The sequence below is a fragment of the Hyla sarda genome, chromosome 4 (genome assembly GCF_029499605.1).
Source record: "Hyla sarda isolate aHylSar1 chromosome 4, aHylSar1.hap1, whole genome shotgun sequence".
Taxonomy (NCBI): Eukaryota; Metazoa; Chordata; class Amphibia; order Anura; family Hylidae; genus Hyla; species Hyla sarda.
This window is the reverse complement of record NC_079192.1, coordinates 99,995,171-100,104,095: the sequence shown is the minus strand read 5'-3', so window position 1 is coordinate 100,104,095 and position 108,925 is coordinate 99,995,171. Positions and strand designations below refer to the sequence as shown.

At 43.3% G+C, this 108,925-nt stretch overlaps 2 protein-coding genes across 16 annotated transcripts in view; one reads left to right on the top strand and one right to left on the bottom strand.

Moving 5' to 3' along the window:
- Positions 1–3,441: 3,441 nt before the first annotated feature.
- ANKDD1A (ankyrin repeat and death domain containing 1A) lies at positions 3,442–82,377 on the top strand. 11 transcript variants are annotated; one of them, XM_056571766.1, is made up of 15 exons: positions 3,442–3,580; positions 34,698–34,805; positions 36,441–36,535; positions 37,105–37,203; positions 37,870–37,974; positions 47,602–47,700; positions 48,644–48,742; positions 50,350–50,448; positions 54,264–54,362; positions 64,229–64,327; positions 67,137–67,235; positions 67,756–67,851; positions 68,058–68,259; positions 68,488–68,619; positions 78,002–82,377. In XM_056571766.1, the coding sequence occupies exons 1-15, from the start codon at positions 3,538–3,540 to the stop codon at positions 78,061–78,063; spliced, it is 1,536 nt and encodes a 511-aa protein (XP_056427741.1). In that variant the 5' UTR covers positions 3,442–3,537; the 3' UTR covers positions 78,064–82,377. The 11 variants fall into 11 exon arrangements, with proteins under 11 accessions (XP_056427741.1, XP_056427746.1, XP_056427745.1 ...); XM_056571771.1 differs by having other exon boundaries at positions 3,461–3,594; positions 34,698–34,799; XM_056571770.1 differs by having other exon boundaries at positions 3,461–3,594.
- Positions 82,378–97,741: 15,364 nt separating this feature from the next.
- Positions 97,742–108,925, bottom strand: part of SPG21 (SPG21 abhydrolase domain containing, maspardin) — a 31,536-nt gene continuing 20,352 nt past the window's right edge. For all 5 annotated transcript variants that reach the window (XM_056571761.1, XM_056571760.1, XM_056571758.1 and 2 more), the window contains 7 exons: positions 108,691–108,852; positions 108,458–108,538; positions 106,717–106,862; positions 105,649–105,757; positions 103,989–104,096; positions 102,330–102,470; positions 97,742–100,200 (listed from right to left, as the gene is read on the bottom strand). In XM_056571761.1, coding sequence (XP_056427736.1) covers positions 100,066–100,200; positions 102,330–102,470; positions 103,989–104,096; positions 105,649–105,757; positions 106,717–106,862; positions 108,458–108,538; positions 108,691–108,852 — 882 coding nt within the window. In that variant the 3' untranslated portion in view covers positions 97,742–100,065. The remainder of the gene's footprint in view (positions 100,201–102,329; positions 102,471–103,988; positions 104,097–105,648; positions 105,758–106,716; positions 106,863–108,457; positions 108,539–108,690; positions 108,853–108,925) is intronic.

The window sequence follows — 108,925 nt, the reverse complement described above, 5'->3', positions numbered from 1 at the left end:
ACAGCAGCATAGACTCAGGGTTCTCAGTACACACAGCAGCATAGACTCAGGGATCTCAGTACACACAGCAGCATAGACTCAGGGATCTCAGTATACACAGCAGCATAGACTCAGGGTTCTCAGTATACACAGCAGCATAGACTCAGGGTTCTCAGTATACACAGCAGCATAGACTCAGGGATCTCAGTATACACAGCAGCATAGACTCAGGGTTCTCAGTATACACAGCAGCATAGACTCAGGGTTCCCAGTATACACAGCAGCATAGACTCAGGGTTCTCAGTATACACAGCAGCATAGACTCAGGGTTCCCAGTATACACAGCAGCATAGACTCAGGGTTCTCAGTATACACAGCAGCATAGACTCAGGGTTCTCAGTATACACAGCAGCATAGACTCAGGGTTCTCAGTATGCACTGCAGCATAGACTCAGGGTTCTAAGTACACACAGCAGCATAGACTCATTGTTCTCAGTACACACAGCAGCATAGACTCAGGGTTCTCAGTATACACAGCAGCATAGACTCAGGGTTCTCAGTATACACAGCAGCATAGACTCAGGGTTCTCAGTATACACAGCAGCATAGACTCAGGGTTCTCAGTATACACAGCAGCATAGACTCAGGGTTCTCAGTATACACAGCAGCATAGACTCAGGGTTCTCAGTATACACAGCAGCATAGACTCAGGGTTCTCAGTATACACTGCAGCATAGACTCAGGGTTCTCAGTATACACAGCAGCATAGACTCAGGGTTCTCAGTATACACAGCAGCATAGACTCAGGGTTCTCAGTATACACAGCAGCATAGACTCAGGGTTCTCAGTATACACAGCAGCATAGACTCAGGGTTCTCAGTATACACAGCAGCATAGACTCAGGGTTCTCAGTATACACAGCAGCATAGACTCAGGGTTCTCAGTATGCACTGCAGCATAGACTCGGGGTTCTCAGTATACACAGCAGCATAGACTCAGGGTTCTCTATGTATACACTGCAGCATAGACTCAGGGTTCTCAGTATACACAGCAGCATAGACTCAGGGTTCTCAGTATACACAGCAGCATAGACTCAGGGTTCTCAGTATACACAGCAGCATAGACTCAGGGTTCTCAGTATACACAGCAGCATAGACTCAGGGTTCTCAGTATACACAGCAGCATAGACTCAGGGTTCTCAGTATACACAGCAGCATAGACTCAGGGTTCTCAGTATACACAGCAGCATAGACTCAGGGTTCTCAGTATACACTGCAGCATAGACTCAGGGTTCTCAGTATACACTGCAGCATAGACTCAGGGTTCTCAGTATACACAGCAGCATAGACTCAGGGTTCTCAGTATACACAGCAGCATAGACTCAGGGTTCTCAGTATACACAGCAGCATAGACTCAGGGTTCTCAGTATACACAGCAGCATAGACTCAGGGTTCTCAGTATACACAGCAGCATAGACTCAGGGTTCTCAGTATGCACTGCAGCATAGACTCGGGGTTCTCAGTATACACAGCAGCATAGACTCAGGATTCTCTATGTATACACTGCAGCATAGACTCAGGGTTCTCAGTATACACAGCAGCATAGACTCAGGGTTCTCAGTATACACAGCAGCATAGACTCAGGGTTCTCAGTATACACAGCAGCATAGACTCAGGGTTCTCAGTATACACTGCAGCATAGACTCAGGGTTCTCAGTATACACAGCAGCATAGACTCAGGGTTCTCAGTATACACAGCAGCATAGACTCAGGGTTCTCAGTATACACAGCAGCATAGACTCAGGGTTCTCAGTATACACAGCAGCATAGACTCAGGGTTCTCAGTATACACAGCAGCATAGACTCAGGGTTCTCAGTATGCACTGCAGCATAGACTCAGGGTTCTCAGTATACACAGCAGCATAGACTCAGGGTTCTCTATGTATACACTGCAGCATAGACTCAGGGCTCTCTATGTATACACTGCAGCATAGACTCAGGGTTCTCAGTATACACAGCAGCATAGACTTGTGGTTCTTTCAGTATACACAGCAGCACAGACTCGGGTCCCCTCTGTATACACAGCAGCAGAGACTTGGGGGTTCTCTTTGTATACACAGCAGCATAGACTCAGGGTCGCCTCTGTATACACAGCAGCACAGACTCGGGGTCCCCTCTATACACAGCAGCACAGACCCAGGGTCCCCTCTGTATACACAGCAGCATAGACTCAGGGTCCCCTCTGTATACACAGCAGCATATACTCAGGGTCCCCTCTGTATACACAGCAGCAGAGACTTGGGTTCACTCTGTATACACAGCAGAAGAGACTTGGGGTTCTTTCATGTATACACAGCAGCATAGACTCAGGGTCCCCTCTGTATACCCAGCAGCAGAGACTTGGGGTTCTCTCAGTATACACAGCAGCATATGCTCAGGGTCCCCTCTGTATACACAGCAGCATAGACTTAGGGTTCTCAGTATACACAGCAGCATAGACTCAGGGTCCCCTCTGTATACACAGCAGCATAGACTTAGGGTTCTCAGTATACACAGCAGCATAGACTAAGGGTCCCCTCTGTATACACAGCAGCATAGACTCAGGGTCCCCTCTGTATACACAGCAGCATAGACTCAGGGTCCCCTCTGTATACACAGCAGCAGAGACTTGGGGTTCGCTCTGTATACACAGCAGAAGAGACTTGGGGTTCTCTCATGTATACACAGCAGCATAATAGACTCAGGGTTCCCTCTGTATACACAGCAGCAGAGACTTGGGGTTCGCTCTGTATACACAGCAGAAGAGACTTGGGGTTCTCTCATGTATACACAGCAGCATAATAGACTCAGGGTTCCCTCTGTATACCCATCAGCAGAGACTTGGGGGTTCTCTCTGTATACACAGCAGAAGAGACTTGGGGTTCTCTCATGTATACACAGCAGCATAGACTCAGGGTCCCCTCTGTATACCCATCAGCAGAGACTTGGGGGTTCTCTCTGTATACACAGCAGCAGAGACTTGGGGTTCTCTCTGTATACACAGCAGCAGAGACTTGGGGTTCTCTCTGTATACACAGCAGCAGAGACTTGGGGTTCTCTCTGTATACACAGCAGCAGAGACTTGGGGTTCTCTCTGTATACACAGCAGCAGAGACTTGGGGTTCTCTCTGTATACACAGTGGGGGAGATTTATCAAAACCTGTCCAGAGGAAAAAAGTTGCCGAGTTGCCAATAGCAACCAATCAGATTGCTTCTTTCCTTTTTTTAAAAAGGTCTGCAAAATGAAAGAAGCGATCTCATTGGTTGCTATGGGCAACTCATCCTCTGGACAGGTTTTGATAAATCTCCCCCTTATCCTTCCCTCTAAATCTCTGACAACCAATGCCAGCATTTTATTCCCCCATGTCCCTGCCTAGGACCTAGGTGCACTAGGTGTATTACGATTTCTAGCAGCTTATTACGTCATAAGCCGCTGGCCAATAGAAACTGTCACACTGCAAATTGTCGCGCCAGGTGTCAGTATCGCGGAGCGGAGACAGGATAAGTAAGCGCGGTTTTAATGTGTGACTACGGAGGCGGCACCGCGGAGCGAATACCGGCAGGTGAGGCGGTGAAGGTGAGATGATACTCGGACCGCTCCTCCCCTCCGCTCTCCGAACTAGGACCCATCAGCGGCGCAGAGACCCCTGTCCTACTCCTCTGCTGTCAGTAAACGGCTCAGGGAACTAGAGGTCCTGGGCAGCCACGGCTATAGGAGAAATTCTAAGAGCCTCTGTCCGCTGGGGGCGCTGTACACTACTATTATGTAGTAATACACAGCAGTGTATGCGGTAGCTCCGCACACAGGCGCCTGACACACACGGCCCCGCCCCCTCTGTCCCTCTCGGCCCCGCCTTTCTCTTGCCCCTCCCGTGACGTCACCTGCTCCTGCGCACTGACCTGTACATCTTTCCCGTGGAGGGCTCAGGCTGCCCGGGGCAGGGCTGGCAGATGATCCCCGGCGTGATGTGGCTGAGCTGAGGCGGCTCTGGAATGGAGAGTGCCCTGCTGTGCGATGATGAGATCTGTAAGTGAGCGCTGCTGCCGGGCGGGCATGGATGCATGGGGCTGGGTGGTATCCTGGCATAGCAGGCACCGGGGATCACCTCACTGTCACTCCTAGCTGTCAGTGCTGTCACTTGGCTGTATCCATTGTGAGCTGCCATAGCCCGTCATGTAACTAGTATTCCCAAAGACAATGTCCGGAAGGAAGGGCAGAGCCGGTGAGGATAACGCAGGATGATGCCCGGTACCGCACTGGTGCCCGGGGCTCCTGTCTGCACGGCGGCACATGCTTTGAAAAATTGGGGCACATTTATAAGAACCCTAAAAGAGCGGTTACCCAAAGCGACCAATCAGGACGAGGCTTTAATTTACCAAACTGTCCCCGACATAGGAGCTGGGATCTGATTGGCTGCTGGTTATCAGCTGCTCCTCCCCTTCTCTTCCAGTGGTTTTTAAATATCTACCCAATAGGTAGTGACAGGTGCAGCCTATGTATGTAGAGCGCTGTATACACCTGTGTTCTGTACGTGTAGTGTATATGTATCCTATGTATGTAGAGCGCTGTACACACCTGTGTTCTGTATGTGTAGTGTATATGTAGCCTATGTATGTAGAGCGCTGTACACACCTGTGTTCTGTATGTGTAGTGTATATGTAGCCTATGTATGTAGAGCGCTGTACACACCTGTGATCTGTATGTGTATAGAGCGCTGTACACACCTGTGTTCTGTATGTGTAGTGTATATGTATCCTATGTATGTAGAGCGCTGTACACACCTGTGTTCTGTATATGTATCCTATGTATGTAGAGTGCTGTACACACCTGTGTTCTGTATGTGTAATGTATATGTAGCCTATGTATGTAGAGCGCTGTACACACCTGTGTTCTGTATGTGTAATGTATATGTAGCCTATGTATGTAGAACGCTGTACACACCTGTGTTCTGTATGTGTAGTGTATATGCAGCCTATGTATGTAGAGCGCTGTACACACCTGTGTTCTGAATGTGTAGTGTATATGTAGCCTATGTATGTAGAGCGCTGTACACACCTGTGTTCTGTATGTGTAATGTATATGTAGCCTATGTATGTAGAGCGCTGTACACACCTGTGTTCTGTATATGTATCCTATGTATGTAGAGCGCTGTACACACCTGTGTTCTGTATGTGTAATGTATATGTAGCCTATGTATGTAGAGCGCTGTACACACCTGTGTTCTGTATGTGTAGTGTATATGCAGCCTATGTATGTAGAGCGCTGTACACACCTGTGTTCTGTATGTGTAGTGTATATGCAGCCTATGTATGTAGAGCGCTGTACACACCTGTGTTCTGTATGTGTAGTGTATATGTAGCCTATGTATGTAGAGCGCTGTACACACCTGTGATCTGTATGTGTATAGAGCGCTGTACACACCTGTGTTCTGTATGTGTAGCGTATGTGTATAGAGCGCTGTACACACCTGTGTTCTGTATGTGTAATGTATATGTAGCCTATGTATGTAGAGCGCTGTACACACCTGTGTTCTGTATGTGTAGTGTATATGTAGCCTATGTATGTAGAGCGCTGTACACACCTGTGTTCTGTATGTGTAGTGTATATGCAGCATATGTATGTAGAGCGCTGTATACACCTGTGTTCTGTATATGTATCCTATGTATGTAGAGCGCTGTACACACCTGTGTTCTGTATGTGTAATGTATATGTAGCCTATGTATGTAGAGCGCTGTACACACCTGTGTCCTGTATGTGTAGTGTATATGTATCCTATGTATGTAGAGCGCTGTACACACCTGTGTCCTGTATGTGTTCTGTATATGTATCCTATGTATGTAGAGCGCTGTACACACCTGTGTTCTGTATGTGTAGTTTATATGTATCCTATGTATGTAGAGTACTGTATACACCTGTGTTCTGTATGTGCAGTGTATATGTAGGGCGATGTACACACCTGTGTTCTGTATGTGTAGTGTATATGTAGCCTATGTATGTAGAGCGCTGTACAGACCTGTGTAATGTATATGTAGCCTATGTATGTAGAGCGCTGTACACACCTGTGTTCTGTATGTGTAGTTTATATGTAGCCTATGTATGTAGAGTACTGTATACACCTGTGTTCTGTATGTGCAGTGTATATGTAGCCTATGTATGTAGGGCGATGTACACACCTGTGTTCTGTATGTGTAGTTTATATGTATCCTATGTAGAGTACTATATACACCTGTGTTCTGTATGTGTAGTGTATATGCAGCCTATGTATGTAGAGCGCTGTATACACCTGTGTTCTGTACGTGTAGTGTATATGTATCCTATGTATGCAGAGCGCTGTACACACCTGTGTTCTGTATGTGTAGTGTATATGTATCCTATGTATGTAGGGCGATGTACACACCGGTGTTCTGTATGTGTAGTGTATATGTATCCTATGTATGTAGAGTACTGTATACACCGGTGTTCTGTATGTGTAGTGTATATGTAGCCTATGTATGTAGAGCACTGTACACACCTGTGTTCTGTATGTGTAGTGTATATGTATCCTATGTATGTAGAGCACTGTACACACCTGTGTTCTGTATGTGTAGTGTATATGCAGCCTATGTATATAGAGCGCTGTATACACCTGTGTTCTGTACGTGTAGTGTATATGTATCCTATGTATGTAGAGCACTGTACACACCTGTGATCTGTATGTGTAGTGTATATGTAGCCTATGTATGTAGAGCGCTGTACACACCTGTGATCTGTATGTGTAGTGTATATGTAGCCTATGTATGTAGAGCGCTGTACACACCTGTGTTCTGTATGTGTAGTGTATATGCAGCCTATGTATGTAGAGCGCTGTACACACCTGTGTTCTGTATGTGTAGTGTATATGCAGCCTATGTATGTAGAGCGCTGTACACACCTGTGATCTGTATATGTAGCCTATGTATGTATGTAGAGTGCTGTACACACCTGTGTTCTGTATGTAGAGCTCTGTACACACCTGTGTTCTGTATGTGTAGTGTATATGTATCCTATGTATGTATATAGAGCGCTGTACACACCTGTGATTTGTATGTGTAATGTATATGCAGCCTAGGTATGTAGAGCGCTGTACACACCTGTGTTCTGTATGTGTAGTGTATATGTAGCCTATGTATGTAGAGCGCTGTACACACCTGTGTTCTGTATGTGTAGTGTATATGTAGCCTTTGTATGTAGAGCGCTGTACAGACCTGTGTAGTGTATATGTAGCCTATGTATGTAGAGCGCTGTACACACCCGTGTTCTGTATGTATAATGTATATGTAGCCTATGTATGTAGAGCGCTGTACACACCTGTGTTCTGTATGTGTAGTGTATATGTAGCCTATGTATGTAGAGCGCTGTACACACCGGTGTTCTGTATGTGTTCTGTATATGTAGCCTATGTATGTAGGGCGATGTACACACCTGTGTTCTGTATGTGTAGTGTATATGTATCCTATGTATGTAGAGCGCTGTACACACCTGTGATCTGTATGTGTAATGTATATGCAGCCTAGGTATGTAGAGCGCTGTACACACCTGTGTTCTGTATGTGTAGTGTATATGTAGCCTATGTATGTAGAGCGCTGTACACACCTGTGTTCTGTATGTGTAGTGTATATGCAGCCTATGTATGTAGAGCGCTGTACACACCTGTGTTCTGTATGTGTAGTGTATATGCAGCCTATGTATGTAGAGCGCTGTACACACCTGTGATCTGTATATGTAGCCTATGTATGTATGTAGAGTGCTGTACACGCCTGTGTTCTGTATGTAGAGCTCTGTACACACCTGTGTTCTGTATGTGTAGTGTATATATATCCTATGTATGTATATAGAGCGCTGTACACACCTGTGATTTGTATGTGTAATGTATATGCAGCCTAGGTATGTAGAGCGCTGTACACACCTGTGTTCTGTATGTGTAGTGTATATGTAGCCTATGTATGTAGAGCGCTGTACACACCTGTGTTCTGTATGTGTAGTGTATATGTAGCCTTTGTATGTAGAGCGCTGTACAGACCTGTGTAGTGTATATGTAGCCTATGTATGTAGAGCGCTGTACACACCCGTGTTCTGTATGTATAATGTATATGTAGCCTATGTATGTAGAGCGCTGTACACACCTGTGTTCTGTATGTGTAGTGTATATGTAGCCTATGTATGTAGAGCGCTGTACACACCGGTGTTCTGTATGTGTTCTGTATATGTAGCCTATGTATGTAGGGCGATGTACACACCTGTGTTCTGTATGTGTAGTGTATATGTATCCTATGTATGTAGAGCGCTGTACACACCTGTGATCTGTATGTGTAGTGTATATGTAGCCTATGTATGTAGAGCGCTGTACACACCTGTGTTCTGTATGTGTAGTGTATATGTAGCCTATGTATGTAGAGCGCTGTACACACCTGTGATCTGTATGTGTAGTGTATATGTATCCTATGTATGTAGAGCGCTGTACACACCGGTGTTCTGTATGTGTTCTGTATATGTAGCCTATGTATGTAGAGCTCTGTACACACCTGTGTTCTGTATGTGTAATGTATATGTAGCCTATGTATGTAGAGCGCTGTACACACCTGTGTTCTGTATGTGTAGTGTATATGTATCCTATGTATGTAGAGCGCTGTACACACCGGTGTTCTGTATGTGTTCTGTATATGTAGCCTATGTATGTAGGGCGAGGTACACACCTGTGTTCTGTATGTGTAATGTATATGTAGCCTATGTATGTAGAGCGCTGTACACACCAGTGTTCTGTATGTGTTCTGTATATGTAGCCTATGTATGTAGGGCGATGTACACACCTGTGTTCTGTATGTGTAGTGTATATGTATCCTATGTATGTAGAGCACTGTACACACCTGTGATCTGTATGTGTAGTGTATATGTAGCCTATGTATGTAGAGCGCTGTACACACCGGTGTTCTGTATGTGTTCTGTATATGTAGCCTATGTATGTAGGGCGAGGTACACACCTGTGTTCTGTATGTGTAATGTATATGTAGCCTATGTATGTAGAGCGCTGTACACACCTGTGATCTGTATGTGTAGTGTATATGTAGCCTATGTATGTAGAGCGCTGTACACACCTGTGTTCTGTATGTGTAGTGTATATGTAGCCTATGTATGTAGAGCGCTGTACACACCTGTGTTCTGTATGTGTAGCCTATGTATGTAGAGCGCTGTACACACCTGTGATCTGTATGTGTAGTGTATATGTAGCCTATGTATGTAGAGCGATGTACACACCGGTGTTCTGTATGTGTAGTGTATATGTATCCTATGTATGTAGAGCGATGTACACACCGGTGTTCTGTATGTGTTCTGTATATGTAGCCTATGTATGTAGGGCGATGTACACACCTGTGTTCTGTATGTGTAGTGTATATGTATCCTATGTATGTAGAGCGCTGTACACACCTGTGATCTGTATGTGTAGTGTATATGTAGCCTATGTATGTAGAGCGCTGTACACACCTGTGTTCTGTATGTGTAGTGTATATGTAGCCTATGTATGTAGAGCGCTGTACACACCTGTGTTCTGTATATGTAGCCTATGTATGTAGAGCGCTGTACACACCTGTGTTCTGTATGTGTAGTGTATATGTAGCCTATGTATGTAGAGCGCTGTACACACCTGTGATCTGTATATGTATCCTATGTATGTAGAGCGCTGTACACACCGGTGTTCTGTATGTGTTCTGTATATGTAGCCTATGTATGTAGGGCGATGTACACACCTGTGATCTGTATGTGTAGTGTATATGTAGCCTATGTATGTAGAGCGCTGTACACACATGTGTTCTGTATGTGTATCCTATGTATGTAGAGCGCTGTACTCACCTGTGTTCTGTATGTGTAGTGTATATGTAGCCTATGTATGTAGAGCGCTGTACACACCTGTGTTCTGTATGTGTAGTGTATATGTAGCCTATGTATGTAGAGCGCTGTACACACCTGTGTTCTGTATGTGTAGTGTATATGTAGCCTATGTATGTAGAGCGCTGTACACACCTGTGTTCTGTATGTGTAGTGTATGTGTTTAGAGCTCTGTACACACCTGTGTTCTGTATGTGTAGTGTATATGCAGCCTATGTATGTAGAGTCCTGCACCCACATGTGTTCTGTATGTGTAATGTATATGTAGCCTATGTATATAGAGCTCTGTACACACCTGTGTTCTGTATGTGTAGTGTATATGCAGCCTATGTATGTAGAGTGCTGTACACACATGTGTTCTGTATGTGTAATGTATATGTAGCCTATGTATATAGAGCTCTGTACACACCTGTGTTCTGTATGTGTAGTGTATATGCAGCCTATGTATGTTGAGCGCTGTATACACCTGTGTTCTGTATGTGTAGTGTATATGCAGCCTATGTATGTAGAGTGCTGTACACACCTGTGTTCTGTATGTGTAGTGTATATGTAGCCTATGTATATAGAGTGCTATACACACCTGTGTAGTGTATGGATACAAGTGTGATTGTGGTGTATACCTGAGCAGTATATAGGGCACAAGCAGATAGAAAAATACTTTTTTGGCATACGTGAAGCCCATTATAGGCTATTGCAGGGTTTGACGTATACAGTGGTCTCTCAAGTTACAACATTAAAGGGGTCCACTCCAGTCAGAGTATTCTTATCTAAGAAAAACCCCACACTTACCTTCTATATTTTCGTGCCGTGTACAGAGACTGATCAAACCACCTATGGCAAGATCATGATGGGTAACGATGACGTACAATTACTACGATCTTCTCTTAATGCATGATGCCCTCATATGGCTCTGTGGGGGACATCATTTAGGTAATGTCTCTCAGGATGTCAGGAGGAAAACAAAAATGCAAAAAAATGTTTCCTGTGTCCTCAAGGCCAAAATGAGTTGTGTCCTTTTTAAGGGGTTAAAGGGGTTATCCAGGAGCTGGCTCCAGAAAGTTAAACAGATTTGTAAATTACTTGTATTAGGCTGGGTTCACACTACGTTTTTCAACTACAGTTCCCGCATACGTTTTCTATCAAAAACCGTATGGGGAAAAAACGGATGGAACAGTATGGGAAAAAGTAAACCGTATGGGTTTTTAAACAGTATACTGTTTTTAAAAGTGCATACTGTTCCGTCCGTTTTTGTAGAAAAAAAACCCATACGTTTTTGAAAATTTTGTCCATTTTTTATGGGAGGGGTCTTGGGTGGGGACTTTAGGATTCAAATGCGCATGTGCAAAGTAAAAACGTATACGTTTTTCCCGTATGGAACCGTATACATGTGCGTTTCCCATTGACGTCCATGTTAAAAAAAAACGTATGCAGTTGCAGTACGGTTTTTAAACCGGAGACAAAATCGTGGTCAACCACGGTTTTGACTCCGGTTTAAAAACCGTACTGCAACTGCATACGTTTTTTTTAACATGGACGTCAATGGGAAACGCACATATATACGGTTCCATACGGGAAAAACGTATACGTTTTTACTTTGCACATGCGCATTTAAATCCTAAAGTCCCCACCCAAGACCCCTCCCATTAAAAATGGACAAAATTTTCAAAAACGTATGGGGTGTTTTTCTACAAAAACGGACGGAACAGTATGCACTTTTAAAAACAGTATACTGTTTAAAAACCCATACGGTTTACTTTTTCTCATACTGTTCCATCCGTTTTTTCCCCCATACGGTTTTTGATAGAAAACGTATGCGGGAACCTTAGTTGAAAAACGTAGTGTGAACCCAGCCTTATAAAGTCTTAATCCTTTCAGTCCTTATGAGCTTCTGAAGTTGAGTTGTTCTTTTCTGTCTAAGTGCTCTCTGATGACACGTGTCTCAGGAACCGCCCAGTTTAGAAGCAAACCTCTTCTACTCTGTGCAGTTCCCGAGACAAGCAGAGATGTCAGCAAGCAGAGAGCACTGTTGTCAGACAGAAAACAACAACTCAACTTCAGCAGCTGATAATTATTGGAAGGATTAAAATTTTTTAATAGAAGTAATTTACAAGTCTGTTTAACTTTCTGGAGCCAGTTGAGAGAGAGATAGATATAGATATATATATATATATATATATATATATATATATATATATATATATATACATATACATATATAAAGAAGTTTTTTCCTGGAATACCCCTTTAAATTCTGCACTTAAATTGCGGTGCAATGACAAAGACCAAAATGACCAGGCCTGTTATTTATATTGTCAATGTGCAACAAATTCAGCGATTCCAGGTGCGGAAACATGAAGGTAAATGGGAGGATGGTGGTGGATATAGATAAAAAGTAATGTATAAGAACAGATGGGGTTCAAAGCTTGGGGTACAATCATGCAGGGTTCCAGCCCCTGTTTGTTGTATCCATTGGCATGCCACCCAAAACAGCATGCTGAGGTACTGCAGACCCCATTCACTTTTATGGCCAAACGCAGCCCCCTAGTGACTCCCTTCTGGATGTATGCGCTATCTCAGAAGCTATGAGTTTGCTTTAAATATCAGTTACATCCCGAATGGAGTCACTAGGGGTCACTCAGTTTGGCCATTGAAGTGAATGGGGTCCGCTGCTCCTGTTAACAGTATAGGTCGGCATCCTGTTTTCGGTGGAATGCCAAGTACCCTTAGATGGGAGGGCAGTGGATTCTGTAGAAGAATGGAGACGGGCACACCATAAATTCAGTCAGTCAGAAGAAAAAGGATGATGGTGGAAATAGTTACAGTGAATGCAGCAAGATGATGGTGGGAGTAGTGTCAGTCTAATAAGATAGCATACCTGTGTATGGAAGAGGAATGTCTGGTCATGTGGGGGTGGCGGTATTCCATGGTGATGATTTAGGTGATGCTACTTTCTGGTTTCAATTTCGCTTGCACACTTAAAAATGCTGCACTTGCGGCACAATGACCCTGTCCTGAGGTCCCCAAAATAAGAAAAATTAGGATTAAAAGGGGTACTCCACTGGAAAACACTTATTTTATTTAATTTTTATTTTTATTATCAACTGGTGCCAGAAAGTTAAACCTATTTGTGAATTATTTCTATAAAAAAAAAAATCTTAATCCTTCCAATACTTATCAGCTGCTGTTATGATCCACAGGAAGTTCTTTTCTTTTTGAATTTCCTTTCTGTCTGACCACAGTGCTCTCTGCTGATACCTCTGTCCAGAGTAGGAGCAAATCCCCATAGATACCTCGCCTGCTCTGGACAGTTCCTAAAATGGACAGAGGTGCCAGCAGAGAGCACTGTGGTCAGGCAGAAAGGAAATTCAAAAGGAAAAAGAACTTCCTGTGGATCATACAGCAGCTGATAATTACTGGAAGGATTAAGATTTTCTAATAGAAGTAATTTACAACTCTGTTTAACTTTCTGGCACCAGTTGATTTAAAAAATAAAATAAAATATCCCCCCCCCCCCCCCCCAGTGGAGTACCCCTTTAAAGAAATATAGGCAGAAATCTATGACCGCTAAAGCAATTTCTTGTATATAAAAGTAATATATAGCTGCTATAAGCTATAAATCACTTACATAGAGGGCAAGTTTAAATTATTATTTTTTTTTTTTTTTTTTTGGGGGGGGGGGTTTGTACGGTTTACATAGTAACCCAGAAAAACTAAATGTAGCCGCCCTCACCTGGTGGCCAAGGGATGAGCTCATCCTGGCACATGTGAAGGGCAGTATAGGAGTTACCAGTAAACCAGTATTGTGATTCATATGTTCTGTGGCTCTATAGGTTCTGTAGCATTGCATGTTGTGTATGGTTTGTATGCTAAAAGTATTGTAACTTGGGGGATCATGGTATATAATTGGGGGTGTAGCCTTAGTTGTGTCAATTGCTTTGATAAATAATGTAGAGGACATACAGTTACCTAAGTCACTGTCTACCTCAGTGTTTCCCAACCAAGGTGCCTCCAGCTGTTGCAAAACTACAACTCCCAGCATGCCCGGACAGCCAAAGGCTGTCCGGGCATGCTGGGAGTTGTAGTTTTGCAACAGCTGGAGGCACCCTGGTTGGGAACACTGGTATACCTACACAAAAAAAGTGCAGATAAGGTCACAGATAGCAGGTTCCTGGAACAGGAAACAATGTAGCCTCTTTAGAACTTGCATGAGTGAATGGGAATATGAAAAATTGTGCTTGTTTCTTACTGTGACGGTAGATCTCCTCTTTTTAAGGTTTTCTGTGTTTACTTTGAACCCTGTGGCGTACCTTGTGCATTCTGGTTTATCAACCGCAGCATTGAAGATTTCATCAACAACAAAAATCAAATTTTTTACATGTGGTGTCCTATATGTGATAGCAATTCTAGAAATATTAAAAGGGTTTCCCTACCAACAACACTTATACCTTATCCTCAGTATTGGGCAGAAGTTTGCTATGGATCCAACCACTGGGACCTTCATTAAAACCCCTTGGGGACGGAGCCCATTATGACCCTAAGGACGGGAGCATTTTTTGCAAATCTGACCACTGTCACTTTAAGCATTAATAACTCTGGAATGCTTTTACTTATAAATTTGATTCCGAGATTGTTTTTTCGTGACATATTCTACTTTATGTTAGTGGTAAATTTTCGGCGATACTTGCATCCTTTCTTGGTGAAAAATTCAAAAATTTCATGAAAAATGTGAAAATTTTGCATTTTTCTAACTTTGAAGCTCTCTGCTTATAAGGAATATGGATATTCCAAATAAATTATATATTGATTCACATATACAATATGTCTTCTTTATGTTTGCATCATAAAATTGATGAGTTTTTACTTTTGGAAGACACCAGAGGGCTTCAAAGTTCAGCAAAAATTTTCCAATTTTTCGCAAAATTTTCAAAATCGGAATTTTTCAGGGACCAGTTCAGGTTTGAAGTGGATTTGAAGGGTCTTCTGGTTAGAAATACCCCACAAATGACCCCATTATAAAAACTGCACCCCTCAAAGTATTCAAAATGACATTCAGTCAGTGTTTTAACCCTTTAGGTGTTTCACAGGAATAGCAGCAAAGTGAAGGAGAAAATTCAAAATCTTCATTTTTTACACTGGCATGTTCTTGTAGACCCAGTTTTTGAATTTTTACAAGGGGTAAAAGGAAAAAAAATCCTCTTAAAATTTGTAACCCAATTTCTCTCGAGTAAGAAAATACCTCATGTGTATGTCAAGTGTTCGGCGGGCGCACTAGAGGGCTCAGAAGCAAAGGAGCAACAATGGGATTTAGGAGAGTGAGTTTTTCTGAAATGGTTTTTGGGGGGCATGTCCCATTTAGGAAGCCCCTATGGTGCCAGGACAGCAAAAAAAACCACATTGCACACTATTATGGAAACGACACCCCTCAAGGAACGTAACAAGGGGTACAGTGAGCCTTAACACCCCACAGGTGTTTGACAACTTTTTGTTAAAGTCGGATGTGTAAATGAAAAAAATATATTTTTCCACTAAAATGCTGTTTTTTTCCCCAAATTTTACTTTTTTACAAAGGGTAATAGGAGAAAATGCCCCCCAAAATTTGTAACCCCATTTCTTCTGAGTATGGAAATATCCCATGTTTGGACGTCAAGTGCACTGCGAGCGAACTTCAATGCTCAGAAGAGAAGGAGCGCCATTGAGCTTTTAGAGAGATAATTTGTTTGGAATGGAAGTCGGGGGCCATGTGCATTTACAAAGCACCCCGTGGTGCCAGAACAGTGGTCCCCCCCACATGTGACCCCATTTTGGAAACTACACCCCTCACGGAATGTAATAAGGGGTACAGTGAGCATTTACACCCCACTGGCGTTTGACAGATCTTTGGAACAGTGGGCTGTGCAAACAAAAAAATTACATTTTTCATTTTCACTGACCACTGTTCCAAAAATCTGTCAGACCCCTGTGGGGCGTAAATGCTCACTGTACCCCTTATTACATTCCGTGAGGGGTGTAGTTTCCAAAATGGGGTCACATGTGGGTATTTATTTTTTTGCATTTATGTCAGAACCGCTGTAAAATCAGCCACCCCTGTGCAAATCACCAATTTCGGCCTCAAATGTACATAGTGCGCTCTCACTCCTGAGCCTTGTTATGCGCCCGTAGAGCATTTTACGCCCACATATGGGGTATTTCCATACTCAGGAGAAATTGGGTTACAAATTTTGGGGGTCTTTTTTTCCTTTTACCTCTTGTGAAAATAAAAAGTAAAGGGCAACACCAGCATGTTAGTGCAAAAATTTTTTTTTTTTACACTAACAGGCTGGTGTAGACCCCAACTTTTCCTTTTCATAAGGGGTAAAAGGAGAAAAAGCCCCCCAAAATTTGTAGTGCAATTTCTCCCGAGTACGGAGATACCCCATATGTGTCCCTAAACTGTTTCCTTGAAATACGACAGGGCTCCAAAGTGAGAGAGCACCATGCGCATTTGAGGACTAAATTAGGGATTGCATAGGGGTGGACATAGGGGTATTCTACACCAGTGATTCCCAAACAGGGTGCCTACAGCTGTTGCTAAACTCCCAGCATGCCTGGACAGTCAGTGGCTGTCCGGAAATGCTGGGAGTTGTTGTTTTGCAACAGCTGGAGGCTCCGTTTTGGAAACACTGCTGTACAATACGTTTTTCATTTTTATTGGGGGGGGGGGGACAGTGTAAGAGGGTGTTTATGTAGTGTTTTACTCTTTATTAGGTGTTAGTGTAGTGTAGTGTTTTTAGGGTACATTCACACTGGCGGGTTACGGTGAGTTTCCCGCTAGGAATTTGCGCTGCGGCGAAAAATTTGCCGCAGCTCATACTTGAAGCAGGAAACTTGCTGTAAACCCGCCCGTGTGAATGTACCCTGTACGTTCACATGGGGGGGGGGCAAACCTCCAGCTGTTTCAAAACTACAACTCCCAGCATGCACGGTCTGTCAGTACATGCTGGGAGTTGTAGTTTTGCAACAGCTGGATGCACACTGATTGGAAAACCTTCAGTTAGGTTCTGTTACCTAACTCAGTATTTTCCAACCAGTGAGCCTCTAGCTGTTGCAAAACTACAACTCCCAGCATGCACGGTCTGTCAGTACATGCTGGGAGTTGTAGTTTTGAAACAGCTGGAGGCACACTGGTTGGAAAATACTGAGTTGGGTTCTGTTACCTAACTCAGTATTTTCCAACCAGTGTGCCTCCAGCTGTTGCAAAACTACAATTCCCAGCATGTCTGATCACAGAAGGGCATGCTGGGAGATGTAGTTATGCAACAGCTGGAGGTACGCAACTACAACTCCCAGCATGCCGAGACAGCTGTTTTCTGTGTGGGCATGCTGGAATTTGTAGTTTTGCAACATCTGGAGTGCTACAATTTAGAGACCACTGAACAGTGATCTCCAAACTGTGGACCTCCAGATGTTGCAAAACTCCAACAGTAAACAGCCTGTGTGGGCATGCTAGGAGTTGTAGTTTTGCAACATCTAGAGGGCAGTATAGAGATCACTGTGCAGTGGTCTCTAAACTGCAGACCTCCAGCTGTTGCAAAACTACAAATTCCAGCATGCCCACACAGCAAACAGCTGTCTAGGCATGCTGGGAGTTGTAGTTTTGCAACATCTGGAGGGCTACAGTCTAGAGACCACTATAGTGGTCTCAGACTGTAGCCCTCTAGATGTTGCTAGGCAACTACTCACCGGCTTCCGTCGCATCCGGGAGCCGTCCTCTTCTGCCGCACGCCGCCGCAGATCTCCGTCGCCGCCCGACGATCCCCGTCGCTCCACTGCCTCTGGAGGGGTAAGTGGACTCCGGCGCCGCTCCTCTTCGTTTTCCCCGTTCTGCCCCGCCTATTGTGGGTGGGCAGGACGGGGAAAACAAAAGTAAACCCCTCCGCCCCTGATCTGCTATTGGTGGTTGCGTCTAGACCACCAATAGCAGAGATAGGAGGGGTGGCACCCGTGCCACCTCACTCCTATCGCTTTAGGGGGATCGTGGGTGTCTTAGACACCCGCGATCCCCCTTCTATTCCGGGTCACCATAGACCCATAATGACCCGGAATCGGCGCAAATCGCAAGTGTGAATTCACTTGCGATTTGCGCCGATCGCCGACATGGGGGGGTCTAATGACCCCCCTGTGCATTTGCACGGGGTGCCTGCTGATAGATATCAGCAGTCACCCCGGCCCGTTCCCCGCCCGGCGCGCGCCGAAATTCCCACGGGCGAATGGATACGCCCTTCGTCCTTAAGTACCAGGACGCAAGGGCGTATGCATACGCCCTTCGTCCCCAACAGGTTAAAGGGGTACTCCCGTGGAAAACTTTATTTATTTATTTTTTTTTTTTTATTAAATCAACTGGTGCCAGAAAGTTAAACAGATTTGTAAATGACTTCTATTAAAAAATCTTAATCCTTCCAGTACTTTTTAGGGGCTATATACTACAGAGGGAATGCATTACTTTTTAGATTTCTCTGATGTCATGAGCACAGTGCTCTCTGCTGACACCTCTGTCCATTTTAGGAACTGTCCAGAGCAGCATATGTTTGCTATGGGGGATTTTCCCCTGCTCTGGACAGTTCCTAAAATGGACAGCAGAGGTCAGCAGAGAGCACTGTGGTCATGACATCAGAGAAATCTAAAAAGTAATGCATTCCCTCTGTAGTATATAGCCCCTACAAAGTACTGGAAGGATTAAGATTTTTAAATAGAAGTCATTTACAAATCTGTTTAACTTTCTGGCACCAGTTGATTTAAATAAAAAAAATAAAGTTTTCCACAGGAGTACCCCTTTAATCTTGAGAACAGAAAGGGAGATTTATCAGAACCTGTCCATAGGGAAAGTTGCCCATAGCAACCAATCAGATCATTTCTTTCATATTTAACAAGGCCTCTGCAAAATGAAAGAAGCGATCTGATTGGTTGCTATGGGCAACTGGGCAACTTTTCCTTTCCACCGGTTTTGATATCTCCCACAGGGTTCCTAGAGCTCGGTTTGCACTTATCTATCTCTGGCAGTCCCATAGACTATGACAGCAGCACTGCATCATTCTGAATGGAGACCTAGGACCCCTGTTCGGAAGATCGCTGGAGATCCCAGTGGTTTGAACTAGAGATGAGCGAACTTACAGTAAATTTGATTCGTCACAAACTTCTCGGCTCGGCGGTTGCTGACTTTTCCTGCATAAATTAGTTCAGCTTTCCGATGCTCCGGCCGGCTGGAAAAGGTGGATACAGTCCTAGGAAAGAGTCTCATAGGACTGTATCCACCTTTTCCAGCCCACCGGAGCACCTGAAAGCTGAACTAATTTATGCAGGAAAAGTCATCAACTGCCGAGCCGAGAAGTTTGTGACGAATCGAATTTGCTGTAAGTTCGCTCATCTCTAGTTTGAACCCTAGCGAACTTTTCCCCAATCCTGTCAAAAGAGAATAAGTGTGGTTGGTGTCTGATAAGTGACAAACCCTTAAAGGGGTATTCTGGTGAAATGCAATTTTTTTTTCGTATCCGCTAACTCCAGAAAGTAAAACAGATTTGTAAATTATTTCTATGAAAAAAATCTTAATCCTACCAGTACTTATCAGCTGCTGAAGTTGAGTTGTTCTTTTCTGTCTGACCACAGTGCTCTCTGATGACACCTCTGTCCATGTCAGGAACTGTCCAGAGCAGGAGAGGTTTGCTATGGGGATTTGCTTCCTACTCTGGACACTTCCTGAAACAGACAGAGTATCAGCAGAGAGCACTGTTGTCAGAAAGAAAAGAACAACTCAACTTCAGCAGCTGATAAGTACTGGTAGGATTTAGATTATTTAATGTACACAGTCCAGGGACTGCTGTAGGAGAACAGTGGTACTATATGGTGGGAGACTATTGTTTAGATCAGATCTCTATTTTTGCTTCATAAAGGAGATTTAGAGTTTGGCCTTCTTTCCTACGATGTCCATATGCGCTAAAAAGTTTGTGCTAATAAGGTTTAGCGGCAGGTCGATCCATACTAGAACACCTTTTTTAAACCTGACTTAAAAAACTTTTTCCATTTCAAATAGTTATTGTCTATCCACAGGATAGGGCATAGTATGCTTATTAGTTAGTGAGAGTCTGACTACTGGAACCAGTACCAATCCCATGAATGGAGCGTAATTGTACCCCAAATAAGTGAAGTGCACAAAGCACTCTGTTCATTCTCTCTGGAGCAGTGGTTTTCAACCTGCGGTCCTCCAGATGTTGCAAAACTACAATTCCCAGCATGCCCGGACAGCCAACGGCTGTCCGGGCATGCTGGGAGTTGTAGTTTTGCAACATCTAGAGGACCAAAGTTTGAAGACCGCTGATCTAGGCCAGTGGTCTCCAACCTGCAGACTAGAGATGAGCGAACTTACAGTAAATTCGATTCGTCACGAACTTCTCGGCTCGGCAGTTGATGACTTTTCCTGCATAAATTAGTTCAGCTTTCCGGTGCTCCGGTGGGCTGGAAAAGGTGGATACAGTCCTAGGAGACTCTTTCCTAGGAATGTATCCACCTTTTCCAGCCCACCGGAGCACCTGAAGGCTGAACTAATTTATGCAGGAAAAGTCATCAACTGCCGAGCCGAGAAGTTCGTGACGAATCGAATTTACTGTAAGTTCGCTCATCTCTACTCCAGATGTTGCAAAACTACAATTCCGGGCATGCTGGGAGTTGTAGTTTTGCAACATCTAGAGGACCACAGTTTGAAGACCGCTGATCTAGGCCAGTGGTCTCCAACCTGCAGACTAGAGATGAGCGAACTTACAGTAAATTCGATTCGGCACAAACTTCTCGGCTCGGCAGTTGATGACTTTTCCTGCATAAATTAGTTCAGCTTTCCGGTGCTCCGGTGGGCTGGAAAAGGTGGATACAGTCCTAGGAGACTCTTTCCTAGGACTGATTCCACCTTTTCCAGCCCACCGGAGCACCTGAAGGCTGAACTAATTTACGCAGGAAAAGTCATCAACTGCCGAGCGGAGAAGTCCGTGACGAATCGAATTTACTGTACGTTCGCTCATCTCTACTCCAGATGTTGCAAAACTACAATTCCGGGCATGCTGGGAGTTGTAGTTTTGCAACATCTGGAGGTCCGCAGGTTGAAGACCACTGCTCTAGAGTGTTTTTACTTTGCTTCACTGCTCGAAACTTCTCATAAGCTCTGTTCCTTCTGTTCCTTCAGAATTATATTGCAAAAAAAAACAACTCCATTGCAGGATCTTTTCTACTTAGGAAGGTCTGCACAGTATGGGGGGGGGGGGGCAGAAACACTGGGGTGCTCTATAATTGAAAGTAACATATCTTAGCACAAGAGAATGTTTGTGTAGTGTTTGTAAACAAATTGTGTGTTCTTATACTTTGATTTTGAATATGAGAATATTTTTTGAATAACCCCTTTATGACTACATGTGCGGCGTGGGTGTGATGTGCCAAACTCATTAAAAACTTGCACAATTTTTTGTAGACATATTTGTTTCAAATCTAAGAGCCAAGATGGTGCACGTCACAAAACGTTATGTCATGGTCATCTCTCCTGTTAGTCATTAGTGTCCCCTTATCCCCCTATGTCACAGTCATTTGTGTCCCTTCTTCTCTCCCATGTGTCAGTCATTAGTGTCCCCTCATTGCTACTATGTGTTACAGTAATTTATGTCCCTTCGTCTCTCTCGTATGTCAGTCATAAGTGTCCCCTCGTTCCTCCTGTTTGCCACAGTCATTAGTGTCTTCTCATCTTCCTGTGTGTCACAATCATTAGTGTCCCCTCATCCCTCCTGTGTGTCACAATCATTAGTGTCCCCTCATCTCTCCTGTGTGTCACAATCATTAGTGTCCCCTCATCTCTCCTGTGTGTCACAATCATTAGTGTCCCCTCATCTCTCCTGTGTGTCACAATCATTAGTGTCCCCTCATCTCTCCTGTGTGTCAGTCATTAGTGTCCCCTCATCCCTCCTGTGTGTCACAATCATTAGTGTCCCCTCATCCCTCCTGTGTGTCAGTCATTAGTGTCCCCTCATACCTCCTGTTTGTCATAGTCAGTGTCTCCTCATCTTCCCATGTGTCACAATCATTAGTGTCCCCTCATCCCTCCTGTGTGTCACAGTCATTAGTGTCCCCTAATCCCTCCTGTTTGTCACAGTTATTAGTGTCCCCTCTGTGTTTAGCAGCAGATGTCTTCGGCGCTCCAGTGTTCACCAAAGGATGTCACATGACTTCTGCAGCCAGTCAGCAGCCTCGGTAACACTGGAGCACCAACTGGAGGCAAAATGGGGGCTCAGTGGAGGAGAAGGAGGTATGTAAAACAGTTTAAAAAAAAGATTGACAACCCCGATTGGAAAGGGCTGACAAACACCTATTTGCCAGTATTAATTTCTCAGTCACTATGGCAACCTTCTGTACAGTATCAAAGGAAAAGAGGAGCGCGCTCCATAGTGTGAAACCACCTTCAGGTAATCTAGTATAATAACTAGGAGCACTTACCATCGGTGGTTGCGTGACCCCACACACAACAATGGTAAGCGTAGAGGGGTGATAATGCCCGGTCTGCAGCCTTCCTAATCACAGGGCTAAAAGAGAGGAGGACTTCCAAGGGATGAATGGCTTTGAACGGCGCTGACCAGAAGCATGAGGTAAAAACAACAGGTTTATTTGGATTTCCCACAATGCAATGCGTTTCACCGCACCTGGGCAGCTTCATCAACCATACCTGATGAAGCCGCCCAGGTGCGGTGAAACGCGTTGCATTGTGGGAAATCCAAATAAACCTGCTGTTTTTACCTTATGTTTCTGGTCCTGATCAGCGCCGTTCAAAGCCATTAATCCCTTGGAAGTCCTCCTCTCTTTTCTGTACAGTATGGCAGCCTTAAGATGTGGTAAAGTGTGTTCCATTGCATATGTATCCTTTCTTAATGCATACAATACTACAAAAACCAATGGAGTCATTTTTAGGAAAATACAAAAATATACTTTATTGGTATAACACCTATATTATAAAATGGAGGACTTCCACCCAGATGGAGGAAAGAACACGAAAACAGGTGACCCCTCAGGTCCAAAGTGGGAGCCAACAGGATAAAATATGCAAAACAGGACTGTAACAGAGTATACAGGTACAACCATGTGTCCAAAAGGACTACAAGGCACAGCAGTACCAATAATGAAAAAACATACTTATTCTAAAAGTCTCAGTCTGTCCTGGAGTATGTTTTTTCATTATTTTAAAAGTCTGTCTGTCCTGGAGTATGTTTTTTCATTATTGGTACTGCTGTGCCTTGTAGTCCTTTTGGACACATGGTTGTACCTGTATACTCTGTTACAGTCCTGTTTTGCATATTTTATCCTGTTGGCTCCCACTTTGGACCTGAGGGGTCACCTGTTTTCGTGTTCTTTCCTCCATCTGGGTGGAAGTCCTCCATTTTATAATATAGGTGTTATACCAATAAAGTATATTTTTGTATTTTCCTAAAAATGACTCCATTGGTTTTTGTAGTATTGTATGCATTAAGAAAGGATACATATGCAATGGAACACACTTTACCACATCTTAAGGCTGCCATACTGTACAGAAAAGAGAGGAGGACTTCCAAGGGATGAATGGCTTTGAACGGCGCTGACCAGAAGCATGAGGTAAAAACAACAGGTTTATTTGGATTTCCCACAATGCAACGCGTTTCACCGCACCTGGGCGGCTTCATCAGGTATGGTTGATGAAGCTGCCCATGTGCGGTGAAACGCATTGCATTGTGGGAAATCCAAATAAACCTGTTGTTTTTACCTCATGCTTCTGGTCAGCGCCGTTCAAAGCCATTCATCCCTTGGAAGTCCTCCTCTCTTTTAGCCCTGTGATTAGGAAGGCTGCAGACCGGGCATTATCACCCCTCTACGCTTACCATTGTTGTGTGTGGGGTCACGCAACCACCGATGGTAAGTGCTCCTAGTTATTATACTAGATTACCTGAAGGTGGTTTCACACTATGGAGCGCGCTCCTCTTTTCCTTTGATACTGTACAGAAGGTTGCCATAGTGACTGAGAATTTAATCCTGGCAACTAGCTGTTTGTCAGCCCTTTCCAATCGGGGTTGTCAATCTTTTTTTTAAACTGTTTTACATACCTCCTTCTCCTCCACTGAGCCCCCATTTTGCCTCCAGTTGGTGCTCCAGTGTTACCGAGGCTGCTGACTGGCTGCAGAAGTCATGTGACATCCTTTGGTGAACACTGGAGCGCCGAAGACATCTGCTGCTAAACACAGAGGGGACACTAATAACTGTGAAACACTAGAGAAATAAGGGGGACACTCATGACTGTGGCACACGGGAAGATAAAGGGACTGTAATGACTGACACAGGAGAGTTGAGGGGACACTAAAGACTGACACCCAGGAATATGAGGAGACATTAATTACTGTAATACACGGGAAGATGAGGAGACACTAATGACTGTGACAAACAGAAGGGATGAGGGGACACTAATGACTGTGACACACAGGAGGGATTAGGGGACACTAATGACTGTGACACACGGGAAGATGAGGGGACACTAATGACTGTGACAAACAGGAGGTATGAGGGGACACTAATGATTGTGACACACTTTGGACCTGAGGGGTCACCTGTTTTCCTGTTCTTTCCTCCATCTGGGTGGAAGTCCTCCATTTTATAATATAGGGGATATACCAATAAAGTATATTTTTGTATTTTCCTTAAAATGACTCCATTGGTTTTTGTAGTATTGTATGTTATAGGAGTGCATTACGTTAGCGCACATTGTCATTAGGCAGGTTTATTATTCTTCTGTTGAGGATTTTATATCCCGTCTTCAGAAATCACATTTGTTTATGTATACCTGCTCCATCTGCGCCCGAAAACAACTTGTAATTGATCGCGGTGGGTCAGAACGCTGGGACCCCCCGCCATCTCCTGCACGGGGCCGCGGCTCTCCCGTGCAGGAGTCGTGTGGATAGGGGATAAGTATAATAACGCTGCAGTTGTCTTTTAAGGCATATTACAGTGTTAGACATAACGGTGAATACTGAGTAAAACCGTAGGTACGTTATATCTCCTGCTGAAGTTAGCAATAGCATAATGCTACCTATCACGAAGCTGGAAATGTGTCATGTTTGTTGATTTCACCATGGAAACAGTCGGCTTGTTGGGCCTGGAAAAAGCTGCTGGTGTAGTTAAACACCATTAGTGGAACAATAGATAATGTCATCATATAGCGGCTGGTAGGGGGAGGCTTAATGTGGCTGCCAGACAGCTTTTATGAGGGCACAAACTCCCTTTACATTTCCTTGTTCCTTGTACAGTGGTCCCTCAAGTTACAATATTAATTGATTCCAGGACGACCATTGTATGTTGAAACCATTGTATGTTGAAACCATTGTATGTTGAGGCCAGAACTCTATGGAAACCTGGTGATTGGTTCTGAAGCCACCAAAATGTCATCAAAAATAGGAAAAGGTGAGGATTAAAGAAAAATAGGTAGATAACTAATACAGATAAAGCAAGTCCTTACATATAAAAGTAAGAAAGATCTGCTGGGAGCTGTAAATCACCGTCTATGTCAGTGTTTCCCAACCAGGGTGCCTCCAGCTGTTGCAAAACTACAACTCCCAGCATGCCCGGACAGCCGTTGGCTGTCCGGGCATGCTGGGAGTTGTAGTTTTGCAACAGCTGGAGGCACCCTGGTTTGGAAACAATGGTTTATGTAGAGGACAGGAGCTTCTTCAGGGTCCTATACTGTACACACAGTGTCCCAAATGGAGTTACCCTTGGTGTCCAAAGGAGCAGCTAACCCTGGCACAGGTAAGGAGTAGAGATGAGCGAACTTACAGTAAATTCGATTCGTCACAAACTTCTCGGCTCGGCAGTTGATGACTTTTCCTGCATAAATTAGTTCAGCTTTCAGGTGCTCCCGTGGGCTGGAAAAGGTGGATACAGTCCTAGGAGACTCTTTCCTAGGACTGTATCCACCTTTTCCAGCCCACCGGAGCACCTGAAGGCTGAACTAATTTATGCAGGATAAGTCATCAACTGCCGAGCCGAGAAGTTCATGACGAATCGAATTTACTGTAAGTTCGCTCATCTCTAGTAAGGAGTAGTACAGAACTTGTATTTCCTCCCTCTACTGTAGGGGGCGCTACCAGATACCAGTCAGTGCATGCACGTCAGTAATACAGGGGTTTTACCAGTAAAATGCCCATTATGATTGATCAGTTCCTAGAGTTATGAAATGTCTCACAGATCTGGACTGTCTGTAGCATTGTATGTTGAGTCTGGTTTCAAGTTACAATGGTCCAGAAAAGACCATTGTATGTTGAAACTATTGTATGTTGAGGCCATTGTAAGTTAAGGGATCACTGTACAGAAATACTATACAGTATTTATCCCTTTCCACCAGCTGTGGTTTCCATTCTATACAAACAACGTAAAAAACAATGATCAGGTATACATTTTGTGACAACTACATCCGTAAATCTATCAGGATGTGACCAATATTTTATAAATAAGACAAGTGCAGAGAAGTCACAAAGCTGAAATGTTATCTAACGATGCACTTACCACATCATCAACAATATAAGTGCACAGCTGTCCTCCTGGTCTGGCAAGGACATTTAAAAAGTCTGTTGCCGTATACCCGCCGGACCCACACCACTTCCCGTTCATTAACAGTCAGAATGTGACTCTGGTTGGCTTGTTTCAGAACCGTATCCGGTTTTGTTGCCAGACTGGAAACCGTGGTCCGCGCGGATTTCAGTCTGGCAATAAAACTAATACTATTCTAAAATGAGCCGACCAGGGTCACGATCTGACTCCAGACGGCTCATTTAATGACAGGGATACGGCAGCGGTCGGTTTTTAAATTCCCTGCCGTATCCCCAAAACGTAGTGTGAATGCACCCTGAAGTGTGAATGCAACACAGATTTGACCGGTCATTGGTTTTCTTTATTAGGAGAAGTTGGAAGATAAACATTTAACAACCCAGAAATCATTATTACTGTATTGATGGAAGAAAAATCAATTTTAATCAGGGACGTGATTATTTCTGATCGTTCGATGCTTTTATACTGGGCAGTGATCTTTACCTTCGTACTAATCTTACCAATAATAGATACATGTAAATGGGAAGAAACGGCCAATTAAATATGATGGAGCGCCCCCTAGGGCTATTTACCTTCATGCAATTATCTTCTATCTCCAGCTTCACAGCAGGCAATGGGATCTAAAAAATGTTTTGCTTGCAGACGTAGGCAGAATTTGTGTGGAATGTCTGCACGGAAAAGTGGGCGGACATATCACACGTTTGCCTGATGTGGCGGGCGCTAGGACCGCTCAGAAATGCACCGCCATATCTATTCTTTATACCAGAATTTAAATTTGTGCGGCAGAAACATCTGGTGCGGAAATTCTGTCGTGAAATCAATGGGACTGTGCAGACATAACCTTTAACACAAAAAAGAAACAACACTGCTTTCTTCCCTGGCTGATAACTAGCGATCTTAGTTGTGTGAACCGGTGCGATTAAAACTTTCGACATGTGGGGGCAACATGTCAAAAGTTTTGTATAATGGCAGTAACTTTTTAAAACCGTGCTCCCACCCTAGTTTCTAGTAGACGGGAAACCAGGCAGAAAAGCAGTGAAATGTCCACATAGATACATGTTGAAGCTCCCTTTGAAGTTCGTTCACTCCCTTACAGAGAGAGCAGTGGCACAACACAACACATGGGTGTGGATTATGCTTGTCGATCGGCCTTAGACAGGCCTTGATTATCCCCCCTCCCCTTGTGTTTTTTTCTATACCGGGATGGAAGAATGTGCCAAATTTAGTACAGTAGTTCAAGCATTTAAATGGGCACTGTCAGATATAAAAACTTTTTATATGTTGCACATCATGGCAAAACAAGTTTTTGTAATATACTTTAAAAAAAATAAAATCACATTATATTGAAGGAAACGGCCTTTGAAAATCCCACCACTAGGGGTCCCCATACCTCCTAGGATACTGATGAGTCCCACAGTAGCATGAGTGTGTCCAAAGGTCATGGACATGGCTGATTGACAAGGCTGCAGGAGGAACACAGCTTTCAGCAAAACTGCTGTAACACAGAATTTTACCAAATATGTGCCTCCAGCTGGCCCCAGTAACCTGTTATCCTCCTTATTTGGGTGGCAAGTTTGGTTCTCAGCTGGTGCTCCAGGAGCAGGCTGACGTCACATATACTGCCACCTAAAGCCTTCTTGCAGCCGGGCACAGTGATGAAGCAGCAACCGTGATGCCATCGTGCTCCTGCCATGCTCCAAGTCTGCTGCCCGAATAACAAGGAAAACGGGCGAATGGGGAAATGGATCGGCTCGTGGTACGTATTATTGTCTTCATTGTCACCCACACTACAAGCCTGTACCAACAGGTTAGTGCAGGTGACACTGATGACAGATTCCCTTTTAAGCCACATCCCCTTTCCAGTAAAGCATTACACACTTTCCAGTAAGAGGAAATTTAGAAAAAAAACATTATACCATCATCAAGTCTTCAGTTGCAGAAAAAAAGCTAAATGCTCTTATTCACCAGATGATATACATACAACATTCTAGCAATTTGCCAAGTACCTTAATGCAATGTTTCTCAACCAGGGTGCTTCCAGCTGTTGCAAAACGACAACTCCCAGAATGCACGGACAGCCTTTGGCTGTCCGTGCATGCTGGGAGTTGTAGTTTTGCAACATATGGAGTAGGGATCAACCAATTATCAGTTTGGCTGATATTATCGGCCGATAATCACGATTTTGGACATTATAGGTATGGGCAATTTCCTTGCCGATAATGCCCCGCCCATCGCTGCCGCTCAGGACAGGCAGGGGGAGAGAAGCGCAAAAGCCGCTGTAGTTCATTGATTTAAAACGCCCGCTTTAAATCATTGATCTGCAATGGCTTCTGCCCCGCCGGGGGGGGGGGGGGGGGTTGAAATAGCCAATAACTATACCGATAAATATCAGTATAAGTTTTCGGCTATCGGCCTGAAAGGTGACAGATTATCGGTATCGGCCCTAAAAAAACGATATCTGTCGATCCCTAATATGAAGGCATCCTGGTTGGTAAACACTGGCTTAAAGGGGTACTGCAGCCAAAATGAACTTATCCCCTAGGGAAGGGGATAAGTAGCTGACGGCAGGGGTCCGGCCGTTTGGTCTCCCCGTGATCTCTGGAATGAGACCCGGCTCTGAATGAGGAGCTCGTGCGGTAGACTGTACACGCTCCATTGATTTTTATGGGATCTCCGAAGAGGCCCAAGTCCAGCACTCGATCATCAGTGGTGCTCCCATAAAAATCAAAGGAGCGCGTGCAGTCTAGCAGTAGATGACACATACTCCTCACTGAGCGAGACGGGGTCCTCTTCCAGAGATCGCGGGGGGTCCTATCGTTTGGACCCCCCACGAGCAGCTACTTATACCCTATCCTGTAGATAGGGGGATAAGTTAATTTTGACTGCAGTACCCCTTTAATGCATAGGGAAGGACTTCTTTTGGTGGTGTTTCTAAATCTCTAGAGCTGGATTACTTTTTTCTTCATTCCTGTATCCCCCTTAAGCTCTTACACACAATGACATTCCGTCAGCTCTTATTTATGTCAGTGGCCACAGTGCTATTAGAGGAAGAGCGGCTCAGATCCAAACAGGGCTGTGGTGTATGGGCTGATGGAAGCCAACATGTTACATTGTGACACAATCCATTATGTATCTTTTACCAATACTCAAATGATTAGAAAAATAAAGCAGCATATAAAAGAATAAGATGCAAGATAAATAAAATCCTTCCATAGCAACGCCTTATTGATCCAGTATTTTCAGCCTTAGCTTTTACAGCCACAATTTATAGTTGGTTGAAGTTGTAAAATGCCGCCAGTGAATGAATCCAATATTTCACCATTGGTTTATAGGCATAAAAATCATCGCTATGGGGCTTGTAACACTTGTCAGTAATGAGACAACTCTGAGCTAATTCTAAGAGTCGTTTTATGTGTTTATCCTGGGTGTAGACATTCAGTGTATCATCAGAAAAGCAATGTATGTAGTCAGTCATTATTTATGTGCCGTGGTGTGTGTGTGCATGTGAAATATATAAAAATATTCTAGATTTCACAAGCTACATAATAGCTTAAAATTTTACTGTCATTAAAAACAACTTTTGACCTGTACATGAGATATGTGAAAAGTTGTTGATCTCATCGGGTCTCCGTGCCGAGACCTACTGCGATCATAAGTTATTAGCCGGGGAAGCGGGTGGCATTGTGTTCCATGGCCGGCCAAAACATCTGACCATTTCTCTGCGCAGAAGTTTATGGAGCTGAATGTTACCCTCTTCTGAATGATTGGGCGACTTCGCTGTGTTCACGTCAGCGCTATTGTTTCTGTTCTGCTCAGTCAGAGAAGTATTTTACTGGGCAATGTGGTGCAGCAGGTTGCGCCATTTTATCCTGTATTTTTGCAGAATATGTGATGGAGGCTTCTAACAGAATCTTTAAAGCAGATCTAAACAGGGTTGTAATTCTACTGGAAAGATAAAAGTGGCACTATTGTGATGAAAAACCTAGGCATATAATTAGGGATACAGGATTCTCAGCTATGTCACATTGGGAGATCAAGGTCCTGTGCCTGCGAGAGGTGCTGGGAACCAGAAAACTCAGTCATAATCAAATCCACTGTACAAAGAAAAACGATAACCAGCACTCACCACTAAGCTGCTGTAGGTCGTCTCTGCTCTCACGGACTCTCCGGTAACCGATCCGATGCAGGGGGCTCAAAGCGCCCTGCAGCGAATCTGTTACCGGAGAGTCCGTGAGAGCCGAGACAGCTGAGTCGACCTACAGCATCTTAGCGGGGAGTGCTGGTTATCGTTTTTCTTTGTACTAAACTGGGTTGTCTCAACAGCTCCTGTCTGAACAGTTCGGATCCATTCACACTACGGGATTTCCGAACAGAGAAAATGACAGTGGAGCAGCCTCCAATTGTTTTCAACAGGATTCTTCTGCACCATGCACACAGTGGCGGAAATTCTGGATTCAAGGCTCTGGATTCCGATGTGTCATTCTTTTGGCGGAATTCCGTGAAGACTGCATTGCTGGCATTGGGGACAGCGCATGCCGGCCCGGTCATAGCAAATCAATTTAGGCAGTACCCACTGGAGTCTTCACCCAGAATATCTCTGGGCGGGAACGCCGTAGTGTGAAAATTATTCAACTGCCATTGTAAAATAGGTTTATTTTGTTATACTACTAACCTTTTAGGTGTTTGCAGAAAAAAATACATTTGCAAATAGCTCAACATAACTAACATAACAAGTAGTTTATCTAAATTCAATACCAAATACCACTTTTAATGACCACTGCAGTCTCAGGTGCCATGGTTTTTTCAAACACCTGATTGGTGGGAATGACGATGCTGTGTCAGATTTCTGGACCCATCATAAACTGCTATTGCGCACTTGTACGCACACATCCCCATGTAGGTTCAGAAAAATGACAGGCCTTGCAGGCACAAGTGATCCCAGAGAAATTCTGCTAATTGCAAAGTGCAGCGGGTGACACAAAACCAGTGCAGGGGATGTCCGATGTGTATAGGTAGGGGCATGTGTCTCCTTATTAGTGTGGGTGGCTACATGAGGTAACACAACAGAGTGCAAGGTATGTGCGATGTGCATGGGGAGGGTTGGCACTTTCTGTAAGGATACACCCAGTGTTTTTTGGTCGCCCCCCTCTTCCCATGCACACCACACAAACCTGCATTGGAAAATACACTAAGAGCAGCACTTTGTGATCAGCAGAATGGTGGCGTTCTGTGATTGCTTACTTGTGCCTGCAGGGTTCATAATATTTCTAGACCACTGTAGGATGGGGATGTGCGCTTGCGCAGTATCAGTAATAGCCAAGATCACATCACCAAAAGTAATACTGGTCTAGCTTTTTGATGGGTCTAGAAATCTGATACAACCTGAAACTCAACTTATCAACACATGTGCATCTCTCTGTACGCTCCCTCACTGCCACTGCTCCTCGTTCTGGTGCTGGGGGATGATCCATCACAGTGCTGCCACGTCTCTCACTCAGTGGCACTGTGATGGATTGACCCCCAGCACCAGTAAGGGAAGCGTAACAGGACCAGGGGCAGCGATACCAGGGCGTAGGGAGGTGTACATGTTTTATATTTTTTAATCCTGGGCATGTTTGTTTAAAATGCGTACTTCTTTAGTACCTCTTTAGCATGCTGGCATAGCTGAGAGACTGAAAAGTTTGGGATAATTGTCGGAAGCTTTGAGGAATAGCCATTGAGTAATGCAGGGTTATCATGTAGGTCTGCTCCCTTTATCTCTGGGAGAGATTGAATGCAGCCATGTATATTTCTTATGGCTTACATCCTGTAGCTAACATTGTGCTTCCTACAATATTGTACTAAAGAATTGTTGTTCATGCAGTTTCTTGGTGTATTATTTTATGGCACTCTGGAGTGTAGATTTTTCAGTGCACGTAACTTGTGATCAGCTGAACAATCCCATAATAGCAGAAATAACTGACCTGGCAGCAGTCTCCAGCGGGCAGTAGCCTATTGTTCCTCTGGTATACAACAATAATGCTACTTGGTTGGCTGCTATGTACTCCATTTCCTCCTCACCCAATATGTATAAATAGTTTTGCTGGTTGACTACTAACCACACACATTAAATCACTTTTGGAGGAACACTCGAATGGCTATTCCTTTTGACACCCCTATACACACTCATACTTCTCAGCCAAACATGGAAGTGGGGAATAAGCTACTTCTGGAGACCTGGCGTCAGCTTATTTCCTTTAAAAACAAATGGGTTGAGCATTGAGCATAGTGAAATCCAGCTGCCCGGTCCTCTTATTGGAGGAATGTTGGAAGTGCCCCACACATATTAGATTGTCAGCTGTGTATTTCTGAAATGTCTAACATTCATATAATGTGGATGGCCACCTATAGGCTTTGTCCACATCTGAGCATGCCATCAGGCGTTCAGGTATTGTTGGTGTCAAGAATAGTGGAATGAGCAGCAGTGCGACACAAGGGGCTCGGGAGCTTCCTGAGCCCAAAGTCCACACTACAGCTCAGAAAGAGGATCGCTGCGGCATTCAGAACGGGCATACTTTTGTAAACACCCCCCTTCCCCTTTAGCTGTTGGATAACCATATTTTGCAGCATATTTTTTTTAACTGATTTTACTACCCATTGGGGGAGATTTATCAAAGTTGTCTATGTCTTGCATCAATATAGACCAAACTACAGAGGGTTAGGCCGGTCTATTGTGCGCCTAAATTATCAAAAGGCGCAAGGCTCTTGATAAATTCTGTGCACAGACGTTGTGATCTATGCTTTAGACTGTATTTAAACCTGCTTCAGCATGGTCTGAAATTTCGGCGTACTTTCAGCCGATGCGACTTGTCGCTGAAAAGTCGCTTTTGATAAATTCAGCACCAATGCATTTTTTCGTCTAAAATAGACTAGAATGCATCATGTTCTAAAAATCCTCTAAAGCAAAAGTCGCAGAATTTTAGACTACGACTTTCTGTGCGACAAATTTAAACAGGAAAAACCAGTCTAAATCCTTTGATAAATATCCCCCATTGACTTTCAATGAGTAGGAAAATATGCAGCAAAATATGACACGTGACCCTACAATTAAACTGTTATATGTCTGCTTCTAATCCCATTTAAATTTATTGCCATGTGGTTTATTTCACACATATATACACAATGTATAAAGGGGTCTGCTTCTAGCTCTGCTCACATATATGTTCCTCAGGATAGGCTATCATTTAAAAAGTCTCAGGAAAAAACCCTTAAAGGGGTACTCCGCCCCTAAACATCTTATACCCTATCCAAAGGATAGGGGATAAGATGTCAGATCGAGTTCGCTCTGTGCGTAATGACGGGCAATACAGGGGCCGGAGCATCGTTACCTTACGGCTCTGCCCCTCATGACGTCACGGCCCGCCCCCTCAATACAAGTCTATGGGACTTGCATTAAGGGGGCAGGCCGTGATGTCACGAGGGGCGGCGCCATGTCGTCACGTTACTCCGTCCCCTGTATCGCCCGTCATTACGCACAGAGCGAACTCGCTCAGTGCAGTAATGACAGCGGGGTGCTGCAGTGGAGATCCCGGGGGTCCCCAGCAGCGGGACCACAGCGATCTGACATCTTATCCCCTATCCTTTGGATAGGGGATAAGATGTCTAGGGGCGGACTACCCCTTTAAAGGGGTTATCCAGATTTTTTTTTAAATTATTTTTCAAAGTATGCCCGTTCTGTAGTATATAACAAAACAAACCTCTTCTCACCTGCTGCACTCCCACGAGGGCCCGCAGCAATAGTCTTCTTAAACAGCATCTTAATGCCGGTCCTGTGAAGCACCCAGGTCCTGTATGTGACACTGCCGCTCAGCGATTCGCTGGCCACATTGATGTCTCACCTCAGCCAGCAGTTCGCTTCTGAGCCCAATGTCCACACTACAGCTCAGAAAGAGGATCGCTGCGGGCATAAAGAACGGGCATACTTTTATAAACACTGCCCCCCCCCCCCCCCCCCAACCATAGCTGCTGGATAACCGTATTTTGCTGCATATTTTTTACAACTGATTTTTGCTGCGCATTGACTTCAAGTAGGAAAATATGACACGTGTGACCCTACACTTAAACTGTTATATATCTGCTTCTTATCCCATTTTGACTTCTTTCCACGTGGTTTATTTCAGTGCTTCCCTCTGAGCAAGAGTTTCACATTGCAGCCAAGACAAACAACATTGAGAAGATGTTACAGCTGATGAAGAAAGGAGTGGATGTGAGAGCCAAGAACAGTGTAGGTACCGTGTCCCTTCCACATTACTGTCAGGGTATTTATGTTACAGATTTCTATGGGGAGATAAAACTAATCCATATCGGCCAGTTAGTTGGGACTGAACCTTTAGTAAAAGACGAAACTGAAAGAGTTAGGCTGCATTCACATCTCATTTTTGCAATACGGTTCCCATATCCGGTTTCAGTGTAAAAACCGTATGGAACCGTATTGCAAACCCTATGTATAGACATGTCATTGAAAACCGTATGCCAAACGTAGCATCCAGTTGTGTACGTTTTGCACAGTTTACGGTTTTATCCGTTTTTTTTTTCCCAGTCATCTACGGTTTTATGTCCGGGTGAAAGACCGGATACAATCAGTGTACGTTTTTTTTTTTTTTTTTTTTTTTTTTAAATAGTGGTCAATTGGAACCGTACAGAACCGTATGTGCGTATGGTTCCATCTGGTTTGCACAATACGGTTTTGCAGTTTGCACATGCGCAGTGCACACCGAAAGTTCTTCCCACAAATAGAACAAGAAGAACTTTAATTAAGGACAAACATAAAACCGTATCTGGTTTTTTTTTTTTTTTTTCGGTCCGGTTTTGAGACATCATTTTTTTTTTTTTTACAAAAAAATGATACGGTAACCGTATTGCAAAAAACGAGATGTGAATGCAGCCTTACTAGAGCAATGTTTCCCAACAAGGGTGCCTCCAGCTGTTGCAAAACTACAACTCCTAGCATGCCCGGACAGCCGAAGGCTGTCCGAGCATGCTGGAGGTTGTAGTTTTGCAACAGCTGGAGGCATCCTGGTTGGAAAACACTGTACTAGAGACAGCAGAAGTAATAAGATAAGAATATCCATTTAGCAAAATACCAAAAATGAGTGGCAGACAATTGTAAATCCCCGACTTGCGTATGTAGAGGAGCAGGCGCTCAGCCAACCATTCATTCATATCCGTGAAAGCGTGTTGTTCCATTACCACGAGTGAAGGAAAACAAGAATACGTTTCAGATGGTAAATAATAAGTTCTTGTTGGAAGGGTGCATCAGGATTGTACAAACACCAAAGAGCTGCACATGAGCCAAGATTGGGTCAGAATTTCTTTACCTTATATCATATTCACAAAATTCCCCAAGGGTCTCCCCAGGTTTAAACAATTATTCACAAATTCCCATCTGCGCCTAAGCACAGATGGGACTAATTCCCAATACTAGGGATCCCCCCCTAAATTAAAATATAACCTTTTATTATTTTTTATTTAAAAGTTTGACCATAAGGCTGAATTTAATTTTAAAATTGCAGAGGGAGCCAAGACCTTATCTGGTATTAGAATATAACCACTTCTGATAGGGGACTGTTGCTAATGTGTCACTCTATTTCCTTTTGGTGTATTCAACACAGATCCCTCAATATTTGTCTTGCACACCAGCAACAGATTCTCCCTGATTGTGGTCGGTCCCTATGCTATTTAAAAAATCACAAATGTGTACCCCCCCCCCCCGACGTTTCGCTGGATACAACCAGCTTTGTCAAGGGTTGGGGCAACACTGTTTTAATTTCTTTACCTTGACGCATGCTATCGGATACTTCTATATCAAGGCCTCACAGACACTTTATCATGGTCTCTGTTTTCTTAACTTATGTTTCAGGTAGACAGGACAGCCTTACACTGGGCAGCAGGTGCTGGACATGAACAAGCGCTCAAGCTTCTCCTGGAGCATGATGTCCCTGTGGACGAGGAAGACTGTGTATGTATTTGGTCTCTCTGGTTTACATGCCATCTATGTTGAAGTGGAAAAACCCCCATTAAAGGGGCATTGCCATCTCAGCATGATATCCCTATTCACATGATAGGGGATAATATGCTGATCAAAGGGGGTTCAATCTGTAGAATAGAAGTGAACTGTCCCCTTATAATGAACGGCAGGCATTCTGCATGCACAGCCAAAGCTTTATTCATTGTCTATGGGGCTTCCAAACGAGCCGAGTGGAGGGCATACCGGGACAGTTTTCTTCCTGTGTTTTGGATGAAGTAATTGACTACATTTCTACATAAACATTAATAGATTGTAGATAGGTGGTCGGGCACAGTTTAGACTGTACTCCATCTTCTACTGGAACTGTTAACTACTGATATCTACTCTCTTGCTAAATCATACATAAAGCTGCGTAATTTGTTGGTGCTATATAGATAAATAAATTAATAATTATTATTATTATAATATACTGAAGAAATTCAGTGCTGTTATATTAGACAAATTAGATAAAACCCATCTATGTCAATAGTCCTAATGTAATTTTTTTTTCTGGCCCAAAGTTTGGAATGAATGCCTTACTACTAGGAGCATGGTTTGGACATCTTAAGATTCTTCAAATCCTTGTCAATGCTGGAGCCAAAATAAACTGTAAGAACAAGGTGAGATCCAGTATTCCCTCAACATTAGTCGATACGTGTCACCATAGTAAACAAGAGTTAAAGAGTACCTATCATCAACTAAACTGTCCCTAATCCCCCCCCCCCCCCCATCTTACCCTAACACTCACGAACTCTGTCCTTGTCTTCATTTCTACTTAAAAATGCTCACAAATACCTTTTTCCCCCTCTCTAAGGCTGCTCAATACTCTTTCTCTCACTCTCTCTGTGTCTCTCTGTCTTTCTCTGTCTTTCTCTCTCTCTCTTTTTCTCTGTCTTTCTCTCTCTCTCTCTCTCTCTCTCTCTCTCTCTCTCTCTCTCTCTCTCTTTCTTTCTCTCTTTCTTTCTCTCTTTCTTTCTCTCTTTCTTTCTCTCTCTTTCTCTCTCTCTCTCTCTCTTTCTTTCTTTCTTTCTTTCTTTCGTCAGTTGTTCTGACTACTAGAGCAGATAAAGTGCAGGTTCTCCAGAAAGGACCTTTTTCTGTCCGGTTACACTGTGACCTTGAATAGTACTTTGCAAGGAAACTTTATGAAATATTATGGCATAGTTTTACAAGAGCACAACTGTTAAAAGTAGTAGGACTACTTTTTAGATTATAAATGACTTGAGATGGACATTTCCCAGTGTTGTTACCTTGTTTAATATTCATTTTGTGTATTGAATTTCCAGAATGGCCTCAACCTGCTCCATTGTGCAGCACAAAGAGGACACATCAAAGTCATGGAGTTTATTATGGAGGATCTGGAGGACATCAAGCTGGATAAGACAGATAAGGTAAAGGGGACAGCCTTATTATTCATCAATGTTATGACGTACTTACTACTTGTGGTGTAGAGCTCTGTCCAAAGAGGTTGATTATCCATCCTGGATTTCCTGCATTCTGTGTTAATCCCAATGATGTAATGCTTCAGTCTGCAGGTATTAGTAATTCCTCTGAAGACCCAATTTAAGCCCTAAATGATGGCAATGGATGACTAGTCTCAAACTAAATTAGATCACATGATGCCTGTAACATAGGTCTACTGAGCTATTCCAGGAGAGGTTTTTTAATTTTTTTGTTACTGAGATTCTAGGTTTATATATATTTTTTTCCTCTACGACTTTTGTACAATGAAAAAAAAAAACTTTCAAAAAATTTTGTTTTCGTTTCACCATATTCTGAGAGCCATAATATTTAGTTTTTCCATCAATTGAGTTGTATCGACCCTGCTATACTTCTGTATTGAAGTATATTATACCTGTCTGTCTATTTGGCCCTGCATTGATGTCCTGTGTTTTTTAGTCCTCTGCCTGTCATTGAAACTAATTTGCACCTTGTGCTCACATTGCAAGGAAGCCAGTTGGGTGACAGAATGAGTCCTCTGCCTCCGTCTACCTGTTTAGATGGCGTGGTGACTATTGACCCCGGGATCTTAGGTAGAGCAATTGCATCAGGATTTTAGCTCTAGGCTAAAGCCGGCTGCTGATGGCACGGGCTGAGCTCCTGAGCATGCACTATTACTGTGCTGTAAAGGTACAGCAATTTGCAGTGAGGTCCACCCACTTGTGGTGCAAATATAGGTCATGAAACCAGAAGATATTTAAATGGGCACTGTCAGATACAAAAACTTTTAATTTGTTGTAAGGCATGCAGAACCAATAGGTTTTGCATTTGCTTTCATTAAAAAATGTTAATGTATTTCATACTGAAAAAGCCAAACAGCTGCCCCCCTGCCTGCTTGGACACATACTAGTCCTGCTGTGTCCATGCATCATCACCTATGTCATGGACACACTTCCTTGATTGACAGCTGTGAGCGCAGGGCTCATAGCTGAAGGAAAAATCCTCCCACTGTCAGCTCGTGTCCCACTACTGTCAGTGAGAACAAGCTGGGAGTTGTAGTTTTGCTAATGCTAGGGGAGATTTGAGCAGACAGCATACTGAGGGAGGGGGCGGAGACCTGCACAGTGAGGCCACGCCCCCTCCATTTGAGTGGAATTCAGACTAGTGAGCTAAATTAAAGGTGTAATAAAAAAATAAATAAAGGTGCTAGACACCTAAAAATTAGATGCACATGGTCAGGATTAGGTACTTAGTGATATATATACCTGATAAAAGTTTCCAATTTTCTTTAAATAAAAATAATGTACAAAAATGAACATAAGTGGTATCTCTGCATGTGGAAATGTCCAGGCTATTAAAATATAATGTTAATTAAACCGTACGGTGAACGGTGTAAATGTAAAAAATAGTCCAGAATTGCTCATTTTTGGTCACTTCATATGAGAAATTTTTTATAAGGTGATCAAAAAGTTACATCTAGACTTTTCTGGGCTTGCCTCGGGTGTAAGAGGAGCTACAGCTCTCCGGCCGCTAATAGCCTTACATGCTGCGATCACCTATTAACCCATTAGATCACCGCTGTCAGCAGTGTCTAAAGGAATCTTATATCCATCCCTGGTGGTCTAGTGGGGGGTATCAGACTATTTTGGTTGAAATTATTTCATCTACCAGGACAAGTTTTCTTGAGGGACAAGTAGATTGTGTTCCGCTTTAGTCCCTTGGACAAGTAGTTTTTTGTTTTTTTAAATTTCCACACCCCTGCCCACACAGGAACCTCTCCCTATTTCCACATAAAACACTGCCATTTCCTAGGATTTTTAGGTGGAAATAGTGTCTCCTGTGTGGAGCAGCCCTTTTTAGGTTGAGTAACACTTGCCAAGAAGTGAATTAATAGGGCGAGACTAGGGCCTTACAGGGGAAGTTTTTACACCCACTGGTTACAATGGACAATACGTGGTTCCCTTCCACCAATTTGGGTCCATATATTTTATCCTAAGCATATTATTAAAAGTTACGTTTTACATAATGCATATCCTCAATACTTGTGCACACTAACACTTTTACAAAAGAGACCATTTTCTTCTGCCTACCGGCCTCAGCTACTATTCTGATCCTGCCACCCACCGCACCACTCTGTCACCGGTTCACTTTCAGGACTCCTGATGCTGCTGCCACCTCCAAGCTGTCTCATACTGCCACCATATGTTCTCCTCATACTGCTACCACCTCCAGGCTGTGTCATTCAGCCACTATCTGATCTCCTCATGCTGCCGCCACCTCCATGCTGTGTCATTCAGCCACTATATGGTCTCTTTATGCTTCCGCCACCTCCAGGCTGTGTCATTCAGCCACTATATGTTCTTCTCATGCTGCCGCTAACTCCAGGCTGTGTCATTCAGCCACTATATGGTCTCCTTATGCTGCCACCACTTCCACACTGGTTCATTCAGCCACTATATGTTCTCCTCAGGCTGCTGCAAACTCCAGGCTGTGTCATTCAGCCACTATATGCTGCCGCCAACTCCAGGCTGTATCATTCAGCCACTATATGCTGCTGCCAACTCCAGGCTGTGTCATTCAGCCACTATATGTTCTCCTCCTCATGCTGCTGCCACCTTCACAATGTGTCATTCAGGCACTATATGGTCTCCTGATGCTGCCGCTGCCACTTCCATGCTGTGTCATTCAGCCACTATATGGTATCCTCATGCTTCCGCCGCCTCCAGGCTGTGTCATTCAGCCACTATATGCTCCTACTGATGTCACCTCCAGGTTCTGTCATTGTGCCGCTCTGCGACAGTGATTCTAATAGCGGCGCCTGTAATCTGCATGTCCTACTGAATAACAGTATTATTTCACTACCCCAGCACACACCCTATGCATGTTACAGCAAGGCAAAAGTGCTCTACAGCCCTATTGAGGCTCTCTGTAGGCCAGAAATAGTCGTTTTTAATAGTGATTCGCCGCAAATAAATTCTCACCAAAACAAATTTTGGGAGGAAAATTCGGCGAATCGGCTGAATCGAATTTTTGAAAAATGTGCTGATCTCGAATTATGTGCATCATGTAACTCGGCCATATTGTTCATATACAGTCATGAGTTTTTGTGAGCAGTGCCCTATAGCAGTATGTTTAATCAACAAGGCTGGGTTCACACATAGTATTTTGGTCAGTATTTTTAGCTAAAGCCAAGAAGTGGAACCAAAACAGATAAAAACTGAAAAACCTGCCTTTTTTTCTGTGTTTTGGCTTTAAATATTGACCAAAATACTAAGACTGCACCCAGCTTTAGTGGCTTCTGTAGATGTACTAAGCATATGTACAGTGTTTTTTTAGATATCTTTTATATTGATGCTGTCAGCCCTGAAAATGTATGAAAATATGATTTGAAAAGTAAACTTTCAACTGTGACTTGCAGGAAATCTGCGTGACTTTCTGAACATTTCATGAAATGTTTTCCCTGGTTCCTTATAAACACTAAAATTCCATTGCATAGAACTACTCTGTTCAAGGGGTAAATGTTTTACTCTGTGAACAAAAAATACCTTTTTACACACGTTTTTAATGTCCTTTTAAACAAGCAGAAAGTTATCTTCTCTCTGTGGAATGTGGAGGAAGTAATGATTGACATATGCGATCTTAAGTGACTAGTCCTACATACAGTAGATACTAAGCACACACATGGTTAGCATGGAATGACTTCTTATAACTCAGTACTTAATCAAGGGGACAGTTGTATCTTAGGCTGGGTTCAGATATATATGTTATAGAAAAAGGTGCAAATTATTATTATAGTTTTCTGTTTGATGGCTAATACATATACTGACAAAAATAAATATGGAACACATTTACTAAAGACTGGCCTCTTGCATACTGGTATTTAGCTCATCTGCTGTAAAGTAATTTGCTCCTATTTTATTTGGAGACAACTTTTCCTCCATAGTACTCAAGAATATACACAGATAAGCTTAAAAAATGTTTGGGTAGACCGAAATGTTGTATTACAGTTTCAGTGTACACCAGTTACCTTTAGGGAGTTTAATATATTTCTATTAAGTTGAGAGATAGAATTATCTTCTATATGGACTATGATCTGTTTGTGATCCCACACGCTGAGAATAAATAAAATTCAAACTTGCTTATATTCTGAAGTGCCATGGATTATTCTTCTTCATTTCAGAAATGAATCCTTCCGCAGGCATCCTTCTTCCATTTGACCATTTTTACTTGTCTTAATAAATTAGTCGCATCCGAAATGTTGAACAACATTTTGGTTATTTTCATTGATGACATGTTCTTTTTCCTACCGTTATCCTTTTTTACGTTTATTTTAAAATCCTTCAATAAAAAAATGTCATATCTGTGGCTTTCTATATGCCACAGACTGAACTCTACGATGGCTACTAACTGGTATAGATTTTAGCTACTATTTTATGCCAGATTTCTGAAGTATGTTTAAGAAAGTAGGTATATGAGGCCTTGCTCCTTTTACATGAAGCCCCACAGACTTCTAAAAAGTGTCAAAGGCGGCAAAAAAGTTATTTGTGCGAAACTGATGAGGGAGGGGAAGTTGACGGGGGTCATTACACACTTTAATAATTTGGATGACTGCATCCTTACAAAAAAAAAAATCTTGAATCCACTCTTAGTAGATGCTGAAACGTGGCATGAACAAAGAATGAGGTGGAAATTCTTTGATTCTGCTCAAATTCCGTTCTGCAGAGCTTGCTGCACAATTTATGTAGTTTTGCTGAATTTAACCCCTTAAGGACCAAGGACGTACTGGTACGTCCTGAGTCCTTTCCCTTTCTAGAACGCGGGGCCATGACGTGGCTAATAGCGCGCGGCAGTGATCGCGGTGTTGCGCGCTATAAACCCTTTAGACGCGGCGTTCAAAGTTGAACACTGCGTCTAAAGTGAAAGTGAAACCATGCCGGTTAGCTCAGGGAGCTGTTCGGGATCACCGCGGCGAAATCGCGGCATCCCAAACAGCTGTTAGACACAAGGAGGGTCTCCTACCTTGCCTCCTGGTGTCCGATCGCTGAATGACTGCTCAGTGCATGAGATCCAGGCATGAGCAGTCAAGCGGCAGAATCATCGATCACTGGTTTCCTATGAGAAACCAGTGATCAATGATAAAGATCAGTGTGTGCAGTGTTATAGGTCCCTATGGGAGCTATAACACTGCACATAAAAAGTGAATAAAGATCATTTAACCCCTTCCCTATTAAAAGTTTGAATCACCCCCCTTTTCCCATAAAAAAAAAAAAAAGTGTAAATAAAAATAAACATGTGGTATCGCCGCGTGCGGAAATGTCCAAATTATAACAATATATCGTTAATTAAACCGCACGGTCAATGGCGTACGCGCAAAACAATTCCAAAGTCCAAAATTGTGTATTTTTGGTCACTTTTTATATCGTGAAAAAATGAATAAAAAGTGATCAACAAGTCCGATCAATACAAAAATGGTACCGCTAAAAACTTCAGATCACGGCGCAAAAAATGATCCCTCATACCGCCCCATACGCAGTAAAATAAAATAGGGGTCAGAAGATGACAATTTTAAACTTATAAATTTTCCTGCATGTAGTTATTATTTTTTTTCAGAAAAATAAGTCAAACCTATATAAGTAGGGTATCATTTTAATTGTATGGACCTACAGAATAAAGAGAGTGTGTCATTTTTACCGAAAAATTTACTGCGTGGAAACAGAAGCCCCACAAAAGTTACAAAATGGCGTCTTCTTTTCAATTTTGTCTCACAATTATTTTATTTTTCCGTTTTGCCGTAGATTTTTGGGTAAAATGACTGAAGTCATTACAAAATAGAATTGGTGGGGCAAAAAATAAGCCATCATATGGGTTTTTAGGTGCAAAATTGAAAAGGGTTATGATTTTTTAATGGTAAGGAGGAAAAACGAAAGTGCAAAAACTGAAAACCCCCTGGTCCTTAAGGGGTTAAACATAATTTCTGTGTGCTTAAAACACAGAATCCTGCTGAAATTCAAAGCCCCATTGACCTCACAGCGATTCCACCCAGGTTTTTGATGAAAAACGGATTCCTCAAAACCTGACTAAACTGTATCAAAACGTGTGTACAAATTTCAACTCGTATATGGTTTGAAAACTGATGTCTGGTTGCATCCGTTTTGTAAGAAAAAAAAAGTATATGTTTTTAACTTTTCACTCCATTTTGAATAAAGTTTCACTTGTTTGATTGAAATTCCAGGAAAAAAAAACTGTGCAAAGTCAAAAAACGTATGGTGAAAACCGGATGGAACCGTACGCACATACGGTTCTGTACGGTTCCCATTGACTCCCATGTAAAAAAAAAAATGTATACGGTTTAATACAGTTTTTCACCCGGACCAAAAACCGTGGAAGACTACGGTTTTGGGTACGGGAAAAAAAACTGACAAAACCGTACAGGATGCAAATCGGACACAACCTGATGCATCTTTTGGCATACAGTTTTCAATGGAGAGTCAATGCATACGGTTTTCAATACGGTTCCATACGGTTTTCACATTGAAAACGTATATGGGAACTGTATTGCAAAAACATGGTGTGAATGCACCCTAAATTTAAAGACATGTTCAATGGATTTTTTAGAGTCCAGAAAGCAGAATTTCCACTGCGGAAATCCTGCCGTGTGAATGGACAGCAGAATCCTCATTCAACACAATGGGGGAGATTTACGAATACCTGCCGTGAGGAAAAGTTGCTGAGTTGCCCATAGCAACCAATCAGATCGCTTGTTTCATTTTTGAACAGGCCTGTGAAAAAATGAAAGAAGCGATCTGATTGGTTGCTATGGGCAACTCAGCAACTTTTCCTCTGGACAGGTTTTGATAAATCTTCCCCAATGTGTAGTAAATGTTACATAGCCTAATACTGGAATGCTGACATCCATTTGCTCTCTTTTGAAGATGTTATACACATAACTACTTACCAGGAATGGGCGTAGAGGTCACAGACCATCTATTCCATAGATCTATACTAAACCAGAAGTGGCGTCAGGCAGCAACTTGGGCTATTCTTCTAACAGAGATTGTAAACCAGATTGAATTCCACATGGGAGAAAAGTGTGCTGACGTAGTGATACACCTGAGTTCATGTAGTTTACTGTCGGTTTAGGATATTGGAGAAATATCATGTGAAATGTCAACACTTTGCAGTCATGACTTACTGAGCTGCAGAGTATATTTTCCATTGCTCTTCAGTTATAATCAGGGCTCAAGTCAACGCATGGGAAGGGAGTTCCTGCACTTTTACCACAACAGGAACACTGTTCCCATTAAATGGAATGCTGCAGGACCAACCCTTGAGTGGAAATCTTGCGTGAGTTCCTAGACTTTTTCCCAGTACTTGATCCCTGGTTGTAACTAATGGGGCGTGTAAAACAGCAGACAGAGAAGCTATAGGTCCACTTTACATTCTGTGTGTGTGTGTGTGTGTGTGTGTGTGTGTGTGTGTGTGTATATATATATATATATATATATATATATATATATATATATATATATATATATATATATGTGTGTGTGTAATAATGTATAGATTATAGGCTTTTTCACAATCACTGTTTTGAAACGTGCGCTATATATATATATATATATATATATATATATATATATATATATATATATAGCGCAGTGGTCCCTCAACATACGATGCTAATCCGTTCCAAATGAACCATCATTTGTTGAAACCATCGTAAGTTGAGGGATCCATGCAATGGAAAGAATAGGAAGTTATACTCACCTGTCCCCGCTGCTCCGGACCGTCACCGCTGCCCTGGATGTCACCCTCCATTGCTGTCGCCGCGTCCCCAGCGTGTCCCCGACGCTCTGGACGCCTCTGCTTCCCCAGGATCCTCACTCTCCGTCGCCGCTATCACGTCACTACGCACTCACGTTGCTCCTATTGGATGATGAGACGGCGTGCGCAGCGACGTGATGACGACGAAGGAGAGCGCCGGCGATGCAGGGGATCCCAAAGAGGACGCTCCAGAGCCCCGAGGACAGGTAAGTGATAGTCAGCGGACCACACGGGGCACCGTAAACGGCTATCTGGTGGCAGCTGAAGCAGTCTGCGCTGCCGGATAGCCGTTTATGCGATGGCTCCGACATACAAAAGCATTGTATGTTGATGCTGCTTTCAACATGTGATGGCCTCTGAATATGTCAGGGCCATTGTAGGTCGGGGGGTCACTGTGTATGTGTATATGTATGTGTATATATATATATATATATATATATATATATATATATATAAATATATTACATTTTTTTTAAACCTTTACAGGAAAACACCAGAAATAATCCCATGCCGGAAGCTTGATATGTTTTGATTACAAAGATCATTGATCCCAAAAATGGCAGAAACCAAAATTCTTTAAAAATATATTTTTGTTATTTATGCCCTATAAAATGTTTTTTTATTTTTTTTATTTACAATAAATAGTCCCTTTTCCTTTGACTGTTTTTTTTTAAAACTTTATTATGTTTATATTACTCTTACATTTTGCTTCATACTTATACTTTATTAGAATACTTTTGTGTGCTAACAAATTATTCTCTGTCACTTGGACACAGATTGCTGCTTTGGCTACACTTGCTTGGGGAGTTATTTATTTAGCAAAGCATAATTTTCAGCATTGCACTCACACTCAGCCTCTGCCGTACTACGCAGAGAGGAGGCCATCAACTGCCCTCCTGCTGCCATGGCAACCAAAGGGTCACCGTTGGATAACAGGATAACATCAAGATAAGATGTCTGATTGCGGGGGTTACTCTGCAAACACCTCCCACCCCCCCCCCCCCCCCCCCCCCCCCCGCGATCTCCAGCAGCACTTGGAGTTCTAAACAAACGCCAGGTTCCTGCAGCAGTGGTCATGACCTCATGGTCACGCCCCCTTGTGATCTCACGTCACGCCACTCCACCAATGTCTATGGGGGGGGGGGGGGGGGGGCGTGGTGGGCGACATGCCCCCTTCCATAGACATTAATGGAGGGAGCATGGCTGATTTAAAAAAAGTATTACGGCTTAGTTCCATTAAAGTGAATGGACCAAAGTTGTAAAGTTGTAATATCACACACAACCTGAGGACAGGGATAGTGTTTTTAGGAAAAAGTAGCTCTGTTTTCTATTTTTGCATATCCACTTCAAGGGAGTTATGGTCTAGGGTCCATAAGGTTTGTAAGGTCCTTTGTCAAACTTTTGGGTGAATTTGTGAAAGTCATCTAAAAGAAAATCTGTCTTTGTTGCCCATAGCAACCAAGCACAGTGCAGCTTTCATTTTTTGTGAGTGGAAATTAAAATGAAATAGGAGCTATGATTGGTTGCTATGGTAAGAGATTTATTATAATTAATGCAAGAGACAAGTGGAGTTGATGCCCATAGTAACCATTCAGATTACTTCTTTCATACAAAGAACTCTGAAATATAATGGTGGATTCAAATTGGATGCTTTGGGCAACTACTCTTCTTTTCATTTGCAGCTGTGTCAATAAGTTTCCCCCATTCTTGAGAGATAATGTTGCTAAAGCATATTCTTCCCTCTCCTCTTCTAGCTCGGGAGGACTGCGCTTCACCTGGCTGCAGAACATGGAATTCTGGAGGTGGTGGAATTCCTGATCGGTTCTGGCTGCCACCATAGCCTAAAGGACAAGGTATCCCTGACACTGGATTAAGAGAAATCTTATTACTATTGATTTTGTCATGGAGACAGCATTTACTTTCGTCTCTTATAATACAGTAAGGAAGATGTTGAATACAAATGTTCCGCAGTCAGAGGGATACAGAGATTAGCCTGCATTATGTCTACACTATTGTATCTTACAAGGAAGTCTCAACACATTTATATTGCCTGTAACTAGATCTAGTGTTTCTGTATACAGGAAGATGTCCAGGAAGACGGCATGAGCACAAAGGGAAATTTAGTCTTGTCTTAGCAGGGGGGGCAGGGGTTATGACAGATGTTTACTTATTGATGGCTGTAATACACAATATAATATAGTTAATAGTGGCTTTTTGTATGACCTGTTGTATTTCTGTGGAACCAAGAATCACATCCCAGTCCACAGCACAGCAAGGCTGTTTAACAGTGTTGGGTTCTATTCCCATCTATTCTATGTCGTATTTTGTTGTATACATTGGAAAACCATACAAATGGTATGCCTCTGTATAAGTATACAACACCATACCTGCACCAGATCCATTGATTTCTATAGACCGAATGTAGTCTAAAAGGGACTGCTTGGTCCATTTGTAAGTGTATAATGTCTATAATATGCAATAGTTTTTCTTGGGTTCTAGGAAAAAAGTTAATGGCACGTTCCAAAATGAGACTTGTAAAGTGATTCTGGCCACTTTCCTAAAATTCTACTTTTAAATGTAGGTTATCACAGATCTAAGTTATTAGTTCATAGGGTGTATGATACTTCAACTCTCTTATAAAAGACATATCCCATATTATTTTATCTCTCTTTATTTCTAACTATGTTGCTTGAGAATCAGTTGATCAGCAAATTTAAGCCATAGATATATTTGTACATTATATCAGGTAGCGTTCCCCTTTTAACTACCCCTCAGTAATGTTTTCTTGTATTTCAGGAGGGCAACACAGCTCTGCACTTAGCAGCAAAGAATGGCCATACAGATGTTTTACAGAAAATAGTTGAGATTGGAGTGGAGTTCAATGGAAAAAACCAGGTGGGTGGAAACAGCTTTTCAGGACTGCAGCTAAAGCAATTCTATGGACTATTAGTTCTCATATAAAAGAAACACTGTTCATACCTCTGTGCATACATTAAACATTATATATATATATATATATATATATATTGTTTTGTCGTTGATTTGTTTCCTTGATGCAAAATAAAGTAACTTTCTAAATAGTCTTTATTGATCATTTCTTACCATTTATCTTCTGCTCCGAGAAATATAGAAAGTCTGTTAGACTTTCTGTTTTCTCAGTGTTAGAGATAACAGTAGAGAGTAACACAACAGAGAACTCAGTAGACTGGGATGGGGAGGATAGAGAAGGCAAAGCAGGTACAAGGCAGTCTGCAGGGGAGAATCATATAAGAGGTATAGAAGTATAGAGATATACTGCTCATACAGAAAGCTGCAGAGATTGTAGAAGCAAAAGTAAGCAAACCTATAAAAACTATAAAATAAACACCTATGGTGTTAATGGAGAAAACTTTTTTGCACCATAAGTACAAAGCAGGAGTGAAAGAAAATAGGTTTTTAAAGGTTTTCTAACCTTAGGATATGTTCATATGCAGCAGGTTTGAATTAGTAATTCCAACATCCTAAAGTATTTTTTTTTTCTTCAGCATTTGTATGGATTTCAAATAAATAGTACAGTCCCAGAAATCTACTGCCTTGGAAAATTCTGGTTTATTTAGTTGCAGACTAAAATGGCTGTCACACAAGCTTTCATATATGTAGCATGCGTGTTTCTAGAAGCAAGTCAGAACATTTACCAAACGGACAATATTAACCTATACTAGAAACAATATCAATCTGTGGGTACTGTGCCTTGTATGGCAATAGTTCCTTGGATAGTGCTGCTAGTAGTAGTCTGTTATCAGATTGCTGTGCTGTAGGTTTACTACATGCATTTAAAAGAATTGTCCACTAAAATCCACACTATAGTTCTAGATGTCTGATGACCAGGATCCCCAGCTGTCTCAATAATTGAGGTCCCCAAGCGCCCATTGTGAATGGAGGTGGGTGTGCCTGTGTGACCAACATCATAGTCACTGCTATGGGACTGATAGAGATAGCTGAGCCTTATCAGTCTCATAGATAGTGAGTAGATCAGTGGTCAAGCAAGCTCAATACTGCTACATTCATAAGGGGTACTACTTACAGGATTGGATATAGATATATGAGTGCCGCGGGTCTGACTGCCAAGCAATTATGCGTTTATCAACTATCGGGTGAATACTTGATAAATGCTGTTGAAGCCATTAGGGAATGTTCAGCTGAAAATATTCCCGGTGGATATTTCCCAGGCTGCAAGTGCCGGAAATGCAATTTCGAGTTGATTTCACAGATAAAATTGACATGTCATTTCTTTCTGCAGTAATTCTGAGGCAGATGGTTCCACTGTGGAAATTCAGCCACGTGCACGGTGCAGCAGAATCCTGTTAAAAAGAATGGGAGTCTGCTGCTACGAAATTTCCAGGTGGAATTTTTCTGCTGGATTTCAGACGGTAATTCTGCGGTGTAAACATAGCCTTAGAGTAAAACATGTTTGAGGAAATATGAACTGCTTTGATAATTTGACTTATTTTATTGATGGACAGGAAGGACTGACTGCCTTACATCTCGCTACAGAGGGTGGACACTTTGACTGTGCCAGAGTTCTCTTGGAAGCTGGATGTAACGTCAATGTACAAACAGAGGTAAAGGTTCCCTTTCATAATAAAAATGCATAGATCGTTTTTATACAATAGACTAGGCAGTAAATCCTATATTATAACCCTGTATAAGACATAAGTTATTTTACAGACACAGGAATGTTTATTACAGTCTCTTGAGTTGTCACCAGCATTCTCTGCCCAAGTCATGAACATTTTTCTTCTGTTGAAACATTTTCCTGCACAGGAACTAAGAAATTTATCAGAATAATTTTTTTTTTAAATTAAAATATTACTATGTTTTGAATTTTCACTTTACTTTAGGCTAGGTTCACACTGCTGTTGTGCTCCGACATGTTAAGGGTTCTGCTTTTTCTTTTTTTTTTCTTCGCCAAATTTTTTTCTTCGCCAAATTGATACAAGTGATGCAGCCAGGTTCTCCCATTGACTTGAATGGAGTCCGTCGGGTGTCTGGTATTTTATAGGAGTTGAGTGGAGAAAAAAAAATAGAACATGCTCTATTTTTTTCTGCCCTCCAATCCAGGTGTTTTTTTTTTTTACATAATAGAACAAACCTATATTTTAATATGCCCTGTTTGGCTTGTGGATCCTGTAGATAGCAACTGTACATATGAACACTGCTATAACATTGTTTGTGTGTAAGGCTCCTTTCACACTATACAATCATCCATTTTAAAGATCCGTTATAATGTTCCGTTATGAAAACTTTGAAAATCGGCTGTTAAACGGCCGTTATAAAATCCCATTATAGTCTCTATGGGATTTTTACATTATCCATTTTAACCCGTCATACCCCGTTATTAATAACGGACGTTATTTTGTGATGGGAGAAAGTAACAGGAGAAATAGTGCATGCACTATTTCTTTCGTTCTTTCTCCCGTCACAAAATAACGTCCGTTATGAATAACTGCTATGACAGGTTAAAATGGATAATGTAAAAATCCCATAGATTTATAATGGGATTTTGTAACGGCTGTTTAATGGCTGATTTTCAGGGTTTTCATAACGGAACATTATAGCAGATCTTTAAAACGGATGAATGTATAGTGAGAAAGGGGTCGGCACTGGAGAGTTTAAAGGGGTAGTCCGGGCAAAAAATGTCATCGCCCAAAGACATTTTATGTCTGATCGCGGGAGGGGGACGCAATCTCCCTGCAGCCCCCGCATAGACATGAATGGAGGGAGCTTGGCGTCCCCAGTCCCGGAAACTTTCCCGGAGCTTTCCGAAACTGGAGACACAGCTCCCGCATAGAATGCAGTTACTGCAGGGAGATCACGGGGGGGTCCCAGTGGTAGGCCTCCCGCGATCAGACATCTTATTTCCTATCCTTTGGATAGGGGATAAGATGTTTTTGCCCGGAATATCCCTTTAAACATTCTATGCTCCTGTTGTATAACTACTTTGTAATTATAAAACTGCTGACAATTCATCCAATTCAATTAGGCCACTAAATTGCACAACAAATTGTGTGGGTTTAGGAGCAATATTTCCCTTTTAAAAAATATTTATTACCTCTGGCTCTAACATGAAGCTTTTCTGGTCCTCTGTAGGTCTTTGTATTTTAGCCTGCAGTGATGGTTTGTTGACCTATGTGACCACTGATAACTGTGATTGGCTGCAGCAGTAACATGTTAACATGACACGTCATTACTGGAGCCCGGTATCCCTTTAATCAAATTGGTAGATTTTTTTTCTCACTTTGAATTCAGAGGAAAATATCCGCAACACTTCTGTTCTATTTCCACAACAGAAATTAACTTGCTACTGTTTGTCAATGGGGGAGATTTATCAAAACCTGTGTAGAGGAAAAGTGGAGCAGTGTCACATGGCATCCAATCCGCTCGCTTCTTTCATTTTTAAAAAGGCCTCTGAAAAAATACTGTATTTATCGGCGTATAACACGCACTTTTAAAACTTAAATTTAAGCCAAAAAGCCTGCCTGCATGTTATACGCCGATAAATCTTCTGGTCACTGATTTAAAGTAGCAGCTGCTTGTTAAGTATTAGCAGCACGGCCGCGGCCACTTTAAATCAGTGACCAGCGGCGGCTCCGCCCCGCTCTGCTTTTTAATTTTTCTTACCACCCCCGTCCCTCATCATTCCCCCTTTTCCCTGCTTTTCATAGTTTTTTTTATTTTCCTTACCTGGCTGAGCTTCAGCAGGTCAGGCGGGGGGTCTTGCGGGCTGTGGTCAGTGAAGCAGATGAGTGACATCCTCTCCCGGCTTCTCTGCGCAGCATCAGTGATGTCACTTTTCATTTCCTGTAGTCACCGCACTCCGAAGTCTGACTAGCGGCGGTTACAGGAAATAAAAAGTGACGTCCCTTATGCCGCGCAGAGAAGCCGGGAGAGGACGTCGCTCATCTGCTTCACTGACCGCAGCCCGCAAGACAGCTGAAGCGCAGCCAGGTAAGAAAAATAAAAAATAAACTATGAAAAGCAGGGAAAAGGGGGAATGATGAGGGAGGGGAGGAATAGCATGGGAGCAACGTGATGGGGGGGGGGGGGATGATGAGACGGGGGGGGGATGATGAGACAGGGGGAAATGATGAGACAGGGGGAAATGATGGGGGACATGAGGAGATGGGGTGGGGGATGATGAGACAGGGGGAAATTATGGTGGGGGAATGATGGGGGACATGATGAGATAGGGTGGGGGATGATGAGACGGGGGAATGATGGGGGGCATGATGAGACAGGGTGGGGGGATGATGAGACAGGGGGAAATGATGAGGGGGGAATGATGGGGGACATGATGAGATGGGGTGGGGGGATGATGAGACTGGGTGGGGGGATGATGAGGGGGAATGATGGGGGACATGATGAGACGGGGAAATTATGAGGGGGGGAATGATGGGGGGATGATGAGACAGGTTGGGGGGATGATGAGACATGGGTGGCAATGAGAGGGGGAAATGTGGCACAGGGACTGATAAAAGGGAAGGAATGATGTGGCACTGGAGGGGACGGGAGCAAACTGAGGCGCAGAAAAAAACGAAGTTGGGGGGATGATGTGGCATTTAGTCAAAGTCATTTATTTTACTTTTTTTTTTTACTTAAATTTCCCTGTTAAAATGGGGGTGCGTGTTATATGCCGATAAATACGGTAAGCAATATGGTTGCTATGGGCAACTGCACCACTTTTCCTCTACACAGATATTGATAAATCTCCCCCATTGACATGTAGTGCAAATTTTTTAATGGGAGAGATTGATCAAAACCTGTGTAGAGGAAAAGTGGTGCAGTTGCCCATAGCAACCAGATTGCTTATTTTTCAGAGGCCTTTTTAAAAATGAAAGAAGCGAGCTGATTGGTTGTCATGTGACACTGCTCCACTCTTCCTCTACACAGGTTTTGATAAATGTCCCCTTCTGTATTCCTAGCATGTGGATTTGTCAAAATCTCAGCCACTTTGCTAATATTATAATTTGCTTCAAATTTGTTGCCTAAAAAATAAAATAGACAAAAAATTTGCAGAAAATCTATTTCTTGTGAGCTTAGCTTCAAAGAGTGGAGAATGAAACGAAATAAAGGTATAATACTGCCGCCTTGTGGGTAAAAAGTGAATTACATCATAAAAGAAGATGTTGCCAAACTGGGATAGAAATGTGTGCCTGTCTGTGCTACAGCAGGGTGACACTTTTAGCAATTTATGCTAGACTTGTAATTGTAAATTTGTAAATAACAGCCAGAAAATAAGTTACTGGATTTGATATATTCTGTACATTTTGCTTTTTTCCTCCATTCTATCTTTTGTATACTTTCTAATCAAACAGATGTTTATTATGGGTCACCTATTATTCTTAGATTTATAAAATCCTTCTTTATTGGTTCTCAGAAAGGAATGAATAGTCTTCATTATGCAGCTTTCCATGGGCTCGAAGACATCGCCAGGATGCTGATAGATGCTGGAATAAACATCAATGCAGTGAACAATGTAAGTTGAATTTTTTCTCAGACATATAATGTCGTTTTATCATACTTAAGCTTTTAGGGTGGATTATTATAATTATTATAATTTTTTCCCCCCTGTATTGCAATCCTAGCACTTGTCATAAAGCTCCATTGGGGGCTTAGCATTTTTGCATGACAAGTTGTGATTTTATTTTTCCTATCCTCATTGAAAAACACAATTTTGTAACTTATTTTTTCTTGTTTACACAGTTAATTTTAAACTTTTGTATTTGGCATCACCTTATGCCAGTAGCAATTTTATATTGTTTTGGTATATTATTTTCTTTAGCACAATAAAAAAAAAAATTTCATATACATTTTTTTTATTTCTACATTGAGAGCCATGCCAAATTTTTGGGGAGTGCTACCTTTTTGGGGTACATCTTTTAATTAAGAAAAATCTAAAAATCTGCCACAGATTTTTTTTTTAACAATACCCAGAGTGGTACAAATAAAAATGTACCTTTTTATGATATGATACCTTTCTACCCCCCCCCCCAGCCAGTACCGAACTGGGAGGTCAGGCAGTGACACTCCTCCAGGTTTACACACTATGCTGCTCTTTATTATGGCTCACGGGTAGCCTTAACTCTGTACTCCTCTAGCGGAGTTTAGCTCCGCCCCTCCACCTTTGCGGGGGCCGACGCCACTTGTAATCAAAGCGGCTCCGTTGGCCTCCCTGAGCTGCGGCCTGGTGGGAGCTCCTCCTATCAGGGCCATTCTGTTTCCCGAGCCTTGGAGGTATGCGGCTTAGCAGGTGCTTTTTAGTGTGCTGCTCCGTGCCGTTGCCGCTCCTGAGGCTGCCCGTTGTGTGCGTGTTTTTCTTATGATTCTATAAGAGAACTGCTCGTGGACGGTAGTTCACACTCCTTTGCATCTTGTAAATACCATGAGGTGCAGAGTTCAAGTCCCCAGTGGACCAAACAGTAATAGATGCTAAATTTCATTTTAACATGCAGCCTTGGAGAAAAAGTTAAAAATCCACACACATTTCCTGGGCACTATGACCATTTGGTGTACTTTGGCGCCCTATCGTGGCCAATTCTTGTATGGCACATTAATTCTATTACAGCCTTGGCCGGTCGGCCATGTCTGTTCTTCTCAGTTTAATATTTCCAAGGGTTTGCATTAGGGGCTGCTTTATTGTTTCAGTCACCCTAGACTGTGACCTGCTATACACTATACCTGAGCTGCTTAATATATCCCTCTGGCGTCCCTAATTCTGCATTGTTTCTCGCTGTCATGGAGCATATGCGAAACGCCGTGGCAGGTTGTTGCCAGGGATGCACAGTCCCTTGGAAACTATCAGGGATATATTCAAGCAATCTGTTCTCTCCCACCACTGAGTGCCATACCTTGCGCAAGCTATTTGGCGTTCCTGACAGACACTCGGGCCTCTTTTGAGGTTCCTAATTTGTCATGTCTGCCGGCCACCCATCCTGGGTGTTCTTGGCATGTCATACTATATGATCATGTGGTAATAATTCAATTATGAATTATGGTCATAAAAATTATTAATTATGGAAAATTTAAAATTATGAAAATTATCAAAAATATCAAAATTCTGACTTGGTGAATTGTAGACAAAGCTAATCAATACAATTCACATCTGAGTCTGACTATTTCCTCAGATATCAACAAGTTCTTTTTATGACGGGATGACATTAATGCTAGGATGTAGTTTTGCAATATACAATAATACACAGGTATTATAAAAGTATGCAGATTTATTGGTTATAAGGTTATAAAGATAAATGAGTAATAAACACAATTATATATGCAAATGAATATCAATTAGATATATTAGTAAACATTACAAACTTGTTAATTGACTACATATAGTAGAACAATTCATGTGAGTAGTAAGTAACTTGTTACAATGAAACACAAGCTACTAGGCTAGGAATATCATATAAGAGAAAGGTTACATATCACTCTATCCAGAAGAACCTCATGATATCAAGATGGCCAATATCGAATTATAGACATATCAATATGGAATGATAAATACACTCCCCGCCCCCTTCTAACCAACTACAAATCACATGACTCCATGAATGGGCAAATCCATCTAAGGATATAAACATGGAAAAACTATGATATACTTCCATCCCATTCTGGACTATTTTCTATACATGATCTTGGTAAGACATTTAGACAATTAGCAGAGTTTTATGATCTCGCTAGACTATATTTTAGGAGGAAAAACTTGAAACAAGTTTCCTGTGTGGGCAATATACTTATAACACTTAGTTTGGTGAGTAGGAATTCTATCAATGTCTAAGCAATTATTTAATGCTTTGATAGATTTAGTCTTGATTCTTCTGCAGGTAGAACGAAGTCTCACAATATCCTAAAACTATAATCTCACTATGGAGATAATTAATCATTTTATTTAATTAATTTATTCGCCAATCTAAATGGTATAATTCCATCCACATTATCCCAATTAGTCTTAATTAAATGGAATACCATTTTTGTGTCTCTTACCAAGTCTATGTAAGAACTTCGCTTCTGGTCCTAGGAAAATTGAACGGTCCATCTCATCGTCATGGATAGCCATTGGTCTGGTACCATGTGATCAGTCCGTCTGCTATAATCTCACATGGCTTTTCCACCTGGTTGGACCTCTTTCCTGTGTCTTTGTGTTCTTTTCAGCCCAGTATCGTCCACAGTTCCTAACATCTGGTTTACCAGACTTTTTAATTGGTTAGAAACACCCTCCTAAATTTGAATTCAATGTAAGTTGGGCGAGTACATATAGTAATGACTATGACATCACTATAAACCCAGAATGCATTGAGCATATCACCCATAATGCCTTTCCTGTTGGTGTAATGTCAACTACCCATATGCTAGGGGGTGCTATTGCATAAGCAATTAGCATCATTACCATTAAGGGTTAACTGTCAATAACTGGCCTTAAACCCACATTCCACACTTGACTTATGGAGCCATAATTTAAAAGGTGTGACACATATAAGTAATTAAAACCTGGATTCTCGTAGACATAGAGTCACCAACTAGACATCCAAATTTATTGGAAAGATAATAATACAATGGATGATTCTCTAACACTGATGTGTGAATGTCTAGAGAATGTAACTGCCCCCCCTTATCTTGTCTTATCCAAACAGCCATAAATATCTAAAGAGATAACAAGTATTCTACTCCCAGACTGGCACTTAGGAGAACTTAGAATACAGTGTGGTCTATTTAGAACAAACACAAAATGTCAGACATCATGCTATTATGCTATGAAACATATTAAAATATTTTTGGGGCGTACAAAAAGTATGAAAATCCCTTCTCCACAGGCTACGGCATCTAGTGCTCCAGATCCTCACATCCAGCGCTAGGTCTCCATGGGAATATCCCTGTGTGGACATAGTTTGGCCCTGATACTCTATGCCAAACAGTGATCTCGCCTGTCATTATTCTCGCAGCGGCTGGCATTCTGGTACCCCATTGCTGAGTGCGCGGTGTCCAAAGGTATGCCCCGTTGTCTTCTAGGGTCCTATACCAGTCAGTCACAGTGGTCTGCATGGTTTCCTCTGCCGCCTGTCACACAGCTGAATTTTCTGCGGCTGAAGTTCCCGTACCTCATTACTGTGTGAGGTGTCCGATGGAATGACTCGTCTGCTCTGGACCCATACCAGTAAGCCAGACAGTGGTCTGCATGGTTTCCTCTGCTGCCTGTCACACAGCTGATGTATCTGTGGCTGGAGTTCCGATACCCCACAGCTGTGTGCGGCATACGTCGAACTGATCCAGTGTGTCCTACGGACCCTATGACTCGTCTACATGGACCCATACCAGTAAGCCAGACAGTGGTCTGCATGGTTTCCTACACCGCCTGTCACACATCACATGGCTGATGTATCTGCGACTGGAGTTCTGGTACCTCACCACCGGGCGAGGTGCTGACGGGATGAATCGTTGTCTTCTATGGACCCATACCAGTAAGCCAGACAGTGGTCTGCATGGTTTCCTACACCTCCTGTCATTCATCACATGGCTGGTGTATCTGCGACTGGACTTCCGGTACCTCACTACTGTGTGAGGTTCCCAACAGAATAACTCGCTGTCCACTATGGATCCATACCAGTAAGCCAGACAGTGGTCTGCATGGTTTACTACACTGCCTGTCACGCATCTCACGGCTGTTGTATCTGTGGATGGTGTTTCGGTAACTCTCCGCTGTGCGAGGTGCCCGATGGAATGATTCGCTGTCCACTATGGATCCATTCCAGTAAGCCAGACAGCCGTCTGCATGTTTTCTTCTGCAGCCTGTCACCCGTCGCTCGGCTGATGTTTTTGCAGCTGGAGTTTCGGTACCCCACTGTTGTGCGCGGTATACGTAGAACTGACCCAGCGGGTCCCATGCACACTAAAGGGGTTGTAAGGGATGCATTCCACGGTTACTCTGCCTCACTATATTCCCAGGGGGTGGAGTTTCTCGGCCTCACCACCCTCCCACCTATGACAAAGGGGCACAGTTAGCGCCTGCCAGACTGTTCCCTTTTAACCAAACGCCTGGGGGTGTTCTTGTTCAGCTGGACGGTTGTCTACACTGTTTCCTCCACCATCGGTCTCTGACCTCTGGGCTGCCGCGGACATAGCCAAGGTTCCCGTACCTCACTGCTGGGTGAGGGATCTGGAGGAGGGTCCCTACAGGTATACGGGATTGATACCAGTCGGACAGTCCTTCGTCTGTTGGATTTTCTGCACCACCTGTTGCATAGGCCGCACTCTAGTATCCCGTTTTCTGTGGAAGGTTGAATGGAGTGACCCTGGGTGCTCAGGAATCCTTTACCTGCCGGCCAGAAGGTTTTCCGCATGGCTTACTACTACTACGGTCTCCTACCATACACTTTCACCCCATGGACGGTAGCTCAGGTTCCCACTGCCATGAGTTAGTTTTGGAGTGAGTCTCCCCATGTTGCCCCATGGGCCTTATACAATTGACCATATTCTAGTTTGTAGGGTTACCTACTTGGCCAGGTCCTCTCTGCATCGGTCTACAGGCTGGTATCTCACTTCACTGTGTGTTTCCGTATGCGGGACCCGGTGTGGCCACGGTCCCTTTGCCACATAGCCAGACTGTGTCTGTATGGTCTTCTAATCAACCTGGTCACCTCCCCTGTTTCTGCCGCAGCTGCGGTCTGGTGTCTTTCCAGGTGCACTTCCGCAGAGTGTGTACCTGTGGGTTCTTGGGACCCTTTCTACCTGTAAGTCACACTGTGTCTGCATTTTTCCTGCTCCACATTCATTCTTCATCTCCTGAGTCTGCATCTGCAGCCTTGGTGTCTGGCGCCGTTAGGAGATGGGGTGTGGGCCTTTCTTTCTACAGGTCCCAGGGACTTTCTCAGCCACAGCAGCATCACTCTGTTCTCCTTTCTTAGGTTGCAATGTTGGTCTGCTGGAGCCATACCTCCCTTCCTGCTAGTTTGCAGTTTATTTCGTGTCTGTAGTCTTGGTACCCCACTGCTTTCGTGGGGTACCCATGTCTGTGTTCCTACATATGCTAAGACCGTTCTGCAGGTGTAGAGCCCACCTTTCCAGTTCGGTGGGGTAAGCCTCGGGGCTTCCGTGATTTTGTTTCCGCAGTTCTGCGGTGTTGAGCTCTTCTGTTCTGACTCTTCTGTTCTGACATGGGCCTGCTGGGGCGCAGTCAGTTCAGCCCCTCCCTATGCCTCCAGGTTCAAGGGGGCTCCTCCAAACAGTGATGGTTGCCGCTGGGGTCTGGGGACTCCGTCCGCACAGTACTTTTTCCATGCCTGTGGGGCGGCATTTCCCTGCTCCTACTGAGCCTGGCGCGTTTTGCCAATCCCCTTTCTACAGGGGGTACCGGGATCAGGGAGCTTGGCATGGGTCTGTCCTTGAGTTTTCATCTCGACCACCCTGGTTTTCCCTCCTCTGAAGGGACTATTTTGTGGAGGTTTTTTTTGCTGCCAAGATGATGCCATCTCACTTTTCCCACTATGTAGGTGGAGTATCTGGCGGGGCCCTTGTTTTTTTTGCTGAGAGCATTCAACTGGGGTTTTTACTGTCAAGGCTTGTGTGCTTACTGTCCACTATCACAGCCTGGCTCTCTTTCTGTTTTTTTGTTGTCTACTGCTGCTCACGCAGCCTTGGCTCTCTCCTCTGTTGGAGGAGTTTGTACAATCTCCCTGGAATGGTGTGTTCTTCTTTCCCTTTTTGTCTGTGTCAGTTGTAGTGCACTGACACTGAAGTCTTCTGGAGTAATCCTTCCTGTGCCCAGACCCGGAGAATATCAGCTGGGTTCTCATTTGTTTCTCCCTCCGTTCCCATTCTGGCGGGATGTTTCTTCAATGTGCTCTGGTCCGCTCGGACCACTGAGGTCTATGTCTGGTCGGTCTCCTGGGCTTGGACTCTGTTCTAGGATGCTGTCGCGTGCCTTCATTTCAGGCGGCTCTTCCAGTTCCTTGGTGATGGTTTAGGTCTGGGACAGGTGTAGTGATCCAACCAAGACTCCTCCGCGAACCCTTTAGTCGGGGCGGTCTTTCTGTTCTACACTCCTTCACTTCTTCATGGAAGTTTTGTCACCCGGAGAGTTTTTGCGCACATCTGTTTTCCTTACTCTTCAGGGGTTTGTCTTCCAGGTGACTCTACGTCTCCAGTTTACTTGTCAGTCTCTCCGGTATCTGAGATGCCCCCTTTTTCAGGGTGTTTTCCGTTCCTTTCTTCCTTCGGGGTCCATGTCCTCCCAAGTTGAAGGGCGTTCAGATTTTCCGCTTTATACCAGTTCGGCTATTGTCGCCTTCTGGGTGCTCATGTCGGGCCCCTGGGTCAGGGTTTTTTGGATCTGCAGCTGTGCAGGTCTTTGCTCTCATCCACCGCACCTCTCCAGAGCAGATTTTCATCTTTCTTTTTTCCTGTGGTTTCTTGTCTCTCTATGTGACCCGGGTGTCTTGGGTCTCTACAGAGGATGGCCCCTTCCCTTGGCCTCCTAGTCTATCTCCTTGGACAGCCAACAGGGATCTTCTGGGGGTTTAATTTCCGGCCCTAATGTGTCTCTGGGGGGGGCTCGTCTACAGGCCTTGTGGATACTAGAGTTCAGTCTGGGGCCTGACTCCTTTTCTCTGGTGGTTGTTTTTTCCCCACCCTAGGGGGACTGCTTTGGTACATCCCATCAGTTAGGTGTCCCCCAATGAAGAGCGACCGAGGAAAGGAGATCTTTTTGTACTCACCGTAAAATCTCTTTCTCGTATCCTTCATTGGGGGACAATGCACACACCCATTTCTTCATCTTTTTTTCTGAACAATTTTTTCCGGTTCTTGGGTTGTTTATCTGGGATTCCTTTCTAGGGTCCTTTGGACGTATCTCTTTGCTGGCTTCTCCTACTGCTTTGTGACAAAACTGATTACCTCACTTCCAGTGGGCGGGTATATCCTGCCAAAGGAGGTGCTGACTTTTTTTTCCTAGTGGCAAGAGCATATACTCATCAATTAGGTGTCCCCCAATGAAGGCTACGAGAAAGAGATTTTACGGTGAGTACCAAAAAATCTCATTTTGACTTGTCCAGTCAAAAGTTTTCATTGGTTGGGGTCCTGAGACCCCTACAGATCTCTATATATAACTCCGAGAAGTGCCCAGCAGCATGATTCATTCCCCAGCTCGGCAATTGGTTCAGGAAGCCCAACTTCTGAATTGAGAGCCATTGAGCATTGAGCCAGGGAGTGGAACATGCTGCCCCACGCTTCTTCTAGCTACAGTCATGGCTGTAAATGTTGGCACCCCTGAAATGTTTCAAGAAAATTAAGTATTTCTCACAGAAAAGGATTGCAGTAACACTTGTTTATTCCCTTTGTGTGTGGTGGAACTAAACCAAGAAAGGGAGGGGAAAAAAAGCAAATTGTACATAATGTCACACCAAACTCCAAAAATGGGCTGGACAAAATTATTGGCTCCCTTAACTTAATATTTGGTTGCACACCCTTTAGAAACTTCCTATAACCATCAATAAGCTTCTTACACCTCTCAGCCGGATTGTTGGACCACTCTTCATTTGCAAACTGCTCCAGGTCTCTCCTGTTGGAAGGGTGCCTTTTCCCAACAGCAATTTTAAGATCTCTCCACAGGTGTTCAATGGGATTTAGATCTGGACTCATTGCTGCCCACTTCAGAACTCTCCAGCGCTTTGTTGCCATCCATTTCTGGGTGCTTTTAGATGTATGTTTGGGGTCATTGTCCTGCTGGAAGACCCAAGATCTCGGACTCAATCCCAGCATTCTGACACCAGGCTATACAGTGCGACCCAAAATCTGTTGGTAATCCTCAGATTTCATGATGCACACGTTCAAGGCACCCAGTGCTAGAGGCAGCAAAGCAACTACAAAACATAATTGAACCTCCACTATATTTCACTGTAAGTACTGTGGTCTATTCTTTGTAGGCCTCATTCCGTTTTCGGTAAACAGTAGAATGATGTGCTTTACCAAAAAGCTCTATCTTGGTCTCATCTGTCCACAAGACATTTTTCCATAAGGATTTTGGCTTACTCAAGTTCATTTTGGCAAAATGTAGTCTTGCTTTTTTATGTCTCTGTGTCAGCAGCAGAGTCCTCTTGGGTCTCCTGCCATAGCGTTTCATTTCACTTAAATGTTGACGGATAGTTTGCACTGACACTGATGCACTGAATGTCTTTGGAACTGGTTTGGGGCTGCTTATCCACCATCCGGACTATCCTGCATTGAAACCTTTCATCAATTTTTCTCTTCCTTCTTGATAATGTTGTGCACTGTGGACAAAGGCAAATCTAGATCTCTGGAGATGGACTAGTAACTTTGAGATTGTTGATATTTTTCCACAATTTTGCTTCTCAAGTCCTCAGACAGTTCTCTTCTCCTCTTTCTGTTGTCCATGCTTAGTGTGGCACACACAGACACACAATGCAAAGACTAAGTGAACTCTCCTTTCTATCTGCTTTCAGGTGTGACAGGTATATTGCCCACACCTGTTACTTGCCCCAGGTGAGTTTAAAGGAGCATCACATGCTTGAAACAATCTTATTTTTCCACAATTTTGAAAGGGTGCCAATAATTTTGTCCAGCCCATTTTTGGAGTTTGGTGTGACATTATGTATAATTTGCTTCTTTCCTCCCATTTTTGGTTTAGTTCCAATACACAAAAAGGGAATAAACATGTATATAACAAAACATGTGTTACCGCAATCCTTTTCTGTGAGAAATACTTCATTTTGTGGAAAAATGTCAGGGGTGCCAACATTTACGGCCATGACTGTGTATGTGTGTGTGTGTGTATATACAATTTTTTTTTTTTTTATAATATACATTTTATTGAAATGATAATTTTCAATACATATTAAATTGTCTTCTGATCATTCATATAATATGCAGCAGTACTCCTGTATTTCAGTATATCATTGCTGATAACTTATTGGGCCCTTTGTAATAGGTACATACACTTGCAGAGTCTTTAAGTCATCGGCTTCATGTGATCACAGAGAGCCAATTGGTAGTCCCCTCCTTTTGTTCAACCACTTTATGCTATTGATCATGGTTCTAAGGGTTTAAACCCCAGGGATCGGAGTTTTCTGCAGTCTTGTCCATTGCAACTGGTGCCTGACAGTGTGACTGTTTGCCAAGACTGTGTTACAAAATTTTGTTAGAGGGGATAGATCTCTCTGCACTTTTACACCCAATATAAAGACCACAACACAACACCACCTAAAAAACTATATAGCTGTGGAGAGATATAGCCAGACACATAGTACAAAGGGATGGGCTAGCATGTTATTGCATAGAATAATTTTTATATTTACTGTTGTGTTCACTAACAATTTTTGTCTTTTATTCTTCTAGCAAAAGTCAACCGCCCTGCATATAGCTGTCCTGCAGAACTTTCCCTCCATAGTGAAGCTTTTCATTGACTGCGAGTGTGACCTGGACATTACAGATTACGTAAGAGACAAACAAATTATTAGTATTGTGAATTAGTATGACTTCTAGGAGGAAACACAAAGCCTTTATAAGTTTCTGTCAGCATGCCTGGGATAAGCATGTACCTATCCTAAGATGAAAATAAAAAGGAAACCGCATAAGGGCAGACTAGATGGACCAGTTGTCTTTTTCTGCCATCAATCTTTAATCTTTCTGGATGTGCATTAATAAAAATCGGTCAGCGCATTCATGCTGCCCTAAGCACAGCAGCATGAAGTAATGCCAGGCACCCTGTTAGCAGTGATCTTCTACTCTTTAGGGTATGGTTACTGAAATGTGGCAGATTTGTTGTGCATTTTCCCAATTAACTTCAGTAGGGAAGTCAAAATGTGGAGTTAATCTGCAGCATTTCATCCGTGTCAACATTCCCTAAAAAAGAGCCAGGTACGGCTGATTCGGCTTCATTGTTAGGACTTTTTAATGTTGTATTGGAAGTGGCCTTTCAAATGATTGAGCCAAGCCATGTCTAGCACATTTTAAGGGTACGTTCACACATGCATATTTTCTGCTGCAGATTTGTTGTAGCAGATTTTGCTACCTATTGAAGTCAATGGGCAGCAAAATCTGCAGCAGCAGATCTGCAGGAAAAATACTCACGTGGGAATGTACCCTAAAATAGTTTTCTCTGAAACACTGCAGAATCTCAGAGTAAAACGAATTTCATTATCAGGGCTCCTTATGCTCTTTTATGGTACTCATGGTTATTGTAGTCTGACTCTGCTGACAGGTTTTCTTTTGTTGAAAGGACAATTTCTCACACTTTCAACAACAAGAATAAAACCTGAATTATTAGGTAAAAAAAAAAAATCATAATATGCAAAACACCTTGCACATTGTAAAAGTGCCACCCATCACTTTACGGTCAAGGATGCCTTCTTGCAGTCTTGTATTAAAGTGTAACATATTGCCTGGGTTCATACTGCTTAAAGGGTACCTCTCATCAAAAAAACTTTTGATATATTATAGATTCTTGTTTGCAGAATAACTTTCCAATTGCATGTTATTAAAAAATATGCTTCTTTCTATTTAATTTTCCACTTTGAAAAAATGACCACTAGAGGTCTCCCTACCAGTCCTGGCAGCAAGCATTTCAGACTCATGCTGGAGTCCTAAACACTCAGAGCTGCCAGCCTGTTTTGTTTACAGCCAAACAGGCTGTGAACAAAGCAGGCTGGCAGCTCTGAGTGTTCTCCTTTGTGAACAAAGCAGCCTGGCAGCTCGTAGTGTTTAGGACTCCAGCATGAGTCTGAAATGCTTGCTGCCAGGACATTTTTTCAAAGTGGAAAATTAAATAGAAAGAAGCATATTTTTTTTACTAACATGCAATTGGAAAAGTTATTCTGTATACATTAAACTATAATATATCAAGAACATTTTTGATGAGAGGTACCCTTTAAAAAGCTATGATTGTGGCAAAAAGAGCATTAGGAGGAAAAAAAAAAAAAAGTTAAAGATGCTGGGTTCATACATGTCCAAATTCCTCTTATGACCTATATTCACACAGGCGTAAAATGTGCAGAATGTCCACCGGAAAATAGCCGGTTCTCCGTGCGGACATTCCGTAGTGTGAACATGGCCTAACAGTCTCTACATTGGATCATCTATTGGATAAAAGGAACCTTATAATTGATTAATACAGAAATAGGTAAATGCTCTATGACGGGAACTGCTCTGTAACCATTGAGCACCTCCCTTTACTGCACATTATTATCGGCCACAGTAATGTGTGGAGGCCTGTGGGCCCTTGAATTTTAGGATCTGGTTACTATGGTGACTCATATGGCTACACATCCTGCTGCATAAGCCTTGGGTTACAAATATGGTGCATTTTTGGGGGGATTTATCAGTTATATATCTATTGATAATTTAAGATTTGCACTTTAGTTTTCTACGTTTACTGCAGTGTTTTAAAACAGTGTCTCCAGCTGTTGCAAAACTACAACTCCTGGACATGCCTGGACAGCCAACAATTTTGAAGATTTACATTAGCTCTAGACACACTGTTTAAAAAGCACTGGTTACACGTAGCGTATCTGCAGCGTATTTGACAATTCAGATGCGCTACTGACCGCCCCTACAGTCAGCCTCCTACTTTGCCTGTGTGTCCTGGTCTGTCTGCTTGTAGCAGCTATATGCCAATACGAGCAGACACAGACTGGGTGGCGAGTCGCGCATGTGCAGCGTACCCACAGACATCGTGGCCGTTCGGCCTAGCAGAGGGAGCTACCGCGATGTCTGAGTACACTGCGCATGCTCACCCACAACCTGCAGCTCAGTCTGTGTCTGCTCTTGTGTCTGACCTTACTAGTCTACTGATATGTTGTCTCTGCCAGTAAAACTACTACTACACGTTATACATGTATGAAACCCCCCACCCCTCACCTGCATTACTGCGGGAAGTTATTTAGATTATTTTCTTGTTTACAACAAAGCAGATTAATGTTACTCTAGAAATGGTTCCTCTTGGGATACACTGGAGATCTACCACCCCTTCAACGATTTTGCAGTGGTGCGAAAAAGTTTCCCAGAGGATCTTTTCCTATCTACTACTACTTTCTTGTCTTTTTTCTTGTTTTTCTAAGTTAATGTTTGTAATTTATATATTATTGTGGCAATAAGATTATTATTGTTATGTAGCAGTGATTTGTAATTTTCTTTTATTATTTAATAAAATTTAATAAAATAGATATTGGGGGGGGGGAAAGAAAATCCTAACATTATGCTAACATCTACCAAACATTTCATATCGGTTATGCATTTGTCTTTCCAGAGGCGACAGACTCCTCTCCATATAGCGGCAGAACATGGGCGTCAGGAAATGGCAGAAATGATCCTCATAGCAGGAGTGAATCTGAAGTTACAAGACAAGGTACAACTCTGATCCTTAGGGTATGTTTACATGGCAGAACTTCATTTGGCTGGAATTCTGCATCTTTCCCGCATTTGCGGAATCTGTTCAGAATTTTTCACAAAGTTTCCTGGAGAAATCTGCATGATTCTGCAGTACACTATAAGAAAGGATGGGCACATAATTTACACAAAAAAATCTGCACCTATTTTGCATGCGTTTTGCACTCTTCGCTGAAATTCAAGCTCCCTTGACTTCAACAGGATTCCGCAGCCGAATTCTGGAAAAATATAAGACAAAACTTATATTTTTGCAGCGTATGGAATGCGGAATTTCAGCAGTGGAGCTCCCACTGCGGAAATTCTACAGTGTGAATGTGACTGCAGAATCCTATTGAAGTTAAACGGCAAATAATTTTTGCAGAATTTTCATGCGGAATTCCAAGCAGAAGTTCTGCCGTGTGAATATACACTTAGGTATGTAGATGGAGCTGTAAATAAGGTTATGGCCATATATATAACGATTGTGCTTTGCTTTAAAGCAAGGAAAGACATCCCTTGATGTGGCCGCTCGAGGGAATCACATCAATTTGGCAGACATGATTATCAAGGCAGATCGATTTTACAAATGGGATAAGGTAAGAATACGTGACCCAGGTTTATCACTCTGCCTGAAACCAAAACAGCCCATAGCGGCCAATCACAGCGGCCAAACCCATAAAAGCTGAGCTGTGATTGGTTGTTTTTGGCAAAACCAGACTGTTTTGGGTTTAGGCAGATTAGATTTAGAACATACATCTCTTATAAAGGTTCTTAATTGCTAAATATACATTTCTGATAACAGGACAATATGAACAGTGATTCTGACTCCTGGGAAGCCAGGCACTTGACGTTCCGACAAGACCACCGTCTGGAGACGCAGCATATCCGCTCTGTTATCTGGAGGCTTGCAACTAAATACCTAAAACCCAATGAGTGGAAGAAGTTGGCACAATACTGGAAATTCACTGATGCACACATCCGTGCTATAGAGCAGCAGTGGACAGGTACAGAGCATCCACCGGATCCTGCCTGATACAGCATAGGGAAAGCCAACACACATTTTTTTTTTTATATTATTGCTATGCAAAAGAAAAAGTGGGCTGTCTAAATATCTTTATAGGTTTACTTCAGAGTCATTATAAAGTACCCATATATACAAACATACCTAGTTCACATGCTGTATACATGAATTATGATGTGACATTAGGGCTCATGTGATCTTTCCATCCTAGGGAGCAAAAGCTACAGGGACCACGGACACAGGATGCTGCTGATCTGGTTGCATGGGGTGGTGATGGCTGAAGAGAACCCAGTAAAAGGATTGTATGAAGGCCTTGTTGGCATTGGGAGGAGAGATCTCGCAGGTAACTGTTATTTTATTTAAGGTCGATATAAAGGGTCTTTTTCTGCTTAACATAGGATAAAGGCAATACTTGTATTGTACCCAGAACAGGCAAATAAGGATCTTTAAGCCATAATTCTTCTCACTTTTAACTGTTGGCACGATGTGGATGCAGAAGGATTGTACAGGTTACTTAAGCTGGAAAGGAGGCTTCTGTAGTTGGGTTAGAGTTTCCTAAAGAATAATTAGTGATGAGCGAAGTTACAGAAATTCAATTCCATCTGGAACTTCTCGGCTCGGCAGTTGCTGACTTTATCCTGCATAAATTAGTTCAGCTTTCAGGCGCTCCGGTGGGGTGGAAAAGGTGGATAAAGTCCTAGGAGAGTCTCCAGCCACCGGAGCACCTGAAAGCTGAACTAATTTATGCAGGATAGAGTCAGCAACTGCTGAGCTGAGAAGTTCCTGACGAATCAAATTTCTGTAACTTCGCTCATTTCTAAGTATAATCATTGTGCATTAACATTTCATGCAACTTTCTCTATCGGCTCCATTGGGGACACAGACCGTGGGTGTATGCTGCTGTCTCTAAGGAGGTGTGACACTATGGTAATAAAAAAAAGTCGGCTCCTCCCAGCAGGATATACCCGCCTTCAGGCTCTGAGCTAATCAGTTTAAGCTTAGTGTCTGAAGGAGGTGGACATGGTCTAGAATTCTCCAGACCAAGTCTTCTGATTTTTTGTTTTCCTAGTATATATTTTTTTTTTAATTCCTTTTCTTTTCTGTTTTCAGGTGGGGACTCGGGTACTCCAGTTCCCTGTTTCCCCATTGCGAGTAAGGGGGCACAGACATTGCGTATATGCGCTGTTCACCCCCCCTCGCCAGTGGTCAGCGCCTGGGTTGGTACCTCATGGGTCCGGTTCCCCCTATTTCCCTGCTCGCCTCGCTCGTGCATAGCAGCCAGGCGTGATGCAGGTGACAAAAAGCTGACTGAAGACTTCACTGAAGACTCCATTAGGTAAGTTCTTCTGACTGAGGTGAGTACTTCCCCCCTTTTCTCCATAGGTACGGACTTGCAACCTCTGGAGACCCCCTGTTTTTTGCCCACCTTTCAGGTTATGGGTCTGGCTTATACAGGGGCTGCACTTTTATTCTGGGGGAGCAGTGGCACCTGAGGGGGCATGTAATATATGGGGCTTTCACTGTATGTGTGTGTGTGTGTGTTTTAGTGCGACTATGTCCACAGCGCCTTATATGCGGCTGTCAGCCGCGGCGCTGATACGAGCCAGGCGCTCTCAGCGCCGGCTTGCTTTCACTTCGCCAGCAGCGCCTTATATGCGGCTTTCAGCGCCGGCTTACTTTCACTTTCTCCGGCAGTCTCTGCCGGCGAATAGGCCGCCCGCTTTTTTCCCCCGAGCGCATATGCGTTTGACATGTGCGCTCGGTACAAGGAGCGGGCACCATTACAGTTTCTTCACAGCAGTCTATAGCTACGCCCACAGGGCTGGGAGCTCTCAGAGGCGCGAAGCAGCCTCCAATCAGCGCCGTGGGTGCGATTTTCAGTAAGAAGGGGTCAGTTAGTTAGTGCCTTGCTTCAGGCACGCCCCTCTCTTCCTATTGGCTGGCCTGTTCCTTCACTCTAGCTGCACGGAGCCGAGTTCTCCTCACTGCAGCTGACAGGGGACACAGACTAGGGTGAGAAAGTTCCTGTCTTTTTTCACATTATGTCCGTACCCAGAGCTGTTCCTCCCTCTAAACAGAAACCTGGAACTTCAGTGACTTATTTTGTCTGTAAGCACTGTAATACCAAGATGTCTGGCTCTGCTGAGCCCACTTGCCCTTCTTGCTCCACTGCTCCCCCAGACCCCTTGGTACCTACCCCCTGATGCCCTTTCGGTTCCGGTGGGTTCAGCCGCTCCACCAGCCTGGGTTTCTTCCCTGACCCAGTATATGGCTGACTTGACCCAAGTCTCCCGTTCGGTGGCTGAGGCCTCCCGGGAAGTGGTGTCCACCTTGAAGGGGTCTTCCCTGCGCAGGGCCTCTGAGAGAGCCCGCTCCTCGTCTCCACATACTTCACGCTCTCACAAGCGTACTAGGGGTGCCTCGTTGAGTCTTCAGATAGACGTGAGCATTCCCCTCGTACATCCCGCCCCCCCCCCCCCCTGTCATCTGGGCACAAACGTCGCTCCTCCAGAGGACGTTCTCGGAGTCGCCGCTCTGCCACGCCAGAGCCGCGTACCCTGTCAGGGTCGCCCCCCTCCAGGACTGCCTCCACTCATTCACATTCCCCTGGTGAACTGGTAGACGAGGATTCCGAGCCGGCATCTGACTCAGAGGACCGCTCGGACTCAATTGCAAAGGTGAACTCATTGGTGACAGCCATAAGAGAAACCTTTCACTTAAGAGGACCCAGGATCTTCGGATGTCAATCCAGGAGTATCCTTTCATCGTGCTAAGCCAGCACCTCAAAGGTTCAGCTCTCACGCTGACTTTGACGACATTCTGGAATATGCATGGAAACATCCAGACAAGAGGTTCCCGGGAATCAAGACGATTCAAGAACGTTATCCATTTGACAAGGACTTTGTCACTAAGGTGGTTTCCCCTCCCTCAGTGGATCCACCAATCTCCCGGATCTCTAAGGCGACTACACTGCCTCTGGCAGATGCCGCTGCCTTCAAGGATCCCACGGACAAGAAGGGAGCATCCTTAGCGAAGTTTGCCACTGAAGCAGCTGGCTCTTCTCTTCTTCCCATCTTCGCCTCGACATGGTTGTCCAAGGCCCTGTCGGAGTGGTGCCAAAAGCTCCATCAGGATATCTTAGCGGGATTCCCCCCCCCCCTCCCCCCCAGAGGATCTATCTGCTCTGGCTCTCCAATGCTCTAAAGCTGGGGACTTCCTGTGCGCAACTTCCATGCAGTCAGCCCGTTGTTCTGCCTTTGCTGTGGGTCACCTAGCGGCTCTCCGCCGCTCTATGTGGCTTAAAGCTTGGAATGTGGATTCTGCTTCCAAAAGGTCTCTCACTGAGCTTGCCTTTACGGGTGGCCGTCTTTTTGGCAAACACCTTATTACCTCAAAATAAGGCTCGCCCTACTTCCCAAAGGAAGTCCTTGTCCTTTCGAACCTCTGGCTCCAGCAAAGAGTCCGGGCAGGCGCCCTCGCGGCACAAGAAGGCTCCCTCGTTCCGGGCACGCCCGTCTTGGAAGTCAGACTCAAACCGGTCTGGCCGTTTTGCGCCCAAATCAGGCAACCGCAAACCCACTTATGCATGAAGTGAGGCCCCCACCCGCGGTTTCTTCTCGGGTGGGAGGTCGTCTCTTGCTCTTTCGAGACATCTGGACCTCACACATTCAGGACTCTTGGGTCAGGGACGTGGTGTCCAATGCTTACCGAATCAAATTCGCCTCCCTTCCGAGGGATCGTTTTTTTCGATCCCGGGCCCCCGGTCTCCTCCTCTGGAGAAGCAATTTCGAGCGGCTCTCCAGTCTCTGCTTCTCCAGGGGGTTATTGTTCCCGTTCCTCCAGGGTAACGGTTTCAGGGTTTCTATTCAAATCTTTTTGTGGTCCCCAAGAAGGACAGTTCTGTGCGACCAATCCTAGACCTCAAGCGTCTCAACCGTCACCTTCTTATCCGCCACTTCCGAATGGAATCTCTCCGTTCGGTGGTGGCGTCCCTGGAACAAGGGAAGTTCCTTTCATCGGTGGACATCAAGGATGCCTACCTCCATGTGCCAATATTTCCAGGCCATCATCGGTACATCCACTTTGCGGTTCCGGAGGGGCACTTTCAATTCTTAGCCCTCCCCTTTGGTCTAGCCACGGCTCCTCAGGTCTTTACAAAGATCCTTGCGCCAGTGTTGGGCCTGTTACGGTAGAGGGGAATCTCGGTGATACCCTATCTGGACGACCTTCTCATCAAGGCTCCAACCAGAGCCCAGACTCTGGAGATTCTGGACGTCACTCTCCACACTCTGATTCACTTCGGGTGGATGGTCAACCGGGACAAGTCAGTCCTCCATCGTACTGGGACTTCGATTCGACAAGGCCTCTGCCCAAATTTGTCTTCCGCCGGACAAACGTCTGGCACTTCGGTCGGGAGCGGACCCAGGTCTCAGTCTCCATTCGCACTTGTATGGAAGTTCTGGGTCGGATGGTGGCAACTATGGAGGCCGTACCCTAGTTTCATTGCTGCCCCCTTCAACTGGCGATTCTCTCTCGATGGAACAGGTCTCCTCTGTCCCTCGATCGGTAGATTGTTCTCCCTCGCAGGGTCCGTCAGTCTCTGCTCTGGTGGCTCCGCTCCCCCCTTCTTCTCCAAGGGCGGTAGTTTCTTCCCCTTCACTGGCAGGTTGTTACAACGGATGCCAGCCTTTCGGCTGGGGCGGCGTGTTCAGGGATTGGACGGTTCAGGGACTCTGGTCTCCCCAGGAGACCCTTCTTCCGATAAACATATTGGAATTACGGACGATTCTTCTTTGTCTTCTTCATTGGGAGTCCCGTCTTCAGTCCCGTCCTGTCCACGTTCAGTCGGACAACGCCACGGCCGTACATAAATCGACAGGGCGGCACTCGCAGCTCGGCAGCCATGGCCGAGGTGACCAAGATTCTCACCTGGGCGGAGAGCAAGGTTCCGGCCATTTCGGCGATTCACATTCCGGGAGTGCTCAACTGGGAAGCGGACTTGGACTTCCTCAGTCGGTCCTCACCCGACCCTGGCGAGTGGTCTCTACATCTGGAGGTCTTCGTGCAGCTCTGCGACCTCTGGGGCATTCCGGACGTGGACCTCTTCGCGTCCTGGCACAATCGGAAGATCCTTCCTTTTGTGTCCAAGTCCCGGGACCCTCAGGCTCTGGCCGTGGACGCCCTAGTGATTCCTTGGGTGGGGTTTGCCCTACCCTATCTGTTCCCTCCTCTTCCGCTCCTTCCCAGGGTGCTGAGGAAGCTCAAGGCAGAGGACATCCCTGCCATTCTGGTAGCTCCAGATTAGCCCCGAAGGTCGTGGTACGCCAACGTAGTCAGGCTCCTGGATGACACTCCACTGCGCCTTTCGCTCCGCCCGGACCTGCTCTCTCAGGGTCCTCTTTGCCACCCCAATTTACAGTCGCAGCATTTGACAGCGTGGCGGTTGAGACCGCGGTTTTGAGGGCCTGCGGGTTCTCTTCCCAAGTCATTCACACCATGCTCAAGGCTCGTAAGCCCTCCTCCGCAAGAATTTACCATCGTACTTGGTGGTCTTATTTTCGTTGGTGTGAAGCTCAGGACTTCTCCCCGGTAACCTTCTCGGTTCCCTGTCTTCTCTCCTTTTAGCAGTCGGTGTTGGAACTGGGGTTGTCTCTCAGTTCACTTAAAGGTCAGGTTTCGGCCCTTGCTGTTCTTTTCCAGCGGCCCCTGGCTTCTAATTCTCATGTCCGGACCTTCCTTCAAGGAGTGGTGCACGCTGTTCCTCCTTATCGGTCACCCTCTCCCGCATGGGACTTAAATTTGGTTCTGAGTGCCCTCCAGGGTGCACCCTTTGAACCCCTTAGAGAGGTGTCTCTCCGCCTCCTTTCTTGGAAAGTGGCGTTTCTTGTTGCGATCACCTCCATCCGGAGGGTGTCTGAATTGGCAGCTCTCTCCTGCCGTTCTCCGTTTCTGGTGATCCACCAGGACAAGGTTGTTTTCCGGCCAGATCCTTCCTTTTTGCCTAAGGTGGTCTTTCATCTCAATGAGGACATTGTCCTCCCGTCCTTTTGTCCTGCTCCTTCTCATCCTAAGGAGTGCTTACTACACAAGCTGGATGTAGTTCGGGCTGTTCGGTATTATCTCTCCATCACTTCTTCGTTTCGTCAGTGTGATTCCTTTTTCGTCCTTACGGAAGGTTGTCGCAAGGGACAACCTGCTTCCAAGGCCACCATTTCTCGGTGGATTCGGTCCTCCATTTCGGAAGCCTATCGCTGTAAGGGGAAGATTCCTCCTTTCAGGGTTGTGGCTCATTCTACCCGTTCTGTTGGGGCATCCTGGGTTCCCCAGAATAGTGCCTCGGCCTCGCAGATTTGCAAGGTGGCTACCTGGTCGTCTTTGCACACTTTCTCAAGGTTTTACCGAGTTCATACTTTCGCATCGGCTGATGCTAGTCTGGGTCGTAAAGTGTTGCTGGCGGCAGTGGATCGGCCGTTTGCCTGACTGCTTATCTGCCCACCCAAGGGACGGCTTTGGTGCGTCCCACGGTCTGTGTCCCCGAATGGAGCCGATAGAGAAAAGGAGATTTTTGTTTACTTACCGTAAAATCTCTTTCTCGAAGGATCCATTGGGGGACACAGCTCCCGCCCTTTTTGGGATTTTTCTTTGGTTCTCTGTCCGAGGGTGTGTTCAGTTATGTTTTTTTCTTCTGGTTCTCGGACAGTTTGGGGTTATTCTTTGACCTGTTGGTCTCCTCCTATTGCTCTGGAACGTAAACTGATTAGCTCAGAGCCTGAAGGGGGGTATATCCTGCTGGGAGGAGTCGCCTTTTTTTATTACCATAGTGTCACACCTCCGAGAGACAGCAGCATACACCCACGGTCTGTGTCCCCCAATAGATCCTTCGAGAAAGAGATTTTACGGTAAGTAAACAAAAATCTCCTTTTCTAATACACTTTAAGGGTCTATACATACAGTATTCTGCGCAGATTTAATGTGCAGGATTTGAAGCTGTGCTCAGTCATTGAGTTTTACATTGAGATCTGCAGCAGAAAATCCTGCGCATCAAATCTGCGCAGAATACTGTACGTGCGAATAGACCATAAAGGGGGTGATTTATCAAAACTTTTCCAGAGGAACCAATCAGATTGCTTCTTTCATTTTTGAAAAGGCCTCTGAAAAATGAAAGAAGTGATCTGATTGGTTGTTATGGGCAACTCAGCAACTTTTCCTCTACACAGGTTTTGATAAATCTCCCCCTTTGTGTTGTAGTTTCTGTTCCCGGGCTGCTGTCAGTAAATAGTAGCTTAAAACCTCCCCTTATCGGGAGGTTGCCCATAGTAACCAATCAAATCTCTTCTTTCATTTTTTAGAGGCCTTGTTAAAAATGAAAGAAGCGATCTGATTGGTTTCTATAGGCAACTGGGCAACTTTTCCTCTGAACAGATTTTGATAAATCTCATGTCTGACTGACACAGTGTATCTCAGCTCTTTTAAAAAATGCCATGCACCTGTGTGTGTTGGACATGGCCAGATCATGTTTTCAACCTCAAGGGGGCATCCTCTATGTCTAGAGGAAAGAAGGTTTCACCATCATCACAGACAGAGATTCTCTACTGTAAGAGCAGTGAGGCTATGGAACACTCTACCACATGATGTTGTGATGTCTGACTCAATAAACAAGTTCAAGGGGGCCCTGGATGTTTTTCTGGAAACATAACATTTACAGGTTATGGTTACTAGATTTATATGGATAGGATGTTTATCCAGTGATTTTTTTCTGATCGCCATATTGGGGTTGGGAAGGAATTTTTCCTCTGTCATGGTGCAATTGGCATCAGCTTCATAAAGGTTTTGCCTTCCTCTGGATCAACACAGTAGAGTTTTAGGTTGAACTTAATGGACTCTTGTCTTTTATGTTACTATGTAAGAAGGGGACGGGCTTTATAATTCTGAAGATCAAATTCCTAGTTAACATGCCCAAGCCATAGCAACTTAAAAAAAAAAAAATTTTACGGCACCAATTTTTTTATTTTTTTTTCTTGCTATTATTACAGATCATATATTGTGAGTTTTTTTTTTTCATTTTGGCAGACATGTGGCCAGAACAGTTTACACACAGTTTGTATATAGAATATCTTTTTGGTATAAACAAACGCATAATATTAAAAACTCACAGCTATCTGTATGTTATCTTTGTGTTATTATATACATTGTTGTTAGGTGCAGTCTGCGTGCAGGTTTTAATTTTTTTTTTTTTATTACAGTCAGTCTAAACATAGGCTTTACACTGTTAGGAATTTCTGAGTTACTAGAATGGATCCCGCATTTATCCAGAGCAGAGGGAAGCTAATAAGATTGTCTCTCACTGTGCAGGGTTTGGGATGCCCTTTCTTTACAGGCAATGAAGCTGCATAATGCTTTACCTTGTATAATCTACACCAGAGGAATTGACATTGCAGCAGTAACAATAAAGAAGAAAGAATGCAGACATATTCGTAAAATATATAAATCTAACATATGCACCAATCAGCAATAACATGGCACTACTAACATTGACCACATTTTGGCACTGGCATCCTTTAATGCCTGGGATGTTTTAGGCAGTGAACAAATTGGCAAGTCTAAAATTGCAATGGCTAGAAGACTGGGACAGAACATCTATAAGATGACAGGTTTTGTGAGTTGCTCCAAGTATACAGTGGTTAATACCTACCAAAGTGGTCTAAAGAACAATTGGTGTGAACCAGAAACAGGATCATGGGTGCCCAAAGCAGTATTCTGCTTGGAAATCTTGGGTCCTGGCATTTATGTGGATGTTACTTTAAAGGGGTATTCCAGGCCAAAACTTTTTTTTATATATTAACTGGCTCCGGGAAGTTAAACAGATTTGTAAATTACTTCTATTAAAAAATCTTAATCCTTCCAATAGTTATTAGCTTCTTAACTTGAGCTGTTGTTTTCTGTCTAACTGCTCTCTGATGACTCACGTCCCGGGAGCTGTGCAGTTCCTATGGGGATATTCTCCCATCATGCACAGCTCCTGGGACGTGACATCTTCATTGAGCAGTTAGACAGAAAACTTCAGAAGCTAATAACTATTGGAAGGATTAAGATTTGTTAATAGAAGTAATTTACAAATCTGTTTGGATTTCAATGGAGCCAGTTGATATATATAAAAAAAGGTTTTGCCTGGAATACCCCTTTAACATATACCACCTTCCTAAACATTGTTGCAGACCAGGTATACAGCGTCATGGCAGTGGTCTTACCTTATTACAGTGGTCTCTTTCACCAGGATAATGTCACCTACCACACTGCAAAAATTGTTCAAGAATGACTTAAGGAACATTTGATCATTTATCTGTGGGATGTGCTGGAAAAACCAGTCTGATTCGTGGAGGCTGCACCTCACAACTTACAGGACTTAAAGCGTTACTGTTATTAATATAAAATTTTGACATGTCACCCAGACTTGTCAAATGTTTCGTTCCCATCAGGTCTCAGTCTTGTGACCTGTTGTGATCATAAATAATGGATGGTATGTTAAATGTTTGTTATTGACCCTAACTTGTTAAAGGATCTGCTTCCATTAGCTCGGTGCCATACAGTACACCTTCAGAGGTTGTGTGGCCTCCATGCCTCAACAGGTCAGAGAATAAGGGGGGCTTACACAATATTAGGCAGGTTGTTTTTATGTTATGGCTGATCAATTGCTTACATTTATTAACTTTCCTAATCTTCCACAGAGAGTATCAGAAGAATGGCAAATGCTGATGATTCTTCCCCAAAGACTTGTGCGGCCATGTAACCATCGAATGAGAAAGATTCCACTACAAACTGCAGTTTGGTTTACAGCACTATTACATCAAGGGCTGAGTCTCCAAATACAATTCCTACTGTGCCATTCAGAAATCCAACCTCAGATCTCTTAAAGGGAAACTGACAGGGTCACCATCCTCACCTGATTATATTGGTAGGCAGTGTGGGTAATGCTGATTAAAACACTTACCAGGTGAAAATCTGTGCAGCCGTTCAAGGGATATTCATCTTGTTGCTACTATGATAATAACCCCGCCCCTCCATAAATATATTCATCCTACTTTCTCAACATGTCTGTGAAGGAGGAGGAGTTTTCAGTTGAAGGGGAGGGATTATAGCCCGAGCAGTCAGGAGAAAGCATTACACATACAGCAGCAGCCACCTCCAGTGCAGATAAGAAGTAGAAACCATATTACCAGCAAGATAAATATCTCCGGAACAGCTGCACCAATTTTCACCTGGTAAGAAGCATCACCTGCGCTATCTACCTGTATGATTAGTGTGAGTGACCCTGCTCTCAGTTTTCCTTTTACAGGTGCACCTACAGGTAGGGAGTGCCTGCTCTGCCCATAGGGCACCATGCTAAATTGTGACAACACTGCAGGTCATTCACGTCATAAAAATATGCATAGCACATCGTAGCACATCACTGGTGCAATAAGGGGTGTTAAAAGCCAATGACCCCACCATGCTCGGATTTTGTAATTAAATTTTGTATGCATAGGGTGGATGACATTTTTTACTTAAAGCACATTTGTATGAAAGAGAACAGCAGATGACTGATTTTCTACTACAGAGTGTTTTCTATGTGTTTGAACTGCAAGCGATGGGCAGGTTGACTGCATCTTATATGTGCCACGATATTTGTATATTTATGATATATTTAAGGGACTTTGTAAAAATTGTTCTTTTTAACCTTTTCTTAGAGAAACTAAATTGTTTTATAAAAGTCGTTAAAGCATTTCAGTATGATCAAAAGATCTTATAAAATGCAACCAGAAACCGTTCAAAATGTTGCATACGTTTAGATGGTGGGAAAAAAAACATAATGGTGCTCAAGGGTAGACATTCACTTGAAAAAGGGATCCAGTGACCCAGTGTTCCGACCATCACTGTTTACTAGAACAAGGCAGGAGAAGTGTATATCCAATCATAGACACTGTCAGCACATGAGAACCATTTGGCCCATCTAGTCTACCCAACATTTTGAATCCTAAAAATAGTCCTTGTCCCCATCTTATATAGCCTTATGCCTATCCCAGGCTTAAACTTCTTCACTGTATCTGCATTGACCACTTCTGCAGGAAGGATATTACATGCATTTACTACTCTCTCAGAAAGGTAATATCTCCTTATAGTAGTTTTAACCCCTTAACGACCACGGACGTAAATGAACGTCCTGGTTTGGCGGGACTTCCCGCACCAGGAAGTACATTTACATCCTGTGTATGACCGCGAGCATCGGAAGGGTGCTCGCGTCATACACGGCAGGTTCCGGCTGCTAGTAGCAGCCGGGGACCCGCCCGTAATGGCCGACATCCGAGATCGCGCGGATGTCCGCCTTTAACCCCTCAGATGCCGTGATCAATACAGATCGCGGCATTGCGGTACTTTGATTGGATGATCGGATCGCCCGCGGCGATCCAATCATCCAGCATGGCGGCCGGAGGTCCCCTCACCTGGCTACGGCCGTCTCCCGGGGTCTTCTGCTCTGGTCTGAGATCGAGCAGACAAGAGCAGAAGATCACCGATAATACTGAGCAGTGCTGTGTCCTATGCATAGCACTGCACAGTATTAGCAATCAAAGGATTGCTATAGATAGTCCCCTATGGGGACATAAAAAGTGTAAAAAAAAAAAAAAAAAAAGTTTAAAAATGTAAAAATTTAAAGTGAAAAATCCCCTCCCCCCAAAAAATGAAAATTGTCAGTTTTTCCCATTTTACCCCCAAAAAGCGTAAACATTTTTTTTTAATAAACATATTTGGTATCGCCGCGTGCGTAAATGTCCGAACTTTCAAAATATAATGTTAATGATCCTGTACGGTAAATGGAGTGAACGTAAAAAATAAAAGAAGTCCAAAACTGCTGCTTTTTTGTCACCTTTTATTTTAAAAAAAAGTTAATAAAAAATGATCTAAAAAAAGTACAGATGACGGCGCAAAAAATTAGCCCTCATACCGCCCTATATACGGAAAAATGAAAAAGTTATAGGTGGTCAAAATAGGGCGATTTTAGATTACTGATTTTGTACAAAAAGTTTTAGATTTTTTTTAAGTGGTACAAAAATATAAAAGTATCTAGCCATGGGTATCATTTTAATCGTATTGACCCACAGAATAAAGAACACGTGTCATTTTTACTGTAAATTGTATAGTGTGAAAACAAAACCCTCCAAAATGTGCAAAATTTTGGTTTTCATTTAAATTTCCTCCCTGAAAATTTTTTTTGGGGGGGTTTGCCGTACATTTTATGGTAAAATTAGATGTTTCATTACAAAGTACAATTTGTGGTCACACAAAAAACAAGCCCTTATATGGGTCTGTAGATGGAAATATAAGAGTTATGGATTTTAGAAGGCGAGGAGGAAAAAACGAAAACGCAAAAATAAAATTGGCCAGGTCCTTAAGGTGAAAATGGGCTTGGTCATTAAGGGGTTAAACCTTTGCTCTTCTAATTTTAAACTATGTTCTAAGCGTTTCTTCCCCAGTCTCTTTTGTTGCTGCACAAGATGGGTTCTGTAGCCTTACTATAAAATCTGTCTCTTGCAGTGAGGAAAGAGATGGAAGCTCTTAGCCTTGCACTTCACCTGCCTCGTTCTAGTAATTGGTGGAGGTCAGAACACCCAGCCCCCGACTGATAAAGACTTTTCATATGTCAAAAGTTTTTTTAAAGTGTACCTGTCACCAAGGAAAATAACACCCAAGGACCATGTTCCTGTCACTTTTATCTGTGCTGATTCTAGCTCTGGCCAGATATCTGCTCTGTACCTGCTCACTACTCCTGCATTCCTCTCCCTAGCAGGGACACAAGCTGTATCCGCTTTTTTTTTCTGACTCTGTCTCTCAGCTCCTGCCGCTGGGACCCAGATGGCAAGCTGAGAAAACGTAGACGACTCAGCCAGAAACAATATATCAAATTAGCCTGTGTAGGGACATCTAGTGGCTGGAATTATAGGGGCCAAATATAAGGTAAAAACCACAATATTTTTAAGACACATATTAGACATACTTATCAGAGAATTACTATATCAGAAACATATCAACATTGTATGGGGACAGTGCCTTTTTAAAGGTATTGCATCTTACTTAGAGGCCAAAAAATGATAAAAACAGCAACCCCTTTGTAAAAGAAAAAAATATTACTGGAAAATGTGTACAAGTGACGTTTCAAATCTTCCATAGGGCCTTCATCAAACAAGATAAAGGGATGAAATGTTGCATGTATATATTGGAGTAATCAGACCACAGTAAGCTTTTTCTACAGTGGGAGTGCTGCTTTATCACTGCAGGGTCTTAGTTTAACCCTTGTTACTTGTGCACCTATATTCAGAATACTCTGTAACATTGCTGCCTTAACTTTGTAGCTATTACTTATAGGCCAGATTTCAAAAGCTGCAATATGACCACAAGAACCCCACAGTTCTGTTAAAACAATGGTCATCTAAGTTAGTATGAGAAGATTTATAGGGGACCAGGCCTTGTGGCTGTAATGTGGATTTTAAAGAGGCTTTCCCTGATGATTTATCCTGGTGCTCAGACTAAAAAGGTTCCTTTATTGGGCTCCAGGGAAATGAAATGCCGCACTCATATGTGTACTGTGGCTGTGTAAACAGTTAAAGGGGGTATCCCAAGATAAGAACTCATCACCTTCCTGCAGGACAATTGGTAAGTATCTGATCGGTAGGAGTCTGACCTCTGACACACATACTGATGGTGAGAATGGGGGTCCCTTGTTCCCCTGTGTGGATGGAGTGGTGGTTAAAAATGTGCAGAGCTGCCATTTATTCTCTAATGGGACTGCTAAAGATGCCAAATGCTGTACTCCATTATTTCTATAAATCCTATAAAGAGTGGATGGAGCTTTAGAGTACATGCTTGACTCCATTTACACTGGGGGAAAGGGAATTGCCTTTTTGTGAATATTGGGGATACCAGTGGACAGACTCCCACTAACAGATACTTATCACCTATCCCCTGGTGGTTTATCTTGGGATACCTGCTTAAAGGGGTATTCCAGGCAAAAACTTTTTTTATATATCAACTGGCTCCGGAAAGCTAAACAGATTTGTAAATTACTTCTATTAAAAATCTTAATCCTTCCAATAGTTATTAGCTTCTGAAGTTTTCTGTCTAACTGCTCAATGATGATGTCACGTCCCGGGAGCAGTGCATGATGGGAAAATATCCCCATAGGAACTGCACAGCTCCCGGGATGTGAGTCATCAGAGAGCAGTTAGACAGAAAACAGCAACTCAACTTCAGAAGCTAATAACTATTGGAAGGATTAAGATTTTTTAATAGAAGTAATTTACAAATCTGTTTAGCTTTCCGGAGCCAGTTGATATATATATATATAAAAAAAAAAAAGTTTTGGCCTGGAATACCCCTTTAACCCCTACAGGACCCATGACGTAACGGTACGTCCCGACACCCTGGGTCTTAAGGACCAGGGACGTACATTTACGTCATGGGCAGTTTTAGTCCCCGCCGTGCGCCGGGCGGGGATCGGAGCGGGATGGCTGCTGAAATCATTCAGCAGGCATCCCGTGCAAATGACCAGGGGGGTCATCAGACCCCCCCATGTCGGCGATCGCGGCAAATCGCAAGTGAATTCACACTTGCGATTTGCGCGATTCCGGGTCATTACGGGTCTATAGTGACCCGGTGACCCGCAATGTAAGGGGGATCGCGGGTGTCTAAGACACCCACGATCCCCCTGAAGCGATAGGAGTGAGGTGGCACGGGTGCCACCCCTCCTATCCCTGCTATTGGTGGTCTAGACGCGACCACCAATAGCAGATCGGGGGCGGGGGGGTTTACTTTCGTTTTCCCCGTCCTGCCCTCCCACAATAGGCGGGGCAGGACGGGGAAACGACGGGGACCGGCGCCGAAGATCCACTTACCGATCCGGGCGGGCGTCGGAGGCTGCAGGCGACGGAGATCGGCGGGCGGCGATGACGTGCGGCTGGATCCGACGGAAGCCGGTGAGTTGCCTAGCAACATCTGGAGGGTACAGTTTGAGACCATTATACAGTGGTCTCTAACTGTAGCCCTCCAGATGTTGCAAAACTACAACTCCCAGCATGCCCAGACTGCTGTTTGGGCATGCTGGAATATGTAGTTTTGCAACAGCTGGAGGGCTACAGTTTGAGACCACTATATAGTGGTCCCTAAACTGTAGCCCTCCAGATCTTGCAAAACTACAACTCCTAGCATGCTCAAACAACTGTTTGCTGTCAGGGCATGCTGGGAATTGTAGTTTTGCAACAGCTGGAGGTCCACAGTTTGGAGATCACTTTGCAGTGGTCTCTAAAACTGTAGTCCAACAGATGCAAAACTGCAAATCCCAGCATGTCCAAACAGCAATCAGCTGTCTCGGCATGCTGGGAGTTGTAGTTGCGTACCTCCAGCTATTGCATAACTACATCTCCCAGCATGCCCTTCGGCGATCAGTACATGCTGGGAGTTGTAGTTTTGCAACAGCTGGAGGCACACTGGTTAGAAAATACTGAGTTAGGTAACAGAACCTAACTGAAGGTTTTCCAACCAGTGTGCCTCCAGCTGTTGCAAAAGTACAACTCCCAGCATGCACGGTCTGTCAGTACATGCTGGGAGTTGTAGTTTTGGAACAGCTGGAGGTTTGCCCCCCCCCCCATGTGAACGTACAGGGTACATTCACACGGGCAGGCTTACAGTAAGTTTCCTGCTCCAAGTTTGGGCTGCGGCATATTTTTCGCCGTATCTCAAACTTCTAGCGAGAAACTCACCGTAACCCGCCAGTGCGAATGTACCCTAAAAACACTACACTACACTAACACCTAATAAAGAGTAAAACACTACATATACATCCCCTTACACTGTCCCCCCAATAAAAATGAAAAACGTATTGTATGGCAGTGTTTCCAAAACGGAGCCTCCAGCTGTTGCAAAACAACAACTCCCAGCATTTCCGGACAGCCACTGACTGTCCAGGCATGCTGGGAATTTAGCAACAGCTGGAGGCACCCTGTTTGGGAATCACTGGCGTATAATACCCCTATGTCCACCCCTGTGCAATCCCTAATTTAGTCCTCAAATGCGCATGGCGCTCTCTCACTTTGGAGCCCTGTCGTATTTCAAGGCAACAGTTTAGGGCCACATATGGGGTATTTCTGTACTCGGGAGAAATTGCACTACTAATTTTGGGGGGCTTTTTCTCCTTTTACCCCTTAGGAAAAGGAAAAGTTGGGGCTACACCAGCTTGTTAGTGTAAAAAAATAAAAAAAATTACACTAACATGCCGGTGTTGCCCTTTACTTTTTATTTTCACAAGCGTTAAAAGGAAAAAAAAGACACCCAAAATTTGTAACGCAATTTCTCCTGAGTACGGACATATCCCATATGTGGGTGTAAAATGCTCTGCGGGCGCACAACAAGGCTCAGGAGTGAGAGCGCACTATGTACATTTGAGGTCTAAATTGGTGATTTGCACAGGGGTGGCTGATTTTACAGCGGTTCTGACATAAACCCCCCCCAAAAAATACCCACATGTGACCCCATTTTGGAAACTACACCCCTCACGTAATGTAATAAGGGGTACAGTGAGCATTTACGCCCCACAGGTGTTTGACAGATTTTTGCAACAGTGGTCCGTGAAAATGAAAAATTTTATTTTTCATTTGCACAGCCCACTGTTCCAAAGATCTGTCAAACGCCAGTGGGGTGTAAATACTCACTGCACCCCTTATTAAATTCTGTGAGGGGTGTAGTTTCCAAAATAGGGTCACATGTGGGGGGTTCCACTGTTCTGGCACCACGGGGGGCTTTGTAAACGCAGATGGCCCCTGACTTCCATTCCAAACATTTTTTTTTCCCAAAAGCTCAACGGCACTCCTTCTCTTCTGAGCATTGTAGTGCGCCAGCAGAGCACTTGACGTCCACACATGGGGTATTTCCATACTCAGAAGAGATGGGGTTACAAATTTTGGGGGGTATTTTCTGCTATTAACCCTTGCAAAAATGTGAAATTTGGGGGGAAACACACATTTTAGTGAAAAAAAAAATTTTTTTTTTACATATGCAAAAGTCGTGAAACACCTGTGGGGTATTAAGGCTCACTTAATTTCTTGTTACGTTCCTCAAGGGGTCTAGTTTCCAAAATGGTATGGCATGTGAGGGTTTTTTGCTGTTCTGGCACCATAGGGGCTTCCTAAATGCAACATGCCCCCCAAAAACCATTTCAGAAAAACGTACTCTCCAAAATCCCCTTGTCTCTCCTTCGCTTCTGAGCCCTCTACTGCGCCCGCCGAACAATTTACATAGACATATGAGGTATGTGCTTACTCGAGAGAAATTGGGCTACAAATACAAGTATACATTTTCTCCGTTTACTCCTTGTAAAAATAAAAAAATTGGGTCTACAAGAACATGCGAGTGTAAAAAATGAAGATTGTGAATTTTCTCCTTCACTTTGTTGCTATTCCTGTGAAACACCTAAAGGGTTAAAACGCTGACTGAATGTCATTTTGAATACTTTGGGGGGTGCAGTTTTTATAATGGGGTCATTTGTGGGGTATTTCTAATATGAAGACCCTTCAAATCCACTTCAAACCTGAACTGGTCCCTGAAAAATAGTGAGTTTGAAAATTTTGAGAAAAATTGGAAAATTGCTGCTGAACTTTGAAGCCCTCTGGTGTCTTCCAAAAGTAAAAACACGTCAATTTTATGATGCAAACATAAAGTAGACATATTGTATATGTGAATCAAAATTTTTTTTATTTGGAATATCCATTTTCCTTACAAGCAGAGAGCTTCAAAGTTAGAAAAATACAAATTTTTCAAATTTTTCATCAAATTTGGGGATTTTTCACCAAGAAAGGATGCAATTTACCACAAAATTTTACCGCTATGTTAAAGTAGAATATGTCACGAAAAAACAATCTCGGAATCAGAATGATAACTAAAAGCATTCCAGAGTTATTAATGTTTAAAGTGACAGTGGTCAGATGTGCAAAAAACGCTCTGGTCCTGAGGTGTAAAATGGCCTGGTCCTTAAGGGGTTAAGGATGCCCCTTTTCTGTTGATCAGGATAGGCCATTGTAATCCACACAACACCCATTAATAAAACTGGCCTTACCCATAATTGACATGTATATAAAAATTGACTATATTGACATAGTAATGTATCTGGTAAGGATATGTTCACAGTGTTATTGCTGTCCATTTAATGTATACATTTTATAGGGGAAAAAAAAACCGTGAATGAATACTAAAAAAGAAAAAAAAAGTATGCCATACAGCATCATTTCCCATTGACTTACATAATTAAGTACTGACTGTAATGGACCCGTCATTATTTTGGTGCACACAATAGTGTGGTTTACCATGTTTTTACATACGGACAGATTAAACGGACTGTAACCAATAGATATTAGTGATATTTTGCCTTATGAACCATGTTATCACAACAGGAATTATTTGCTCCAGCATAAAGTGCAGCAGATCACTCAGCTTCCTGTGTCACTGACATTTTGTGATTATACAACACATTGACTCCAAAGTTTACAAAAAATACTGATTTCATAAAAAAAAAAAAAAAAAAAAAATCTAATTTCTAGTGTATTTGTAACCGCATACAACAGGAGTACAAACTGCCTTGAATAATACTTGGCTTAAGTTGCCAGGTGTTACTAAATCACATGGTGCTTTGACGGAGCCCCCTGACTCTGTGCTGACACTATGCAAATACTTCATAAGCAGAGCTCAGTGGATTCTGGCAGATACTTTACTCCAGAACATGCATTTAATGTATATACCTACACTCTTTATACTAGAAAGGGATGCATAGTGTATATAGTGTCCACATGTATTAACAGTTGTATAAGGTTTACCATTACATTAATTTATTCAGCTGTTGTGGTCAATGTTTCAAAGTGTGTGTATATATATCTATAATATATACACACACACAACTATTTAAAGCATTAGACTTTCAGTATGTATTTGTCCTATACTATAACATGAAGGGGAGGACACCTGATGGAGACATATACATGTACGGAATGGCCCTAAAACCTCTATTACATCTGCTTACAACTTAGGGAGTGATGGGAAATGTCATACAGCCATGTGCAAGAGGCTGTTTATAACAGAAGCCACAATTCCATTATATGACAGATCCCAATGGCACAGGATAAACCCTATTATGGCAATTCAGGTTCTGTCATGACATCAAATCAGTAGGACTGAGAAGAACTAATCTTCCAGTACAAGTGTGTGATTGGTGCACGTTTCTATTGAGAGATTGAGAGAAAGAAGATCTGTTCTCATGTAAATATGGAAGGCGCCATCTAAAAGGACAAATAAATGTACTGATGTATCTTTATTAATATTACAACGCTACGGTTGGGTTCACACTATGTTTTGGACATACGGGGACCCGGCCCCCGGACCGAAAACCATGGTATACGCGGTTTTAGGTCTGTTCAGAAAACCGGATACGGGGCAAAAATGAGCCGACCAGAGTCACAATCTGACTCCGTTCGGCTCATTCAAATGAATGAGATGGAAGCTAGATCCGGCTGGGATCCAGAAGCGCCCGGTTTTCACTCCCTCCAGGATCCCTTCCCCGTATGTCCAAAACATAGTGTGAACACAGGCTGGGTCCACACTACGTTTTGTCCCATACGGGAGCGCATACGGCAGGGGGGAGCTAAAAGCTCGCGCTCCTGTATGTTACCGTATGCGCTCCCGTATGTCATTCATTTCAATGAGCCGACCGGAGCACTGGCTTGAAAATGGCTCCATAGGAGCAGAAACGTTACTGTACTGAGATATGTGTGAATAAAATGCACCTTTTTTATTGGAGTGCTGCGCCATTGGAGTTTTTTTTGTCTAAAGGAGACCCTGATCTGGTCTGGACGCTGGCACTCATCTTGTTTTTAGGACTGAGCTGTGCTGCAATTACCTTTTTATATATATATATATATATATATATATATATATATATATATACACATACATATACACCAGTATGACGGAAAACACATTTTATACAGACCACTGTGCTGCTATGGTGTCCTAGGGTTAGTAAAGGGTACTGCTTGATGGGAACATATCATTGGAGACATGATGATTAATCACTACAGAACTTAATAGCCAAAGCATATAGATAAAGGAACATTCTATCTATTTGTACAAGGTGTCATTCTGTTAAATAAACCATACGTGGAAAACACTGGTGTTCGGTATTCTGACATTTTATACAGCACAGTCAGCTATGTACTATATGAATTATATTACCTCCATATTACTTATCAACTGGTTGTGGCCGACATTGGAAATGCAGCCAGATGGTACTGTACACCCCTCCTCAATAAAGAGAAAGATTGCAGGTTTTTGTTAGACAATTCTGTATTATTACCTTTTCATTGAACAGTTTGGTAGTGGTTATGGTAGGTTTATACTAATAGACACTAGAAAGCAAAATAACTCCGTTCCCTGCATTGTAGATGTAGTTACAGCAGAGACCGCGATCACACCCGGGGCACAAGATTCCAGCCGACTCGCAGCACATCACACATTGCAAATTGTCCTCCAGCTCCAGGGAAAATAACTAACTTTATTGTAAACCTTTAAAAACAGCCAGCAAAAGAGGTAAAATACCAAGATGAAACAGCAATGTTTTAGAATGCATAGCTCAACTATACAGCCAAAAACATGTTGGAATTTCTGTTTTGATGTTTTTATATGGATTATACACCAAAAATACACATGAATTTTGCAACACTTGGTCCAAAAAAAAATAATATAGTAATATATAAATAAAAAATTCTGCATCTAAAAATTATGAGTTTCCAATTTAGATGTGGATTTTTACATTTTACTCTTAAAAGAACTCAGTAAACATACTTTTAGTTCTATGTATATTATTGGTCAGGATATGAGCAGTGATTTATAGCCAGTCTTCATGTAAAATGGCTGATACAATCTAGTTAGTGTGTGAACATAGTGGACCTCCTACAGTCCACGTACTACAAAGGTAAGCCTTGTTATTTTAAGGCAGGAATGTTTACTTGACATTGGTGATACATTTGGCTTCAAAGGATAGGGGAGAAGATGTCTGCTCACGGGGGTCCCGTCCCTGGAGCAACCCGCCATCATCACTACGAGGATGGCGTGTGATACAGGGGCCGGAGCATCGTGACGTCACGGCTCTGCCCCCCTGGTGTTGTCATGGCCCACCTCCTTGACAAAGTCCATGGGAGGGGACGTCACGCCCATTCCCATAGACTTGCATTGAGGGGGCAGAACATAACGTCATGAGGGGGCGGAGCCGTGACATTGCGATGCTCTGGCCCCTGTATCGCCCGCCATCTGGCACAGAGTTCGCTCTGTGTAGTGATGATGGCGGAGTGCCGCAGCCGAGATCACAGGAGTCCCCAGCGGCAGGACCCCCTACATCAGACATCTTTTCACCTATCCTTTGAATAGGGGATAAGATGTCTGCTCTAAATACTTTTACTCTGTTTTTGTTCTACTCTTGGACTACTTACTAATTTTAGAGACTCCCAAACTACAGTAATCAGTAAATAGGTAAAACAATGCTGAACCTGTAATGTTTCTTTCTACTCACTTGCCTCCCTCTGCTGTAAGGCTAGATTTCCACATAGGTATTTTTTTTCTTGCAGTTTTTGGATATCTGCTGCTGCAGATTTTGAGCCAAAAGTCAGAAGTGTATTCAAAAGGAATAGGACATATAAAGGAAGGAGTTACACTTCTCATCCCTTATGGATCCACTTCTGACTTTGGCTTAAGAACTGCAGTGACAGTTTTCCAATAAAACGCCAGAACAACCTGTGTAGAAACAGCCTCAGCCTGCAAATTGAGGCTACTGATGCATAGAGAACTACTTAGCTCAGGGATATAATGGAAGTGACTACTGATACTCCTCCATTGTTGCTTTATAGCAGAGGGGATGCAAGCGAGTAGAAAGATAAAAATTACAGATTCAGGATCGGTCATGTCTTTCGAACTGTTTAGATATTACTGTATTTTAGGAGGGTTTTTGGGGCTGACAGAGTCCCTTAAAGGAAATCTGTCACCAGTGTCACCTGCACTAACCTCTCGGTACCGACAGGTAGTGAAGGTGACACTGATGACAACGGTACTTTGTCCCGTTCCGTGGCGGGGATCTCCGGTAATGTTGTCCATTAGCGTCAGCTTAGTGACATCACCACGGCTGCAAGACCCATCAGAGAGCAGCGGTGGCTTGGGGCATGGGCGGAGCTTAGTGACATCACAGCTGCTGCTCCCTGCTGAGTTCCACTGCTAGAGAACAGCAGCGGTGACTTTACTAAGCTCCGCCTGTGCCCCAAGCCTGGTGCCCGGAGCTAAAGCTAGCGGTCAAGATTACCGGAGATCCCCGCCATGGAATGGGAGAAGGTAAGTGCAGGTGACACTGGTGACAGAATTCCTTTAAAGGGGTTATTCCGGAAAAGGGTAAAACTGAATTTCTTCTTAAAACAGCACCATGCCTGTCCTCAGGTTGTGTGTGGTATTGCGTGGTTTAGGAAGAAATATGATCTCTTTTGCAGCTGTGATTGGTTGCTGTGGGCAAAATCTCCTCCAGTTTTTCTCTCACATATTTTGGTAAATCTGAGCCATAGTATTTTTAGCCAAAAGCAGGAGTGAGATTAAAACATAGATAAAAACTATAATGGAAATATTTGCATCGTTTGCTAAGTCTTTTCCATTACTGGTGTAGGCTAAAACTACTGATCAAAACACAGTGGCCCAGATTTATCAATCTGCCTGATTATGCTCACAACAACCAATCACTGCTCGGCTTTTATATATTAAAAAGCTCTGGTTAAAGCTGAGCTGTGATTGGTTGCTGGGAGCCAAACCAGACAGTTCAGGTTTCAGGCAAACTTCATAATCTGGGCCTTAGCTACTCATACATTGTGACAATTCCAAAAAATGTAGACAATTTTGAGAACCATTGTGTGTAAAAGATTATTGTTAGAAGGCATTGCCTCCGGGAACACCAAATTTACACTAATGAACTAGAAGTTGTAGCTAAAATTTACAAACACAAATAGTACGGTGCACACACGACCGCAGCTGAAGTGGCAGATAATGCCAGCGGGATTTTACTACAAGCCTTCATATGAAACGCAGGTCTTGGTCAATTCCAATAATTAACAATAAACGGAGCAGTCCTACTAGGCTAGGGGAAAAAAGGTTATAGGAATCAGAAGAATTGAAATAGAGAAAAAGAGGTTTGTGTCAAATATTGGACATTTATTTAAAATAACAATGATACTCTTGATGACTTAATGGTGATGTCCTTGGCAGGGCCCTTGCTTCGGACAACACACAATATAATAAAAATTATACAGTGGTCCCTCAAGTTACGATATTAATTGGTTCCAGGGCGACCATTGTATGTTGAAACCATTGTATGTTGAGACCAGAACTCTATGGAAACCTGGTCATTGGTTCTGAAGCCACCAAAATGTCATCCAAAAATAGGAAAAAGTGAGGATTAAAGAATAATAAGTAGATTAATATAGATAAAGCAAGATCGTACATATAAAAGTAAAAAAGAGCTGCTGGGAGCTTTAAATCACTGTCTATGTCAGTGTTTCCCAACCAGGGTGCCTCCAGCTGTTGCAAAGCTACAACTCCCAGCATGCCCGGACAGCCTTCGGCTGTCCGGGCATGCTGGGAGTTGTAGTTTTGCAACAGCTGGAGGCACTCTGGTTGGGAAACACTGGTCTATGGCTTCTTCAGGGTCCTGTACGGTACACGCAATGTCCTAAAATGTAAAATGAAGCCGCCCTCACCTGGTGTCCAAACGAGCAGCTAACCCTGGCACAGGTTAAGAGTACAGAACATGTAATACCTCCCTGTACTGTAGGGGGCGCTACCAGACACCAGTCAGTGCATACGCTTCAGTAATACAGGTGTTTTACCAGTAAGATGCCCATTCTGATTGGTAGGTTTTTACAGCCATTGACACGTTTCACAGATCTGGACTGTCTGTAGCATTGTATGTTGAGTATGGTTTCAAGTTACAATGTCCAGAAAAGACCATTGTATGTTGAAACTATTGTATGTTGAGGCCATTGTAAGTTGAGGGATCACTGTATATAAAATGTAAAATACATTAACACACAATTGCTAGCTAAAATTGCACTAATGAGGTGGCTGTGCTATAGTAAACACAGTGGGACAGTCTGGAAATTGCAAATGTCCTATTTGTTATAGGTGATTGGTGTGAATTGTCTCAGTGAGGGTATTTAGCGCAAATACCGCTGAAAGATTAAATCCACAGTGTTGGCCGTAGTTGCAGCGCTCGACAGCGCTGGAGACTCCCAGTGCTGAGCCCACCCTCCCTGTCTGCGCAGGGCTGTCTGTAGAATAGGCAGATACGTGGTAGCGCTGAAGCTTCACCAAGTTTCACACAGTATCAAAGAGTTACTCCTTCTATACCCCGACGGCACGGGGACAAGTTAAAGAAGGTGATAAAGGATAGGCACTATGGGGGGGAATTTATCATTATTTGTCTTTTTTTAGACACAGTTCTACCCCTTTACACTTCTTGTCTATTGTAGACTCTTGCTCAGAATTTACTAAGGCTGTACACTCCTTTGATAAATCTTGTGCATATATAGAAATGCCCCCCCTCGCTCTACCGTACACTCCTTCTCCACCTCACAGGAAAAGTGGACACAGGGATTTTGTTCTATTGCTTCGAGGCCAGGATTCCATTGAGGTTTTTATGCATCATAAAAAACGCCAGAAAAACTGTCCCAGCTTTTTCCTGCATTTTGTCAGTTTTTCTTCAATGTACTAAACTTTTTTTTATTTTTTTCTTTGAAATTTAGATCCGTGAATGCGGATGTCAGATTTGGTGGATTGCGAAGATGAACAGCGTTTTTTTTTTTTTTAAGTATCAATAAAAGGGTTAACGAGGGCTGGGGGGGGGGGAGTGAAGGGTTTAAAAAAAAAATGTTTCAATGTGTTGTGTCTTTTATAATTGAATTTTCAGGCTTAGTAGTGGAAGGTGTCTAGTAGACAGAATGCATTACCAAGCCGGGGCTTAGCGTTAGCCCCCAAAACAGCTAGCGCTAACCTCCAAATATTACCCCGGTACCCACCGCCACAGGGGTTCCAGGAAGAGCCGGTACCAACAGGCCCGGAGCGTCAAAAATGGCGCACCTGGGCCTAGGCGGTAACAGGCTGGCGTTATTTAGGCTGGGGAGGGCCAGTAACAATGGTCCTCGCCCACCCTGGTAACATCATGCTGTTGCTGCTTGGTTGTATCTGGCTGATACTGAAAAAATGAGGGAACCACACACGTTTTTATTTATTTATAAAAAAAAAAAAACGCATCGGGTTCCCTCTATTTTCAGTATCAGCCATCAGCCAGATACCAACCAAGCAGCAACAGCCTGACGTTACCAGGGTGGGCGAGGACCATTGTTACTGGCTCTCCCCAGCCTAAATAATGCCAGCCTGTTACTGCCTAGGCCCAGGAGCGCCATTTTTGACGCTCCGGGCCTGTTGGTATTGGCTCTTCCCAGCACCGCTGTGGCGGTGGGTACCGGGGTAATTGGGGGTTAGCACTAGCTGTTTTTGGTGCTAACGCTAAGCCCTGGCTTAGTAATGGATTCTGTCTATAAGACAGCTTCCACTACTAACCCTGAAAATTCAATTATAAAAGACACAGCACATTGAAAAAAAAGTGTATTTAAAAAATACTCCCCCACAGCCCTCGTTAACCATTTTATTGAAATAAAAAAAATAAAAAACGCTGGTCATCGTCGCAGTCCTCCGCATTCACGTATCTGAAATGAGAATAAAAGGAAAACAAGAAATATTTGTTAATTCATTTTTTTTTATGCAGCGTGTTCATAATAAGGGAGTCTCCAATTGTTGCTAAACTACAACTCTCATCATGGGGGGGCTGTAATTAAGCAACAGCTGGAGGCACACTGGTTGCAAAACAGAGTTTGTTACTTAACTCAGTGTTTCCCAACCCGTGCACCTCCAGCTGTTGCAAAACTACAACTCCCAGCATGTACGGTTTGTCTGTGCATGCTGGGAGTTATAGTTTTGCAACAGCTGGAGGCGCACAAGTAGGGAAACACTGAGTTAGGAAACAGACAATGTTTCCCAACCAGTGTGCCTCCAGTTGTTGCAAAACTACAACTCCCAGCATGCCCAAGCAGCCAAAGGGCATGCTGAGAGTTGTAGTTTTGCAACAACTGGAGGAGAACAGTTTGGAGACCACTGTGTAGTGGTGTCCAAACCGTAGTCCTCCAGATGTTGCAAAACTACAACTCTCAACATGTCCAGACTGCCAAGGCATGCTGGGAATTGTAGTTCGGCAACATCTGAAGGACCAATGTTACAGAACTACAGCTCCCAGTATGCCTGGTCTGTCTGGGCATGCTGGGAGTTGTAGTTTAGCAACATCTGGAAGAGCAGATTTGCAACATCTGGAGGGCCGCAGTTTGGAGACCACTGTACAGTGGTCTCCAAACTACAACTCCCAGCATGCCCAGACAGCCAAAAGCTGTCTGGGCATGCTGGGAGTTGTAGTTTTTAAACTACCAGAAGCAGCAGTGAAGAGCTTCACTGCTGCCTTTGATGCAGATGCCGCCGCCTCCACTTACCCGCCAACCCGTGTGCCTCCAGCTGTTCGGTAAGTGCCGCGGTCCCCGCCGCAGCTCTCGGCGTCATCTTCCCCTGCTGTGCTCGGACTTCTAGCGGTGGGCAGAGCAGGGGAAATGAACTTTACCCTCCAGTCAGCTCATTCACTGTGATTGGTCCACAGGGACCAATCACAGTGATCGCTGACCAGGACCATCGACAGATGGTCCCGGGAGGTGTTGCAGAAGTTGTCCCCTGCTGGAAACAGCGGGGCTTCTGCCAGTTAACCCGTGCGATGCCGCGCATCGCCGGGTTAACTGAATGCTGTTTATAAACGTGGATCGCAGCAGATCTCCAGAATGATCTGCTGCGATCCGCATTTAAATTAAAAAGCCGGTGGTACATGCATCTACATCGCACTGCCACCGGCTTCTATATACAGTACACTGTCATAATTCATAATCCCCACCGGGAGACGGGAGCTCCGATTGGTGGATAGCTATTGACCAATCAGAGCTCTCCTCTCCAGGCAGCGCGGATTATGAATTATGACAGCTGTATATAGAAGCCGGTGGCAGCGCGATGTAGCCGCATGTACCGCCGACTTCCATAGTTAATAAATGCGGATCGCAGCGGGTCTCTGGAGAATGACCCGATGCGATCTGCCCCTGGACTACAACTCCCATCATGGGCAGAGTCTGTCCATGATGGGAGTAGTAGTTCATAATGTCCTGCAGCCGGGGGATGTGCAAGTGCCATCCCTCAGCGTTGCGGGACTACAACTACTCCCATCATGGGACAGACTGTCCCATGATGGGAGTTGTAGTCCAAGGGCAGATCGCAGCAGATCATTCTCCAGAGACCCGCTGCGACCCGACTCCTATATACAGCTCTTATAAGTCATAATCCTCGCCGGGAGAGGGGAGCTCTGATTGGTTAATAGCTATTGACAAATCAGAGCTCCCCTCTCCCGGCGGCGGGGATTATGAATTATGACAGCTGTATATAGAAGCCGGTGACAGCGCAGTGTAGCTGCTTGTACCGCCGACTTTTACAGTTAATAAATGCGGATCGCAGCGGGTCTCTAGAGAATGATCTGCTGCGATTTGCACCTCAGCCCCTGGACTACAACTTCCATCATGGGCCAAAATAGACACTTTTGGTACGTGTCCTCCGAGGTGGTGTATATTTGTGCAAGAAAATGCGCAAACAACGCAGTTAGTAAATTAATTCTACAGTAGAAAATGCCCTATGGTAGAATTAACCGTAGACAAGGGGATGAAAAGTTCTATCAAAATTTGAGCAAAAAAAAACACTTGCGCTTTTTTTAGCGCAAAAAAAAATAAATTGCTCTGTGCCCGAGCCCTATGTGCCTATTACCGGCTCTTCAAATGCTCGGTGTTCTGCGCGTATCTGCGTTGGAAGTCCTCCGGGCTCTGCCTTCTATACCCCGGCGGCACGGGGAGGATAAGCAAGAAGGACAGAGGTCCAAGGCTGAATGCCGGTGCTAGCTGCGGCTAGTTAGTAATGCAAGTCTCGGACTCCGAGTGTACATGGCTATGAGATTGCAGCCTTATATAGCCTTACCAGAGCGGTTCCACCTCTGACAGTTTAGGAATTGGTTAGGCTATAATCTCATAGCCATATACACTGTCTTCTTACCATCACCATTGAAAAAGGGGACGTGGCTCCCCGAAACGCATCTGGTCATAAGACTGTTTCGCTGCACAGAGGTTGGGATTCAACAGGGACGCTCCACTACCCCAGCAGAGCCTGACACTAGGCTTCCTCAGCAGAGTCCGAGACTTGCATTACTAACTAGCCGCAGCTAGCACCGGCATTCAGCCTTGGACCTCTGTCCTTCTTGCTTATCCTCCCCGTGCCGCCGGGGTATAGAAAGCAGAGCCCGGAGGACTTCCAACACAGATACGCGCAGAACACAGAGCATTTGAAGAGCCGGTAATAGGCACATAGGGGAAAATTTATCAAAACCTGTCCAGAGGAAAAGTGGCCCAGTTGCCCATAGCAACCAATCAGCTCACTTCTTTCATTTTTAACAAGGCCTCTGCAAAATGAAAGAAGCAATATGATTGGTTGCTATGGGCAACTGGGCCACTTTTCCTCTGGACAGGTTTTGATAAATCTCCCCCATAGTGCCTATCCTTTATCACCTTCTTTAACTTGTCCCCGTGCCGTCAGGGTATAGGAGTAGTAACTTTTTGATACTGTGTGAAACTTGGTGAAGCTTTAGCGCTACCACGTATCTGCCTATTCTACAGGCAGCCCTGCGCAGACAGGGAGAGTGGGCTGAGCACTGGGAGTCTCCAGCGCTGTCGAGCGCTGCAACTACGGCCAACACTGGATTTAATCTTTCAGCGGTATTTGCGCTAAATACCCTCACTGAGACAATTCACACCAATCACCTATAACAAATAGGACATTTGCAATTTCCAGACTGTTCCACTGTGCTTACACTGACCCTGTGTCCCAGCCACCTCATTAGTGCAATTTTAGCTAGCAATTGTGTTTATGTATTTTACATTTTATTTATTATCTATAGGCACATCGGGTGTGTGCAACGCAGTATCCTCTGCCTGGGTCCTCGTTTAAGTATTTTATGTAGAGCTCCCATCTCTGTATCTTCCAATTGACCTCCTTAGTAAATGCCCCCATAGTATTTTGGTCAGTGTTTGGTTCTCCTTTCCGTCAGCATTTTACCCAAAATTAGGAGTAACAGACACTATAATGAAGAGATTTGCAGTTTATTCTCTACATTGCAAAGACTACAATCTGACAAAAGAAATCCACAACTACTTATGAAGTCATACTATGATCTTTATTATAAACCTTACACAAATTAGTAAAAACTATAACATGAACCGGCTCATATCAAACCTGACTGACTGCTTCATTACTCAATCCATCTGATGACTTAGTGTGAGGACTTTAAAGAGTAACTTATTTATGGAAATTTTTCACATGTCGCATAGACATGTCAAAAATTAAGATTGGTCAGGGTCCCAATGCGAAGACCTGTCTGATCATTAGAGACAGCTGGTTGAAGCCTGCAGTAACTCCACGGATTGGCGCTCAATGCAGGAGAAGCCATGTCCCATTGACTTGAATGGGGTCTATCAGGGATCTGGTATTTTATCTGAGTTGAGTTAATGTAAAAAGAAAATACATGCACTATTGTTTTTCTCCGCGCAACTCCAGTCGTTACAGTGACAGTCAAGCGAGCACAACGGTAGTATGAACGAGCCCTAAATCATTCGGACTGGGCGCCAAGCCAGAAAGTGAAGTGTGCTACAATTGGAGAGGGTCACCAATATTAACTTTGGACATGACTGTGTGGAAAAAAGTTTATTTAAATGACAGTGACACACTAATGCCTGCTTCTGTATCTTATTGTTCTCTGAAGTATATAGGACTGATGGAGAACACTTCTTTGGCCTGGTCATCCTTACAGATATATAAAGTATCATGAGCTTCTTCCATAGAGGCCCAGCAATTTGAGGAGCATTCCCAACTTGACAATTATGGTATCTACAGAATATATCAAATGCCTAAAAAGAAGTGGTATCTGCCCCCCCCCCCCCCCAAGATTAAGGGTCACCCAGCCCCTTTCAGCTGGTTGAAAAGCTGAAAATAGCAAAGCAGACTGTTCAAGTATTCTTTGCAAATCTCATTGGGGGATATCTATAAAAACCTGTCTAGAGAAGCAGTGGTGCAGTTGCCCCTAGCATGCAATCAGATTGCTTTTTTCATTTTTTTCTAGACATCACCACGGGGTGGTGTGGATAGGGGATAAGATGTCTAGGGGCAGAGTACCCCTTTAACAGGAGTTGAATAAGCAGCATTAAGAAAACAAAGAAAAACAAACTGCATTTCTGTTGATTGCTTGTTTAGCAGATTATTACAGTGCCCCAGGTATCATAATTTACCACAGAGTACAGGTCTCAGAGGATGTAACATTATCAGAGCTGAACAGTGGCTTCTTTGTAAAGTGGGGCTGTATGGTCATCAAACTTTCTACCTATCTTTAGGGAAAATGGAGCCTCAAAAAAAAGGATAATAAATTAAATGAAAACATAGAATACTATTACTGCTTTATTGAAACACAAAGTCTGTCAAAAGCCTGACATTGTATCCTCCTGTATTTATGGAGATTGGCACTTCAAAGTATCACAGAAAATGTAAAGGAGATTGAAAATCCATATAATCACATACTACAAAACACAGAATCCTCAAAACAGCTATTTAATATACAGCTAAACTATATACAACTGCACTTAGAATACAAAGTGCAGACATAAGATAAAAAGAAATAAGGCACTGGACCTGTCTGAACTGTATGCATCCTGAAGATTCGCTGCCCACAGAGCCTGTATTTGTTTCTCTTCCACAGCATGAAACAACATTTCCTGACAGAAGACATTACAATCGATTGTCCTAGACTGGATTTCTCATCATGAACAACGTCTAATATACTCTATGGGTTTGTATTTGGATTGCTTAATACCTGGGCGGTATTGTAGCTTTAAATAAACGACACGAATATTGAATGTTGGAAGAAGCAGAAGACCCATGAAAGCCATTTTCAACAGTCTGGTATACTTCCCATTGCAGAAATTCTAACGGTGCTTAACAGCATTGGTCCATTATCCCAGCACAAAGTGTCCTCAGTACTTGGTAGCACAAACATAATAAATGGATGATCAGATACAGACTGTTAACTAATTCTAACAAATAAAAGGTCAGCTGCTAGAATGGCAGGATGCTGCACAGTACTGGTTAGACATCATATGGTGGATTTATTCCTCATCATTGGGGTCCAGAACACAGGTATTCTCTTGTCAGAACCAAATATAATTTCCACAAGGGGAGGAAAAATAAGAGCTCTGTACACAATGAGTGTCTTGCTTGAAACAGGTAATGCCTTGGAACGTCTGGTCAGAGTCCACAGTCACTTGTGCAGCCACACGTCTGAGCTGTAACACAGGTCATGTCTTGGACATAAACAATCCTAGAGATTACCGAGCTCTTTAAAGTGGCTGAGATTTTTTATTCATTATTTTACAAGGGTCTTCTTTCATCTCTCTTGAAATGAAATAGGAATGGTTTTATCTTATGGTAAAGATTGAGTCTCCTGAGATTCTTCACTTGGTGGTAGGTTCCCCTTCTGTACCTCCAACTCCTCTGCACTCATCATAGCTGGGTCAATAGCTGCATATCTGGTGCCGTGGAACTGACGCAGGTGAATCTGAAAAACAAGCAAAATATGAAGTCAGGACTACAAATGAAACAATTGACTGGACACTAATATATATGACTGTGAAGCAGCTTATTTATATATATATTATTAATAAAATGGGAATGGTTGGTGAAATTAACTTCCTGTTTGTGGCACATTAGTATATGTGAGGGGGGAACTTTTCAAGATGGGTGGTGACCATTTTGAAGTCGGCCATTTTGAATCCAACTTTTGTTTTTTCAATAGGAAGAGGGTCATGTGACGTCAAACTTATTGGGAATTTCACAAGAAAAACAATGATGTCCTTGGTTTTAATGTAACTTTATTCTTTCATGAGTTATTTACAAGTTTCTGACCACTTATAAAATGTGTTCAATGTGCTGCCCATTGTGTTGGATTGTCAATGCAACCCTCTTCTCCCACTCTTCCCACACTGATAGCAACACCGCAGGAGAAATGCTAGCACAGGCTTCCAGTATCCGTATATACACCGCAGGAGAAATGCTAGCACAGGCTTCCAGTATCCGTAGTTTCAGGTGCTGCACCTCTCTATCTTCACAGCATAGACAATTGCCTTCAGATGACCCCAAAGATAAAAGTCTAAGGGGGTCAGATCGGGAGACCTTGGGGGCCATTCAACTGGCCCACAACAACCAATCCACTTTCCAGGAAACTGTTCATCTAGGAATGCTCGGACCTGACACCCATAATGTGGTGGTCATCATCTTGCTGGAAAAACTCAGGGAACGTGCCAGCTTCAGTGCATAAAGAGGGAAACACATCATCATGTAGCAATTTCGCATATCCTGTGGCCTTGAGGTTTCCCATTGATGAAGAATGACCCCCTTAGACTTTTATCTTTGGGGTCAACTGAAGGCAATTGTCTATGCTGTGAAGATATGAGATGTGCAGCACCTGAAACTTCGGATACTGGAAGCCTGTGCTAGCATTTCTCCTGCGGTGTTGCTATCAGTGTGTGAAGAGTGGGAGAAGAGGGTTGCATTGACAATCCAACACAATGGGCAGCACATTGAACACATTTTATAAGTGGTCAGAAACTTTAACTTTATTCTTTCATGAGTTATTTACGTTAAAACTAAGCACATCATTGTTTTTCTTGTGAAATTCCAAATAAGTTTGATGTGTCACATGCCCCTCTTCCTATTGAAAAAAAAAAATAAAAAAAATTAGTTGGATTCAAAATGGCCGCCATGGTAACCACCCATCTTGAAAAGTTTCCCCTCCCCCCCCCTCACATATACTAATGTGCCACAAACAGGAAGTTAATATCACCAACCATTCCCATTTTATTAAGGTGTATCCATATAAATGGCCCACCCTGTATATTATATAATGTGGTATGTATTATTCAAATGTGGTTTGTAGCTGGGAATCCTACAACCTAATTTTTTGTGTAGTCCTGGCCTAAAAACGCAATAAACATAGAAGGGAGTACCGTTAAAAATGTTGGAGGTAACTTTTTTTTTTTTATTGTGCCATAGGAAAAGATTAAAGCCTCCAAATCATTCCTGCTGCCAATGCAAATTCTACTAAGAGAAGTTCAATTTACAGAGCACTCACACTGTACTTCTTGCCATGTGCAGCTTTTGAGGTAGTCATGTGACAACTGATATCATGTCAATAACTGAAAAGTGAAAGTTGTTTATAAGCTGGGTCTGATACTGAAGCTCACACACATTTAAAGGGGTTATCCAAGATTAGGAAATAACATAGCTGCTTTCTTACAGAAACAATGCTCCTCTTGTTTGTGAATTGTATTGCAGCTCAGTTCCATTTAACTGGATGGAGCAGAGTTGTAATACCACGCACCACCTAAGGACAGGGGTGGTGCCGTTTTTGAAAAAAAAAAGTAGCTATGTTTTCTTTTAAATCCTGGATAAACCCAAGTCAGTGGGATAATAGAAACAGACCATAGTGGCTACATATGAAATGATTCCAGATTATAGTGAGAGTCACTCAACAAAAAAATCATTCTGTTTAGATCAGTGCATGTAAGGAAGGAGAAACACAAGCTATTCTGAGCTACTGGACAGCTTTTCTTTCTTCTGTCCAGGAAACCAAGATTGAACCCAACACCATTACTATGACAGAGCACAGTACTGAAGACTAATGCATACTTGTACATAGAGGTTGACTTCTGCACTCCTGCACAAGTATGGGAAGTTTCCCCCAGTTTTTAGGTGAGCCCTTCTGGCATTAGGATACAGCTTGTACATTTCTTCTTTGGCATCTGTAGAGAGAGCGCTCTGATCGAAAACCTGCACAATGTAAGAATAATACTGCATTTAATAAGCATGCTCACAATCTAAACAAAGACATGTAAATCGGGCATACATATAAGATAGCTGTTGGCCCTACATGCCCAAGCCTTCTCTTCCCTGACAACTACCATCTTCAGAGAGGCTGGAGGCCCCGTACACAAGATGGTTGGCCATTTCTGTCAAAGTTGACTAATGTGTATGACCACTTATGGACAGACACATACAGGGTGATTCAAAAGAATGGTGTAAAATTATAGCCTCAGTATTCACAACAGAGAGGACATAATGTATTAACATACACTACAAATATTGAAAGTTAATTCCATTGGTTACAGGGCAAAGGTCTAGGTGGGGGGGGGGGGGGGGGGGTTGATACGCTACAGTCCTTGATGTAGCCCCACAGAGAAAAGTCCTGGGGTGTTAGATCTGGCGATCGTGGAGACCAGAGCAGCATTGGTAATTTGTTTCTGGCGTGGCCGATCAAAAGGTTCCAGAGGAATTTTAGGTACTGGAGAACATCCAACTGGAAATGTGGTAGGTGCACCATGCTGCTAATAGATGGAGATCTGGCAAATGTAGTCTGTGTCATAAGCCATTCACTTAACATGTCCAGGTAGGAGTGGCCAGTGACAATAAAGAAGAGTATTTTGTCTGCTCAGTGCACAGAACACATTTACTTTGGGCGAGTCTCTTATGCTGAAAAGGCCACATGTAATGTTATGGTGATTGACCTTCCCTCTGATGTAAAAGGTCGCCTCATTGCTGAACACCAGCAAATTAGTCCTATTTTAATCGGCCATGCAAGTCAATGCATACGTTTGTTTGTTGTCTGGTTTCAGCTCCAGAAGATGTAATATGTATGGTTTATAACAAATATTTTCACAAGATCGGTCATACCATGGTTATGGCACCTGTAGTTTCATACTGGGTGACTTTCTAGCACTATGCTCGTACACCACTTAGATCCTGTTCACTGGCTCCTCCAAAGCCTTTTGCCGCCCAGACTCATGACAAACACCCAGTGGTTTTAAGTTGCCACAACCAATGTGAAATACATTTTCTTTGCAGAGCACATTTACCACATTTTGGGGGAGATTTATCAAAACCTGTGCAAAGGAAACTTTGCCCAGTTGCCCATAGCAACCAATCAGATTGCTTCTTTCATTTTGCAGAGGCCTTGTTAAAAATGAAAGAAGCGATCTGATTGGTTGCTATGGGCAACTTTTGATAAATCTCCCCCTTTATTCTGAAAGTTTTGCTGTACTGTCACAACAAACCCATTTGCTGTCTATCCCAATATGCAGAAAGTTTTTAAATATAGGCCTTGAAAATGAAAGTTGTGCTGTTATGTTGCTATGGACAACTAAGCCAGATATCAGTGACAATGCTAGAAAGTAGTACGTACATCCCCCCCCCCCCCCCCCCCCCCCCCAAAAAAAAAAAAAAAAAAGTGGGAAACTAATACAGGGCAGAAGGTATGAACGTGGACTCGGACTGATGAAGGGGGGCACTCACGTCCATTATGGTAACAGCGAGGTCCCGGATTTTGTGTGGCTCAACATACGAGTTCTGGCAATTTAAGGTGAGACGAGATGCAAGCTCACTTCGACTGAGACTTTCCAGCTAAGAAACAAGAAAAGAACATATTAATCACACTCCATTAGCTGGAGGAGAAAAAATAAAAACATTGTTCAGCCAATTCATAAACTGAGCCCCAAAAAGAAAATATTGAGCCTTAAGAATTAGCACTGGGCCAGCAATGATCTACAGGTAGAAGGAGGACTAGGTGGAAAATGTGGTTTAGCCAAGCAAAAGGCATAAGGTGCAGCTGTTATCCAACCGGACACCTTGTAGACAGATGGGGAGAGTTATCAAAACCTGCGCAGAGAAAACAATGACCAGCTGCCCATAGCAGCCAATCAGCGCTTCTTTCATTTTGCAGAGGCCTTGGGAAAAATTATAGATGCCGATTGGTTACTATGGGCAATGGCACCACTCTACCTTTACACAGGTTTTGATAAATCTCCCCCATTATCTCTATAGCCACATATTAAGAGCCAAAAATGGATTTGGACCCTTTCAGTTAAAAAGGTAAGACTGTTCTTTAAAGAAAAAAAAAAAAAACAACCTTTGGTATTTATTCCTACTATGGTCACCAAAGGGTCACTTCTGCATAGAGCCACATTAAAGGGATACTCAAAAAAACAAAAACAAAAAATGCTGCAGTAGGATACAGGATTATTTACCTGTCTGTCCCAGTTCTATTACCAACCACAAAAAAATCAATTTTTTAGGGGTCTTAGTACTTACAACCCTAAATTGCTTTTATTTTTATTTATTTATTTTTATTTTATTTTTTTTTAAAGCTTGTCATCAATGCCCTCCCACCAGGCCTACGTCCCCTCCTAAAGCACTCCTGCCTGGTCCCTGCCCATCTAGTTTGCATGGTTTAGTACAAGGCAACATTCTGTACACACCATATTCTCCCTAATAAAGACATATGTGTGTGTATATTATAGGGAGATGGTAATTTAGGCTGTAGGGGTGTGTGAAATCACTCAGGGAGTAGGGCTTGAGCTTACAGACAAAATCCAGCCAAGCCTCCTGAGACAGCAGAGGATGATACCTTGTCTAGGGAGCGAGGGAAGAGCCAGTGAGCTGCTGAGACAACATCACACTGAGAAAGAAAGGACTACACAACTTCCTGTCGGGGATGAATATAGCTAAGCAAGTACAATTTGTAAAAAAAACTATTAGTAAGTTATATATCTTGGGGTGGAAGTCTTATTTAAATACAGTTTTCTGATACTCTTATAATCATTTAGACCATCTGAATGTGGCCTTGGCCGTGTCAAATACATATAAAGTTTTACCCTCAGTTAACTGTCCAGAAAATTATCCATTCTCAGCTCTATGTTTACACACAGAACAGGCTTAGAAAGGTTGTTCCCATTTCTGCAATATAAATATATTTTATGCCCCTAAATAAAGATTCCTTTCCATTAACTGCTACACTGGTGACTGAATCTTGAATATTCTTCTGAATGATGATAGCACTTTCTACAATGTGTTATTGTCAGACCATAATACAAATAAACAACAACACCAAAGAACGTTTGTTTTTGGAAAAAATGTCCATTGTAATAGTAACTTACTTAGTAAGTTACTTTCTTACCCGATCTACCATAAAATCAATAGCATCTGCCATTATTTGATCCACAGGGCCGGAGGAAAAGTTTCCCAGGACAATCTTCTTAAGCATAAAGGCAGGCATGAGCCAAAAGCTGCAAAAAGATGATGTTTTTTTAATGTCTACAGTAACACACATGCCTAGAAGGGTATTACCACAATAAACTACATAATAGACAGAAGGACTGGAATATGGACTACATCAAGCTAAACCTGATGACATGCAGAAATGTGTTCCAGAAACATACAGTGAACAAGGTGTCTGCTGACTATCAGTCCTGTACCATGAAAGCACAAAGTATTAGAAAGCCATACTAGATGTAGAAATCTAGTACATGGCAGCCTAGAAAATCAATAGCCATTCTGGCTTAGAGAAAGATACCTCCTCTTTAATGGTCATATTGGTGAATTTTACTTAATATGGTACCTCTAATGTCATTTAAGGCCCATTCACACTACGGAATCACTACCTGTTGAAATATATTCATGCTGCACCAGAATTTCCAAGCAGAATTTCTCAGCTTGAAAATTCCAGTGTGAATAGGCCCCAAGTCAAATGACTATTGTGCAGCACGGACGGTGCACAATAGTCATTTGCCTAAATGACATCCATTTCAATTCCAGCACATGAATGGGACACCATTTTCCTTGCTCCCCACTGTATATAACTATGAGGCAGAGCTTCCATTTAGACCCAGTGTAATGTAATTCTATGGTGCTGGGTCTCATATTGGAGACTGGTACTGTGGAGACAGAGCAGGAAGCTGTCTCAGTTATATACAGTGAGGAGCAGCAGAGGTTTTTTTTTTTCTGAAAGTTGACCAAAAGTTTAGAGGCACGCTTTAATCTGAATTTACATAGTCATAGATTTGGTCCATATTGTAATGAAAATGGCAAAGTTTTAACTACAAAGTGTCCTTCCTAAAGCATACCTTATCATTAAGGGAAAAAAAGCAAGACAATAACCAAATAATAGAATTATTTTTATATCATTCTGTCTGGTAGCTTTTAAGGAATCTGGAGCATTTCGATAAACATAGTTTTACAAATGTACCTATTCGCTGTCCAAGTTTGATTAAAAATGGAGGTGTCACTGAAGGCATTGCACAGGACAAGCGACTGGACCCTGGGAGACTTGTGGGTGTACTCTGCAAACTTCTGAGCCAGAAAGCCACCAAGAGATGCACCAAACAAGTGAACCTACATACAGGGAACAAAAGATAGAGTCAAAGACAAATTCCAGAAATCCCATAATGCCCTCCCAATGGTCACAGTGACCACCAGCTATGGATTTCACTTATCCAGCGCCCAACCTAAAGAAAAACAGATGCATGTCATAATTCTTGGATAAGTGGCCCATGGGAGTAATACAGCAGGAATATGTTCGTAATATACAAGGTGATGTGATGGTAAATAAATGTTATGTTGCTAGTGTGTTTTTAGTTCCAGAGAAATCAAGTGCAGTACCAGCATACTGTATACACGCAGAAGCAATAAACCTGAATAGTCTGTTTAACATTTTATCTTTGTTGAGCACTGTGATAACTTATGAAGGCCTCAGGCACAAGCTCCATGTTATACCGAGCTGTAAAATGGCACTATAGAGACATAAACACATTATAAGCTGTAGATCAGTAAAGTTCAACAAAACAATGTCTATTTACAAAAATAAAAGTCAATGAGATGTCTCACCAGTTCTTAGTGCTGGGCGGTATACCGGTTCATACCGAATACCGAAATTTTTGTGCTGCACGATATGAATTTTAATCCATACCGCAATACCGGTTTGGCACCTCCCCCTCGGGAATGAATGAATTATAAGCCGCAGTGCGCTGTCCTCACATCAGGGAACTAATCATATGTGACCCACGAGCGCTGTTCTGCCCCCCCCCCCCCCAATTAAATTATTAGCCCAGCGCTGTGCTGTCCCCATCGGGGTACTACTCACATATCACCCGCAAGCGCTGCCCCCCTCGTCCTCCTGTTCGTTGCGGCCGCTGGCACTGACACTCTACCAATGGTCTTCAACCTCCAGATGTTGCAAAACTACAACGCCCAGCATGCCCGGACAGCCGTTGGCTGTCCGGGCATACTGGGAGTTATAGTTTTTGCGACATCTGGAGGTCCGCAGGTTGAAGACCACTGCTCTATACTGTATCCCTATGCGCAGGCTGCAAAAGGTAAACAAAAAATACTTTAACTCACCTTCCCCGTCGGTCCGGACCTGCTTCCTAGGGAATGGAACGTCGGAGAGCAGTCGGCCTATCACCAGCCGCAGCGACGTTCCGCCTCGGCCAGGGATAGTTTGAGCGTACTGTCATGTAAGAAGCCGGCCAGAGCTTCTTACAGGACAGTGGGCTCAGCCTATCACTGGCCGAGGCGGAACATCGCTGCGACCGTTGATAGGCCGACTGCTCTCCGACGTTCACAACCCCACCGTAAGGCCGACGGAACATGCGTTAGTTTATTTTTGTTTACCTTTTGCAGCCCGGGCATAGGGATACAGCATAGAGTGTCAGCGCAGAACTGGGCTAATCATTTTTTGTGGGGGAGGGGTGGGAGAATACCGTTATATACCGTGGAACCGCCATAAGTTACAAAAATACCGCGATACACATATTTGGCCATACCGCCCAGCCCTACCAGTTCTGTTTGATTTATATGGTGTTCAATATTTACAAAACACAGACATGAATTGAATCTAGTTGATATTGACAATTGTATCCAGTTTTACTCTTATGGGTATGTCTAGAATTAGTTGGTCAATAATGCAGACAATAAGTTTGTAATCTCACCTTATCCAAGTGCAGATCATCCAGAAGTTTTCTAAATCCATCACAGAATTCTAGATGATCCCAATATATTGGGTATTGTAGCTGGAGAAGGAAAAAAAGAATCATCATTACAGATAAACCCTGTTCTAAGAACTGCAGGTAGTAAAAAGGTGGAGATTATGCATTTATGTTAAATGAAAGAAATCTGTACAGTGGGTACTAGTGTATATATCACTGCACAGTTCAGTACTTACAGCAATAACTCTATATCCCCAGCCGGTCAGCGCTAGTATCTGATGAAAGAATATATCAGCTGTTCCACTGACTGGAGGTAGAAAAATAATGGGACAGCGCACAGTTCTGGGGCCAGCATCATACAGAGACCACACTTTACTGTCATCATCATCCACAATAATCTGACGCAGAGAAGAGAATTACACATTAGTATTTCACCAATCGGACTACAATTTTAGAAGAACATGTAACAGA

Excerpts from the sequence above, each read along its gene's own strand:
- ANKDD1A (XM_056571764.1), top strand. The coding sequence starts at position 22,138 with ATGTCACATGACTTCTGCAGCCAGTCAGCAGCCTCGGTAACACTGGAG. Across the intron at positions 22,229-34,697 it reads GCTCAGTGGAGGAGAAGGAG|TGCTTCCCTCTGAGCAAGAG; the intron begins GTATGTAAAACA and ends GGTTTATTTCAG. Across the intron at positions 36,536-37,104 it reads CTGTGGACGAGGAAGACTGT|TTTGGAATGAATGCCTTACT; the intron begins GTATGTATTTGG and ends TCTGGCCCAAAG.